Source organism: Callithrix jacchus, chromosome 13 (genome assembly GCF_049354715.1).
Source record: "Callithrix jacchus isolate 240 chromosome 13, calJac240_pri, whole genome shotgun sequence".
Lineage (NCBI taxonomy): Eukaryota > Metazoa > Chordata > Mammalia > Primates > Cebidae > Callithrix > Callithrix jacchus.
The window spans coordinates 3,351,012-3,495,190 of record NC_133514.1 but is presented as its reverse complement, the minus strand read 5'-3'; the positions used below and the strand labels follow the sequence as shown (position 1 = coordinate 3,495,190).

The 144,179-nt window shown below is 42.5% G+C and overlaps 2 protein-coding genes across 12 annotated transcripts; one reads left to right on the top strand and one right to left on the bottom strand.

Annotated features, from left to right (window-relative positions):
• The first annotated feature begins 11,034 nt into the window (after positions 1-11,034).
• TDRP (testis development related protein) lies at positions 11,035-58,079 on the top strand. 2 transcript variants are annotated; one of them, XM_008978991.4, is made up of 3 exons: positions 11,035-11,261; positions 53,264-53,367; positions 54,800-58,079. In XM_008978991.4, the coding sequence occupies exons 1-3, from the start codon at positions 11,154-11,156 to the stop codon at positions 55,143-55,145; spliced, it is 558 nt and encodes a 185-aa protein (XP_008977239.1). In that variant the 5' UTR covers positions 11,035-11,153; the 3' UTR covers positions 55,146-58,079. The 2 variants fall into 2 exon arrangements, with proteins under 2 accessions (XP_008977239.1, XP_078203142.1); XM_078347016.1 differs by lacking the exon at positions 11,035-11,261 and adding an exon at positions 39,633-39,914.
• Positions 58,080-61,817: 3,738 nt separating this feature from the next.
• Positions 61,818-137,808, bottom strand: FBXO25 (F-box protein 25). Of its 10 annotated transcripts, none has more exons than XR_013525417.1 (13): positions 137,724-137,808; positions 136,851-136,881; positions 132,235-132,375; positions 111,615-111,718; positions 110,151-110,200; positions 107,389-107,481; positions 94,144-94,237; positions 92,837-93,021; positions 86,678-86,860; positions 82,163-82,306; positions 77,723-77,749; positions 76,595-76,744; positions 61,818-65,531 (listed from the first exon to the last, which is right to left on the bottom strand). XR_013525417.1 is itself a non-coding variant. In XM_035269806.3 (12 exons), the coding sequence occupies exons 3-12, from the start codon at positions 132,366-132,368 to the stop codon at positions 76,655-76,657; spliced, it is 1,104 nt and encodes a 367-aa protein (XP_035125697.1). In that variant the 5' UTR covers positions 132,369-132,375; positions 136,851-136,881; positions 137,724-137,808; the 3' UTR covers positions 67,510-76,654. The 10 variants fall into 10 exon arrangements, 4 of the variants coding, with proteins under 4 accessions (XP_035125697.1, XP_035125698.1, XP_008977234.4 ...); XR_013525415.1 differs by having other exon boundaries at positions 64,272-65,531; positions 77,349-77,749; XR_004732567.3 differs by lacking the exon at positions 136,851-136,881.
• Between the last annotated feature and the right edge of the window lie 6,371 nt (positions 137,809-144,179).

The following is a 144,179-nucleotide window of genomic DNA, read 5'->3' as shown; positions in this document are numbered from 1 at the left end:
CAGTTTGAATGGGGACACTGTCCTGGGAGAGGGCCGTAGGGGCTGGGGTGGGGCACCTCTAACTTGCCCTTGCTTTTATACTTCATTTAGGAAAAGTGAGGGGGGACGGCTGCCCTTATGAGGAAGAAGGACTGTGTCCAGATTCCCTGAGCACCGTCAACATCCCACACAGAACTTGTCTGCCAATGAACAAATGGGTCCACGATTTCAGTGCTTCACAACTGTATGTGTCCACTCTGTACTACTGGGGCTCTGCAGGTGGTGGTGGTGTCATGCTCAGGGTGCGAGTAAAGAGCTGAGGCTCAGGGTTGGGCAGACACTCAACTTCTCCAGCCTCACAGTGACTTGAGTTCTTTGGCAATTTCTCATGGAGTTGTAGGAGGACCAGCTTCAGTGATTGCTCCCGACTGGTAGTTGTCAGCTTCTGATGAGCAGCCACTGTGCTTAAAGGCTCTCATCAACTTTGCAAAACTTCCTGAACAACCACTGCGCCGGACAGTCATTAGCAGTTCCTTGGCCAAATGTGTTGAGGATGTGAATGGCCCTATACGAAATATTTACGAGAGGCTCTATTAGTCTGTTTTCATGCTGCTAATAAAGGCATGTCCAAGATTGGGCAATTTACAAAAGAAAGAGGCTTAATGGACTTACAGTTCTGTGAGTAACACACCCCCCCCCATGGGCACCAAGGAAGGCCAGACCCCAAGGAAGGCACAATTAGTGCCTGAAGAATATCTTAGTTTATAGTGTTATTACTCAGCTATTTCCTTTATATAATCCTTCATATATAATCACGTATTAGTTTATAGAATTAGTGCCTGAAGTATAACCTACTGCTTACATATATCTGGCTTATATAATTATACCTAATACTTATATCAAGCATACTTAGTTCTATATAATCTTTCCATATAATCATATAGGTATGGTAGTCGGAGCTGTACTGACACATTTAATGCTGATTTATATAATCCTTCCATATAACCATAGTAGTATGTAGTAGGAGGAATGCCTAGAGCAGTCACAGAACAGAACAGTACATGGGAAAACAGCCAGATCAGGACAAGAACCAAAGACCCAGACAGTGGCATCCCTGCCTGAAAGGGCATACGCTGTATGGCAGGCTTGGAGCAAGAGCCTCTCCTCCTGATAAAGGAGCTGTAGCACCTTGCATCCACCTCCTGTGGAAAGTAGGCCTCAGGCCTGAGATCCTGGAAGTAACCGAGGGAGAAGAACCCCTCTGGTGTGACCAGTCACAGCGGCTGTACACCCTGTCCGTCTTTTCCGCCTTCTGTGCTAGCTCGAATCATCCTCCCGTAAATATCTTAAGAGAAGAGCACAAGTCTGTCAGCTCCCACTGCATTGGCTTATGGTATCCTTCTATTAGAAACCCTTTGAAGTCTCCAGCCCCCAGATAAGAAGTGTTGTGCATGACATCTCTTGCACACAGCCCATCTCCTTGCCTTGGTGACCTAATGGCGGTAGACACCTTTTCTGTACACGACCGTCCTACTGTGCACAGCTCGGCCCCCTACTGTGCATGGCCCACCTCTCTGCCCAAGTGACATAATGGGGTGGCCCCCTTGCTTGTGACTCATGTGATTATGTATGCCCTATTACTAAGCCTATAGATGATGACCTCACTCATGACACTGCCCCCTGCTTGTACCTAATAAATACAGATGCTTCTGCACATTCGGGGCTTTGCCTGTCTCTGCTCATAGGTGGCGTGGCCCCCCGCGTCCAGATACTCTTCACCAGTTCTTCAGTGTCCTGTCTCTTCACTTCTCAGATCCTTCACAGTCACACATGGCTGGGGAAGCTTCACAATCATAGTGGAAGGCAAGGAAGAGAAAGTCATGTTTTACGTGGATGGCAACAGGCAAAGAGAGAAAGCTTGTGCAGTGAAGGTCCTATTTTTAAGGCCATCAGATCTCATGAGACTTCTTCACTATCATGAGAACAACATGGGAAAGACTCATCCTCATGATTCAATTATCTCCCACTGGCTCCCTCCCACAACATGTGGGAATTATGGGGGCTACAAGATGAGATTTGAATGGGGATGCAGAACCAAACCCTATCAGAGGCCTACATCTCAAAGTAAAAGGACAATATCTGCCATCATGAAAACACATGGAAGTAAAAAACCACTGATAGAACCAACATTCAAATAAGGTAGAGAAAGGAATCAAATGTTACCACTACAGGAAACCACCAAACCATAGTGATAAACAATAAGAGAAAAAGAAAAGAACAAACAATATATAAAACAACCAGAAATCAATCAATAAAATGACAAGAATAAGCCTTCACATACCAATAATTACCTTCAGTGTAATGAATTAAACTTTTCCCTTAAAATATGTGCATGGGCTGAATGGATAAAGAAATGACCTTTAAGTGTACAACAGACAACTGTTGAAACAAACAAAAATATGACCTAATTATGTGCTGTGTACAAGAAACACATCTCACCTGTAAAGACACATATAGTCTGAAAGCAAAGGGATAGAAAAAGATATTCCATGCAAATGGAAACCAAAGGTAAGGAGAATTAGTTACACTTATATCAGATAAAACAGATTAAATGAAATACAGTTAAAAAAAAAAGATCATTACATAATGATAAAGGGATTAATTCAGCAAGAGGACATAACAATTCTAAACATATATGCACAAAACACCATAGCACCAGGTAAATAAAGCAAATATTAGATCTCCAGGGAGAGAAAGACTCCAATACAATAATAGTTGAACTCTGCAACACCCTACTCTCAGCATTAGATAAATCATCTACACAGAAAATTGGCAAAGAAGCATGGGGGTTTAAACTGTACTTTAGACCAAATACAGTAACTGACATTTAGAGAATATCTCAGGATACAAAACAAGTCTCAACACATTTTTAAATATCAAAATCATAGCAAATATCTCCTCAGACCACAATGAAAAAAAAACCTATAAATCAATAACGAGAAGAACTTCAAAAACTGTACAAATACATGGAAATTAAACCACAGGCATCTGAGTGACCATTGAGTCAAGGACAAAATTAAGGAGAAAATTAAAAAAATTTTGAAACAAATGAAAATCAAAACACAACACACCAAAGCCTATGGGATACGAAACAAGCTGTGCTCAGTAGGAAGTTTACAGCAATAAATGCTTACATTGGAAAAGGAGAAAGGCTAGGTTTGGTGGCTTATGCCTGTAATCCCAGCACTTTGGGTAGCTGAGGTGGGAGGATTGCTGAGGACAGGAGTGAGACCATCTGGGTAGCATAGTGAGACCTCATCTCCACAAAAAAATTTAAAAATTGGCTGAGTGGGCTGGCCACATTCGCTCATGCCTGTAATCCCAGCACTTTGGAAGGCCGAGACAAGAGGATCACTTGAGGTTAGGAGTTTGAGACCAGCCTGGTCAACATAGTGAAACTCCATCTCTACTAAAAAAAAAAAAAAAAAAGCCAGGCATGGTGGCAGGTGCCTGTAATCCCAGCTACTCAGGAGGCAAAGGCAGGAGAATCTCTTGAATCCAGGTGGCAGAGGTGGCAGTGAGCCAGGATCACACCACTGCACTGCAACCGGGACAATAGAGCAAGACTCCATCTGAAACCAAAAATTTAGCTGAGTGTGGGGTTGCACACGTGTACTTCCTGCTACTTGGGATGCTGAGACAGGAGGACCACTTGAGTCCAGGAGTTTGAGGCTGCAGTGAGCTGTGATCATGCCGCTGCACTCCAACATGGGCAACAGAGTGGGACCCTGTCTCAAAAAAAAAATGTAGAAGTATTTCAAATAAACAGTCAAATGATGCAACTCAAGGTACTAGAAAATGAAGAAAAAAAAACCCCAAAGGTGGAAGAAGGAAATAAATAATAAAGATCAGAGCAGAACAAAATGAAACAGAGACTTATAAAAGATACAAAGGAACAACAAAAGGAAAAAGGTATTTTTTGAAGAGATGAGCAAAATTTATAAACTGCTAGCTATACTAACCAAGAAAAAAAGAGAGAAGACCCAAGTATAATCAGAAATGAATAAGGAGGCATTACAACTGATACCACAGAAATACAAATGATCATTATAGACCCCTATGAACAAGTATATACTAACAAACTGGAAAACCTAGAAGAAATGGATAAACTCACAAGTTATCAAGATTGAATCAGGAAGAAATAGAAAATCTGAATAGACAAATAACAAGTAATGAGATTGAATCTGTAATAAAAAGTCTCCCCACAAAGAATAGCCTAGGACTGGATGGCTTTATTGCCAAATTCTACCAAACTTAGGAAGAAGAATTAACAAAGTTCTCCTCAAATTATTCCAAAAAATTGAAAAGGAAGGTATTCTCCCCGACTTATTCTATGAAGCCAGCATTATTCTGATACCAAAACCAGACAAGGATGCAACAGAAAAACTCACGGGTCAATATCTTTGATAAACACAGAAGTAAAACTTCTCAACAAATGTATCCAAGGGCATATCAAAAAGATGATACACATTGATCAAATGGAATTGCTCTCAGAGATGCAAGAATGGCTTAACATACATAAACCAGTAAAGGTGATACATCACATCAATGGAATGAAAAACAAAAACCATATGATAACAGATGTGGAAAAGTATTTGATAAAATTTAACATCCCTTTATGATTAAAAAAAAAAACCTCTCAACAAATTAGGCATTGAAAGAATATACCTCAATATAAAAAAGGCAATGTGACAAACCCACATCTAACGTCATAGTGAATGAGGAAAAACAGAAAGCCTTTCTCTTAAGAATTGGAACAAGATAGGAATAACCACTTCTACCATTCCTGTTTAACATTGTACTGAAAGTCCTAACCGGAGCAATCAGGCAAGAGAAAGAAATAAAATGCATCAAAATTGAAAAAGAGGAAGTCAAATTTTCACTCTTTACAGATAACATGATCTTATATTAGAAAAACCTAAAGATCATAACATAATTGTATATTAGAGAAACCTAAAGAAAAACCAGAATATTCTTAGATCTGATAAATTCAGTTATATTGCAGAATACAAAATCAACATTAAAAAATCAGTAGTATTTCTATATACTAATAATGAACTAGCTGAGAAAGAAATAAAAAAGGCAATCCCATTTACAATAGCTGCAACAAACAAATGAAACAAAGCTAGGAATAAATTTAACCAAAGAGGTGAAAGACCTCTACAAGGAAAACTATAATACACTGATAAAAGAAATTGAAAAGGACACAAACAAATGTGTTCAATATAGTGAACGCCAAGTTTCTCTTCAAAGAATCAGTATGTTAACATGTTCAGCTCTTTTATTCTTTAACTGTCCATTTTAAAGTTTAACTTCCTTGAAGTTTCAGTAAACAACCTTTTCCACCAGTTTTAATCAGTAGTTCACATCTGTTCTCCCAGTCCCCTGCCCGATCCTGACTCATCCCGGTCACCTGCTCCAGTCACCTGCTCTGGTCACCTGCTTTGACCCCTGGTTACCTGCTCTGACCTGCCTGTAACTGTCCTTCCTGCCAAACTACCCACCCCATCGCTCTGGCTTGTACCCTGCTCCCTCCAAAACAGCCAATCAGAATTAGACTAGACTGTGGGGTCTAACCCTAGCCAAAAGGGGAATGACATGGCAGTAGGGGCGACCTCCATCAGGCATAAGTACCCCTTCTCCTCCTTGTCCAGGTGTGTACTCACCATTGTTCCATCTGTGAGCCGTATGCTTCCATAGAAGTAAAATGCTTTGCTGAAGAAATATATATTCGAGTGCTACTTCTTTTGCAGCACCGAAAATTTATATATAACAAATGGAAAGACATCCCATGCTCATGAATTGGAAGAATATTGTTAAAATGACCATACTATCCAAAGCAATCTACAAATTCAATGAAAACTCTATCAAAATATCAATATGATTTTTCACAGAATAAAATCCTGAAGTTCATATGGAAACAAAAAAGAGCCCCAATATCTAAAGCAATCCTGAGTAAAAAACAATAAATCAGGAGTCATCACACTACCTGCCTTCAAAATATTTTATAAGGCTATAGTAACCAAAATAGCATGGAACTGGTATAAAAGCAGACATAAACACCAGTGGAACAAAATAAAGAGCCCAGAAATAAATCTATGTATTTATAGGCAAATGATTTTTGATAAAGGCACCAAGAACAGACATTGGGGAGTGGACATGCTCTTCAATATATGGTGCTAAGAAAACTGGATATTCATACCGAGAAGACTGAAACTGGACCGCTATTTCTCCCAAAATACAAAAATTAACTCAAGATGGATCAAACTTAAATGTAAGACCGGAAACTATAAAATTCCTAAAAGAAAATGCAGGAAAAACACTTCAGGGCATTGGTCTAGGTGAATATTTTATGGCTAAGACCTCAATGGCACAAGCAATAAAACCACAAATAGGCAAGTGCTAGTAAACTAAAAAGCTCCTGCACAGCAGAGGAAGCAATGAACAGAGTGAAGACACATGTCGAATGCTAGAAAATACTGCAAGCAATTCATCTGATAAGGAACTAACATCCAGAAGATGCAAGGAACTAAAACAACGCAACAGTAAAAACATAACAATAATCCCATTAGAAAGTAGGCAAAGGACATGAATAGGTATTTCTCAAAAGAAGACACACAAATGGCCAGACTGTGTGAAGAACTTCTCAGCATCACTCATTACCTGGGAACTGCAAATCAAAACCGCAGTGGGATGCCATTTTACCCCAGTTAGAATGGCTATTACTAAAAAGACAAGGAATAACAGACGCTGGCATGGACGTGGAGAAAATGGAATGCTTATACAGTCGGTGAGAATGTAAAGTAGTACCGCCACTATGGAAAACAATACAGAGATTTCACAAACAAACCCACTAAAAGCAAACTACCATATGATCCAGCAATCCCACTATTGGGTATTTATTCAAAGGAAATGAAATTATTATATCAAAGGGACATTTGCACAACCATGTTTATTGAAGCATTATTCACAATAGTAAAGATATGGAGTCAACGTTAAGTGTCCCTTAACAGATGAATGGACAAAAAAGATGTCGTGCATGTACAGAATGGAATAGTATTTGGCCATAAAAAGGAATCGTATCCTGTCATTTGCAGCAACATGGATGGAACTGGAGATCATTATGTTAAGTGACATAAGTCAGGCATAAACGAATAGCGCATGTTCTCACTTACATGTGGGAGCTAAAAAATGCTGACATGGAGGTGGAGTAGAATGGTAGTTACCAGAGGCTGGGAAGGTTGTGTGTGTGTTGGGGGAGAAATAAAGTGAGGCTGGTACAAACATGCACTTAGAAGGTAATGTTTGACAGCAGAGCAGGGTGACTATAGTTAGCAACAATGTGTTGTATAGTTCAAAATAGCTAGAAAGGAAAACTTGAAATGTTAACAACACATAGAAATGAAAAATACTCAAATTGATTTATGCCCCAAATATTCTAGCTTGATCATTATGTATTCCATGCTTGTAACAAAATATCACATGTACCCCAAAATATGTAAAATATTATGTATCCATTTTCTAAAAAAGAGGAGAATGAGGGTACAACTGTCTTCAGATCCGGCCTCTGCCTAATCACCTCTATAAATAAGAAACGTTAAGGTTTCTAAACAGCTTTGGTTGCTAGAAAGTTCTATATGGCACCCCAAACCCCACTTCTATTTAAAATTAATTTTGCCAGAGCAAAAATCTCACTGTTAAGTCTTATACATTTTGTATTGAGAGAGAGATGACACACTTGATCTTTACTAAGTAAAAAATTAGAGTTTCTGTACCAGTGAATTTTCAGGGGCCAAATACGCCAATAAGGGCAATTCAGTTTGAAATTAATAGTTTCCTTCAACCGAGGCCTCAGTAAATGAAAATTGTTTAACCAAGACTTTCACGATCACAAAACGGATTCTTACTGGTAACAATTGTATTTTTATGACACTGGATTGTGTAAAGTATGCCTCTTATGGTCTTTAATAATAGCATGATTTAATTATATAAAACTCATAGAGGAGCTAATCAATGAACTGAGTCAAATTCATAGAACTCAGGGGGAGGTTCTTCTCAGAATTCCAGAAATGCCTGCTTCTCTGTAACAGCCATTTCACGGGCTTTTCTCTCAAACCCAACCCCCTTCCCCCTCATTTGTGTCAGGCCTTTAGGCTGTAGATATCCTGACCAGCTGTGCTCTTCTGCAGAAGAAAGCTAAATGTGTAAAATATTCAACAAGTTAGCTTTTCGATTCAGCAAGCCTCGCCTTCTTCCAGACTGTCGTGGATTTGCAGGGGCTTACAGTGTAATGACAGTTCATGGAGTGGATGTTGCTAGGCTGAGAGGAAGCCAGCTGTCTGGGTATAAGCCCTGTGTTCCTTCTCATTAGCCAGGGGGATTTGTGTTATTTGTCCAAGTGCTCGGAGCTGGTTTTCTGTTTCCTTTGCAGGGTCTCTGACTGAGCCGTGCTTGGATCCTGGCTTTGCTTGGCATCCTCGGTTTGATGGTTTCTGACTCTCATCAGTTTGTTCTTGCGGGGTGTTTATTTTGACAGCACCGCCCCCCCCCCGGAGCCACACCATGCCATCTTGCATTTGCAATTGTCTAAGCCTTCCAGCTCAGGAGGCCAGGCCCGGCAGGCCTATATACATTTTTAACATTCTTAATATTTGCGTGAAAAGCAGCTCTCAAATTTAGTTTGTCCTGGGTGGAGCGGTCCTTAGTAGGCTCCAGGGGTTTTTCTGTTCGTCCTGTTTGTGGCTGGTGGGTTTAGCGGTCACTGGGAGAGGGGCGTGGGTGGGGTGCAGCCCTCCTGCCTGGGCGACTGTAGTTAGGTTAGTGTCCTCAGGCTCTTCACACTGTGCTGAGGGGTTCCCGCCAGCCCCAGCCCCTGGGCCAAGGTCCCCGAGGTCTAACCCTCCGTTCTCCAGGATCGTGGCCCGCGTCTCCTTAGACAACTCAGAGCCCTTTTCGTCTTAGAAGCGTCGCTGCTCATCCCGCACCTCTGGGAAACGCAAAAGCTGCATTTCATGGTTTAAGAATCGCCGAGTGACGAGGCTTGGCGTTTTCTCGGGGTTCGCAGTTCTGGATCCTCCTTGAAGACAACACACGGATACATATTCGGTGTGAGAACGAAGCGCCACGAAGCGCCACGCGGGGAAAGTTAGCTCGCCGCGACGCCAGGAAGATCCCCGTTCCCACGGCCGCGTCCCGGCCTCGGGGGTCGCCTCCCCGGGAACCAGGCGGTTCTGTCCGCTGGGATCTGTGGGCGCCTGCCCCGCTCCTGACCGACAAGGCCACAGCCACGCGGGGAAAACGTTCCCCAGGAGCCGGGCCCGATCCCCGCGCAGCCCCAACCCCAGCGCCCATCCGGGCTGGGCGCGGCCTCCTCTCGGCGTCCCCCGTGATCCCGCGACCTCGGGCGCGGGCGGGGACGGGTCCTGGATGCCCCGGGGGCCCGAAGAACGCCCCGAAGCGCTGGGGTAAGGGCGCCGCTCCGTGGACCCCGCGACCCGGACTTTCCCCGCAGCCTCGCCGCGACCTCAGCGTCAGGGGCGCGCAGGCGCACTGCGCCTCTGGACCGTTGGGACCCAGCGGACGTGGCCACGCCCTCCGGCCGGGGTCCGGGAGCCGGGTGGGGGAGGGGCAGGCGGGAGGGAGTGGGCTCGGGGGAGAGGAGGGAATCTGGGGGAGCCAGGTGAGGGCTCGGGGGTGGAGGAGGACCCGGGGGACCAGGGAGAGGGCAGGGCCAGGGGCCTGGTGGAGGCTCAGGGTGGGGGGTTCCCGGGTGAGGAAGCAGCTGGGGACGGATGGGTGGGTGGGGCCAAGGTGGGGGGAACCAGGTGACGGGGTAGCCTGAGGTGAGGACGTCATTCAGAAGAGCAGTGAGGGGCGAGGGGCTCGCCGGGGACCTCACTGGAAGGAGGGGCCTGGTGGACCTGCCCGCGGGGATGGGATTCCGGGCTTGGTAGGAATTGGGGGCGGGTCTGGTCCTGAGGAGGTTTTAGGGGCGGACCTGGTACTGGGGAGGGTTAGGGGAGGGCCTGGGGAAGGTTTGGGGGGGTGGGTCTGGTCCCGGGGAGAGTTTAGGACCGGCCTGGTTTTGGGGAGGGTTTGGGGGCGGGTCTGGTCCTGGGGAGAGTTTAGGACCGGCCTGGTTTTGGGGAGGGTTTGGGGGCGGGTCTGGTCCTGGGGAGAGTTTAGGACAGGCCTGGTTTTGGGGAGGGTTTGGGGGCGGGTCTGGTCCTGGGGAGAGTTTAGGACAGGCCTGGTTTTGGGGAGGGTTTGGGGGCGGGTCTGGTTGGTGGGCGCGGTTGGAGGTGGGCCTGGTTCTGGCTGCGGACCTGGTTCTGGGGAGGGCTTGGGGGCGGGTCTGGTTGGGGGGCGTTTGGAGGAGGGCCTGGTTTCTGGGGAGGGCTTGGGGGCGGGTCTGGTTTGGGGAAGGAGAGTTTGGGGGCGGCCCTGGTCCTGGGGAGATTTTGGGGCGGGACTTGTTCTGGGGAGGGTTTACCAATCTGGGGGACCACCACGCTGTGGTCCGCGTGGACCCCCTCCCCGCGTTACTGGCGGGTCTGGTCCTAGGGAGGGTTTGGGGGCGGGACTGGTCCTGGGGAGGGTTTGGGGGCGGGTCTGGTCTTGGGGAGGGTTTGGGGGCGGGACTGGTTCTGGGGAGGGTTTGGGGGCGGGACTGGTTCTGGGGAGGGTTTGGGGGCGGGACTGGTTCTGGGGAGGGTTTGGGGGCGGGTCTGGTTTGGGGAAGGAGGGTTTGGGGACGAGCCGGGCTGGGGAGGGTTTGGGGCGGGACTTGTTCTGGGGAGGGTTTGGGGCGGGACTTGTTCTGGGGAGGGTTTGGGGGCGGGTCTGGTCCTGGGGAGGGTTTGGGGCGGGACTTGTTCTGGGGAGGGCTCCGGGGAGGGTCTGGTTCTGGGGAAGGTTTGGGGACGAGCCGGGCTGGGGCGGGTTTGGGGCGGGCCTGGTTCTGGGGGCGCCCCGCCCGCGGCCGGCCCCGCCCGGCCCACAGGGCCCGCGTCCCGCCGGAGCGGCAGGCAGAGCGTCCGGCTGCCGGGAGGGACGGGGACCTACAGCCCGACGCACGGACGCAGGGACGCAGGGACGCCGGAGCCCACCGGAGCATGTGGAAGCTGGGCCGGGGCCGGGTGCTGCTGGACGAGCCCCCCGAGGATGAGGACTGCCTGCGGGGGACACCGCCACAGGCCGCAGCCGCCGCCGCCCAGGCGCAGGTGAGAGGGGGCGCGCAGGTGAGGCCGGGGGAGCGCAGGTGGAGGTGCGGGTAGGTGGCGGCACAGTTTGGGCGCGCAGGCGTGGTTGGGGCTGCGTAGCTCGGGGGTGCGACCCGCTAGGTGCCCGAGTGCGCAGTGGGACAACTTGACCCGAAGCTGGTCCGGGGACTGAGTTGCCGCTGTGGTCCGCGTGGACCCCCTCCCCGCGTTACTGGCCAGGGAAGCCAGAGTCCTCGCCGCTGGCTGGGGGCCCCAGTGCCCCCCACGCGTGTTACTTGGGGGCGCAGTCCCAGGAGAGCGGGCACGCGGGGCGTGCACCCCACAGCGTGGGCGTCTTGGGCCCGGAGGCGGAGATCCACGCCGGGTGCTCCAGTCCCTGGCGGAGCTGGCCGAGAAGGCCTGAATCATTGCGCGCCCGGACGGCCTCCTCGTGGACACTAAGCGACTTTGAACGACCGCAGCTCAATGTTAAGTGGGCTAAGTATTTGTTTGCATAACAAGTGTTTTCGTTAATCCTTGATTTTTCTGAAGGAATCTGGCAGAAGTCCCTTATCCTGAAAACTGAAAGGCCTTTGCCTGACGAGTGTGGAGATATGTTTGGTATGTCTAGAATTTTTTAATTAAAAGGGCTCCCAGGTTGGGCCCTGTGTGCCTTACATGTGGACACCCCCTCCCCCCGCTCCCGTTTTCCCAGTGCGGTGCCCCTTTTCATGTACATGAAATTCAGATCAGAAATCAAGCTTTTCTTTCTTTCTTTTTTAAATGAGGGTCCTAAACGTTTGGCATCTTCATCCTGTTGCCATTAAGGTCGAATGGAAGCTGAGGCTTTGTATCTTTTTTCCGGGGACTTGGAAATAGTTTCCAAGCAGAAGAGTTTTTCTTAGGGACTGGAGTTGTTTCCTCTTGGTAGACATTTCCTATAGAAGTTAAATTCCGAGGCCGGGCGCGGTGGCTCAAGCCTGTAATCCCAGCACTGTGGGAGGCCGACGCGGGTGGATCACGAGGTCAAGAGATCGAGACCATCCTGGTCAACATGGTGAAACCCCGTCTCTACTAAAAATACAAAAAATTAGCTGGGCATGGGGGCGCGTGCCTGTAATCCCAGCTACTCGGGAGGCTGAGGCAGGAGAATTGCCTGAACCCAGGAGGCGGAGGTTGCGGTGAGCCGAGATCGCGCCATCCATTGCACTCCAGCCTGGGTAAAAAAAAAAAAAAAAAGTTAAATTCCGTCCCAACTCTTGGAAAATGGAGTTGATTATGTTAAACGTTTAAATATGGTTACTATCTGAACTTGTCTTTGAGAAATAGTGCATACCGACCCTTTTTTTTTTTTTTAATTTCAAAATGTTACGGTTACTCTAAACAGCTGGCTCTTGAATGTAATGGTGAGAATTTATATGTGGCCATAGAGTGAACTGCAGAAGCTGTAAGTAATGTTGTTATTACTGATTGTTTGTGGGTAGAGTCCTGAGAATTTTTTAAGCCTTCCTGTGTTCTTCTCCCATTTCTCTTAATGAATCCTGAAACCCACTTTTTTCTCTTAAGTTTTTATTTTTAAATACAGGGTCTTGCCTACTAGGCTGGCTACAGCCTGTGCTCAAGCGATTCTCCTCCCTCAGACTGTGGAATAGCTGGGACTACAGGTGTGCACCACCTCACCTGCCTAATAAAAAAAACAATAAACGTTTTTGTGGAGATGGGGTTTTGTTATGTTATCCAGGCAGATCTTGAACTCCTGGCTCAAGTGATCTGCCCGCCTCAGCCTCCCAAAGTACTGGGATCACAGGTGTGAGCTACCAGGCCTGGCCATAAGTTCTTATTTTGAAAATTTCTCATATATAGAAAAGTAGAAGAAGAACAGGAGATTGAACACCCTCATGTACTGCACCTAGATTCAATCACTGGCAGTGCCTACTTAAAGCTCCTTTTCCGATTTTCTGTTTATAGAATTGTCATCTATACTTCTAAAGTGTGTTTGTGGGGGGGCGGGTGTGGGAACTTTAATAGACTATTTTTCAGGCCAGGTGTGGTAGCTCACACCTGTGATCCCAGTACTTTGGGAGGCTGAGGCGGGCAGATCACTTGAGCCCAGAAGTTCGAGATCTGCCTGGACAGCATAACAAGACCTCATCTCCATAAGAACTTTTTTTTTTAAATTAGCAAATTTGAGGATAAAGTACAGAGAGTTCTTATGGATCCCGGCTCCCCACTATCAACACCCCCCACAGAGCGGTGCGTTTGCTACAATCTGTGGACCTACACGGGGCTCATGGTCCTCACGTGGGAGGGCTCACTCAGTGTTGTGCACCCTTTGGTATGTGTACTGACTGTGTCCACCATCAGAGGAGTTTTGCTGCCCTAGAGGCCTTCTGTGTCTCCTCCCTCCCCGGAACCCCTGGCAACCACTGATCTTTGTAGTGTCCCCAGAGTTTGTTTTCCGGAATGTCATTTGGTTGCATTCTGTCAGTGTGTAGCCTTTTCAAGTTCGCTTCTCTCATTTAGAAAGATGCATTTAAGGTTCCTTCATGTCTTTTCATGGCTTGTAGCTCATTTCTTTCTAGCGCTGAATGGTATACTCCACTGTCTGGATGTGCCGCAGTTTATCTCTTCACCCTCTGGGGACATGTTGGTCCCAACCAATATCAGTTTATTCATGTACCTGCTGTAAGCATCAGGTGCTGGTTTTTGTGTGAATGTAAGTTTTCAGCTTACTTGGGTAAATACCTAGGCGTGTGATTGCTGGATTGCATGATGAGAGTGATTATAAGAAACTGCCAAACTGTCTTCCAAAGTGGCTACACCAGTTTGTGCTCCCACGGGCCATGAATTCCTGTTGCTGTACATCCTTGTCAGCATTTGGTGCTGTCGGTATCTAGATTTTGTCCATCCTAGTAGGTGTGTGGTGGTGTCTCCTTGTCTTGAATTGCGTTTTCTTGATGACAAATATATTGAGCATCTTTTCAGATGCATACTCGTCATCTGTGTCTCTTTTTTGGTGAGATGTCTGTTCAGATTTTTTGCCCCATTTTTAAATTAGGTGGCTCGATTTCTCATTGTTGAGTTTTAAGAGTTCTTTGTATGTTTTGGCTACTAGTCCTTTATATGTATGTGTTTTACAGAGATTTTCTCCGGGTCTGTGGCTTGACTTCACTTTCTCTTGACAGTGTCTTTTTCAGAGCAGAAGTTTTTAATTTTCATGAAGCTTCACTTACGAATTATTTCTTTCATGGATGTGCCTTTGGTGTTATATTTAAAAAATCATCACTGTACCCAAGATTTTCTCAGTTATCTGCTAGTTGTGAATTTTGACTGTGGTTTTTATGTTACATTATTAAGTGTATCTAAAGTCTGTGTTGAAAAAACATTGCTATGTAAAAATAGAGAAAATGTGTGTTAATTGTGACAGGTTAGTCATTCTAAATTTAGTTAATTTCAAGAGGACTGATCTTTATGGAAAAGCTAACTTGTCTTAGAATTAAATTTTAATATTCATGAGAAGTCTATCATAAAACTTGTGCCTATAAAATTTTGAAGTTGAGAGAAGTAGGAATTAATATGCAAATAGGATTTAATGAATCTGTTAAATTCACTGTCATATTAGAAATTCTCAATTCTGTTTCATTCTTAGTCTTTTGTCCTACCCTCCAAATTTTTCAGTCAGTGTGATATTGAACGTGCAGGTTGAGAGCACATTCTGCCTGATTCTAGAAGGGCATTCTGTTTGCAATCATACCTGCCCTGTTTGTTGTCTTTCTTGAAAATCAGGTTACGCAGCTATTTTTTTTTTTAAGTGAAAAAGTAGATAATGTTAGGTTCTAATAGATTTGAAATGTGAAGCATTCAAAATTACTTGGACTTAAAGGACACAACTATTACTAAAGTAATTTTAACGTTTTAGAAACTAAATTTCTGAGCATCAGTTTAGGCTATTGGCCTTTTTTTGGTCATAAGTACACTTTTGTATTAAAATATAACCATGATGTTTGTAAGGAGAATCATTCACTGCAGTCCTTCAACAAGGAGACACAAGTTTTAATGAATCTAATGTTACTTTAAAAAAAAAACTGCTAATGAATATGGTAAAATATTTCTTGAGATTAAGTGTTAGGTCTTAAATTCTTCCCACTTTCTAATGGGAAACATTGTTAAGCTCTTTTGTGTATCTGTCTATGAGCATTTATGCAGATACGTAGTGTGTGTTCAGAAACAAAGATTTGCTGTCTCACTATTCACATTTTCCTGTACCTTGAGTCGTTTCCTTCATAATATGTGTCCCATGGAGTGCTTCCTGTTCCAGCACTGCCAGCTGGAAAAAATCCATTTTAAGGCTGTGTGACATTAAATGATATTAAATTGCTGTGACAAAATTTATTTCATTGGGCCTCTCATGGTGTATATAAAGGTTGCTGAGCCATTTGTTAACCTGTGCCCCTCAAAGTTTTATGCAAATAATAGATAAAGAAGTGCAGAGACCTGTTGAACACGGACAGATGGTTTAGGTGGGTCTAACACGAACAGTGTAGACGACTTCATCTGTTGCCTCTAAACTGGATTGTGTAGAGATTTGGCTAGCCTTAACTATGGCTTTCTAAACAAAACTCAGAGAATCTTTGACATATGTTCAGTTAAAAAATTAAAAGCCTTAGACATATTCTGTAGACATTGCAAAGAAAAAAAGGAAGAAAGAAATCAAGGACTATTTCAGGTGTTTTAAAATCATGCTTGGAGATGGGAAGACCCAAGGAAGAGGGAACCTTAGTTTAGATGATACAAAGTCACTCTTGTATCCCACTGAGAGGCTCTGTGACGTTTCTGGGAAGAAAGGAGTGGAATAAACGCAATAGATGGTATTGATTAGCACTCTCAATTCCAGAAAAGGCCTGATGTTCTCCTGGAGGGCAAGTATGTGGTGAGGCAGAGGCCTTTCTCTCCTTGTCTGTATAGCTAATATTTTGTTAACTGTTTTCCAGTATTTCTCTTTAAAAATGAAAGCAAATATTCACTGTTTTCTTATGCAGACATTAACCTGCAGTAAACGCCTTCACACCTGTCTTTTCCCACTTGCAATAAGTGGTAGCCCTTATCAATACATGAGGAGCTTCTTCCTTCTTTCATGTGTATTTGTGTGTTAAATGTTGAACAGTCATCTTAGTTCATTCAGGCCACTGTAACAGAATAGGATAAACTGGGCAGATTCAACAACAAACATTTATTTCTCCAGTTCCAGAGGCCGGAAGTGTAAGATCAGGGTGCTGCTTTCTTGGTGAGGGGGCTGCTTCCTGGTTTGCAGAGGGTGCTGCCCTCACACTGCCTCCTCCCAAGGCAAAGGAAGCTCTAGCTTCTTACTCCCATATTAGGACACTCATCTCATCATGGAGGCCCCACTTTCCGCCTCTCCTCACCCTGATTGCCTCTCAGACACCACCTGCAAATGCCGTCACGTGTGGGGATGTGAGTTCTGGGGACACAGACATTCAGTTCACAGCAGTTCCATTTCCTTACATGAATATACAGGTTTTTAAGTACAGATTTAAAAAACTAGTCCCCTATTGATGTCTTTAGGGGGTCATTTCTAGTCTTTTTCTGTTGCAGGCCTGCAGCATAGTCATTTCACATATCTAGAAGTGGAGCCGTCCAAGGGAGCATGCATTTGTGGTTTTGATGGATGTTTCCAAATTGCTCTCCTAAAGAGGCTGTCCTGGTTTACATTCCAGCTAGCAGCATATGTGAATGTTTCTCACCACACTCTTAACAGCGTGATGTGATGCTCATATCTTCAAGATTTTAGATCTGATGGGGAGAAAAGTTGCGTCTTAATGTGGTTTTAATTTGCCTTTCTCTTACTGATACTCAGTAGCTTCTTATATATTTACAAGCCTACCAAAGACTTCTAAAGCCTTCTGCATCAGTCCTGTTACCGTGTCACTGAATGTATGAAACTCTAGTCAAGATAACTGTATTTGTGTGAAAATATGGTCACGTAGTTTAGATTTGGACTTGGTTTCTGGTGAGCCTTGATTGGATCTACACCCTATCTCTGCCTTTTGTTAAGCCACTCGACCTAGCCAAACTTCAGTTTTGTTTTTTTAGTTGTAAAATTCAGATAAGTAGAGCTATCACTAGTGTTTAGTGAGGCTGTGCTTAGCCCCTGTTGAATAAGCCCTTGATATGGGTTGGTGCCACCATCTGACACATGGAGAAACTGGGCACAAAGTGGGAGGGGCTGGGAAGGTCACACAACTGCTGACAGACTCTCCCTGATGCAGCTATAGTCAGGACCTCACTTTTGTCCTGCCCAGCCTCAGGAGAATTCCCTGCAGTGAGAACCTCACTGGATGTCTGATTGAGTTCTTGATCCCCAGGCCTTGATGTCTGAGTGCTTGGCCCACCGGTAGCAGGAATCCCCCATCCTGGAAGTGTTCTCTTAGTCACTTTTCATCCCAAGACCCCTTTGTGGTTGGCTGCAAATCACAGCTGTCTGCCTATCGGGAGCTGAACCAAACTTCTCTACCCTATTGAGACAGCTTTGATTGAATCTCCCTGTTTTAACAATGCTACAGAAGCTTTATCAGTAGTGAAATGTGGCAGACATTTTGTTTTAAAAACAAAACCTCTTCCCAACGCAGAAAACTTAACGAATTTGGAAGAGGAAGAAAATAATTTTATTATCAAGGAGTACTTAGCTAGGGTGTGACATATCACAGGCACAGACTGTGAAGATGAAAGAAATTTGTCTTTTATATAGCCAAGTAGATGCAACCCATTGTATTCATGTTTTGAAGACAAAATTGCCAACCTGATCCTGTCCTTACGGGGAGGCAGGGTTTGCAACTTGGAGTCAGGTGACAGCTGAAGTTAGTTAGGCCCATCTCTTCTGGGAAATGTCCTCTTCTGTTTCAGGTAGTTGTGAGACCGATAGGCTGATTTAGCATTCGACCTTAAAGGAGTCCTAATTCTGAAACCCGGGCAAATTCTTGTTTACTCGCCTAATGAAGACTTCTAAAAACCTTGTGGTCCCTATGGCCAGCACGTGAAACCAGGCTGTCGTGCCCCTGGGTCGAAATGAAATAGTGAAAACTAAATGAAATCATCCATCTCCAGCCCTTAATAATTTTCTCTGGCAGACACACTAAAAGAAGAAAGAGTAGGTCTTGTTATTAAAGAATAGAAATAGTGTCTTTTACTGACTTAGGATTTGACCTTCTGGTAGCCCTTGCTCAGGGAGTGGGGTGCGGTGCCGGCAGGAGGGTCCGGGACAGCCACATTTGAGCCCTTCTTGTGTGACGGGCATTTGGACAGCATGAGCCTCTCTGCAGGGCTGGCTCATTCTAGGCTGAATGCTCACTGCTGTATCCCTAAGGCCAGGAAGGGAGCGAGGCCCACGTGGGGCTCAGCAGTGCCTGTGAGAGGAATGTACCTGGTGTGGGGTTTCCACCTTACAGCACCGGATGGGAGCTGCACAGTTGAGTCAGGGCGGGAACTCTGGAGTCTGGAGGGGGAGCAGGAATTCTCCAGCCTTAGGGGAGTTGATCTCCATGCAGACTCATTCTTGGGTAAACAGATATTTGTAGGGTTAGTCTAACTGGGCTCTCATATGAGCTGAGTCAGATATTCAGTCAGCAGAGTACTTTAGTCAAATCTATGTGGGTGATCACTTGAGAGGAAGCAGGAAGGGTCAGTTATCATATTATAGAAGGGAAGGAGGATCCTGGGTGCTGCTTATGAGCTCTGGATTCAGCTGGCTCGTCTTAACCGATGTTTGGGGAGCTCCTGCCTGTGGAACAGTGTGGTGCTTTTGTCCACTGAAATATAGCAAACATTTTCTGGTGGCAACATTAAGAAGTTTTAATGCAATATTTTAAAGTTGGTATATTCAGCGTATTATATCAATAGTTAATATAAAATTTATTACTGAGATACTTTACATTTTGTTCATACTCAGTCTGAAATCTGTGTATTTTACATTTAGCAGCAAAAGATATTAATAAATATCAAATTGTATCAAATTGGATGCTAAATTTTCTTCAGAAATACTTGACCAGTATTTAGAGCTTATAAAATGTATAGCTGAAAAAGTAGGTTACTTTATCTGAGTTATTTCAAACATACTTAAAAGTTTTCCATAACTGAAATGGAATGTTTTTAAATTGAAATTTGAATCATGAAAAACTCATTTCTACTAGCCCTATTTCAGGTCCTCAGTGGCTATTTTTAGTGAATGCAAACTGATTTGGAAAGCACAGCTCTAGAATCCTCTTCCAGACTCAGATCAGCTCACTCAAGGGGGCGGTGGGTTCTTTTACTTGCGTGGGCCTGTGGAACTCCTCAAGCCATTCGCTAGGTAAATTCCAGGTGTCTTGACCATCTTTGTAGTAAGCCACTGAAGGGCAGAATGATGAAGGACTATGTGTCTGCCTCCCAGGCCCTAACATTCACCTGTATAACGTTCACCTGTAAATGTTAACAATAGGTTGAAATTTTTGTTCCTGAGGGTTTAAAACCCTAATTGATGAGATGTACTTTCACTGGCTTTTGCTAGCGCTTAAGGTGGCATGACTTAGAGTATCTACAAGCTGCCGTTCTTACCACATTGGAGTTACGCTGTGGGTTCCACTATGTGAGTCAATCAGTGTCTTGAAAACAATGTTACTGAACGTGGAACCTAGCTTGCTGAGCCAGGGCTGGTGGGCCCACCTCAGTGTACTCAGATCTGCCTCAGGTGGGCACTCGTCCATACGATGGGAGACCCTGCAGTCTGTCTTCTGCTTTTGCTAGATCACCTGTTGGCAGGAATGGGCAACTTGGCTTTATGCCTGCATCTGGGGAGTGGATGTACGTGAAGGGCTTCTCGGCCCTGCCTCCGCAATTAAAAGCCAAAGACTGAAGCTCAGGATGTTTTACCTGTTATTTCAGAGTGGGTCGAATGCAGACCACAGACGGGGACACTTTCTTTTGTCTTCGTCTGCTCAGAGCAGGGAAGTTGTTTTATGTTCGTTTTATCTGATCCTCCACCTCGCCTTAGTTGGGGTTCTGTCTTGGTGCTGTACATAAGCAGGCGAACCACAGTTTCTGCTTTGGGTGTCTCGTGGGGGCTGCTGTGAGGGAAAACTGCCTGCTCTCACCTTGGCTTTGTCTAGAACGGGAGGGACCCATGAGCTAGGGTGGTACAGCTGTTCACAAAGACTTGGGAACCAGGCGAGTATGTGCACAACCCGCAGACAAGTTTGACTCTAAGGAGAGGCCCTGCTATTTATTAGCAATTAATAAATGTGCTATTAATAAAAGCACATTTGCTAATTTACCTGCTCTGGGTGTGGCTTTTTTCGGGATATTAATAAATGTGTATTAAAACCATGATGTAGCTTTATAATCTTTCAGATGGAAGTACAATATTCTTTACAAAAACATTATAAATGAAGTGGCAGATACTGGTTCCAGCGTTTGAAAGATAACTTGAGTCCTTTTATGTCAGGTGTGGGATCTTGAGCTCTGGCAATGATGGTACTTCTTGTTCTCACTCCCTCAACAAGCCCAGCTGTGACCAGTCAGGGACAGAGCCCATGCACCTGTCTCCCACCAGTGGGACGCTCATGGCAGGGTAGGGAGGACCCTGGGGCTCTCCTGGCAGGGTAGGGAGGACCCTGGGCAACTCCCTCAGGACCTGACTCAAGTACAGTAGTTTGCACTGGACGCCCGGGCCCTCACTGTCCCAAAGCCACCGTAGGGAAACTGGCTGCTGGGGGCCCAATAAAGCTGTGTGACTAGATCATGGCTGTGGCTAGGTGCAGCATTCTGAGGGGATGTGAGGTCTGGGAAGTATCTTGAGGTGAGAGTTCCAAGTCACTTGAGAAGTTTAAGTCAGCCTCAGTTTCCACATCCATAAAATGGGACAACTTCCTTACGGGCAAAAAAAGAAAAAATTCCTTTCTGCAGTTGTGTGCAGAGAGGAATGCTTTTTACTCAGAGTGTGTTGTGTTGTTTTTAGTCAGAGAGCGTCTGGGATTAGAGGATGGAATCCTGGATGATGATACTGGTGCTTGCCATGTGCTGGGCATTAGAGTGAGTGCTTTATAGCTGTTGCAGCCTCTCTCAATAGCCGCAAAAGTAGTTACAGTTCTCTTCATTATTTGTGGATTCCATATTTGCAAATTCAGCTACTTGTTAAAATTTATTTGTAATCTCCAAATCATTACTCACAGTACCTTCAAAGTTGTCCACAGACTTGCAGAGAGCAAACACTTATCACCCAGCAAGTTCCTTCCTCGCTGAGGCAAGTATCCTTCGTGCAGTCTATGGAGAGCTACCTTATTTTCGCGTTTTTCTACTTGCTTGTGATTTCACTGTTTATCATAGCCTGCAAGTGCAGTGCTGAAGTGCTGCCTGGCGTTCCCAAGCACAAGAAGGCTTGGCGCTCCCTACGGAGGGAGCTCCTGTGTTAGAGGTGGCTCAGTCAGGAGTTACAGGGCTGGTGGCTGAGAGTCTGGTGTGAGGGAATCCACAGCAGGTATTAAGTCAAAACAAGGTCATGCATTGATTGTTGATGGAAAGTTGGTACCAGGGGCTTGCAGGAACCCTGGCCTTGTGTTTTTCCTAACAGCAATAATTCAGTATTTGCTAATTGACTGTGTGTGGCACTTTATACAACATAACTACTGTGAATGAGATTAAATTATATTTTACATTCAAGGAACTTAGAGAAGTTAAATAACTTGTGTAAAGTTGTAACCTTGTAAATTATGTGTGTTGGCAGCCACCAGTAGGAATTTGAATCCACGTTTCCCTGGGTTTATATTCTTTGTTGCATTACTTACCTTACCTGTTACGATGAATTTTTGATACCATTTTTCTTCATTTTCCAAATATTCTTTTTTTATATTAAAAAATAACTAGAGCTTCAACAATCAGTGCCTTTTGAAAGCACTGATAAAATTGTGTTTTGGCACAAATTCCAATACAGTAAACATGACAGTATACTTTTAATTTTTGCCATGCTTGATTTTGAATTAATGAGTTTCTCGGTAGAAGTCTTACTATTGTAGATAAACAGTTCTCTGGAAAATGAGCAAGTGAGAAGCACTAGAACATTGTGAGAGAAGAGAACCGGTGTTCATCCACCTACCCTGTACTTATAGAGGGTTTCTGACACTGTTGAACACCTGACTGCTCTCCTGGACTTAGGAGAGAAAGAAAGTTATACCATGTCTTTTGTTTATTTGTTTTGTGCTTCTATAGCCGCAAACTATCATAGCCCTTTTTACTTATAGTTGGGGGAGGGGGACAGAAATGAAGCAGTTGAAGTGACACAGGAGGGCAGTACAGGGGAGAACTGGAAGATCCCATTAAGGAGTATAGGCTTCATTTGTTAGCTGAATACTGAAGAATTTGGAGTAACAGCTTGGTTGTATTTTGTAAAGATTACTTGTCTAAGGAGAAGGGGTTGGGGGCAAGATGCCCATGAAACAGCTCGGGTTCTAGTGGGGGAGGTCAGCTGTGAAATGAGAACCTGAGTTACACATGGAGGATTTGTCACGATAGGTAGGAAAAGGTGAGCCTGCCAAAGAGTCCTAATGAGAGTTGGTGCCTTTGGATGTGAAGATGAAGGCAGAAGAGCAGCTGCAGCTAAGAGTTTTGAACTACGGTGGTCAGGAGAAGGGCATGCCCTAAGAGTCCCAGGGAAGTCCCTGGTGGTCTGGCTGTGGGAGCAGCCCAGTGAGGCTGCTGATGGATGTGCTGGCTTTGAAATGACATCTGTTGTTCAGAGTTGAGGGGCCCAGCAGTGATACGGGGTGAAAAGGGAGAGTCTTACATGCTTCTAGCTTGTGGCACTGTAAAAAATGTATGACAATCTCGTTCTCCATTTCAGAACTCATAATTTGGTTGATAAGTGGTTGAGACCAGGAAGAAGAAGGGAGACAGCATGGTGCTGGAAAAGCCTCTCAAACGGTCTGGAGGCAGGAATGGGTTCCAGTGCTGTTACTCATTTTGGGACTTTGGGGCAAATGAGTTCATCTCTCTAGACTTCCTATTTAAGTGAGGGCTCCAGAGCAGGAGTCAGCACACTTTTACTGTAAAGGAACAGACAGTAACTGTTGTGGGCTTTGTGGGCCCTGCAGTCGGTCAGAACCATCCAGCTCTGCGGTTGCAGGCAAAAGCAGCCACAGGCAACATGTAAATGAATGGATGTGGCTGTGTTCCAGTGTAACTCTATTTACAAACACAGGCCGTTATTTACTGACCTTTGGTTTAGACTAACAGATCTTTGAACTCTCTTCTGCCTGTAAGGTAACTTAATTCATTAGTTTGTGATACACAATTTGTTGTGATTTAGGGTAAAAATAGGAAGTCTTAATGCTAAACTCAGAAATAAATAGCATTGTCATGAAGCTCATGTCTTTTCTTCCTGAGCTTCCATTTTATTAGTGTGCATGAGTATAGTTTGAAGTGCTTTTGCATAAATGGTCTTATTTGGTCCTTATCCTATGAAAAAATGAATGAGATTGTATTCAAGGAGAAGACATTTAGAACAGTCTGTGATTGTATTCATGATCTTCACCCTAACTGTATAGAAGCCAGAAGAGCTGGCCCATATTTCTGTACGGAGCGAGAACTGTGTGATGGGTTCATCATCTTGCTAGGGAGCCTAGGAGCTGACACATGCCCTTCTGAGACAGAATGTGTAGATTTCCCCCAATAGCAGGTTTCAGTGAGTACATGGCTGCCCCATGACCCGAGGTCCCAGCATCCTTCACCGTGCAGGGCTCATAACCGAGGGCTCATAACTGAGTGCTGGCTACTACATGTGAGGACACGCAGCACAGGCATCTTCCTTGACGTGCCCTGCCACCTCTCTTTCCCCTTCACAGAGATCAGTAGACGTGGTGCACTCTCCTTCACCCTGTGGATGAGGGCAGTTTCCAGAGGTGGCAGATGAATAAGAAACGAGAACCTGGATTTCTGACACTGTTGAACAGCTGACTGCTCTCCTGGACTTAGGAGAGAAAGAAATACATACCATGTCTTTTGTTTATTTGTTTTGTTCTGCTATAGCCGCAAACTATCACAGCCAGGGACTTTATTACACAATCATCACAGGGACCCACTGTCAGAGTGCTGCCTGAAATCCCCTCATTCCTGTCCCGGTTTCTTAAACTGAAAAATCTTAGGTTGAAATCACATCTGGTGTGATGTCATGTTTCCTTGTAACTACTTACATCTCCTTTACCTATTCTTTGCCAGATATTTGGCTATGGTTAATACTAAGCTTGTTGACTGAAGATGATTAATATTTCTTTTTAAAATAAAATTGTTTTATAGTGAAGATATTTTAAAAAATGAAGTTTTGTCCCCACAGTATAATGCAGACAATTAGTTTGATGTGGAAAGAGCTTATGCCAATACATTTTATAGAGAAAAGACAGTCTGTAACTGTGATTAAGGATGGCATCCTCATCATGCCTTTTCATTTTTTGTCATACATAAAAACATGTGTCCCTATGTGTGGTTTCTTCTGACACCAACCAATTCTTCAGTACCAGCTGGGTGTCCTACAATTCAGTTTCCTTCTGACATTCCCTATCCAGAATTAGCACAGACCCTATGGATTAAGGACTCATTTCCACAAGACTGCACCCACTTCAGATGCCAGATACCAGTGGGTACCCAATTGACCATAAGTCTCTTATGTCACTCCACATAAAATGTGTGAGGTCAGAACAATGGTGGAATGGAAAGCCCCCGACCTTGTGCCCCTGCAGGTTCTGACTGACAACAATATACAGTCCAAAAGGATATGTGAGAATTACAGAAACCAGTTAAGAAGTCACAGTACATCAGGCAAGCTCAAAGCCAAGAACAGCTGCATTGAAGTAGGGGGAAAAAGTCATGTGATTTCACGTGCTATAGCCTTTCCCTGAAGGTGGCACAACCTGGCATGATTGGTAGTAAACACCCAACCCTCCACCAGGTAGGAAAGTAAAGAATGGTATGTAAGTCAAACATTCTGTATTTTGGGGGGCAGCCTGAGGGACTGACTGGTTTCTGTCTCTCCTGACTCAGTGCCGACCGGGAACTGGCATACTTTGGATGCCTAGGGGCTTCAGAGAAAAAAAGAGTTCACTGGGTTTTTGCAGCAGTGCTGCCGATGGAAGTCAGGACAACTCAGCACAGTCAGGAGAGAGCATGTGGTTTTCGGCTTATCTGTTGGGCAGGAATGATAAGAACAGAAAGTGCATTCAACATTCTGGCTTTTTAGGGGGCTACCCAAGAGACTGGTTCCTGTTATGCCTGACTCAGAGCACTGATAGAACCAGCATATGTTGGATGTCTGGTGGCTGCTGAGAAGAAGTGAGAGCTCTGCAGCCTGTCGGTCTGCCAGACAACTTGCAGTGCCACAAATACCAGAGAGATGGAGAGATTACAAGCAACTGAAAAGAAACCAGCAGACCTCTCTAACTGGGACATTACATGTACAAGTCCAGAGAAGATTCATCCCCAGAAAAGGTTTGAGAGGGCCCAGAATCTCTAGCTGAGCTGATCTCAAGCCAGTCCATAAAGACTGGGAGAGGTGCCTGTTTTTTCAAATGCCCCCCCCAAAAATTGGGTCTTGTTTTTATGTTTCATGAGAAACATGAAAATGAAATTGGGCCATGTTTTTCTGTTTCTTCCTATGTCTCATTATTTTTTGCTGGGAGAAAAACATGGCCCAATTAATGGAACAAAATCTCCAGAATTTGACCCTAGAGAAATAGAGATATATGAATTATCTGACAAATAATTCAAAATGATCGTCCTAAAGAACCTCAATGTGCTATTAGAGAACAGAGATAGTCTACTAAATGAAATCCAGAAAAGATACAATAACAAAATAAGAATATCAACAACAAGATAGGAACTATAAAAAAGAACCAAACAAATTCTGGATCTGAGAAATAACTGAATTGAAAAATTAAGGATTCAAAAGCACAGCCATTCATGCAGAAAAAAGAATCAGCAAACTCAGCAGATCATTTAAATTGATCAAATCAGAGGAAGAAAATGAATGAAAAGTCAAGTCTAAGGGACTTATGGTACACCATTGAGCGGACCAATATACCCATTATAGAAGTCCCAAAAGGAGAAGAGAGAGAAGGGAGTGGAGAGCCTTTTTGAATAAATAGTGGTGCAAAACATCCCAAATATGAGGAAGAAAATGGACATCCAGATTCAAGAATCTAAAAGGACTCCATGTAGGATGAAAGCAAAGAAAGGGTCAAGAGCCCACATTGAGAAAGATTTTAATCAAATTGCCAAAAGTCAATGGTAGAGAAATTTGAAAGAAGAGAGAGAAAAGTGACTTTTCATATAGCAAGGGAGCTCCTGTAAGATTATCAGCAGGTTTATCAGCAGAAGCATTACAATCTAAAGGGAGTGGGGTGATACAAAGTGTTGTTAAAAAAGAAAAAAAAATAGGTCTATGTACATACTGCCCTGAATGCACCCAATCTTGTCTAATCTTGGAAGCTAAGCAGGGTTGGGCCTGCTTAGCTGAATGGGAAAAAAGAAAAAATACACACAGCCAGCCAAGAATACTATAGCTGGAAAACCATCCTTTAAAAACGGAGAAGAAATAAAGACCTTTCCAGGTGAACAAAAGCCGAAGAAGTTCATCACTGCAAGGTCTACCTTTTTTTAACAGTTGTCCAATGATCCTTTATTGAAATATTTTCCTCTGTGCTTAACTAGTTGGGCATTCCACATTACCACTGTTGGTGTCATCTATGATGTCACGAGAGTGACAGCCATCAACATTACAGCCCACAGACTGGGCAGTCCCCAAGATCTCTTTAATGGTTCCAGAGAGTTCTCTGGCTAAAGACTGGTATGGCATCTGTTGACCAATGTTGACAATCTCATCGAAAGTGATGTTCCCTCTGTGTTTCTGTCTCTTGGTGATCAGGGCAGAGGCAGAAGGCACCACCTCAGTCTGGGCCTGACTGTTCTGAATGGTCAGTATCACTGTTCCTCAGGCCCTTCCAGTCACCCATTGCCTTGGCAGTGTCATCACCAGCCTTTTTTGGAGACAGACCCAGGGGGCCGATCTTGGGGGCCAGTGCAGAAGTGGCACCGACTTCACCTCCGGTGCACCTCAGGTATACAATTTTGATCTTGTTGGGGTCGAACTTCGGCGGCATGGTGGAGGTGACTGGTGTCCAATGACCTGGATTCGGGATGACCAAAGAAAGTTGCACCTTGGCCTCTTCTGAGCCAAAGCTAAAAGCAGATGTACTTTCTAAGAAATGCTGAAGGTATTCTTTGAAGTTGAAGTGAAAGAATACTAAGCAACAATATGAAAGCATGTGAAAAAACACTCTGATAAGGGGAAATAAGTGGACAAAAACAGAATCCTGTAATATTGTAATGGTGGCAAGTAAACCACTTTTAATTCTGGTATAGAATTAGATAAAAGCATAAAAATAACTATGAAACTATGTTGATAGATAAAAATATAAAAGATAAATGATTTGGTTTTTTACATTTTAATTTATAATTTTCATGGGATCATAGGTGTATATATTTAGGGGGTGTGATGGTTAATACTGAGTGTCAACTTGTTTGGATTGAAGATGCAAGTATTGATCCTGGGTGTGTCTGTGAGGGTGTTGCCAAAAGAGGTTAACATTTGAGTCAGTGGACTGGGAAAGGTAAACCCCCCTTAATCTGGGTGGGCACTATTTAATCAGCCGTCAGAGCAGCCAGGATATAAAGCAGAGCGAGGAAACATGAAAAGGCTAGACTGGCCTAGCCTCCCAGCCTACATCTTTCTCCCGTGCTGGATGCTTCCTGCCCTTGAACATCAGACTCCAAGTTCTTCAGCTTTGGGATTTGGATTGGCTTCCTTGCTCCTCAGCTTGCAGACAGCCTATTGTGGGACCTTGTGATTGTGTGAGTTAATACTAAATAAACTCCCCTTTATATGTATATCTATCCTATTAGTTCTTTCCCTCTAGAGAACCCTAATACAGGAGATCCATGAGATTTTGATACAGGCATATAATACATAATAATCATATCAGGGTAAATGAGGTATCCGTCAGTTTACGCATTTATTTTTAAAAGTACAGTTATAATATTATTAGTTATAGTCATCCTGTTGTGCTATTATATACTAGATCTTATTCTATGTTTTTGTACCCATTAATCATGCCCCCTTCTCCACTAGCTCTGCCCCCACAGCACAACCCTTCCCAGCCTCTGGTAACCATCTTTCTACACTCTATCTCCATGAATTCAGTTGTTTTAACTTTTAGCTCCCACAGATAAGTGAGAACATGTGAAGTTTGTCTTTCATCGCCTGGCTTATGTTATTTCACTTAACATAATGACCTCCATCCAGTTCCACTCATGTTGTTGCGCATTACAGGATCTCATTCTTTTTATGGCTGAATAGTATTCCATTGTGTACATGTACGACATTTTCTTCATCCATTTATCTGTTGATGGATACTTAGGTTGCTTCCAAATCTTGGCCATTGTGAACAGTGCTGTAGTGTACATTGGAAGTGCAGAAAACTCTTTGATAAACTGATTTCCCTTCTTCAGGGTGTGTACCTAGCAGTGGGATTGCTGGATCCTGTGGGGGTTCTATTTTTAGTGTTTTGAGTCACCTCCAAACTGTTCTCTGTAATGGCTGTACTATCTTAGGTTCCCACCAACAGCACACAAGGGTTTCCTTTTATCCACATCCTCACCAGCATTTGTTATTGCCTGTCTTTAGCATAAAAGCCATTTTAACTGATGTGAGTGATACCTCATTATAGTTTTGACTTGTATTTCTCTGATGCTCACTAATGCTGAGTACCTTTTCATATACCATTTGCCATTTGTATGTCTTCTTTGGAAAATGTCCACTCAGGTCTTGTGTCCATTTTTTAATTGGATTATTAGGTTTTTTCCTATAGACTTGTTTGAGTACCTTTTATATTGTGATTCTAAATTCCTTGTCAGATGGGTTGTTTACAGATATTTTTTCCCATTCTATGGGTTGTCTTTTCATTTCTTGATTGCTTTCTTTGCTCTACAGAGGTTTTTTAATTTGATGTGATCCCGTTTATCCAGTTTTGCTTTGGTTACTTGTGCTTGTGGGGTATTACTCAATAAATCTTTGTCCAGTCCAGTGTCCTGAAGAGTTTCCCTCATGTCTTCTTTTAGTACTTTAATAGTCTGAGGTCTTAGATTTAAGCCTTTAATTCATTTTGATTTGATTTTTTTATATGGTGAGAAATAGGACTCTAGTTTCATTCTTCTGCATATGGATATCCAGTCTTCCCAGAACCATTTATTAAAGAGACTCTCCTTTTCCCAATGCATGCTCTTGGTACCTTTGTAAAAAATGAGTTCACCGTAGGTGTATGGATTTGTTTCTGGGTTCTCTGTTCTCTTTCACTGGCCTATGTGTCTGTTTTTATGCCAGTACCATGTGGTTTTGGTTACTATAGCTCTGTTAGTATAATTTGAAATCAGGTAATACGATTCCTCCAGTTTTGTTCTTTTTGCTCAGGATAGCTTTGGCTATTCTTGGTCTTTTGTAATTCCATATATATTTTAGCATTGTCTTTTCTATTTCAGTGAAGAATGTCATTGGTATGATAGGGATTATGCTGAATCTGTAGATTGCTTTGGGTAATATGGAAAATTTTGACAATATTGATTCTTCCAATCCATGAACATGAAATGTCTACATTTTCTTGTGTCCTTTTCAATTTCTTGCATCAGTGTTTTATAGTTTTCATTGTAGAGATCTTTTACTTCTTTTGTTCAGTTACTTCTTAGGTATTTAATTTTATTTGCCCTTTTTAATTTTTTTTCAGATTGTCTGCTTTTTGGTGTATAGAAATATAAGTGTTTTTGGTCTGTTGATTTTGAATTTGTTTATTGCTTTTAATAGCTTTTTGGTGGGGTCTCTCTAACTCGTGGCCTCAAGCCATTCTCCCATCTCAGCCTCCCAAAGTGCTAGGATTACAGGCATGAGCCACTGTGCCTGGCCTATTTGGTTGAGTCTTTAGGCTCTTCCAAGTATAAGATCATATGTGCAAACAAGGGTTATTTGATTTCTTCCTTTTTAGTTTGGATGCCTTTTATGCCTCTCTCGTCTGATTGCTTTAGCTAGGACTTCTAGTTCTATGTTGAGGAACTGGTAAAAGTGTGCCTCCTTGTCATGTTCCAGATTTGAGAGCAAAGGATTTCATTTTTCCCTTCAGTATGAAACTAGCTATGAGTCTGTTGCATATGACTGTTATTATGTGGAGTTACGTTCCTTCTATATCCAGTTTTTTTAGCATTCTTATTAAGAGATGTTGAATTTTATCAAGTGCTTTTTAGCGTCAGTCGAAATGATCATACGGTTTTTGTCCTTCGTTGTGTTGCTATGATATATCACATTGATTGATTTGCAAATGTTGAACCATCCTTACATCCCAGGGATAAAAAAATCATAATGAATGATCTTTTAATATGTTGTTGAATTTGATTTGCTAGTATATAGTTGAGAATTTTTACATCTGTATTTATCAAGGATATTGGCTTTTGGTTTTCTCTTTTTGATATGTCTTAGTCTGGTTTTGATATCAGGGTAATAATAGTCTTGTAGAATAGGTTGGGACCTTTTCTCTCCTCTGTTTTTCAGAAGAGTTTGAGTATGACTGCTATTACTGTTTCTTTAAATGTTAGGTAGAATTCAGCAGTGAAGCCATTAGGTCTTGGGCTTTTCTTTGCTGGAATTATTTTTATTCTGGCTTTGATCTTGTTGTTACTGGTCTGTTCAGGTTTTGGATTTCTTCATGATGCAAACTTCATAGGTTGTATGTATCTATTTCTTCTAGATTTTCTAATTTATTGGCATGTAGTTGCTCATAGTAGCCTCTAGTTAGCCTTTGAATTTCTGCAGTATTTGTTGCATCCATGCCCACCTAATTTTTCTATTTGTAGTAAAGACAGGGTTCTACTGTGTTGGCCAGGCTGGTCTTGAACTCCTGACCTCAAGTGATTTGCCCGTCTCGGCCTACCGAAGTGCTGGATTTACAGATGTGAGCCACCATGCCCAACCTCCAGTTTTTTAAAATGCACCATTGGGTTATTTGAAGTTTTTCGACGTTTTTGATGTAGGTGCTTATAACTCTAAACTTCCCTCTTCCTACTGCTTTCACTCTATCCAGTAGGTTTTGGTGTGTTGTTTCTATTAGCATTTGCTTTGAGAAAATTTTCAGTTTCCTTATTTCTTCATGGACCTACTGCTCATTTAGGAGCCTTCCACACTTTCTCTTGTTAATGATTTCTAGTTTGTTGCATTGTACTCAGAGAAGATACTTGATATAATTTTAATTAAAAAAAATTTTTTAAGACTTGTTTTCTGGCCTAACGTATGGTTTATCCTTGAGAATGATCTATGTGCTGACTAGAAGAATGTGTTTTGGGCAGCCATTGGATGAAACGTTCTGTAAATATCTGTTAGGTCCATTTGTTTTATAGTGCAGATTAAGTCTGATATTTCTTTGTTGATTTTCTGTCTGGATGATCTGTCCAGAGCTGAAAACGGGGCATTGAAGCCTCCAGCTGTTAATTGTATTGGGGTCTCTCTCTCTCTTTAATATTTGCTTTATATATGTGGGTGCTCAAGTGTTGGATGCATATATATATTTACAACTGTTAACCTCCTCTTGCTCAATTTACCCCTGATCATTATGTAATGACCTACTTTGTCTCATTATAGTTTTTGATTTGAAATTTATTTTGTCTGATATAAGCATAGCTACTCCTTTTCTTTTTTGGTTTTCATTCGCATGAAATATCTTTTTCCATCCCCTTATTTTCTGTCTATGTGTCTTTATAGGGGAAGTATCTTTCTTGTAGGCGGTAGATCATTGGATTTCGTTTTTTTAATCCATTCAACCACTCTGTCTTTTGAGTGAAGAGTTTAGTCCGTTTACATTGTGTTGTTATTGATAAATAATGACTTACCCCTGCCATTTTATTTGTTTTCTGGTCTTCTTTCTTTCCTTCCTGTTTTCCTGTTGGTGATTTTCTCTTGTGGTATGTTTTAATTTCTTTCTTTTTTATTTTTTGTGTATCCATTGTATGTTTTTTGATTTGAGGTAACCATGAGACTTGCAAATAATATAACCCATTATTGTAAACTGATGACAGTTTTAACACATTGCATTAAAAAATGAGCAAAAACAAAAAAGTTGTTATTTTTAATTGGTTCATCATTTACACACTAAACTACATAAGATATGAGTACACACTACAATGCAGTGTTATAATATTGTTTATCTATGTACTTAGTATTACCAGTAAGTTTTATACTTTTAGATGATTTCTTCCCGTTAATTAACATCCTTTTCTGGGCCGGATACAGTGGCTCACACCTGTAATCCTAGCAATTTGGGAGACTGAGGTGGGTGGATCACCTGAGGTCAGGAGTTCAAGACCAGCCTGGCCAACATGAAATCCCATCTTAAAAAGAAACAAAAAACAAAAAAAACCATCCTTTTCTTTGAAATTGAAGAATTCCCTTTAACATTTCTTGTAGAACAGGTCTGGTGTTGACGAGCTCCCTCAGCTTTTGTTTGTCCGGGAAGGTCTCTATTTCTCCTTCATGCCTGCAGGATATTTTTGCCAGGTATCTATTCTAGGGTAAAAATACTTTTCCTTCAGCACTTCATTCTCTCTTGACCTGTAAGGTTTCCACTGAAAAGCCTGCTGCCAGGTCTATTGGAACTCCATTGTATGTTATTTGTTTCTTTTCTCTTGTTGACTTTAGGATCCTTTCTTTATCTTTGATCTTTAGGAGTAAATGCCTTCAAGTAGTCTTGTTTAGGTTAAATCTGTTTAGTATTCTATAACCTTCTTGTACTTGAATATTGATGTCTTTCTCTAGGTTTGAGAAGTTCTCTCTTACACTCCCTTTGAATAATAAACTTTCTACCCCTCTCTCTCTTTCTCTACTTCTGTTTAAGGCCAATAACTCTTAGCTTTGCCCTTTTGAAGCTATTTTCTAGATCCTGTAGGCTTGCCTCATTGTTTTTTATTCTTTTGTCTCTTGTCTCCTCTGATTGTATTTTCAAATAGCCAGTCTTCAGGATCACTAGTTCTTTTTTCGGCCTGATCAATTCTGCTGTTGAGATTCTGATGCATTCTTCAGGATGTCAGTTGAATTTTTCAGCTTGCTTTAAATTTTTCAGAATTTCTGCTTGATGTAAAAAAACTTATTTCAGTCTCCTTGTCAAATTTATCTAACAGGATTCTAAAGTCCTTCTCTGTGTTATCTTGAATTTATGAGTTTCCTCGAATAGCTATTTTGAATTCTCTGTCTGAAAGGTCACATATCTGTTTCCTCAGGATCGGCCCTTGGCCCCTTATTTAGTTTGGTTAGGTTATGTTTTCCTGGATGATCTGGATTCTTGTGGTTGTTCATCTGTGTCTGGGCATTGAACAGTAAGTAATTTATTGTAGTATTTGCAGTTTGGGCTTGTTTGTACCCATCCTTCTTGGGAAAGCTTTTCAAGTATTCAAAGGGACTTAGGTATTGTGACCTAAGTTTTTAGCTACTGTATTAGGGGGCACCCCGAGCCCAGTAAGACTGTGAGTCTTGCAGACTCGTAGAGGTACCAACTTGGTGGTTTTGGTTAAGATTCAGAAGAATTCCTAGATTACCAGGCAGAGTCTTGTTCTCTTTTCTTACTTTCTCCCTAACAAATGGAGCCTCTGTGCTGAGCTGCTTGCAACTGGGAAAGGGGTGATACAGGCACCCTTGTGGCCACTGCCACTGGGACTATGCTGGTTCAGACCTGAATCTAGGACAGCACTGGATCTCACTCAAGGCCTGCTACAACCACTGCCTGGCTACCACTTATGTTCGCTCAAGGCTCTAGGGCCTACAGTCAGCAGGTAGTGAAGTCAGCCAGGCTTATTCCCTTCCTTTCAGGACAATAAGTTCCCCCTGGTCCTGGATAGATCTAGAGATACCATTCAGGAGCCAGGGCCTGGAGTCAGAAATCTCAGGAACCAACCTGTGCTGACTCCTGCTGCCCCCAAACTCATACTCAAGCCGCTAGACAGAGTCCACTCTTTCTTCCCCTTTCCAGAGCAGAAGAGCCTGTCCCTTTGGCCTCTACTGCCCCAGGCCCTCGGAGAGTATTGCCAGACTATTGCTGAGTTTCACTCAAAGCCCGAGGGGTCTTCAGTCAGCTTGTGAATACTACAAGGCCTAGGACATATCCTTCAGGGCAGTGGGCTCCCCTTTGGCCCAGGGCAAGTCCAGAAATGCCGTGCAAGTGGCAAGACCTGGAATCAGGGACCCCAGGAGCCTGACTGGTGCTGTACCCTACTGTGGCTGAGCTGGTACCCAAAGTGATTTTTAGTTCTTATGAAGGTTCTTTTTTGTGTAGATAGTTGTTAAATTTGATGATCCTTCAGGGAGGTTGATAGGTGGAGGCTTCCACTGAGCCATCTTACTCCACCTCTAATCCCCACCCCCCCCAAAAAAAAATTTGTGATAGGAATAGCATAAAGGAGAGACATAAAGGAATGCAATTATGTGTGTGATGGAATTAAATTATCAGTTTAAAATAGATTATAACATGTTTTATGTAATTCCCATGGTAACCAGAAAGAAAATGCGTGGGGGATACACAAAATGAGAAAGGAATAAAACATTTCACTACAAAAAAATCAATCAAACAGAAAGGAAGGCAGCAAGAGAGGAAAAGAGGGTCAAAATTATTGCAAGACTTACAGAACACAATTAACAAAGTGGCAATAGTAAGTCCTACCCTGTCAGTAATAACTTTCCATGTAAATGGATTAAACTCCCCAACCAAAAGGCATGTGGTTGAATGGATTAAAAAAGATCCAATCACATGCCATCTGCAAGATACTCACTTTAGATATAAGGACACACATAAGTTGAAAATATGGAAAAAGATTTCATGCAAGAGATATTCTAAAAGGGAGTAGGTGTGGCCTACTTACATCAGGTAAGTCAAAGACTGTCACAAGATGCAAAGGACATTATGTAACGACAGAAGGGCCACTTCACCAGGAAGTTACAGTGATTATATCTGCATCTGACAGGACAGTGCTCAAATGTATGACACAAACATTGAGAGGATTGAAGGGAGACATAGACAGTGGCACAATATAAATAGTGGACTGTCTGACCTTGTATGTAGAGAACTCTAAAGATCCCAAACACACAAAAAATGTCACAGCTAGTGAACAAATTCAGCAGAGTTGGAGGACACAATATCGTCATGCAAAATTCAGCCTCATTTTTACACTAACAATGAACAATCCAAAAAGGGAATTAAGAAAACCATTAATAAAACACTTATAATAGCATCAAAAAAAAAAGATGCTTAGAAATAATCAAGGAGGTGAAAGACTGAAAAAATATAAAACATTGCTGAAAGTTATTAAAGAAGACATAAATAGATACCGCCATGTTCTTGGTTTAGAAGGCTTTTATTGTTAAATTGTCTGTATTACTCATAGCAGTCTACTGGTTCAATGCAAATCTCATTGGCTTTTTTTTTTACTGAAGTAGAAAGTAGAAAAGAACGTCTAAAGATTGCATAGAATCTCAGAGGACCTGAATAGCTAAAATAATCTTGAGAAGGAAAAAAAACCTGGAAGCCTTGCACTTTGCCTTGGAAGCATATTATACAAGTAACTACAGTAATGAAAGCAGTATGATCTTAGCATAATCATGAGCATAAAGAACAATGGAACAAAATAGAGAGTTAGAAAGAAGCCCTCGGATATATGGTTACACGATCTTAAACAGGGCTGCTTGGACTACACAGTGAAGAAAAGATAGTCTCTTCAACAAACGATGTGTAGAAAACTGGACATTGACGCAGAAAATGAAGTTGGATCTCTAACTTACAGCTGTATAAAAATTAATTGAAAATGGATTAAATACCTAAATTAGAAATTATAAAACTCTTAGAAGAAAACTGAGGGAGAAAAGGTTCAGGGCATTGGATTTGGCAATGATTTATTGGATATGACACCAAAACACAGGATAAAGCAAAAATAGACAAATTGGACCATATCAAAATGTAAGACTTAAATGTAGCAAAGGAAACAAAGTAAAAATGCAATGTTTGAATGGGATAAATGTTTCTCAGCCGTATCTCTAATATCCTGAATATGTAAAGAACTCCTATGACCAAATAACGAAAAGCCTGATTAAAATATGGGCAAAGGCCTTGAGTAGACATTGGTTCCAAGAAGATACACAAATGATCCATGAGCATATGAAAAGATGTTCAACTCTGCTGATCATCAGGGAAATACAAATCAAAACCATAATGAGATATCACCTCATAACCATTAGTACGGCTACAATCAAAAAAGCAAAATAACCCGTGTAGCTGGGACTGTGAGGAAATTTGAACATTCGTGAACTGTTGGCAGGATTGTAATGATGACGTAGCTGCTGTCAGGAGATTTCCAAAAGTTAAAAATAGAGTTATTACGTTTCAGCGATGCCACTTCTGTGTCTATATCCCAAAGAAATACAAACAGGATCTCAAAGAGATTTGCACACCCATGTTCACTACAGCACCATTTATAATAGTCAAGAGGAGAAGCAGCCTTCATGTCTGTGGATGGTTTAATAGGTAAGGAAAATATGGTACATATGTTGAATGGAGTATTCAGCCTTAGAAATGAAGGAAATCTGTATATGGATGAACTTGATATTATGCTTCGTGAAATAAGTCACTAATAAACATCTAAGGCATGGTTCTACTTACACGAGCTATTGAAAGTAGTCCTGTAACTGAGCAGTTTGGCTTCAAAGTTTTAATTCTCCCCAACCGCATGATATAACTTTGAAACAAACTGTGTATGTGTTTCCTTTCATCTTGAAATACAGCGTCCGAATGTGCTTTGACCTTCACTCCATTTCTTTTCCTGACACCTCCTCGCCTCCTGCCTCTTCTGCATTCCAAACCCTCTCTAAAAATGGTGTTCCCTCCACAAACTGAAGAGGTTCATTTTTTTCACTCTCTTTTAATTACACCTTGTTAGTATCTTGGCTTCTTTCTGCAAGCAGTGAGCAGCCGAGCCCTGCGAGGGTTACGGCAAACAGACAAAGCAGATGCTGCTCACTAGGATCTGGAGGGTGGGGAAAAGGCAAAGTGTTCAGTCTGTACAGAGTTTTACTGCATGAAAACGTTTTAGAGATCCGTTGTCCAACAGTTTGCATGTAGTTTTCACTACTGAACTCTATACTTGAAGGTAGCGAAGATGGTAAAGTTTCTGTTATGGATATCCAGGCTACCCTTGCTTCTACTCAGCTGACTCTAAATTGGGGGTTTCCCATGATCCTCCGTCATATCCAGTAGTTCACAGAACTCCAGAAAGCTCTTTATTCAGGATTGCTGGTCACTTAAAAAGATACAGCGAAGGAACAGCTCGAAGAAGAGACATAGCAAAGGGCAAGGCATGGGGAGGGCACAGAGTTTCCATCCCTCTGTGAACATGCATGTTGCCTGCACATGGTTGGGTTCACCACCCTGGAAGCTCCAGAACTCTGTCATTTAGCTTTTAGAATGGAGGTTTCATTACGTAGGCATGACCGATTAAATCTTTGACCATTGGTGATTGATTGCACTCAATCTCCAGCCCTTCTCTTCTACCTGGAGGTTAGAGGAGGAGGTGGGTGTGGGGCTGAAAGTTATAATCCTGAAATCATGGTCTTGACATTTCTGGTGACAGCCCCCATCCTGAATCTCTCTAACCTCCTCTCATTAATAATCTCGTTAGTGTACAAAAGACAGTAAATTCCGATACTTTCAGGAACTTCGTGTCAGGAACCAAGGATCAAGACTGAACATTAAATTTTTTAGACCATATTCCAGTATTTGATTTAATAATTTTATATGAATTTCAAATTAGACTGTTAAGATATTAATGTAATGAATTTTTAAAGTTAAAAAAAAATGGTGTAATCTATTCAGTTTTTCGGGGTCCCGCCCCACCACCACCATTTGCTCTAAGGCTTAGAAAGGAATTTCTTTTCCTTAGATCAGATTCTTTTAGTTCCTTTATGTCTTCATTTAAAACTGTTTAACTTGTTTTGGAAGTTATTTTGCTGTGAAAACAAGATCCTTTTCTCTCAAAATAGTTACTCAGCTTTCCCAGACCTTTGTTCTTCTTTTTTTGTCATGCCCCTCTTAATGCATACTAAAATCTCTGTATACAGGGGTTTGTTGGGTTTTCCATCTGTTTTCTTTCTTCTTTCGTATACTTTTATTACATTTCTACAGTTGTCTTAGTGAAGTTCTCTAATCAATTTAATAACTGGTAGCACAAGTTGCCTTTTATTAGACTTACAAATATGGGTACCCTTGCCTGTTTGCCTTTTGTCTGTGTCATTGAGCCAGTTATTGTTGTGATCTTCTCTTTTTCAATAGACTTTCTTTTATAACAGTTTGCTCACAGCAAAATTGAAGGGGAGGCACAGAGTTCTTACCTGCCCCCTTCCCCCACACATTTCCCCCTTCCCTACTAGCAACATTCCTCTCCAGAGTGGTGTCTTTGTTACAGTTCATGAATATGCATCTTTGTTATCCAAAGTCCGTAGTTCACATTAGTGTTTACACTGGGTACTGTCTGTCCTGTGGGTTTGGATGAGTGTAGTGGCCTGTGTCCACCAGTGTAGTATCAGGCTACTCCACTGCCCTAAAATTTAAAATGCCACTGTGCTCCACCTGTTCCTCCCTCCCCCTTCGCCCACCCTTTGCAACCACTGACCTTTTTACTGTCCCCATAGTTTTGTGTTTTCCAGAATGTCAGTTGGTTGGAATTACACAGTGTGTAGTGCTTTCAACTTGCCTTTTCACTTAGTAGGATGTGTTTGTTGGCAGAAAAGTCCAGACTCTGTAAAATACTTGAATAGATTTATTCTGAGACAAAATGTAACAATTTTGCTGATAGCCTCAGATGATCTTGAGAACATGTGTCCAAAGTTGTTGGGCTGCAGCTTGATTTTCTACATTTTAGGGGAACAAAAGTTACAGGTAGAGGCATAAGTCAATATATGTAAGGTAGGTATTGGTTTGGCCTGGAAAGGCTGGACATCTTGAATCCACATGCTGTCAAGTAATGCTATAGTTAGGCTGGAATTTAGTGTCTTCCTGTTAAAAATTGAGTCTGTTCCGGCAGTCTTAAAGTCTGTTTTAATGTTAATGCTGGTCAGTTTTGCCTGAAGGCCAAAGGGAGAAAAGTATAATGAGGCACGTCTGACTCCCTCCTTCCCATCAAGGCCTGAACTAGTTTTTCTGGTTTCTTTGGAATCCCGTTGGCCAAGAGCAGGGACCATTCAGTCATTTCAGAGGCTTAGAAAGTTAGTTGGTTTACACATTTAAGATTCCTTCATGTCTTTTCATGGCCTGATAGCACATTTCTTTTTAGCACTGAGTAGTATTCTATCATCTGGATGTACTTCTAGCTTATCCATTCACCTACTGAAGGACATCTTGGTCGCTTCCAAGTCTTAGTGATTATGAATAAAGCTGCCATAAACATCCATATGTAAGTTTTTATGTGGACATGTTTTCAAGTCATTTGGATAAATACCAAGAAGCGTGGTTGCTGGATTGCATGGTGAGAGTGTTTTACTTTTATAAGAAACTGCGAACTGTCTTCCAAAATGACTGCACCATTTCCCACCAACAGTGAATGAGTTTCTGCTGCTCCGTGTCCTTGCCAGCCTCTGGTGGTGGTGGTGGTCTGGGTTTTGTCCATTCTGATAGGTGTGTGGCAGTGTCTTGTTGCTGTCTTGGTTTGCATTTCCCTGATGACAGATGTTTGGAGCATCTTTTCAGATGCTTATTTGCCATCTGGATGTCTTTTTTGGTGAAGTGTCTGTTAAAGCCCTTTGCTCATCTTTTTTATAGGATTGTTTTCTTATTGTTGAGTTTTAAGAGTTCCTTGTTTATTTTGGACAACAATCCTTTATCGGATGTGCCTTTTCCAAATATTTTTTCCCAGTCTATGGCTTTTCCTGTCATTCTGTTGAATGTTTTATTTGTATTCCACATTCCTGAGGGACATACCCCAATAGTGACAGTAGCTCACTCTGTCTGGGGAGTTTTTATGAAGAGGAAATAGGCTTCGATGTGAACCTCCTGACACCTGTATGCATGCTACCACATTTAGGAACCACTCTACCAGACCAGTGCAGTAATTTGAGTATAAATTTTATATTTTTTAATGTTCAGTTATACCATTCAGGCATTCAGGTATGATTTTTCTCTTTATTCAAATCTTATTTTAATGTAATTTAGTAAGGAAACTTGTAACTTGTTCTTTTGGACAATTTTAAATGTTCTTGTGAATGGTATGTTTTTTTCTATTGTCTAACTGTAATAAAGTTATTTATTGTTATGTCTTTTATATTCAGCTGTTTTTTAAATTAGGTCTAATTGTTCTTTGATGCTCTCCCATTTTCTAGTTAGGTAGTCATTGTCTAAAAGTAATTTTCTAATCTATAATTAAATATGTATATTTAGCACATACTTATTTAATTATATAATGATAAAAATTATATTTTCCTTTCCAGTAACTAATTTTTATTTTGTCTTGATTAGAACTTAACAGTTAGTAGTGAATAGTAACGTCAGAGCCTGCCCAGTCATCTTCCTGACTTCACTGGGTTGTGCCAACTAGAAAGTCATTTAGTTTGGTAGTACAGGTTCAGCAGCTCTAATTTAAAAATTTGAAATGCTCCAAAATTCAAAACTGTTTGAATGCTGACATGCTTAACAAAAAAGCTCATTGGAGCATGTTGGATTTTGGATTTTCAGATTAGGGATGCTCAACTGGTATAATGCAAATATCTCCAAATCCAAAAACATCTGAAATAAATAGTTCGGGTTCTGAGCATTTCAGACAAGGGGCGCTCAAACTGTACTTTCAGTGTGCTAATATAGACAATATTTACATGCATAATGTATATAGTCAGTTTTAATCAGAGATTTCCTAATTTTGCTTTTTTTTCTGTCTGAATGATTGATCAGTGAGCATTTACAAGTCATAGAAAATATAGAGCAGAGAAGACCCTGACCATGAGGGGAAGATAGCCTAGCAGTGAGCATGTACTTGAACTTCTGGCTGTGCACGGAACAGATGTCAGTGCTGTCTTCTGTTTAGTGAACTTCAGGCCAAGGAGGCTCTCTCTTTGTGATGCCCACAAGGTTGCAGAGCTCGTGAGCAGGGTCCTGAAACCTGACAGGTGTATCCAGTGTTTATGGAATATTTAATCAAACATAGCAGCTGAATTAGAATGAAGTCTGAATTGTGTGACTTTTCCTGATATCTTTTGCAGATAAATACCATCATGATCCAATTCCTTCATTTACAAAGTGAGAATCTTATTTTAAAGCAGCCTCCCCCTGAAAGAAAACTCTCCTGTCTGTTGTCGCCATTCCTTGGAGGACCTGGGTGGGATGAGACTGAGAGGTGGTAAACTGGCACACTCGACATATGTTCCCACTGCTGCCCAATGGGTCTTCCCCTGTAGAGCTAGAATGCAAAAAAATGGACACTTTCCTATGTCCCAGGGAAAGGCTGCATCCCCACTCAGGCACTGAGGTTACTGGGAGTAGAGGGAGGGCTCCAGGGTCCTTGGCTTATGTGGGTCTGGCAGTCACAGGGTGGCTTTGTGGCCACACATTTCCTTGTGTTTCCACACACAGAGCTAAGGTCGTGTGTTTCTGAGGCCAACAGACTTGGCAATGGTGTCCTAGTCCCTGCATCGAGGCAGCTGTGGATCTAGAGTCTGCATTCAGTGTCCTGTCCCCAGTTTTGTGGTTGTGTATGTGGCAGTTCCGCAGGTGGGAGGCAGGTGTGAAGATCCAACTTCATTTTCTTGCATATGGCTTTCCAGTTGTCACACAGCCATTTGTTGAAAAGATTATTCTTTCACTACTGAATTATCTTGACACTCTCCTTGAAAATCAATTGACCTTATATGTATATATAAGGTCTTCTGCCTTCTTCTTCTTTCCCATTGATCTGCCACTGATCAATGCGACAGATTCCATTGATGTGCTATTACCACACTATCTTGATTATTGTTGCTTTGTGGTAAGTTTGAAATGGCAAGTGTGAGTTTTATTACTCTGATCTTCTTTTTCAAGATTATTTTGGTTTGAATCCCTTGTTATTTTGACTATTTGAATCAGCTTATGAATTTTTTTTTTTTTTGAGACCGAGTTTCACTCTTGTTACCCAGGCTGGAGTGCAATGGTGCAATCTTGGCTCACCGCAACCTCTGCCTCCTGGGTTCAGGCAATTCTCCTGCCTCAGCCTCCTGAGTAGCTGGGATTACAGGCACGCGCCACCATGCCCAGCTAATTTTTGTATTTTTTTTTTAGTAGAGACGGGGTTTCACCATGTTGACTAGGATGGTCTCGATCTCTTGACCTCATGATCCACCTGCCTTGGCCTCCCAAAGTGCTGGGATTACAGGCGTGAGCCACCGCGCCTGGCTCCAGCTTATGAATTTTTACAAAGAAGTTATCTGGTATTCTGATAGGGGTTTTGTTGAATGTGTAGACCAGTTTGGGGAGTATTGCCATCTTAATAATGTTATGTCTTCTGATTCCTGAAAATGGAATAATTTTCCACTTAGGTTGTTTAAATACTTATCCTAATAATTTCTGTAGAATAAATATTGAACTTTGGTTAAGTGTATTACTAAGTATTTTATTATTTTGATGTGGTTGTAAGTGGAATTGCTTTCTTAATTTCACTTTTAGATTGTTCCTTGCAAGTGTGTAAGAACACAGCTTGTTTTCATGTATTCATCATGTGTCCTGTAACTTTGTTAAGCTTTTTTTTATTAGTTCTAACATAGGTTTTCAATGGATTTCTTAATGTTTTTTATGCAGACAATCAGGTTATCAGCAAATATAGTTTCACTTTCTTTCTTTTCTGTATGTATTTTACTTTTCTTGTCGAATTGCTGTGGCTGAAATTGGCACAATGCTGAATAGAAGAGGCAAGAATGGGCATCCTGTGTCTTGCTCCTGAACTTGGGAGGCAAGCTTTCAGTTTTTCACCAGTTAGTATGTTGTGTTAGCTGTGAGACTTTCATAGACACCCATTATTAGGTTGAAGAAATTCCATTCTTTGTCTACTTTGTTGAATTTTTTTTTTTTTATCATGACAGAGTATTGGATATTGCCAAATGCTTTTTCTGCATATATGGAGATGATTTTATAATTTTTTTTTTTATTCATTGGTTATATTGATTGATTTTCAGATGTTGAGCCAACCTTTCTTTCCTGAGCTATATCCCACTTGATTATGGTACACAATTCTTTTCATTTTAAAATATTTTTTGGATTCAGTTTGCTGGAATTTTGGTGAGGAAGTTTTTTTGGTCCATATTCATAAGAGATACCAATCTGTAATTTCCTTTTTTTGTGCTGTCTTTGTCTAGTTTTGTATCAGCATAATAGTGCCCTCACAAAATGAGTTAGAAAATGTTCCTTGCTCTTCTATTTTTTTTGAAAAAGTGTGAAGAATTGATATTAATTCTTTAAATAGTTGGTAGGATTTAGTGGCAAACATACCACATATCTGGGCCTGAGCTTTTATTTTTCGGTAGCCTTTTGATTACTAAATAAATTTCTCCACCTTTTTTTTTTTTTTTCTTTTGAGATAGAATCTTGCTCAGGCTGGAGTACAGTGGCACAATCTTGGCTCACTGCAACCTCCACTTCCCAAGGTTAAGTGATTCTCCCACCTCAGCCTCCTGAGTAGCTGGGATTACAGGCATGTGCCACCATGCCCAGCTAATTTTTGTATTTTTGGTAGAGACAGGGTTTTGCCATGTTGGCCAGGCTAGTCTCAAATTCCTGGTCTCAGGTGATCTGCTCACCTTGGCCTCCCTAAATGCCGAGATTACAGGTGTGAGCCACTGTGCCTGGCTTCTCCACTTGTTATAGATCTATTCAGATTTTCTATTTCTTCTTGAGTCAGTTTTGGTAGTTTGTGTCTTTGTAGGAATCTGTCCGTTTTTTCTAAGTTACCAATTTTTTTTTGATGTACAGTTGTTCATAATGTTCCTTTATATTCCTGATTTACGTAAGGTCAATAGTAATGTCTCCTCTTTCATTCTGATTCCTGTAATTTAAGTCTTCTTTTTTCTTTGTCAGTTTAACTAAAGATTTATCAATTTTACTGATTTTTGAAAGAACCAGATTTTGGTAAGCTGTGTCTTCACAAAGAGCAGTTTCAACAGAAAGCCAAGGTATGGTGTGCAGTTTTATGGGGCTTTTACCTTGTCACACCTGCTTCCCTTTTGCCTTTGCGATGATAAGTTTCCTGAGGCTTCCCAGCCATGCTTCCTGATAAGCTTGCAGAACTGTAACCCTAACCTCTTTTTTTTTGTAATTACCCAGTCCCAGGTATTATACTCTATAGCAGTATGAACTCATACCTCCCATTGCACTTCATCACAAATTCCAATGCTTGTAAGAGCTCCTGTATGTTTAAACTCCTCCACACTCTGCAAATGAGGTGGGCTCCTTTGGAAAGAGATTGTGTCTTCAACAGCTCTGAAGGCTAGTGCTGGTCCATAGCTATGTGCTTTATGTCCTGCTTCTTCACCAGAGAAATCTCTCAGCCAGGGCACTGGAGCTGGGGATGGAGACAAAGGCAAGCTGCTTCCCGAGCGACAGTACTGCGCTGGGAACTGAGCATTTCCTGTAGGGGGCAGTCCTCTCAGTTTGCTTCTCCTGGGGTGGAACCGTCACCTCTTGAGCCCAGGAAGGGTGATCAGGGCTCCACTGTTTCAGCACAGCACATGCACAGCAAGGCCTCCTTCCTGTGAGTGGGGCTGGAATAAGGGAGTCCTCACCTCTCTGTAGCATTCAGCTGGGACTTAGCCTTAGCCACAGGCAGGTGGGGACAGCATGTGTGATGCTGAAGTCCCCAGCACATGAGATGCTCCTCCTGGGATGAAAACCATCCCACTTGGAGCTGGAGTGAGAGGGAGTCTGTGCTGTTGGCTGTGGCTGTCCTGAGTGGATTCTTCTCTACCCCTGAGCGGGAAGGGTGAAAAGTACCAAATGTTTAAGAATTTTCCTGAATAGATATTTCTTCATTTACCGTTTGCTCTTTGGAGCATTTCCAGAGGTCCTACATGTGTTTTTGTTGTTGTTGTTTAAATAATTTCAATTTTTTGCAGCATTAACCGGGAAATCTGGAGTATTTGTTTCTTGAAAAAACAGCATTCATGTGGATCTGCCCCTCTGCCTGTGTGGCAGTGGAGAGCGCCCCTGTGGAATAGACGAGGAGGGAGGGGAGACCCAGACCCCCCGGTCGTTAGGCCACAGCAGTGTCCATGCCCACCTTTCCACACAGCGCCCACTACCTTGCTGCTCAGGGCCCCCATCCTGGTTGGCACTGGGTGAGGCCAGCAAGTTGACTTTGGGTGTGATTTTAGGGTTTGTGTGGCTGCCTCTAGACCCTGCAGTTTACGAATTTTTCATGTTCATCTGAGGGTGTTACATAGCAGCTGACGATTTCCCTTCTGTTAACGCACAAACCTGGGCTGTGAGAATAATCACTTTTCTTACTGTTGTCAAGCTAAAGCCTCAGTGGAGCACTGACAGATATCATTGGTTTCTGTTGCCACACATCCCCCTGCTTTGGCTGGGGAAGACCATCAGGCCTTTATGGGAAACGGGTAGAAGGTGAGGGAAGCTGACACTGGCTTCTGGCCATGGGTTAAGTTTCCAGCAACCCTCCTGCACCTGCAGCCTGGATTTTGGTTTGCAGTAGTCATGGATTGTGTTTCTTCCTCAGGATCGCTTTTTCCAGTTTCGTAAAAACAGACAAGAAATTTTACACATCTTCAATACTGTGAAAAACAATATTTATCCTTTTAAAATATCCTTTGCATCCCTGTTTCACAGGACTCATAATGAATCTGTCATTAAAACTGCTTTAGCACTTGGTGGCAGAGGTATTCATAGACTTGTACAGTTAATGCACTTACAGAATTAATCCTTTTTAGGTCTGTGAATCCATTTGCAAGTAGGCGGTATTGATAGTTTTTGGTTTTAGATTACATAAGTAATTCTAAATGTGTTAATGTTTGTTTTTATCAGGCATACAAAATTATGTGAAGGTTATGCATATTGTTTTTGTAAATGGAGTATGAAGTCATCTTGTATGAAAGATTTTCATTTCATCAAAATACATTTTTAAAAACGGTATGGAAAGTAAAAGTTCCCCTTTCCCTATTCTCCAAACGCTTCTCCATACATACAAGTAATAATCATTATTAATATATACTTAGCCATTTAGTTTTCAAATATGTATCTTCAAAAGGACATAGGTGAAGGTTTTTCAGAATGAGAAATGATTAATGCCCCTCCTGAGCTCAGAATGAATTTGTAAGTCTGGGTTCCGAAAAATGCGAGTGAGTAGAGAACACACATACATTTGTCTCCATGACTGTCTTGAGTGCCAGTTTCTGGTGTGTTGGAACTTAACTGGCATCAAGATGTTCAGACTGACTGTTCTGAAATAGCTGGCAAAGAAGTCTGTTGACCCGAACTGTAACCTGATGGTCCTCACAGGAATTGCCAGTTTATGAGACAGGGCTGCGGTGGTGACTTCTTATTCCCAAAACTGTAGATGTTGAACACAGGGGTTTGAAGGTTTGGACTGTCTGTGTGCGAATCGGAGTTTGTAGCAGAGCCCAGAGTCTGTCTCTTTGAACATTCTGCAAACTGGAGGTTTATTTCATCCCTCCTAAGGGGAAGGGGGCTCAATTCTCACTTCACTTGGTGAAGGGGCCCCTGGACTGCTCTAGGCCCTCCCCCTGTCTCCCCTGACTGACTTCAGGACTCTTGAAATAAATAACTTATTGCTGCATTCCCAGGTTAAAACTCAAGGAAAAAGCAAACACTACCCAAAACATGCTGTCTGGAGCATATGAAAGGAAGCCACAAGACCTGCTGCTGCAGTGGGCCGTTTTTGAGGCCAGTCCTCCTTTTGTTTTTAAAAGATACGGTCGCAGAAATTAACAGGAGGAAAAACAACTGGAGGTTTGATGGTCGGCATCGGACAGATGAGGGAACTGATCAACCAGTGAGTGGCAGGGTTGCCGTCAGAGCCCAGGGCAGGCTCCGGTGGATTGGGTTCTGGCGCGTGGCTAAGGATTCTGTGTTGCTGTGTGCTGACATGGGCGTGGGTTCCAGTGTGTGACTTTGAGTTTTATGTTGGTGTGTGTTGAGGTGGGCATGGGTTCTGGTGCGTGGCTCTGGATTCCATGTTGGTGTGTGTTGAGGAGGGTGTGGGTTCTGGTGCGTGGCTCTGGATTCCACGTTGGTGTGTGTTGAATTGGGTGTGGGTTCTGGTGCGTGGCTCTGGATTCCACGTTGGTGTGTGTTGAATTGGGTGTGGGTTCTGGTGCGTGGCTCTGGATTCCATGTTGGTGTGTGTTGAGGAGGGTGTGGGTTCTGGTGCCTGGCTCTGGATTCCGTGTTGGTGTGTGTTGAGGAGGGTGTGGGTTCTGGTGCGTGGCTCTGGATTCCATGTTGGTGTGTGTTGAGGAGGGTGTGGGTTCTGGTGCGTGGCTCTGGATTCCACGTTGGTGTGTGTTGAATTGGGTGTGGGTTCTGGTGCGTGGCTCTGGATTCCACGTTGGTGTGTGTTGAATTGGGTGTGGGTTCTGGTGCGTGGCTCTGGATTCCATGTTGGTGTGTGTTGAGGAGGGTGTGGGTTCTGGTGTGTGGCTCTGGATTCCGTGTTGGTGTGTGTTGAGGAGGGTGTGGGTTCTGGTGCGTGGCTCTGGATTCCACGTTGGTGTGTGTTGAATTGGGTGTGGGTTCTGGTGCGTGGCTCTGGATTCCACGTTGGTGTGTGTTGAATTGGGTGTGGGTTCTGGTGCGTGGCTCTGGATTCCACGTTGGTGTGTGTTGAATTGGGTGTGGGTTCTGGTGCCTGGCTCTGGATTCCATGTTGGTGTGTGTTGAGGAGGGTGTGGGTTCTGGTGTGTGGCTCTGGATTCCGTGTTGGTGTGTGTTGAGGAGGGTGTGGGTTCTGGTGCCTGGCTCTGGATTCTGTGTTGGTGTGTGTTGAGGAGGGTGTGGGTTCTGGTGCGTGGCTCTGGATTCCATGTTGGTGTGTGTTGAATTGGGTGTGGGTTCTGGTGCGTGGCTCTGGATTCCACATTGGTGTGTGTTGAATTGGGTGTGGGTTCTGGTTCGTGGCTCTGGATTCCGTGTTGGTGTGTGTTGAGGAGGGTGTGGGTTCTGGTGCGTGGCTCTGGATTCCATGTTGGTGTGTGTTGAGGTGGGTGTGGGTTCTGGTGCCTGGCTCTGGATTCTGTGTTGGTGTGTGTTGAATTGGGTGTGGGTTCTGGTTCGTGGCTCTGGATTCCGTGTTGGTGTGTGTTGAGGAGGGTGTGGGTTCTGGTGCGTGGCTCTGGACTCGGTTGGTGTGTGCTGAGGTGGGCATGGGTTCTAGTGCGTGGCTCTGGACTGTTGGTGTTTGCTGAGGTGGGCGTGGGTTCTGCTATGTGGCTTTGGACTGTGTTGGTGTGTGCTGAGGTGGGCGTGGGTTCCGGTGCATGGCTCTGGATTCTGTGGGTGTGTGCTGAGGTGGGCGTGGGTTCTGGTGCGTGGCTCTGGACTCGGTTGGTGTGTGCTGAGGTGGGCATGGGTTCTAGTGCGTGGCTCTGGACTGTTGGTGTTTGCTGAGGTGGGCGTGGGTTCTGCTATGTGGCTTTGGACTGTGTTGGTGTGTGCTGAGGTGGGCGTGGGTTCCGGTGCATGGCTCTGGATTCTGTGTTGGTGTGTGCTGAGGTGGGCGTGGGTTCTGGTGCATGGCTCTGGACTCTGTTGGTCTGTGCAGAGGTGGGTGTGGGTTCTGGTGCGTGGCTCTGGACTCAGTGTGTGCTGAGTTGGGCGTGGGTTCTAGTGCGTGGCTCTGGACTGTTGGTGTTTGCTGAGGTGGGCGTGGGTTCTGCTGCCTGGCTTTGGACTGTGTTGGTGTGTGCTAAGGTGGGCATGGGTTCCAGTGTGTGGCTGTGGATTCTCTGTTGGTGTGTGCTGAGGTGGGCGTGGGTTCTGGTGCATGGCTCTGGATTCTGTGTTGGTGTGTGCTAAGGTGGGCATCAGTTCTAGTGTGTGGCCTGAGCTTAGGAACCCCAAAAGTACTCCTGAAACCTGCTGCTCCTCCCAGCTGCACGTGGCCATTATCTTCTGTGTAGTAGATGAGTGGTAGTCTTGAAGCACTTCTCATGCTCACACCTCGATCCTGTCTATTCGTGCACCTTCTAGGACTTCACCCTCTTCTGATTGCTCACTTGGCAGTGGAGAGGAATTCCCTTGTGTGTTCTCCATGGAGGTGCATGTTAGAGCAGTGGCCCCAGAGGCTGGTGGTGTGATGGAGCCTCATCTCCAGGGTCATCTGGTGGGATGTGCAGCAGCCAGCCAGGTGCTACAGGGAGACTGATATGGTTGGTGGAGAACACACCACTGAAAGTGTGGGTTCTACTGCCAGTCCAGTGTGGTGTCCAAGGGGTGGAATTCCTGAAAAAAATCTGTGCAGAAATGGGAGATGAAGGGAAGCCTGGCCTCTTCAGTGTGGTGCGGGTGGTGATTGGCCCTGAGTGGAACTGCCTAGCAGGTGGCCAGATGCTTGAGTGTGAGATTTGTGGGCTCAGACTCTGGGTGGGCTTTGAGACTTCCTCATCCCAAGGGCGGGTGAAATCAGAAGAGAGAGGGAGCACACCCTCTGCACATTGCTGCACTTCCTAGAGGATGAGGGCATTTCTGTACCCCACAGTAAGAACGAAATGGAAAAGAGAGATTTGAAGGCAAAGAAGTGGGGAGAAGTTTGACCCACTGGGCTAGCAGATACCGGTGAAAGCAGCAGGGGCGTTAGTATTCAGAAGTGAGCTGTGTGCAAGCCATGTGCACTGACTCTCCGGAGACTGTGTGTGGCGTGCGTTGGGGCTTCTGAAGATTACATTTTAAGACGCTTCTTTGGGTAGTGGTTTTATTGATTGATTGATTGACTGATGGAGTTGTGCTGTTGTTAACACAGACTGGAGTGCAATGGCGCAATCTCAGCTCACTGCAACCTCTCCCTCCTGGGCTCAGGCAATTCTCCTGCCTCAGCCTCCCGCGCAGCTGGGACTACAGGCGCGCACCACCGTGCCCAGCTAATTTTTGTATTTTTAGTAGAGACAGGGTTTCACCTTGTTGACCAGGATGGTCTCGATCTCTTGACCTCATGATCCACCCGCCTCGGCCTCCCAAAGTGCTGGGATTATAGGCGTGAGCCACCGTGCCCGGCCAGTAGTGGTTTGATTTGCTAGAGTGTTACAGATTTGCCTTTAGATCTGAGGCCTAAATTCAGATTTCTTACCTGCCTTCAACTCTTCTTTTAATCGCAGGTTAGTTTTATAGGAGATGAAAGGGTTAGCTATTGGTGACCCAGTGGTCTTAGGGCCTCAAGCTGTATCCATTTTATGAACATAAAATTCTTTAAAATAAAAAAAAAATTGTTTATGGGATCATAAAACGAGCATCTCCTGGCTGCGCCCCTCTGGTGGAAGGGGCCGGATGCAGCAGCTGCTCTTGCATTTCTGTTCCTAAATTTCATTGTATTGATTTTTTTCCCCCTTCCACTCAGGGATCTTAATTACTTTCAAAATATTTTCAAGAAATACATATTTTAAAAATCCTTGCAAAAAAATATTGTTTAGAAAATGAATGCAACTCTATTAAAAGTTTCAAATATTAAAATTAAGGAAAATAACGAAGTGTGTGAAAGGATCAGATCTCTTGAGAACTCACTATCATGAGAACACCAGGAGGGAAATCTGCCCCCGTGATCCAGTCACCTGCTATCAGGTCCCTCCCCTGACACATGGATTACAATTTGACATGAGACTTGTGGGGGACAAAGAGCCACACCATATCACACTTTTAGGACATGCAGGTGATGTGTGTGGAGCAAATAGCATTTTGGGGTGGTGATGACAGATGAAGACAAGAGGTGGGGAGTCCATGGACAGGTGAGGCACAGGCTTGTGCCTAATGGTGTTGGGACAGGGCAGGCCTGGAAATGGTGAACATAGACATTAGCTCAAGCCCCGCTTTGCTTCCTGGCCATTTGCATGAGCCAAGTTCCCCAAGGTCATGAAGGTTCACTGTGTCTGTCCCATGGAATGTTGCTCAGAGTGAGGGACGTGGTGGGTGGGGATTGCGTCGCACGGTGCTGGGTACTTAGTGACTGCACATGGTCCTTCCTCCAGAGTCCAGATGGGTCAGCCTATAGAACTGTGTTCTCCATTGAGACCTCTTGATAGGATCCTGCCACATGCCTGGTCATGTCATGGCCCTGAGCATCAAACATAATCCTTTACCTGATGTGCATACAGGTGCGCCAAAGCTGTCAGCATGGCATGGGGCTGTGCGGTAGGCTTTTGTGTAGCATGTGATGTGGAAAGCTGTTACCTGGTACCCAGTGTTTTTTGCTGTGATGATTTCTTTGCTCCCATCCTAGTACCTACTTCCTAAACACTCACACCTCTCCAGTCACAGCTGTTGGAGGGCCTGTCTCCTGGTCCGTAGGTATGGACCTCTGCCAAGACGGGAGGAGAGAGTCTGGCCTATGGGAAGTGAAAGCAGGACTCCTTGGTCCCTGGTTAGTTTTCTGGGATATGTGGCACCTCACCCCTTCCTGAGGCTGTGATGTGCCCTGGAGACCCCAGGCATTGCACCCAGCAGTCACTGGGTTACCTCGGTGCTTGGCTGAATTGTATTCATTGTCCTTGTTTCATATCAGTGTCCTCCCAAAACCTCAGTTCAGCTTTCAGGATTGCTTTATTTTTAACAATTCAAAGGATTCTAATGCTAACTCCATCCCATGAGAGACCCTTCCCAGACCTAGCAATGTGGTGATGAACCCTGGGGAATGTTACAGTGAACGTGAAGGGCCCACAACACTAGCCAGATTTTCAGGAGATGTTTTTCTCCATTCTTTCTTCTTAGTAATAGATTTCATTGCATCCCTGGTGCTATTAATTATATCTTGATTTCAGAAATGAAAAAAATTGTACAAAATCGTTTATTTACAGTCAACAAAAGTATTTCTTCTCAGAAATCTACACTTGTAGAGGTTAGGGCAAGGATCACTGCCTCCATGGAGATGCTGACGCTTAAAGGTAGTGGTAGAGTTGTGCCAGGGGACCTTGGAAAAGCCCCCCTTGTAGGGGACTTCTGATAACAACCTTCTCGAAAGTCAGTATCCTACATGCTGCTTGTTGTTGTTGTTGTTGCTGTTGTTTTTTTGAGGTGGGGTCTTGCTCCACCAGGCTGGACTGCAGGGGTGAGATCACAGTTCTTTGTAGGCTTGACCTCCCGGGGCTCAAGTGATCCTCCACCTCAGCTTCCTAAGTGTCTGGGACTACAGGTTTACACCACCAAAATGGCTAAGTTTTTGTATTTTTTTGTAGAGACTGGGGTCAGTTACCAGGGCTGGTCTTAAATTCTGGGCTTAAGGAATCCTCCTGCTGTGGCCTCCTAAAGTGCTGGGATTACAGGTATGAGCCACCATGCCCAACCCAACCTCCCAAGTTTTAAGGAGACCTAATTTTTACTTGTAAGGGAAGCCTCGTCTGATTCTAAGGATCATTTTCATATACTATTTTAGGCAAAATATGATTACTGACTAGTCGATTACTAAATATCAATTACTCAGCATCACTGATAAGCTGTTATGACCATAATACCAAAGCAGGTGAGGTGACCAGCAGCTAATGGGAGAAAACTGTGTGCACACAGGTATAGAAAGCTAAAATGTAAACTCTGCCAATTCTTTTTTCTAAATTTCAACTCCATGGTTATTGGAATAGAAAACAGTTCTACTGATGGATGGCATCAGATTTGACATTTTTCTTAACCTTTTATTAGGTTCAGGGAGCAAGTTTCCGAGGGTGGAAAGAAGTAACTTCACTGTTTAATAAAGATGACGAGCAGCAGCTCCTGGAAAGATGTAAATCTCCCAAGTCCAAAGGGTAAGTCATAACTGAAAATGCCCATTTCAGGAGACGGAGGAAGTCACTGAGGAGGTGGAAATGAAGGTTTGATGGCATAAACACAGTGTAACTGGATGTGCTGTGGGGCTTGACGAGTCTGTTTCCCTCACCCCTCCCTCTTTCTGTTCCTGTTGAGTGGCAGACGGTCATGGGGTTTCATGATGTGTGCTTCACGGTTAACATCCCCATGTGAATAAACAGAAACGAGTTGTGTTGTTCGATGGAGAAAAAAAAAAACTACTTTGGATAAAAGGTTATGAGGATCTCTTGGCATTTTGAAAGGTTATAGAAAAGTGGAAAAGAACTTAGAATTATAGATTGAACTTATTAACCTTAAAGCAGACTATAGCCACAAGTTAAGATTTTTAGTAGTTTCAGGGAAAGAAAAAACCAACACTTAAAAAATGCAAAGGATTGACTGGTAAACTGCAAAAGGTTTTAGACAATTGTGTAAATTTAAATTGACCTTGCTACTTGATTATCAATGTTTCAGAATTTTAAAAAGTGTAAAGTTGAAAATATGCGTTCAGTGACTGCCCAGTGACATTACCAATGGCTTGCTTACTCTGTGTTGTGGAAAGCTGTTTGGTTAGAAAATGAATCCTGGTGAGTCTACAAGTACACAGTTCGCTTTTGTTTGAGGATTGTGGGCCCCCTGGTCTGCTTCTCTGCACTGTGGTGCACTGAGGGCAGACACGTGGCCCTTCGTGCTTTGGTGGAGCAGTGACTTCACCTTCATCCGTCATCTGTAGAAGAATGAAGAGGACGGGGTAAACTGGTTCCCTGGTGGTCAGGTGACCTTGAAGGAGAGGGCCTGGACACTGGTGGTGGTAAAAAGTTCCCAGGTGATGCTCACGGACAGTCAGGGTGAAGAGCCCTGGAGGATCTTCCTTCTGTAGCTATCGCTCACCACCTTTTCCTTTTTATAGTAGATGGTGTTCTGAATTCTTATTTTTGTTGAGTAAATTACCTACTAAATGCTTGGCAATAGCTTGGTATATTAATAATCCTATTGAAACCGATTTGTTAAATTGAATAGATTTCCCTCCTTGTTTCTTAATCTAGACCCTCCATCCTCATAGATCTGATTTGCTTATACTCTTGAGCACTACCTTCCTATTACCTTGAGGATCTCTCGTGTGTGACAGTACTTCTGTCTTGTCAGAACTAGTTCTTTGCATATGTATTGCTAAGCGGTACCCTAAAATATGGCTTTCACACACTTCATTAACAACATGTAGTGACTAATTTTTCCATATTAATTTTAATATTTGAAACTTTTCATATAGACTTGTATTCATTTTCTAAGCATTTTTAAAAAATTTTAAAGAATTGTATGTTTGTAAAAGGGATACAGCTGGAGTCCTAAGACTACTGAGTCACCAACACCTGACCCTTTCATCTCCTATAGAACTAACTTGCGATTAAAAGAAGAGTTGAAGGCAGAGAAGAAATCTGGATTTTGGGACAATTTGGGTTTAAAACAGAATATACAGCCTAAAAAACCAGATGAGATTGAAGGTTGGGAGCCTCCAAAACTTGCTCTTGAAGACATATCAGCTGACCCTGAGGACACCGTGGGTGGCCACCCATCCTGGCCAGGCTGGGAGGATGACGCCAAGGGCTCGACCAAGTACACCAGCCTGGCCAGCTCTGCAAACAGCTCCAGGTGGAGCCTGCGCTCGGCGGGGAGGTTGGTGAGCATCCGGCGGCAGAGTAAAGGTCACCTGACGGACAGCCCAGAAGAGGCAGAATGAGGGGCTGTGGGGCGAGGGTGGCCTTTTATTAGTACACCATTGAGTTGTTGAGTCTTTTCTGTGTTAGAGAGAGAGTCTCCTTTTTGCCCGTATTTCATATTCGGACCTCTGCTTCATAGTTCATTGAACTCACACACACTGTGACTCCTTGGTGAACACGTGCAGGGATTGTACATTTGATTCCTTATTGCAGAAATATTCACCCACTCAGTCCGTGTTTTGCAGAAACTGGAGATGTGAATTTTTGACGCTGTCCCATAATACAACAGTAATGATTTGCAGTTTGCCACAAAAGGAATTTCACGCTGCTCTCTGCTGTAGTTCCGTTTCAGAACTTGTGTACATACAAGACATTTTTCTTGCATGTAGCACATATGTACCATCTGTGACACATGCGAATGTAGCAGTCATGCAGTTCTCTTTTGCCAGAAAATTACAGTCAGGAGGTAAGGTGAATCTTCCTCAGGTGTGTTAATTTTGTTTAACTTGGCAAATTAAACTTTGTTTTTATTAAATTAAAAGATCTGTAAACAAATACTGGAAAGCAAAGGTTATATTTGGGTGGAAAATGTCAGTATCTTCAAATGCATGCTCGTCTTTTGCTGAGGAAGGAGTAGCCTCTTGTGTGCATTGGATGATAACAGTGGTTCTTTTTTGGGATTTAATTTTTACCTCTTTTGAACTTATCAATTAGTCCCTTTATTTTCTTAAAAAATTTGCTCTCCGCCAGGTGCGGTGGCTCACGCCTGTAATCCCAGCACTTTGGGAGGCCGACACAGGTGGATCATGAGTTCAAGAGATCGAGACTATCCTGGTCAACATGGTGAAACCCTGTCTCTACTAAAAATACACAAAAAATTAGCTGGGCATGGTGGCACACGCCTGTAATCCCAGCTACTCAGGAGGCTGAGGCAGGAGAATTGCCTGAACCCAGGAGGTGGAGGTTGCGGTGAGCCGAGATCACGCCATTGCACTCCAGCCTGGGTAACAAGAGTGAAACTCCGTCTCAAAAAAAAAAAAAAAAAAAATTTACTCTATTTTTTGTTCACAGATTCAAGAAGTATGGACAAATTTTAGTCACTTGATAATTTTGTTTAGGAAACAGTTTCTTGCTCATTATACAGAGTTAAGACTGTGCATAAAATACTGAAGTGCCTCTTTTTTATTAGGCTTACATGTTTGTTTTCTCAAAGCGAGATGCCTGTTATGACTGGTGTTAGATCTGTAAGAAGCTGTGTTTCCACCACAAGAATAACTGATGACCAATTTGAAAGCATCTCTCGTGCTCTTTTTCTGTCTGCTTACTGTCCTTGACGGTGTGATCCTGCACAGTATCAGGTGCCAGTTATGTGACCCTGGCAGGTCGGGTCATATCAGTGGGTGTTGCAGACATCTCAAGTAAAAGTGGTTTGAAAGAAAAGGTATGTTTTCCTTTTTTGTTTAAAAGCAAAATCAAACCTCCAGTTACACTGTGCATTTCCCTCACATAAAAACAAGACAAAAATCCTTTCTTGAGTTGCTCGGCATGCACTTCTGTGCTGTTCCATGCATATGGATGTTCCTTGAGTTTGTTCCTGTGGAGTAATTGAGTGTGCCTGATGGCAGAACACACTGCAGTGTTACCACTGTCTGCATGTGTTTTAACGTAGAACAGGTTTTCTTGATCTGTCATCTATTATGGCAACAACAGCAATTTTGTACCAATCCAACCCTAACCTAATCCATCCATCCATCCATCTAGCTAAAGCAATAATCTGTATCAGTCACTTATACCTATCACTCATCTGTATCTGTTCTCAATGTCTATCAGTCATCTATCAGTCTACATCTGTCTAGCCATCTGTCAATCTATTTTTTTTTTTTTCAATAGAACAAGTTTACTTATCAAGTCTTGAAAGGGGGACATGCTTCAAGTTGTGTTCAAACAAAAATTCCAGTTTGTATTAGAACGTTGAAATTCTGACGTTATGGAGGTTTGCTTTGTTCCATAATACAGAGAAAAGTTTATAATTTTTAGTATAACAGCTATATTGACAAATTCTAAGTTTCCTCAGGTAAATAGTTGTAACTCTCCTTCTCCCTAGAGAATTGCTTGCGGGGACAGTACAAACATTGCCCATGTCATGGCTTCTGCAATACTTTGAAGCAGAAGTCAGCCTAGGGTTGTTTCTGGCTAATATGGTCTTGCTGCGCAGGAATGTAAACACTGTGTTTGGAAGTCTGGAGACCACGTGTATGGGGAGATGGGGGCCACTGCCCCACATTGTGGGGAGCTCTGTGGCTGTGATGGCTGCGGTTGCTGTGCCTCTATTGGAATGCTAAGTGCCTGCAACTCACATCGATCATAGAATTGTGACGCATAGTTGGCAAAATAGTTCTTTATGAGGTTTCTCAAAATCTGAGGATAAACCCAGATTGGGATTGGAATATGCACTGTAAATCATATTTTTCTTATCTACAAGACTAATGTAAAAATGATTTTTTCTTCTGTGCCTGATTAAAATAATTATGGTTTTTAATATAAATATTTATTTGTGTGCTTTGGGAGAAAAATGTTCTTTTCTTGAAAGAATCTACCAAAGCAAATTTGTTATCTTCACAAGTTAATGGGAGAATGTGGTTTTGATTTTGGGTGTCTGACTTATGTAAACACACAGCTTCCCTGTGTGAAGACAGTCGTCCTGTGCTGCTCCTACTGTACTTTTTAAAATAGGAAAGTCATGGGCTTCAGCGAAGGGTTCCTCAATGTTGAAGTTTTTAAAAAATAAAAGTGTTGTTTCTAAGCTCTTTCATTATCGGTTTGCATGATTATTGGCATCTGCTTATGATGGTTTTAATCACTCAGAGCTAATGGCACCTTTCCTGACCATTTAGCCTCATTTTAGAATGCAGTCAACACATGTAGACTTTTCACGAATAAATGAACCACTTCAACCTTGGTTTTCAAGATGTGTCTTTTGCGTGTTTGAATGTGTCACTGAGTCCTTGATGCAGAGCCCTCCACTCTGGAGGGAAACGTGGCAGGCATCCCGGCCACTGTTTCTGATTCTTTATTCCGTGAGTTCTGTCCTTAAGCACATTTTACTCCTTCATTTCTAAGTGGAGAAACATGAACACAGTAGCAACAATTCGCTTTCAACAAGTCCTTTTAGAAAGCAGTAGCCTGTCTAGAGAGTGCCGTTCACTTCTTGTGGGAACAGGACCCCAGGCCCTACGGTGCCTTTGAGGCTGTGTTTTCGGGGTGCAGATGCTTTGCAGGGAGGCACAGGAGGACCCTGTGGGATCCCTCCTCAGACCTGCATCCTAGGCAGGTGGATTCCCCGCCCTTCCTCACGGGCCTCGTGGGTGAGTGTGGACTACATTGCTGCCCACTCCACCCTCGCTGGGGAGAATGGATGGCACTGGTGCTCATTTTGCCCCCCATCCTCTGGCCTAGCCTGGTGCCCACTCTGCTGTTCCCCCAGCCTTGCCTGGTGCCCTCAGAGCCTGAGCGGCTCATCCACACCTGCCAGGTAATTCTAGTCACCTCTGGCTGTCTCACAGGTGAGGGAACCATTCTGCCCTCTCTCACTCCCTGATTTACTTCTAGCTGTTAATTTGCTTTGGGTTTTTTGGGTCATTCTTCAGTTGATATTTTATCAACCGAAAGGCCAGCCAGCAGGGCACTCTTGAGTCAGCTCTGAAGAGTTCATCTGGCTAAGATGATTTTTCCAGTGCTCAACATTAATTTGATCATTGTCCAAAAAAAAAAAATGCTCAGTGAAGAGTGCACTCTAGCCTGGGTGAGTGAGGCCCAGAGTAGTCCAAAGGTGGTTTCCACAGTGCTGAGGAACTGAGAGAGCTTGCTGCTACTGTTTGCCTTCTGGTAGAAAAACAGTTTTCTAGCAGATGAGGTAGGAATGCTCTGTGAGCAGGCCTCTACCTCAGCCTGAGCTGGGTGGAAGCAGAGTAATCCTCTTCATCCAGGTGCCGTGCTGCATGGTGCAAGTGTCTCTGCCTGGTTCCGCGACTGGCAACATGAACTCTCTGACCCAGCACCAGCCAGAATCAACGTTTGGGGATCGAAACTGCGGCAATGAGTGATTCCTGTCTTGGCCTGCAGTTCTGTAACTGCAAAATTGTTTATAATTCTGCATATGACATCGAAATGAGGGCTCAATCAGATGAAATCATGCTCAATTCAGCCTCAGACTTCAGTGATGTATTGTGTTCTAGTTCTTCGGACCTAGTAGAGTGGCTGTGGTAGCTCTGTCTGTGGTTGGCAGTGGCCACCAGCTCTCACCCTGCCATTGGGGACCTTGTTCATTGGCATCTGGTTGTTGCTGGCAGCCCTGAGGGAAACGGGCAGGCCACCGTCGCTACCTCTCACTGGCTGCTGGGCTCAGGACTGGCCCGCTGTTAGGGAAGCCACAGGTCCAGCAGTTGACTGTGCCTGTTTAAGAAAAAGCACTACTGTTACCTAAGAGGCTTTATGATTCCAATTGTGAAGGAAGAATCATGTGGAAATGAAAACTTAAGCTGTTAGCAAACGACAGAAAAGTGGACTAGCTTTTGTCAGTTGTTCAAAGTGTACAGTTCTCCTGAAAGAAGACTGCTCAGTATTTCAAACACTGGAGCTGTGTTAATTTGGTAAGCAGATGGAGACAGCGCCCAGCAGTGCTCTGAGGCTGCTCAGTGTGGCCCTTTCAGTGAGACCTTGGCCTACAGCGCCAGCCCTGAGTAGGGTGTCGACTGCTGCCCTTCAAGCTTTCTTTTCTGTTTATAAAGTAGGAGCATTCTCAGAGAATTCTGAGTAGAAAATAGTGAAGCTTGAAGAATATTGGTGAAGCTGTGAAATATTGAACATTTCCTAATCTTAGATGAGGTTTTCTGCATCCTAGTCTTCAATAGCTATAACCAAAGGCTCTTGCCTGTGTAAACACTTTATTATAAAGAGCTAAAGGCAGGAGGCACAGGGTTTGGGTGGGCCAGGGGCCTTGCTGAATACAGTTGGTGCTCATCAGTCCCTGCTAGAAATTTAGGACTCATGGATGTAGCTGTATAAAAGCTGCCACCTCCAGGAAAACAGCTATGGGTGTTTATGGTGGTGGTGGTGGTGCAGACAGTGACATTTCCAGTGAAGTTTGGGCAGAAAATGCAGGGCCTTGGGAGTGAGGCAGCCTGTGGGCAGGTGTGGATGGGTTCATGCTCAGAGTCGTATCACCCCCAGGTAGCATCCTGAAGTCCACTGAGAATCTCAGCTGAGTGGCATGGCCTAGACTGGAAGGCAGTGGGCACCACAAGTTTCTCCAGCAGCTTCCTTGGCTGTGGAAGTTTCCAGGTTAGGGGCCAATCACCACCACTGCATCTATTACCCTCTCTCTCCTGTCTTTAGAGGTCAGTGGGACGGTTCCGTGGAGCTGCCCTCCCTCAACCCAGATGCTGACGCCAGACTTCCTGACCTGGTCATGGCTGTGTCCAAGGTGTTCTTTCTGTGGGGTGTCTCTTGCTGGGCTGACAGCACTGGGACAGCAGAGATGCCACACCCCAGGGCACACCGCCTAGGCACCCTTGTGTGGCAAAGGGCCAAGAGCACCTGCTCTGGAAGGTAGGCAGTGATTACTGGGATTACCTGTATAAGTCCTGACATTTGGAAGATCACAACTTTACCCAGCGTGCCTGCCTGCCGCGCATCCCTCTGCCCATCCTGAGGTGGTGATGACGCTGTCTGAGGCTCTGTCCTGGACTCACCAGGTGGGTGTTTGCCCCTCTGCCTGAAGAGACCCTGTTCCTCATGCATGATGGGAAGCAGCAGGCTTGTCTCTTAGGACTTCCCATCACTGTGATGGCCCCAGAACCCTGCCACATTCTGAGGCTGTGAGCACAGCACCCATTGTTGTTGCTGGGAGTTCTTAACATGCGGGGGCCTCCCTCTAATGGCAGCCCTACCACTGCCACTATCCTACCTGGGGAGCCACAGAGGCTTCACTGGGAGGGCTTTTGGTTTTAATGACTGAGGGTTTATTGATTTATATGCACTAACTTGTCATGTTTCTGGGCTTTCTGTGCCCTTTTCCCTTGCTGCAAGAAAGGAAAAGACAGAGTATTGTCAAGAGCAATTGTTGAGCAAATTTGATGTGATGCAGTGGGATGAGGCATGATACTGGGATCACCTCATCCAGGTCATGGCAGGCGTTTATGCTGCTCCTGTCCACAGTGCTTCTGGCTCTGTCATGGAACACTTCCCCCAGTAGTGACGGTGGAGAAGCTTTCACTTTTAAATGGCATCAGCAGGTGAGTAAGAGTTGATGCTGCTGGCAGGTGAGGGACCAGCTGTGGACTTCCATCCCTGGCTCCACCTGCCCTCCTGGGCCAGGGTCTCTGAGATCTTGGATATGGGTTTTATCTCCTGTTGCTAATACCTGGTGCTTTTACTTCTCTGCTGTGTTGACTCCTGAGAACACAAGATTTAACAATGCATGTATTTTAAAAGCCACTTTTTCTTAGCAATCTCTGTTTTTTTAACATAAGATGATCTGACAGCGCCCTGGTGTTGGTGGCCTTTGATGGGGTAACCCCATCTTTTGCTGCCACGTCGCTGCAGGAACGCGGGTCATCTGGTGATGTGGATGCGTTCCAGTTGGAGCTGGCAAGTGTCCCCCTTGCTGCTATGAAGAAGCACAGTAGGCCATGTGGTAAACAATAAATTTTAATAGTTAAAATGAAAGGATTATGGGGTGAATTTTACCTCTGTTTTTAATGTTTCTGGAATTAGAAAAGAGTACTGACTTCACAAAGAGTCATGGTGCATATATCCAGTGGTGCTTCGTAGATACAACATCGTTGCCTCAGTGGCTCTACCTCTGATCTTGAGGAAGTGAGGCAGCAACTGGAAGCCTGGGGTCCTGCTGGTGCCATCTCTGAAGCACCTCTGCCCCCTCACGTGTGTCCTGCTGTCTGGCCATGTGCATGTATCATGTACCTGCTCATCCTGAGGAGGTGAAGCTTCCATGTGGGCATCATGGTAAGTCATCATTTACAAAACTGTGAGGCAGGCACAGCCTGGGGTGGAATCAGCTCAGAGCAGTTCAGGCACAGAGGGGCCTCTCGCCTGGCAGGAATGTTGCCATGTCTGGGGCTTTCTACTCAACGGGGTTCAAAGCTGTAGGGCATCTTGGGTCCATCTCTTTCTGTCTCAGCTTTAGCAGGGTGAGCAGGAAATGCAACCCCCGGTGGCCTCTCCCCACCCTCCCCAGGTGAAGGCCAGTGGCCTCTCAAGAATGTCAACCTATTAAACGTAGGCAATGACTTGGCCCAGTGAAAGGCTGCGATGGGAGGGAGATAAACAAAACAAAATCAGTTAACTTCCCCTGAGGAAGTAAACTATTTTTGTTTGAATTAATATATTTCAGTTCCCTGAACTGGAATATTCCAGCTCCTAACAGCTATTATTTGAAGATTCAACTGAACTTTCTGCCAAAAAAACCTCAGCCAAGAAATAAAACTAGAAGTGAGCAAATGAAAACTTTAAGTGCCTATTCAGGTTTTTTGTGTTACTAGGTTATTTTAAAGAAACCCAATTTTTAAACAGTGACAAGTGGCAGGGCCACCTGACCAGGCTGCCCCCCTGTTCCTGTTGGCTTTGTAGGAGGCTTGGCTGCCTCTGCTGCTGTGGTCAGCTGGGAAGAGCTCAGGCCACGTCTGCCCAAGCTCCCATTGCTTTTTAGGGAGGGGACGGGTGGCAGGGCCTAGAGCAGCAACACCAGCCTGTGGCCTTGCCCTGCTGGGCCTCAGCAGGTGCCATCACCTATCTGTGCCAACCCTGTCAGACACTCGTTTTTTGCCCTTGCCTCCCTCTGGGATCCTAGCAGTCCTGAGAGGCTGGCATTGCTGTGCCCATTTTATAGATGCTCAGAGTGAGGTCCAAGAGTCCCGCTCTTGAATTCCAGGAATAAGTTTGTTCTGTTGCAGGTGGAATGACACCAGATGATGAAGAGAGACTACAGGCTGAGGTGGGTAAGAACAGGGCAACCTTCATTCAGTTGTGGGTATTTCTGCAGCATTTCCCAGGAATGAGGCAAAGTATCACCATCCGGGACAGCCTGCTCAGGATGCGCAGGTTAGAGGCCAAGGCCACATCCCCAGAGTCTCAGCACGAGGGCCATGCCTGCACCAGGTCTGAGCCACTATGAGGGTGTCAGGGCTCCCTTCTGGAAGGCACCACCTCCGTCCCCCTACCACCATGACCTTCGGCAAGGTCTCCCTCTGGTGTGGGTTTTGGGGTTAGATTCTGAATCTAAAGATCTTGGATCTTTGCACCAAGGCAGACGGCTGTTTGGCCTTGAGCTTGTTTGGAAGCTGCGAGGCCCTGATGGGCGTTGGTGCTGTGTGGTTCTGGGGCCTCTGTGTCAAGTCTGGGCCTCCCCTGGCTGGGTGGATGGCATCCCTCATAAGGTGTGTGGTGGCCTGAGTACTGTCTCAGGAGGCCATGGCCTGTGCCAGCAACGTGAGTGTGGCCTGGGCAACTTGCTACTCTGGGCCTCTACTGATCTGAGCTGTGCTGTTGGGGGATCCACTTGTGGGCCCGGCCTCAGCCTGGCCCAACTGCAGTACCTTCTATTAAATACTTAAAACAATCGTCTTAAAGGCATATCCTCCCCAACCCGTGCATGCTGCTGAGGTCGGGGTCTGGGGTGTTCTCGGTGAAGAGCTATCAGCCTTCAGGCCAGTATCCCAGCTCCATATGCAGCCCCTGCCACCTACCACCCAAGTGCCAGGAAACTACTTTTGCCTCCCTCCAGTCTACATGAAAGCATCTTCCCAAAGCTGCTCTAGAGTTACAGGGTCTTGGCCCAGGGTGGTGCTTCCTTTGGGACATGGTCCCTAGGGTTTGTAGGCCCAGGTGACAGTGACTACCTTTGGGTCCCGTGCCTGCTGCCTCCCAGCCCGATACCACGGCTGCTTCCTCTGCAGCCACTGCACGACAGCCACCCTCACAAGATGCCCACAGGAGATGCCCGCATGGCAGCTGCACTGGTTCCTCAGGGCTGAGCACTGTGGCCAGGGGGCAGATGGAAGGAGCCTGGCCCTGGCAGTATGTGCCACTGAGGTTTTGAAACGCTCTTCCATTTACGTGAGAAAAGTCTGAGGGTGTGGTGGTTGTTGGAATTTTCATTTTTGTCACACAAGTGCCATCTATAACATATTTAACATTCTTTAAATGGATTCACTTTAAAGAATTACTTGCTGAGGAAGCTGGTGGGTGAGGACAGAGATGGGCAAGGTGGGAGGCCCACAGCCCCGTGAGGGACTGCAGGGCTGGAACTGCCAGGCAACCCAGCAAGGGGCTGAGCCTGGAGAGTGTGGGGCAACTCAACGTGGGAGGTGTTCTCGGCAGGCTCACCTGCAGCTTCTGGGCATGCACTTTCACTGAATCCTCTTGCAGATCCTGAGGCACATGTGCCACCAAGGGCCCTGCTTGCCTGGCTGGCTCCTTGGTGCCCTGACCCACAGTTCCTCTCACCTGTGTGTCACTCCTAAGAGGCTGCTGCTTTCTTCTGAAACAGGCCCTCTTCTGTGACCCACTGTCCATTGCGGTCCCTTCCTGTTCATTTTGTGCTCTGCTCTTGCTTTTTCTCCCTTGAGGCCATGAAGTCCATTTCTGGGTCTAAATCCTGGTTCTCAACCCTAGAGAGGATCAATGTCCCCATGTCAACAAGTAGAGCTAGTGGCATTTCTACCTCATCCGAGTAAGGACTGGGGAGGTTGTCTGAGGTGAGGCACACCTCTTGAGCGGGGCTAGTGTCATACCCCCAACCCTGGCCTTCTCCTAAGGCCAAGGCTGGGCCCTGTAGGGCACTGTCACATGGGTAGATGTTTTCGTGAATCAGAATTAGGTGCTATTTTCCTCATTGTGTGGAGCATGGATTTGATGGCAAAAGGTAATGTAATTGGGGGAGGTGGGAGCCAAGTCTCTGGACAGTCGGGAAACTAGTGGCTTACTGAGTTTTGGGAGACATTTCTAGGGCAACAAGGTATCTTTCAGAATTTGGTCCATGGCAGCCTTAGGCAGGTGATTAAGAATACAGGCTTGTATCTGGAATTCATTTTTAAAGTCTGCTGGCTGTCTAGGGTCATGGGTTCATTTGCACAGGTTCCTGCACATTCTGCTTTTATCCTTTTTGAACAGGACACATGGATTCTCTGCTCAGTCTCTGTCCTTAGAAGGAAACTTCAAGCCACGCTGTCAGAGCTGATGGTGAACATACAATGATTGTCCCCCGGCCCTGGACGTCTTCCTGAGAGTCTGTGTGCCTGATCCCTCTTCCTCCGAGTCTGGAAGTGCGTCGCAGTGTGTTCCTCTGGCTCCCAGAATCTGACATCCGTTTCATCTCAGAGGGGCACATCCTGAATAAAGGTTATTCTAATTTTAACAGCAGGAAATGCTAAGCTCAATGGTGAACACGAAAGGCCATCTCCCAGCAAAGCCTAATGCATCTTAGGAATATGTGACAATTTACTTTTTGTTTTTATTAAAAAATGTTTTTTGGAGGTAGGGTCTTGCTGTCACCCAGGCTGGAATGCAGTGGCATGTCAGGGCTCAGTACAACCTCCAACTCCTGGGCTCAAGTGATCCTCCTGCCTCAGTTTCCTGAAGTGCTGGGATTACAGGTGTAGGCCATTGTGCCTAGGCATTTTGACAATTTAAATAGTGATTTTTCCCTCAGTGGCTCTGACACAAGAAGCAGACAGGATGAGATCACGAGTATAGGCTTGTGGTCACAGTTTTTCTCCTTTTAAAGTGTTTTCAATTCCTGAGGCCAGAGGGGTGAAGGACGAGAAACAAATCACACTTAATCCTCTAAGTAGTGGTTAATTCTCATGATTAACCAGGTGTATTTCAATTTGTTTTTTTTTTTTTTCGGGGTGGGGGATTGACAAGTATTTCAGTTTTTAAGTGTTTTTTTTTTTTAATGATGAAAATAAAAAACTATGCAAAAGCATTTAGTACAATGGACACCCATAAACGCAGCTACTGAGATTCAATAATTGTTTTTCTTACTCGCTTTGTGTGCATACATATCTAAAAGTAAACTAAACACCATATCAGCCCCCAAGTACTTCAACATGTATTTCTGAAAGAGACACAATTAACAAAATTAATTTCCTATCTCACACACACACACACACACACACACACGTTCCCATACCATTTAGCTGCTTTTCTCCCCGCCAGTCCATGATCATGTATCATGTGGTGGTTCTATCTCTGAAATCTTTTGATGTTGGAAGCAGGAGCCCTTGTGTCCCTTCCCTCCCAGCTTTTCCTGAACACACTGTTTGTTTGAGGTGTTTCACTCCTGCATCGTTTGCACTCACTACAAGCAGGAAGTTGGTTCTAAAGCTCGGTCCATCCAAGCTGCTGCTGTCTTTCAGGGCAGCTCCTGGGCCCCTGTGCACAGCAGGGCCACAGAGTGTCAGTGGCATGATCAGAGTTCACTGCGGCCTCCACCTCTGGGAGCTGGGACTATTGGTGGGCCACCATGCCTGGCTAATTTTTGTGTGTGTGTGTAGAGATGAGATCTTGCTATATTGCCTATGCTGCTCTTAAACTCCTGGCCTCAAGCAATCCTCTGGCCTTGGCTTCCCCAAATGCTGGGATTACAGGTGTGAGTGACTGCACCTGGCTCCCATTTAAGTATTTAAAAATTAATGTCTCAGCATGGTTTTTCAGAGTTGCAAAGATATTTTCACTTACTGATAAAGGCTGAGTAGAATTTTAGCTTCGACAACAAGCGATGATATTGATCCCTTTGGCATTATTTTTGTTTAGAATTTTAGGAAAATATGATTTTAAAAATTTACAGAAATTATTTTCAAGGAAGCTGAACAAATCTGGATAGGATGGAGTGATGGGAAATACCATTTGCTTTGAGTTCTGAGAAGCAATTTTTTTATTCTTTGGAAACTTGCGTTTCAGAAATCTCTTCTCCTTGGAGACTTTAAAACTGGTGCTGTTTAAGACAGAAGGAAATGGTAAGAATTTTTCAAGGCTCATCACGAAGATGCACATCTTTCCCTTGAGAGTAGAGGCTAGAGAACTGCAAGAAGGCAGTTCCCTCTGGAGCTCCACGTGTGAGTTTCTGGACGAAAGGGGAAAAAGGGTGGTATGTGTCCTAATATTTAACTGTTTATTTGGGATCATGTTATGCATGGTAAAAAGCAATGTAAGAGAAAACACTGAAAACATATTTCAAAATAATAATTACCTTGAAGTAATTCTCATAATTCATAGGTAACATATTTGTGTATTTTGCCTTTAAAAAAAACTTTCTACAATGAAAACACATTATTTTTACAATAAAACAGTAACAAGTACAAAAAGTAATGTTGATAAACTTTTAATTGAAAATACCAAATAGTTCCAAAAAAGACAAAAGTATAAATTGGGTTGGCAAGCTATAGCCTACAGGCCAAATTTGGACCACCACCTGTTTTTGCACAGCCCACGTTAAGAATGATTTTTACATTTTTCAATGGTGAAAAAATATAAAAGGGTAGTATTTAATGACATATGAAAAACATGTGAAATTCAGATTTCAGTGTCCATAGAGTTTGACCTGAACACAGTCACACATACTGGTGTGTGGCTCCCTGGTGGCTGCTTCATGATACTACTGCAAAGAGTATCTTCATAGTACTACAGCAAGAGAGCCACATGGCTGGAAAAGCCAACAATATTTACCATCTGCTCCTTTACAGAAAAAGTATTGTGCCCTGCTCTACATCTCAATGTGTACCTATCCTTGCAGCCTCAAATTCCCAGCCAATCTTGTTTTATCTATACTTACTCCTAGCCCTACGGATTCAAAGGAAATTCCAGACGTCCTATAATTTTATCTTCATGCTGTTGACATTTAAAAAACTGAAAACTCACCAAGAAGATGGAATATATACGCACCAAACATCAGAACCCAAAAATACATGAAACAAAATCGAAGGAAGAAATGGATAGTTCTATAATAAGAGTAGGAGACTTCAATAGCCCAGTAGCAGTAATGGACAGGACAACCAGAGGATCAGTCATAAGACAAAACTTGAACAGTGTCGTACCTAACAACTGGACCTAACAGACATATACAGAACACTCCACCAAACAACAGCAGTATATACATTTTTCTCAAGTGCAAATGGACCTTTCTCTAGGATAGACAGCATGTTAGACCACAGAACAAAAAATTTCAAAAGACTAAAAAAATAAAAAGTATCTTTTCTGGCCACAGTGGGCTGAAACTAGAAATCAGTAACAGAAGAAAAAACAAAAAGTATAAAATTATGTGAAAATTAAACAATACTCTCAACCAGTGGATTAACAGAGATATTAGAATATATCTTGAGATAAATGAAAATTTAAACATAACATACAAAAAGATACAGTGAAGGCAATGGTAGGGAAATTTGTAACTGAACATACAAATACTTAAAAAATTAAGATCTCAAGTCAACCCTAAATTTATATCTGAATTAACTAGAAGAAAAAGAAGAGCAAACAACCCAAAACCAGCAGAATAGAGGAAATAATAAAGATGAGGGCAGAGACAAAATAGAAAAGAGAAAAGCAAGAGAGAAAAATAAACGAAACCAAGTTTGTTGGGTCAACCCAAACTGACAAACTTCCCGCTAGTGTGACGAAGAAAAATAAAACCAGAAGGAGGGGACATTACAACTGATTTTACAGAAATAAAAGGTATTAAGAATACTATGAGCAGTTATGTATCAATGAACTGCATAACCTAGATGAACTGGACAAATTCTTAGAAACATCCAACCTATCAAGATTGAATCATGAAGAAATGGAAAACCTGAAGAGACCTGCGGTAGTCAAGAAACTGAATTAGTAATGAAAAACCTCCCCACAAAGAAAACCCCAGGGCCATATGGCTTCACTGTAGAATTCTACCCAACTTTTGAAGAATTATATCAATTCTCCTCAAACACTTCTAAAAAAACTGAGGCGGAGGAAAGGAGACTTCCAAATGCATTCTATGAGCCTGGCGTTATTCTGATACCAAAACCAGACAAGAAAAGAACACCACATACCAGTATTCCTAATCAAGATTTTTGTTATTGATATTCAACAAAATACTGGCCAACAGGATTCAACGGCACATTGAAAGGATTACACATCATGGCCAAGTGAGATTTATAGCTGGGATGCAACAAAGTTTCAAAATGCTCAGGTCAATAAATGTAATACACATTATATTAACAGAATAAAGGAAAAAAATATGATCCCAATTAATGCAGAAAAAGCATTTCACAGTCTCATATCCTTTCATGATAAAAACTCAACAACTAGGAACAGAAGGAAACTACCTCAACATAGGAGAGACCATATGAAAATCCCACTGTAAACATCATATTCAGTAAGACTGAAAGCACCTATTTTAAAATCAAGAACAACACATAAATACCACATCATCTCACCACTTCTATTCAACACAGTACTGGAGGCTTAGCCAGAGCAAATAGGCAAGAAAAAGAAATACAAGGCATCCAAACTGGAAAGGAAGAAGCAAAATTATCTGTTTTCAGATGACATGATCTGAAAATCATGTCATGTATATAGAAAATCCTGGAGTTCATACATATATAAAAAAACTGAATAAACCATTTCAGTAACATTGCAGGTTACAATATCAACATAACAAATCCATGATATTTCTATACAATAACAAGCAAGCTCAAAAGGAAATTAAGAAAATTCAATTGATACTAGTAACAAAAAATTGAAGTATTTAGGAATAAACTTAAGGAGGTAAAAAACTTGCACACTGAAAACCATAAAACATTGCTGAAAGAAAGTAAAGTCAACACAAATAAACAGAAAGCAATCTGTTTGTGAATTGGACGCCTTAATATAGTTAAGATGTCCAGAGTTCAAAGCAATCTGCAGATTTCATGCAATTCCTATCAAAATATCCCAGTGGCATTTTCAGAACAATCCATCCTGAAACTCAGGGAATCTCCAGAGACCTCACACAACCAAAACAATCTTGAAAGGGAACAAAGTAGGGGCTCTCATATCCTTATTTCAAAACTTATGACAAACCTACCTGCAATAATCAAAATGGTGTTGTACTGAAACAAAGACAATCATACAGACCAATGGAATACAATAGCAAACCCCCAAATAAACCCTTCCACTTATGGGTAAAATGATTTTTGACAGTGCCAAGACCATTCAAGGGAGAAAGAACAGTCTTTTCAACAAATGGTGCTAGACAGCTGGTCTTCCACATCAAGTTGGATCTACCTCACACCATATATAAAAGTTAAAATGGATCAAAGGCCTAAACTAAGAGGTAAAACTAAAACATTTAGGAGAAACGTAAAATTTTAACATTGGATTTGGCAATAATTTCTTAGCTATGACACCAGAGCCACAGCTAACTAAAAGAGAGAAACCACTTCTGTGCATCAAAGGACAAAACAGAGTGCAACCAGTCCTTGGACTAGGATAAAGTATTTGCAAATGACATATTTTGATAGGGGTGAATACCCAAAACATAAAGACCTCTTGGAACTCAACAACAAAAATGCACACCTGACTGAAAAATGGAAAAAGGGCCTGAACAGACATTTCTCCAAAAAAGACATATAAATGGCCAACAAACAAATAAAATCAACATCACTAGTCATCAGGGAAATGCATATAAAAATCACAGTAGGATAGATACCATGTCACACTCAATAGGATGGCAATTATTACAACAAAAACAGGTGCTGGCAAAAATGTGGAGAAATTGGAACCTTCAGTGGGAATGTAAAATGGTGCACCCACCATGGAAAACAGTTGTAACAGTTCCCTAAGAAATTAAACATAGAATTGCCATATGATTGAAAGCAGAGGTTCAGAGATTTGCACACCCATGTTTACGGCAGCAATATTCACAATAGCTAAAAGGTGGAAGCAACTCAAGTGTCCATCAACAGAGGAATGCACAAACAAAATGTGCTCTATCAGTAGAACTGAGTATCATCAGCCTTTAAAAGAAATCCTGACACATGCTACAACTTGCATGAACCTTGAGGACATTATGCTGAGTGCAATATGCCAGTCACAAAATGACAAATCTCCCTGATTCCACTCAGACGAGGTCCCTAAGTAGTCAAAGAGACAAAGTAGAACAGAGGCTGCCAGGGGCTGGTGGATGGGAATAGGGAGTTGGTGCTTAATGGGTACAGAACTTCAGTTTTACAAGATGACAAAAGCTTATCTTGTAACCTGAACTTAGGGATACATAGTAGAGAAGGGTGCACAATATGAATGTATTTAATGCCACTAAACTGCACACCTAAAATGGATAAGATGGTAAATTTTATGTGTATTTTAACAAAAGTTAAATTCTTTCAAATGACATTAGAAAAAAATAATAAAACCAACTTGCCTTTATCTGTGCAAGTTTCTCAAATGATTATCAAATAAAAATAAAATTTCCATGCAAAAATGAGACAGTTGAGGTATCTCTCTTCTTTGATATAGATGCCCTCATTTTTTTTTGCTCACCCTTATAAGAACAAGAACATTTCAAAGGAACCCACTCCTCAGTGAACCCTGGTTACGGTGCGAACGCTAGCGCAAGACCCCTGTGGCACCAGCAGCACCTTCTCACACTTGCCACTCCAGCTGATGCTCTGGGCATCTCTTTTGTCACTCTGTGGATTTGAGCCAGTGGGGATTGGAAGGGAGAGGACCAAGGACAAAAAGGACAACTGGGATGGTTAATGGCCTCTTCTAGACGCTCCTGTGAAAAGCAATGGCAGATCCATGTGGCCTGTATCTGGGCAGGTGCACTGGGGAGCAACTCCCTCATCTCACGGATGCTGAAGGTAGGAATGACAGCAGCCACGCACTGCCTGAGTTTAGAGAGGACTGCCAGGGGTGTGTGTGCAGGCACCACATCACCAGCTAGAACACACAGTCTCATGCTGTGAGCCAGGGCTTTAATTTTAGGCAGACAGCATTGCAGTTCCTGCTAGAATTCTGGAGGCAGAGGCTACACTTGAGCAGCTCCTACTAGCTCAGTAGAATTTAGCCCATGGGATGTGGGGCACAGTGCTTTTCAAAGTTGAGGGTCTGCTTCCTCTATGCAGAGACAACAGGAAGGGACAAGGAGTGGGGCGTGAGTGAAGACAGAAGCAGCAACTGTGTTGGGATAGACATGGATGCAGGGAGGTTGAGAGCAGGGTGGATGCTGGTGTCAGCCATCAGAGGCCCCAATGGCTGGTGCTGGTAGGTCATGGATACAGGTCCTTCTTTCTTTCCCTCCTTGTTGCTAATCCCTTGGCTTGGTTGTTGGGTAGCATTTGATATTGCACTAGATAGGGACTAAAGGGAGGTGAGTGGTGTCCAGCACATGCACACATCATAATGAAGAGAGGGAGATTAAAGTCAAGCCAAGCTGACTCCTGCCTTTTAAAATTGTGATTTTCAGAGGGCAGCACCCTTTCCTTTTGATAATTCTGGAGATAAGCAAAAGAGACTAAGTTTCACAGTCCATTTATCTATTAGGTTATGCCTTCACAATGAAAAGAAAAATTGTTAAAAGACATCTCTGGGGAAAAAATGGTCTTATCCTCTTAAAGGGTAGTAAGATAAACACATTTCCAAAAGGGAAGATAACTGAAGCTTCTCAGTGACTTCAAATCATATAAGTTCTCTCAAAGAAGAATTAACAAGAAACCTTCACAAACTCTTTGAAAACACAGAAGAGGGAACACTTTCTAAGCTTATCCTATGAGACTGACACCAAAACCCAAAAGATCACAAGGTGGGTGGGGTGGGGAGGTGGTCCTGGAACCAATCCCCTGCAGATACAGAGGGCTGTTACAGGACACCAAATCCAACAGCTATGTATAAAAGGTATCACAAACCATGACTTAGTGGGCTTTGGCCCAAGAATGCAAAGTTGGTTCAAGATACAGAAGTCAATGTAATAACAGCACATTGATCTTATGAGGGCCAAACACCACATCTTTTTCAAGAGATGCAGAAAAGGCATTTGACAAAATCCATCACCCTTTCATGATAAAAACAACTAAGAATAGAAGGGAACTTCCCCAACCTGCTACAGGGTATCTATGGGAAACCCAGGGTTAACATCCTAGTTAATGGTGAGACTGAAAGTTTCCCCTAAGATGAGGAACAAGACAAGGATGTTTGCTCTTGCACTGCTGTTCAACACTGTACTAGAGATTCTAGCCAGCAAAGTGGGGCAAGAAAGAAGAATAAAGAAGTGAAACTGTCTATTCACAGATGACATGATTTTGTACATAGGGTCATAAGGAATCTACAAAGGTGTTAAGAGAGCTGATAAATTATTTCAGCAAGGATGCAGTATACAAAAATCTTATGATAATTTGGTTCTAAGAGCAGCATTTAAGGCAAAAATTGTTCACAGATGATTCAATTTTTTCCATGAAGTAAACACGATTTTCTGTATACAGCCCTGTATAGTACACACATACAGTGCATACACAGGTGCTATACATCGTGCGGCAAACTACGACAGCTACACCTAGGTCTGCTCCTGAGAGCTGCTGGGTGGCTTTCTGATTTGCGTATATTCATAGATTAGGTGAGGAATGTGAGTTTTTGACTCTCAAAATAGGCAAAAGGAAGTTGCAACTGGGTGTCAACAGACAACAGCCCTGAGTGAGCAGCGTGGACTGGGAACGGATCCAGGAATGCCTGGAGATTCTATATTGAGTGTGTCCAGCATTGCCTTTAGCAGGGATAATGGGCATGTGAAACTTAGTCTGGCTTTAGGCTCTTGGTGTCCTGAGTTAGAACTTCATTGCAATGAAGGCATCAGAATGTAGTTTAATCTCTCAGGAGTGGCATCCCTACTTTTGTTAGGCCCTCTGACAGAAACTGTATTCAAAAATACCATTGCAATGTGGAAATTATGATTCCTCTTCTCATCTCCATTTGGTGTTTTCTGATCTGTAAATAACTTATCAGTGACTCAAAACTGTCTTTAGTCTGTCTTTATACACCCTCTATTCACCTTTCAATCTCTCCCCAGCAATGTAAGCCATCCCTGCTTACCTGCCCAGCTCCCACAACTTGTCTCTTGAATGCACCTGCAGAAGGCTGTAACCCATGCACTGGCAGTGCGGGCAGCTGTGTCCCTGGCCTGTGGAAATATGCCATCCCAGCAGAACAGCTGGAATCATACACTATTAATATGGTTATATTTTCCAAGTAAATACTGCTCAATTTATACAAGTATCTGTGATTCTACAGCACAGATGAGAATTGTTAGAACATCTAACAATTAAATGACAGTAACAGTATATGACAAATTAAGGGAAAGAAGCACAACTTCAAAAGGTTAGTTTCCTTTTAAGAAGAAACTAATGCAAAAAAAGACTACCACCCCCCAACCCCCGCCAAAAAAAACAGGAAATAACACATTAAGTAATTCACCAAAAACAAGACAAATCAAATGGACAACAAATATATGGAAATGTTCAAGTTCACAGTGAACCACACATCAAATCCTTCACTTATTAAAACAGCACCAACAGAAAAAGAAATACCTGTGCTTCAAGGATAATGGAAACTCAACGTACTCACTCCCTCTCCTAGAATAAAACAATTTCTTTTTTCAGCTGAATGCAGTGCCTCATGCCTGCAATCCCAGCACTTTGGGAAGCTGAGGCAGGTGGATTGCTTGACCTCAGGAGTTTGAGACCAGCCTGGGCAACATGGTGAAACCCCATCTTTACTAAAAATACAAAAAAAAAAAAAAAAAGCCTTGGAATGGCAGTACATGCCTGTGGTCCCGACTATTTGAGAGGCTGAGGTGGGAGGATCACTTGAGCCAGGGAAACAGGTTGCAGTGAGCTGAGATCATACCACTACACTCCAGCCTGGGTGACAGACTAAGAACCCGTCTGAAAAACAAATAAACTCCAAAAAATTTTTTTTCATAATCTAGAAATATAAAACCCTTAAAATATGTTTGACTCATGATGTTGGCTGTACTATTGGTGTTATTGTAAGGAGGTGGCCACGATGTGTGACGATGCTTACCACAGTTATTGATGCTAACAGTGAAACCCTCAGGAACCCCAGTATGCTATGATAATTAAAGACTGTTCGATCTGGGTGATTCTGTGGAGCTAATAAAGTTAATAAAAACCAAGTTTCCAAATAACATTTAGGATATGGGTCTGTGTTTCTAAAAAAGGCAGCTGGGGGAATGGTGGTTTGCGAAGTAACAGTGGTATACAGAGCATTTATGGTTTTATGAAGAACTCTTACTCTAACATATATTCATGAAGGCCCAAGTATTTGCATCACCACAGGGGAAACTAGAATTTGACAAATAAATTCATTCTTGGCCATTTGTGTCAGTTCACAGAAGTGGGGTTGAAAAATCCAGAATCTTTTTTTATTCCTATTTATAAAGCTATAAAATTACAATTTTATTATGCTTAGAGGAAAAAAGGTAGAAATGATTTGCTTGGGTTCCTTGACCCTATTCAAAAATGGAAATATACAACAACACATTTCTACCCTATGCCTGCTGGGGAATTTTTCACATTCTTTTCAGCATGCACAATAATCTTTGGGTGGTGGGATTGATCTTCTAATTTTCTGAAACAGACATGCGTTATTTTAAAAACAAAACAATCTTTTAAGGACTTATCAAAATCACTAACATTTCTCAGTAGGATGCAAAACTGATGAAGTTTCAGTCAATAATCAAGATTTATTACTTGTCTATAAAAGTAGTTTCAACACAAGTGAAGTTTAGACTACGATGGGCTGTTCCCATCACAGTCCAGGATTATGCACAGACAAGCCCCACCCCCAGCAGGGGTATTCTGCCAAAGCCTGTGCTGGACACCTACGAGCACAGAGGCCGCTGCCCATTGTTGGGCTGCATGTGCACAATTCATACCCCAATCCAGAGTCTTAAGACAAGAATGACTATCACTGCCCTAGGTTCACTTTGTATTCAAAGAGGACTCATTTGGGCACAGCCAATATAGTAGTTAAAATGCATTTTGAGAAAAAATAAATATTCTGTACAATGTATTTACAAGGATCAACTGTTTTGTCACCCACCCACAATTAGTATAAAATTGGGAAACTGTAATTTGACAATTAAGAAGCATCATTATTGGCCATTAGTGTCAGATCAACACAGAATGTGGAGCTGACCATCTGAAATATTTTTGAACTATATATATCATATCCAAAATTGCACATTTTAATATGCTCACAAGAAGAGTTTTTAAAGAAGTAGAAATGCTTTGTTTGGCTCCTGACCTCCTTCAATGAAAATGCAACCATGCACTTTCGTGGTTGTGGCTTGTGGCACAGGGGGCAGTTCTTCCCAGTCTTTCTGGAAGCTTTCCAGGGGCATCCACCCACCCCACAGAACACTCACTATGAGCCCCGCACAGAGGGCATGATGCACAGTCTCCAATAGGGATGGCAGGGGCAGCCCTTAAAACTTGAAGAGGTCGATGAAGTGCTGCGGAGACACAGGTGTGAAGCAGCTGTCGGGATCAGCCGCCGTGCAGGGGTGTCCTGAGTCCTGTCGGGAGGAGGAAGATGGTTAGGAGGGGGCCCCACCACCAGCCACACTCCAGTGATGGTGGTTGAGGATCATAAGCTGCTTGTTAGTGGACCCGGAGCCCAACCTCAGAGGTACGTGGGAGGTAACTTGGATGGGCATGATCAACACAAGGGCAGCCACAGCCGATTCTACATAGAGGTTTCCCATGAACTCTTGCTCAGGTAGGACAGGAGATGGTGGCCCCAGGTCAGCCCCTCTAATGCCGAATCTGGTATTGAGTCAGGAGCCAGGTGCCAATACCACCCTGCACTGCCCCAGAATCTATGAGGCCACAGAAGAAACCACTGGGGACTTTGTGTCCTCTGGTCCCGCCCATTCCTTTGTCCTGCTGTCCTGCTCCTGGTTTACTTTGTTACACAGGGTCCCCTCCACCCACCATTCATCCCTGAATCAGCTTGCACTCCCTGCCTAGAACAGGAGGAGAGTAGGGACATATGGCCTCAGCCCCTGAAGCTCCTGCTTGCTCCAAGGGAGCTGGCCATCTCATGTATCTAAAGATCCAAAATTATATTTAATATGAGAAGTGATGAAAGAAGAATTAATTTTGCAGATGAAGACTCACAGAATCATAGGAGGAACATAGGTAAATGGGACCGGAGGCTCTGGGGTCAATGCTGGGTCTCTCCATGGCATGCCCTGGCAGTGCTGCCACATCCCAGGGGCTGTGTGGTGAGTTTCATCTGAATGAAGTGTTTACGGGCTTGTCTAGCACCCTCCCTAAGCACGCAGGCATTGGTCTGCAAAGTATTTCATGAACACGCTGGTTCTTGATGAGGTGATCAAAGTGGCCACTCAGCCCTGCTCAGGGTCCTGAGAAAGCTCAAGTCAATGAAAGCTGAATCAAGCCAGGCAGTGGTCAGGACGACGTGCATGAAATGCAACATAATGCAGCGTTTTCATCCCGAACACATGACGTGTGGCAAGACAGGAAAGTACCTTGAATAGTAAAGCAAGATGGTAGTCCTTTGAGATCATGAAGAAAGAATCAGGAAGGAACGCAGTAAAGGGAGGGAAAAAAAAGGAAACGTTAAGATTAGAAAGAGCCAGACTGTATTTAGGCATTCAGGTTTGATTCATATTATTTACAAAAATAACTAAAAACATCAGGTAACTGAATTTGGACAGTACAAGGTTATTAAAAGTAAGCAAACAAGGTCTCATCGGATAACGGAAATTCCCAAACTACTTGAAGACACAGTCTTAAATATATCTGCACCTTTAAGTCTCTCAAATTGGCAACTAATAAGGCTACAGTGGTAAATAATCTTCAAAAGTATTCCCTCTAAAAGAAATGCTGATATTTCCATGTGCCGCTTATATTAAAACTTCATAGTTGATTTTTTTGGGGGGAAAGTTCCTTGTCCTTTAATGTCCAGAGGGTCTTCTCTTTGCTAAATAATGCACATGAACTCAATTTCACACATGCCCTTAAGCCAGCCTCCACCTCTGACCCTTCTTTCTCCAGGCCAGTGGAGGCCACTTTCCGATACAGAACCAAGCCTCAGCTGCTACCCCCTGTGCTTTTTTCCCCGCTGGTTCAGGCTGCTACCAGCAAAGGAGCTTCCTCGCAAGACCAGGACCACCAGTACGTGGAGGCCTCATCTTAGATTCTGGCTCCAACTTTGCTCCTGATGTCCATACAGCCCTGTGGGGTGAACACCAGGTGTCCAGTCCTCTATACCGGCAAGTGATACATCAAGAAACAAACAGGACATAAAAATGCCAAACCCTCATGCTGGCTTCCCTGACTCAGCCTACAAGTCTACAGTTTTTAACTGAGGTTTGGAACAGCAGGGAGAAAACACCATCCCTCTCAGTGACCCTGAGTGCAGCGTGCACCAGTGGACCCTTCCAGGGTCACTGTAGAGTCTTTGGCTGTAGAGCTTAACTCAGCCCAGTTATTACAGACTGTGTGAAGGCTAACCAAAGCAGGTAGACAAGTTAAAAAATAGCTCCAATATAGTAGAGCCAGAACAGATGGGAAACCAGCTTGGGAGCAGATGAAGTGGCTCCACAGCACTGCTGACTGGAGAGCTCCAGGCTTATGTACTGTGGGAAGTGACAAAATGTGGACACAAACAGATGCACCATGGTGTCAGCTCATGACCAAGTCCCAGGGCCAGGTAAGGATTCAGAGTCACCAACACCCAGCTTCGTTTTAATAGCTTTGATATTACTCTGGTTTCTCAGTCAACACAAACTACCGGATGCTACACAAACACCACCAAAAAAAAAAAAAACAAAGCAGTAACCCTAAGGCTAAGTGCCATTTTCTGAGCACCAGCTACGTGCCAAGTTGCCAGGTACAGGAATGTTGAGCCTTCACAGCTCTGTGTGGTGGGCCATGGTGTCAAACCAAGACCCTAGGAGGGGCAGTGAGTGCAGGAGACCCCGAGGCAGGTCCAGGTCTGCCTGACTCCAATCTGGGCTTGGCCCACCAGGCAACTCACATCTGGATAGCCAGTGGGAGACAGGACAAGAAGTTCCTGACATTTTCAGGGGCCAAATTAGGAGGAAAGGCAAATACTTCCATGCACGGATTCTGAACTAAAAACGTGGACTGTGACTTCTACAATGATATTCAGTGGGAGAAGCTGTGATGGGACCACTCACTGTAGCTGCAGTGAAGTGGACATCACGCCTCCAGGGACAAGACATGAACCTCCCAGAACTAAAATGGACAGCTGTCTTTGCTAGGAGAGACTTGTTCTCAATTTCCGTGATATGATCAAAAACGTTAAGAAGGTTCACTAAATACAAGAATGGCAAAGCAAATTCTTTTGGAAGGCTAAGCATCATCTCTCAATTTGTAAAAAAAATCAGAACTTATATATTTCAGGAAACTAGATGTTCCCAAATCCAAAACTTTTGAGCACTGACACGATGCCGCAGTGGAAAATTACACGTTAAATACATAACACAAACTTTGTTTCATTATAAAATTACTAAAACATTGTATGAAATTATCTTCAGGCTTTGTGTATATGAAACACAGATGAAAAAAATCTGAAATCTGAAACACTTCCAGTCCCAAGCATTTCAGATAAGGGAGACTTGATCTGTTCTGCCCAACAATATAGAGGCGAAGGAGTGTGTATTTCTTCCTTAGGTGCTCAACAGACAGGGAGAGCTCCAATATTCATACATATTGTTCTAAGAAAAATACTATCACATACTAAACTGAAAGCCTTCTATCCCTTCTACGAATGATATTTTCCCCTATAAAAGTATCACTGCTTTTAATAGTTTCATAGTACAAAACAGTCTGCTCAGGAGAAAAAAGAAAAGTAACTCTTAGGAGAAGCACTAACTCAAATTAGAAATTACAGTATTATGCCCACTCTTACTCTGTGATTGAAGACACAGCCATGTGTTTTCAGTATTTTAATATTTCCAGAGTAGAACACGTGTCAGTTCTACAAAGAACTACACAGAAGGGGGGCCCTGTTCCCTCCAGGGTCAGGTGTCAGAGCTGGGTGAGAACCTGGACTTCACTCACTTGGCCCCTTTCCTTCTGTCCACAAGCATCTGCCTGTGGCTTCTACTGCTGACAACTCACCTTCATATTGTGCTTTTTGTGCCCTATAACTGGGGAGAAAAGAATAGAATGAGGGCTCTCTCTTGTTTATCTGTAATCTTACTGATGAACTGATTTGCTGACTTCACCAAGTTGAGAATAAACTGGAATCAAGATGTTCCTGCTCTTGAGAGAGAATATTCTACAAAACAGCTGTACTACTGCAAAAACACATAATACAACCTGACTCCTTTTAATTTCAGAAAAGAGGAGTCATACCAAAATATAAAATAAATAAGAAATAAAATCTCATAGTTTTTCATGTAACTATTCATGATGCTGTTTACCTCTGATATACCAAATAAAACTATTAAAATAATGCAAGAAAAACAGATATTTGCATTCTCTGCTCAACCATGGATTAATTTTTAAAGCCACACTATATAACTGGAAATGAAAAAATGAAATGTAGTTGTCTCTTTCCAACAACCTAGAGCTTGCCTTAGGACCCATCTGATAACAAATTTAGATAAATGTAAAGCAAAAGAAGTACTCGTAATAGGTTATGGGGTCTATCAGGCAAAAGTTTTGTGTCCCTAGACCTAGCGAAGGCAAGGGCAGAGACAGCCCACTCCTCCAAGAGGCAGGGCCTCATCTAGACCAGGGACAGTCAGTGGGGGCTCCCTCTGCAGAGCAGACAGCAGCTCAGCAGGGTGACTCCAGGACCAGCTTCTGCCGCAGTGAAACCTCACAACCTCAAACATGTTCAGATGTTTGGGAAACTGAGGCAGATAGATTGCTTGAGTTTGGGAGTTTGAAACCAGCCATGGGTAACATGGCAAAACCTCATCTGTACCCCCACCCCCCAAAAAAAAATCAGCTGAGCTTGGTAGCTCTCCTCTGCCATCCTAGCTACTCAGAAGTCTGAAGTGGGAGGATCACTTGAGCCCAGAAGTCGAGGCGGCAGGGAGCCATAACTGTGCCACTGCAGCCATAACTGCCTGGGTGACAGAACAAGACCCTGTTTCAAAAAAAGAAAAAAAAAGGATTGAATTAGCCAAGCATGGTAGCACCTGCCTGTAGTCCTAGCTATTCAACAGGCAGGAGGTTGAGTATGCAGTGAGTTATGATAACAACACTGCACTCCAACCTGGGTGACAGAGTGAGACCCTATCTCAAAAAACAAAAAGAAAATAAAAAAAAGAAAAAAACATATATAGACATTTACCTCTGACTGTGGAAAACATTCTTTTCAGATACACAGTCTGGATGGTGAGAACAGGAAGAAACTGGATGAAGGGATGAGGTAAGTAATAACAGTCTCGTTAAGTTCTGATCATATGAATGAGAAAAATGCAGATTTTAAAATCTGGGACTTCTCTATGGGCCCTTTTTCTCTAAGAATGTAGCTTTGAGAAATGAAGCCTAAGCTGGTCCTGGCCTTGCAGAGATGGTGGGGACATGAAGGGCCGAGGGCTAAGTCTGGGGAAATGAGGAAGGTGCACTTGTCCTCAGATGTGCAGAGGGGTCACACTCCAGCCTTCGACCTCAGGCTGGGGGTCAGCAGGGACCCTGGAGCCGCTGCCAGGAAAAGCCAGGGGCCGCAACCCGCCTGCGATGCCCTCCTACATACTAACTTCTGCAAAAAGGAGAAGCGTTCTGGTTTTCAGCATTTCTGATTTAAGCCACAAGTTGAATGAACATCTGTTCCCCTACCCCAATATTTGGTAAAATATACCTTCTTAACTTACTTATAACAAACAGTATTTTCCATTTAGTCTTACACTTAAAATATAGGTGATCAGTCTGTTTTACCAAATTTTAATCCTGAAATTCCAAGCGTGTATTTAAATCGGTACCTTCCAAAAGAGAATGCTGCAGTGCCGACAGAAATGCAGCGTGTCTCCATACTGCTCCTTTGCTGGGTAATGTTTCTTAAGTGCAAAGTACATCAACTTCCACTCAATATGTCCTTTTTCTGAAAGGATCAAATGTCTACAAAACTAAACAAACAAAACTCCATTCAGAATCAGCATAAGATGAGTTTCAAAGCATAAAATTAGATGTACAACTTTCATTTTATTAATTTTTTTTTTGTAACTTCAGTAGCTTTAGGGGTACAAGTGGGTTTTGGTTACACTGATGAATTGTACAGTGCTAAAGTCTGGGATTTCAGTGCCTGCATCACTAGAGAAGTATGCATTGTACCCAGTATGTAGTGTTTCATCCCTCACCCCATTCTACCCTTCCCCCTTCTGAGTCTCCAATGTGTATTGTATTGGTCTGAATGCCTTTGTGCTTAGCTCCCACTTATAAGTGGGAACATATGGTATTTGGTTTTCCATTCCTAAATTATTTTACTTAAAATAATGGCCTCCATTTCTATCCAAAATTATTTTTCAAAGGCAGTCTAGTACATAAAACAATTATTTGAAATTAAACTCACTTGGATTAAATCAGTGAGAAATCAAATAAATTGTGTTATGCCTGTATATTAGAATACCAAGCAGCTGTTAAACAGACTTGAATATTACAATCTGGAATGATGTCCATAACATATTATTAATTAAAATAAGTTACACACATATTTGATAAGGGACTTATATCTAGAATATATAAAGAACACTTAACAACTCAATAATAAAAAGATAACACAATTTAAAAAATGGGCAAAGGACATTTATCCAAAGAAGTCACATAAATGGACATAACCTCATGAAAAGATGCTCTACTGCAGCCACTTTGCAAAACAGTCTAGCAATTACTCAAAAAGTTAAACATAATCCACCATATGACTCAGCCATTCTACTCCTAAGTTTATAACCAAGAGAAATGAAAACATGCAGCTACACACAAACTCGAACATGTTCATGGCAGCATTACTTGTAAAGGCCACAGACTTTTATCAAACAAACTAAATGTCAATCAACTGATGAATGGATAAACAAAAAGTGGATATACATAGAGTGGGATATTATTCAGCCTTAAAAAGGAATGATGCTCTGATTTATTCTACAACATGGAGCTACCGTAAGGACATCATGCAAAGGAAAAGATGCCAGTTACAAGGTAACAAATGCCATAGATTCTACTTATATTACATGTCCAGAACAGGGAAATACAGAGACAGAAGTTGATTGGAGGTTGCTTAGGGCTGGAAATGGCAACTGAAGGGCACAGGTGTTTTTTTTTTTTCTCTTTTTTTTTTTTTTTTTTACTGAGGTGATGCTGATGTTTTGGCTGTGTCCACACCCACATCTCAAACTGTAGTTCCCGTAATTCCAATGTGTCATGGGAGGGACCTGGTGGGAGGTAACTGAGTCACGGTGGTAGGTCTTTCCCACGCTGTTCTTGTGATAGTAAGTTACACAAGATCTGACTGGTTTATAAAGGGAAGCTCTTGCACATGCTCTCTTGCCTGCTGCCACGTAAGATGTGACTTTGCTCCTTCTTTGCCTTCCACCATGATTGTGTGGCCTTTTTCTTAATAAATTACCCAGTCTTTATTAGCAGCATGAGAATGGACTAATACAGATGCCAATGTCCTAATATCAACTGCATGATGGTTGCATAAAGTGGAGGCTATCTTTAAAAAGGTGTTACCAAAAACATCAATATTACAAAGTGACTTTCAATTATAGTTTTGAAAATGACCAGTGCACAGCTAGATAAATTAATGTGTATGTCTGAGTGTGTATAAAAGCCTGAAACAAAACAAAATGCAGGGCTTAAGGAGTAACAGGGCTGCCTTGGAGTGGGGGCCTTGAATTTGTTTGTACAACACTGTACTAGTCTTTAGGGCTGTTGCTGCAAGGAGCATGTCTTACTTTTCAGAGCTAAAAATAATCACTTGTATAACATACTTTCATCATGGCTTTTGGGGGCTTTGGAAATTATCATGGAGTCAATGAGGAAATCTTGTTTCTAATAAAATTTGAAAAGAAGACTACTTGAAAAATTAAAAGTAGTTACAAGCCTGGTTATATTTACTACTAATATCTGTGTCCTCCAGGCAGGCACTGTTGAAACACTAGTTTCTAAAGACTAAAAACAACCATTAGTTACCTCATTTCTTACTTCTGACTAATTTTGTACTATACCAGTGTTAACAGGGAGAATCCAACCCCATGGTTTTTCTCCTAAATAACTGCCTGTGATTTTTTTGAACTCAAATGCAACATCCCACCAGATGCTCCAGTAAAGAGCATTTAGCTGACTTTTCCTTCCATATTATTTTGAACCAGTCCAGTTTTCTCAGGTGTCTAGTTTTTACTTTGAGGATGCTTCCTTATCTATGCTTTCTCATAAAAGTTATTTCTAATATGCTTTATTTTCAGAATCTTAATGTTAGTTACTGAGGCCTGAAGAACAGATCATTATTTTTTGATGCTGCGTTTTTATAATTTAGTTAAGAAAATGTGTACAAATGAGAGTACCTGCAAGTACTAATTACCAATTCTAACTTCACTATTCTAGGATATCAGTGCAGAGCAGACATTTAACTTACTTAAAGCAATTCTTTTAAGAATGGCAATGAGCAAAGAAATGGCCAAAAGACATACTGAAGTATGTTTCTGGTCCAGATTGTATAAACACCTGCCAGGCACTCTCATTAATGCCTTTTGGGAACAGCTCAGGCCTGTGCATTACAGGGAGTGTCCCGGGGCAATCTGGGAGGCAGAGGGGTCATCCTAGATGACCTTCATTTACCTCTTTTCCTAGGATCTAAATCCTCCCTACCAAATTCTATCCACACCATCCCCTACATGCCCAATGCTGACTTAAAATTCAATCTACTATCTCCTACTCAAATTAACATTGGAATTCTTCTGTTTCTCTGGAATAAGTCCACCTGAGACAGTTTTCCCCAAGGTACCCATAACCTCTGCTCGGCTAAATCACACAGGCTTTTCTTTGTCCTCCTATTAATCTCTCTGTCCATGGCCTTGAGGATCCAGCTCCCCCTGGTTCTGGGGCCCCACATTCTATTACTCCACATTGTCGATGGTGCCCTCAGGCTCTGCCCAGGCCGACCCATTGCCTCCTGTTCTCTCCAGATGCATCTGTCCAGGCCCTAGCTCCACATACTTCTTGGACACTCTCCATGAGGCCCTTGTTCAGGCAAGCCCCCTCCTGTGGGAGCCCCCAGCCCATTGGGGTCATCTTCCCTACTGCACTTTTACACTTCCCTGCCTGTGCCACACTCGTCTGGTTGCCTGGACAGGCCCTAGGCCTTGATGGGTCACTGCTGGTCACCCCAGTGATGAGGGAGGTTAACCACGTCATCTGCAAAGCCCCTTCTAGCTTTATGGGCTGTTTTCTTTTTTTGCCAAGGCAGGATCCTAATGGATCTTGTTGTGTCCACTCCAGCCTAATCCTCAAACAAGAACAGAGGCTCTTCTGAAAGCTGCAATTCCACGTGTTTTGCTGGCTCTCCTGAACTCGCAGGATACAGACAAGGATCCTTCATGTGGTTTGGCCTTTGCCGTGCTTCCTCACCATCCACCCCTCAAACAGCATCCTCCTAATGCTAAGGTCCTGCTCTCTGCCTACGCCCTGTTGACTGCCCTGAATTCCAAGGGTAGACCATGCTCCTCATAAAAGGCACCCAGTGCCATTCTAGGTCTTCACGGTGCTGACCACAGTTCAAATCCCACCCCATGAGGAGTGCAACATGCCTCCTGCTAGCCACCTGCCTTTCCTGGCTGTGCCCTGCCCAGCCCAGTGCAGAGCAGGTACCTTGTACGTCTGCGGAGTGATGAGGGGAACCCCCAGTTTGGGCAGAGGCCCAGGAACGGGGCCACAGGGCCTCACTGTGGATGAGGTGAGGAATGAATAAACCACCCTGGAAAGGCCTCAAAGAGTGACAGCAGAACACGCCTTGTGCTTCCCCACATGCACTCCCAAGGGCAGCAGGCAAGGCAGGGAGGGAGGTGCACTGTGCACACTCAGGCGCGGCATCTACCATGTGCTGAGAACACTGAGGTGCACAAAGGGGCCTGACTTTTCAAGGATGTGCAGCTTGGTCAAAAGCAGAACTGGAAGGTGATTCATGAATTCAGGAGAAAAGGCAGTAACCCAGGGACTCCATGCACCTCGTTATCAACAGAGGAGAGAAAAGAACTCGGCTCTTACTTTGCTGTTCAGTTTTGGGTTATTTTTAGAATCATGGTTCTTTTTCAATATGAAAAATAAACCTTATATTCTATAGGAGAGAAACCATAGCAATCTCAATAAATTCTGATTGTTCCTGGTTCTTTAAAAGTGGCAAATATCCAGCTATTCTTTCCCTCCAGGTGAGTTTATAGGGTATGGCCCCCAGGCAGACTCTACTAAACTCTCAGCCTGAGGGGACACTGCTGCACCCCACTCACCTGCTTTTCAGCAAAATGGTACTGACATAGCTTCTTCCATAGCTGTCTGTCTTCACTGAGCATATACAACGTGGGGGTCACCTGGCCTAAGGTGATGATGTCCCATCCATCTGAGAACCGGTATAGGATGTTGTTCAGCATGTGCAGAGGAAGGTCGCTGAGGGTGAGGCCGTTGTTCACTTGCTGAAAGGAAAACACAACGGCATCTCCTTGAGAAGATGGCCAATGTCTGTTCACACAGTAGATGAACAATCAAGCTAGGATCAATGTTTCAAAACATGGTAACACAAAAGGAGCTCTCCAGGTCATGCGTCGCAAGGCGTCAAGGGCCTGCATCCACTACCCTGGGAAGGGCTGCACGGCAGGACAGAGCTGGGCTGTTACTGGGTGAGGCCAGGTCTCTGTCAGCACCAAGAGGTCAGCATTCCACTACTGCATCAAGACACACCTGGAGAAGGGCAGGTCTGCAGATGTGGCGCTGCTGCCCAGATGAATCCAAAGCACCACGAGGGCAACACGACCACCATCTCCAGCAGCAGGCGGGGGCCTGTGCCACACTCGTCTGATTGCCTGGACAGCCCCTAGGCCTTGATGGGTCACTGCTGGTCACCCCAGTGATGAGGGAGGTTGACCGTGTCATCTGCAAAGCCCCTTCTAGCTTTATGGGCTGTTTTCTTTTTCTTTACTGAGGTGTAAATGATAAACAAAATCTGTCTATATTGGCAGCACGTGGTGTTCTGTACTTGTATGTGTTATGGAACAATGGCTACAGCCCAGTTTGTTGTCTACCACTTCAAGTCATAATCTTCTTGTTTCTGTGGTGAGAACATTCAAGATCTACTCTCTTAGTAAATGTGAAGTAAAGGATGTATAATTATTAACTGCAGTCAGCATGCCGTGTAGACAACCTCCAGAACACACTACTTCTGCACTACAGAAACCTTTCACCCTCCGCCCAACATCCCTCCGCCTTCAGCTTTACATTTCTATGACTTCAAGTTTACTATGTTCTCTCTCACACATGCCGGAGAGTATATGCAATGCATCTTCCCTCAGAAGATACACGTGTGTGCATGCGCCAGGCTGAAGAAGGGTGGCTGTCCTTGGCCCCAAGAAGTGGGCTGAATCAGTTCAAAAATTAAACTCTGCTCTGAGGCTGACCTGGAACAGCCCTGGATTGGGTTTGAGGCTCAGACTATTTCAGACTTTTCAGGCCTCAGTTACCTCTAAATGCATCCCTTCAATAACCTCTTCCTGACAGCAGGGTTCTGGCTGTTTGGGCGGGACAGAGGTTACCTGGTTGCACCTCGGTTCCAGACCCCAATCTGGGACGGCGCTTCTCCCATGTGTTCACCTGTGAGCTTCTGATTTGTGTTTGTTTCTTTTGTTCCCAACAGGTCAACATACGCACTCATCCACAGGGAGCGAGAGCTTCCTTCTGATGTGTTGTGCTCTTCCATAATCCTACCGCACGTAAAGCACAGTGACCATGTACTTTTTGGCTAAAATGAGCTAATGCCATGAAGTTGTTCTCAAAATCACCTGACCTCTGTAACAGTGGAGTGTAGGGAGAGGTGAATAGGGCACCTGTGCCTTGACACCCCATTTTCTTCTCCTGCTTCTCTATAATGTCCTTGCTATGGAAGCACCTTCTTAGGACTTCAGAGTGGAAACTACTGCAGGGCCCTTCTCAGGCATCCCAGCGGAGAGCATGAGGAAGGACCGCCAGTGATGCACTCCAAGCCGCCTTTGACCTTATCTAGCGCACTATGCATCTGCCAGACATGGGTGGAGCCTCCACACTGCTTGACAGTTTGTGAAGCACTCCAACATTCTGGACAGAATCATGAAGCTCTCATGGACTGCACCAGTACTGTCCTGCCCTGTACCATCCCTTTACACTCATCCTGACACATGGGTTTTTTGCCCCTACAGCTGATGGGACCCACACAAAGGACAGATGTCAGCCCTGTTGTAGGCTATGGAGCTGCACAGTCTAAGAGACATCACTTCCCCTGCAGCCAGCATGGTGCCCATAGGCTCTCCGCAAACTTCTTTGCTCATCACCGATGAGTCTGACACATTTGATTCAAGTCTTAACCCATCCTTTCATCGTCATCATCTAGCATATGGCAGAGAGTACACAGAAAAGAGAATATGGCCAGGCTGGGTGGCTCATGCCTATAATCCCAGCAACCGAGGAGGCTGAAGTGGGAGGATCACCTGAGCCCAGAAGTTGAAGGCAGTGAGCTATGACGGTACCACTGCACTCCAGCCTGGGCAACAAAACAAAAAGGTAACATGCATGCAAATCAACCCCCAACAAGTCTAACACTCTCACAAGAATTATGTCTTCCAGGTGCTTCATTTTTCTTCTATTGAGAAAAATTTCCGTAGCAGACTGGAGTTTAAAAATATTCTGCTGCCTAAAGCATAAAGTTTAAAGGTAGTATGAAGAAAAAAAAAATACTGGATTAGTATAGTTATAGAATCTGGTGTGACAACTTGGCATTTGGGATTTCTGGCAGAGTCCAGTTTTACAGCCCTGTTAATGGCTATAACAAGAGGGTGTGCTAGGAATGCCAGCACTTCTCATCCAAACAAAATCTTGAAATGTGACAAGGCACAGAAGTCTTGCTGAACATGTCAGAAATCCTGCTGTGTTTTTCCCTGCACCTCCTCCTCCACTGATTTACTACCTGCTCTTTGCCATCATAAAATCTCTCACACCTACACTGCACTGGAAGGAAGAAACGATGCTGCTGCTTTTCTTGCTTTAGGGTAGTCTCAGCTATTGCGTGCTACTATCAATGAATCCCATTTCTCTGTGGAAGCACTTCTGCTAGCACACCACACTCTTAGCCCCTAGATGCAGAAGTTCCCATACCTTCTCACAGGAGTCAATTCTGTAACTTCTGGGAATTTTGTTAGCCAGTTTACTTATTGTTGGTGGCTTGAAGTCAGTCATAGTGGGAAAGTGACAAATGCTACAAATCAAATCTCTTGGCCCTGGAGAGCCGGTTGTTAAGCACTGACTAATATACCACCACCTGGATACTTTCCCCTCATTCTTTAGGCTCCACCTAAAACATCACATCTCTTGTGAACAAATGTAATGTCAACGGCCCTGTGTGCATCTGTTACAACACCCCCACTGAGTTCCGTGATGCATCATGTGCTCTTCTTCCTGGGGCCCTTGCAGGCCCCATGTTAAGGCCCATGCCTGCTAATGCAGGTGTCCCACCTCACAATGGGCCTAGCAGAGTTGACTGGGCGAGGAAGCATGTGAACACATACCTGTGTGCCTACTCTGACTGAGTCACAGAGATGTGCACAGGAAAGCTCATTCATCAGCACTAACATATCTTCAAATGCAGCTTAAACAGCAAAGTATACTTGTTCTACAAGAAAAAAAATTCTGATGGTCTTAGGAACTTTTCAACATGAATATACATTACATTTCTGCTCACTTTTGGGACTAAGAGAATTTAGATTTAAGGGATGTCAAGGCATTTCTTTTTCTTTATTTAGACGGAGTTTCATTCTTGTTACCCAGGCTGGAGTGCAGTGACGCAATCTCAGCTCGCTGCAACCTCCGTCTCCCAGGTTCAAGCAATTCTCCTGCTTCAGCCTCCTGAGTAGCCGGGATTACAAGTGCCTGCCACCACACCCAGCTAAATTTTGTATTTTTAGTAGAGATGGGGTTTCACCACATTGGCCAGGCTGGTCTTGAACTCCTGACCTCAGGTGATCCACCCTCCTCGACCTCCAAAAATGCTGGGTTTACAGGCGTGAGGCACTGCACCCAGCCAGGGGTGTCAAGGTATTTCTTCTTGGGATAATCTAGAAGACAAAGATGATTGTCAGCTCAGTGGAGAAACCTGGCCCCTGTGTCCTGTGAGGCTGAGATGGGGGAACTTCAGGCGGTATGCTCAGACTTCCACTTTCAGGGATCCAGGGAGGCTCTCACCTGCTATGTTCTAACCCCATCTGCTTGGGTCACCTGAAAATTTACATATAAATAAGTGTGAGGCAGCAATCCACCATCAGCCAGCAGGTCAGGAGACCAGATCTTCACGTTAAGCAGACTCAGACCAATTTGGCTGAGTCCGGCATCCACAAATGCACCTTGGTTAATTGAACTGTAAAGTTCTCTTTCTACTGGTTTCAAGTAACATTCCCAGAAAGGTAAAACTCCTCTGGCCAACTCCTACAAGGGAACCTGACCCTCCTTGAGACTGAAAGCAGGGCACAGGGTTCAGAAGCCAAGCTCCTCACAGAGGCACATGCCATGCCTCCTTCTCCAGAGAGCACTCAGGTACTGCTGTGAAGAGATGCCAGGCAGTATGCAACAGTGAATCAAACAGAAGAAACAAGTTCAAGGTCTTTGATAGTAAGATGTGAGTGGAAATGATGAAAACTGGCACCTTTGTGTTATCATCTATGCTCTTATTCCTCAAACATTAATCATTAATTTCATTTTTGTGCCTTATTTTTCCCACTTGATCGAAATGATGCTACAGTACCACCTATCCATCTGTGCGGAGGCAGAGAGGTACTGCCATGTAAGTGTGCTCTGCCTACCAGGACTGTGGGAACCATTCCAGGCCAAAAGCAGAGTGTCTTCTCCTTTCACTGGCTATGGGCAGCCCTGAGTGGGGCAAGCTGGGGCCACATGCACTCCTTTTATCCCTCAGCCTGGGCCTCTACTTAGGTAGTATGAACAGAAAGAAGACATACAGCAGTGCCTTCCTGCTCTGCCTCAGCCCACCCAAAGGTACAAGCCTCTCCCTTGCTTTCTCCTTTCTCTCCACTTGTTGAGGTATGGCCCCACCCTTAGAGCTTCTTTGCTGTCCCCACTGGTCTGAGGCTGATATTCAACCACATCTCTCTCCAAAGAATGCAGAGCCACTAATCCTAGCTGGAACTTCCTAGCCAGAGCAGAAAGGCTACTTCTGGCCTTCCCCAAACACCCTCTTCCTTGGGATTCTGACCATGAAAACCCACTGTGGACAACAACATTCCCTACTCTCTCCCCAGAGGGTCACCAGCTGGTCATCACTACCATGGATCTGCCTCATTAGGGGACTTGGGCCACATGGTCTGGCCACTCATGTCAGGACTTCTACAGCAAGGCTGTGCCATGTGTAAGTTTCTTACAGATGGACTTTTAGCACAACCCATCTACGCATGGGGGACACAGCAAAAGAAGCAGCGAAGAGCCAGCCTATGCAAAGCTCTGAACTACTGTGGGTCATATCAAGACAAGAGAACACAGTCCAACGTTTATAACAAACTTGCTTAACTCCTACTGACCCTGAATGTTAGATTATTAATGATAATTTCAGACTTATAACTAGATAGTCATCACTCTTTTTGTAAATCCCATATTAGATGGCAAATTAACAGCCAAAAGTTAAGGCATTCAAAGGGCACTTGAAAACCCCTCCTTTAATGTGGAACCTGGGGTGCAGTGAAAAAAGGTAACTATGAGCCTACCAGTACAACCTGCAGAATCTTTGTACCACAAAGGCTACATCACTCACACCACGGAAATATATCTTCAGTTTACACTCTTTCTTATTATTACTAGAGATAAATAAAACACTATCTAAAATATTGGGGCAATAGTGTTAACATTTGTCTTGTTGAAACTAGTTACCAGAATAAAGAAAAAATATCAAAAACAACTGAGGTGATTTGCACCTTCTTTTGGCCTTGTTTATTGTTGCCAAGAACTATAAACACATCCCGAAAAAAGGCAGCAAGGAAGAAGACAAAAAATTAATAACCTGGGAGAAGGAAGAACTAAATAAATAGAGAATTACTGGCAATGTAATTTAGCTTTAATTTACTGAATGTTATTCTAATAACTGAAATAGTCATACTTCCTATGAAGGTAAATTAATTTACACCTCATCACCCATAGGATCAGCCTGGTTTAATGACTGCTATTCCCACTGTCTTTCCAATAGCAACTATAAGCCATTAGTGGGTCTTTGGTCCTATTCTATTTTAAAACGATGTGATGAATGTTTATCAAAGTGTTAACAAAACTTTCAAAAAGCTATAGCAGTCTTTCACGTATGCTTAGAAGAGATAACAATTTTTGTAATATAAAAACGAAGTGTAATAATTCTTGTGAAGAGATATTTATACCTTAGTCATCTGAAGATCCTGTAGCTGTTGTTGCCAGGTGAGAATAGTTTCTAATCGGCAAATCCAAATATTGATGTTTCCCACTAATACAGACTTCCCTACTCCTCTAATAAGAATGCAGAGGGTGGAGCTTAGGTCTTGCAGAAGATCTTTGATTAGGCGAGGATTGTGGTGATCATCAAGAACTGGAATACATAAAAGTAAAACTATGATGGATACAGTTAACCAACACATTAAAAAATAATCTAGTTTCACAACCCAAACGTCCACCGACAGATGAACAGACATGTGATCAATACATGAAATGGCATATTATTCAGCCTTAAAAAGGAGGGAAATTCTGACATATGCTTTAGCATGGAAGAACCTTGAAGACCTTACGCAAAGTGAAATAAGCTAGTTACAAAAGGACAAATATTATGTAACTCCACTTATATGAGGCACATAGAGTAGTCAAATTCAGATGATTACCGGGGCTGGGGGAGGCGTAATGGGGAACTGGTGTTTAATGACACAGTTTCAGTTTGGGAAATGAAGAGGTTCTGGAGATGAATGGTGGTATCAATGCACAGTAAGAGACACGTACTTAATGTCACTGAACTATATGCTTAAAAACTGCTAAAATGGTAAATTTTATATGTTATATGTATTTACCACAATAAAAAAGTTTGTGTAACCCAAAAGTGACATCATTTTTGAGATATCACAAATATAATGAGATTTTTTAAAACTTTAAAATTTTATCTGATAAATTTTCAGTTGGGTCTACAATTTTGCCTTTAAAATGGTCAGTTTATAATTTCTTTTGTACTTAACAGACTATTTTAAAATGTCTTAAATTCAGAGTCACATATTCCTATGTATGTACAAAGTCACGGTGTGAAATTTAAAGTTCCATTTACTAACATCCAGTAATTTATCCAGGCAAACTCATTAAATTCAAAAGAAAATTATTGGCTTATTTGATGCCTAAGTGAGTAAGTCACAATCCTGCTAATTTTGGAAGCAAACATATAAAATGAACTCCGATTAGCCAACCATGAAAAGGTCAATACCTTTTTTTAATTCTAGGATTATTTTTCCTAATATATCCCTTTGCATGCAAAAGCAACTTTAAAAAAAAGTAAACATCAGTAACAGAACACTAAGAACTGGAGGGATGACCTGTACTTCTGATGTTATCACATTATTCATACAATTGTTTTTGACAGCATGCATACTGGGGAAAGATAAAAGAAAAATCCCATCTCCTTACACCAAATTTCTAGTTAAGATTTAGAGTATTCAAAATACAGTGATCATCTTACCCTTTTGAACAATTTTATCCAAAATGTTGAAGTAATTCTTTTGTGCCACACCGCTCAATGAAGTTAACTGGGATTTTGCAATTAGCTGCAATAACTTAAAGGAAAGAGGAAAAAAAGCTGAACGATATATAAATCTATTTAATATGGAATTACAAACCACAGTGATTTAACACACATGCATGAACATTTCTAATGTGCCATCCTAAATTAAGTCACTGGATCAGTCTGTGTCCAGGTGTAGGAACAGTCACTACCCATGCTAATCTGAAGGGAACTTCATACAAGGGAGCTGAGGCAGTCGTGGCCTACAGCTCCGCCTTTTAGTCTTACAGGCTTTCACTTAGTTAGTGGAAGCACATCTCCTCCCAGAGCGTAGGCTGCAGGAGTCTGAAATGGCGCTTATAGCTTCCCAGCCTCTGTAGTATAAGGGCACACCAGAAAGAGGCTAGACTGAATGCTTGGGCACTAACAAATACTTTCACAACCTAAGCCCACATCTGCAGCTGTGTGCTGAACAGACAATCAGAAAATCAAACTCTTCCATGTAGACATTAAAAAGGAAAAACAAGGCCGGGCGCAGTGGCTCAAGCCTGTAATCCCATCACTTTGGGAGGCCGAGGCGGGTGGATCACAAGGCCAAGAGATCGAGACCACCCTGGTCAACATGGTGAAACCCCATCTCTACTAAAAATAAAAAAATGAGCTGGGCATGGTGGTGCGTGCCTGTAATCCCAGCTACTCAGGAGGCTGAGGCAGGAGAATTGCCTGAACCCAGGAGGCGGAGGTTGCGGTGAGCCAAGGTAGCGCCATTGCACTCCAGCCTGGGTAACAAGAGTGAAACTCCGCCTCAAAAAAAAAAAAAGAAAAGAAAAAGAAAACCCCGAAACTCATCATTAAGTCACATTTTGTATTTTAAAACTCATTCTTAAATAGCAAATACATTGAATTCAAATAAAAATTGTAGAATTTGTATTCTAGGAAGCCACAGTAACAAATCACTATGACAGAACCCACAAAGTAGAGGTCTCTTGTGGGACTGATAACCAAGGCCCTGGCCGCTGCTCCTCTTGCCCCTCTTGGGATGCTTTGCTTTTTCGGCTGTCCCTACTCTGATATGCAGCAGGAAAAAGTGGGCTGTTTATTTTGTCCAGTATATCTTTTCATTCTTTTATTTTCAACTTTTGTAAATCATTGTTTTAGGTGTGCTTCTTACATACAACTTAAGAGTTGGGTTTCAGTTTTCTGATCCAGTCTGAAATCTTTTACTTTTACCAGCCTTTAGGTTATGTGTATAAGGTTATGTGTTTACATGTATAGAGACAACATGTTTGGTCTTAATTTTGTAACATGTTTTTATAGCTTTTTGAAAAAGTTTTCATTCTCTCTGTAGTTCTTCTGAAAGTTAGGAATGTTTGCACTATTTTGTCCTAGGGGTTACTTTTGGAATTTTAGCTCTATGTAATTCTCTTATCCTTCAGAATTCTTATACAACACATCTTAGTGTTGTTAGTTCCCTGTTCCACATTGTGATAAAACTGCCATTCATCTTGCTCCTTCTTCCTTCCATCCCTCTCCTCTACAACTTGATTTTAGTGAATAATATCTTAATGCCTCCCCTGTGATTACAAGTGAGACAGTCAATAAACCTCTACCACCAACCTTTTCTCCTCCACCCTCCACTCACACTCCACTCCATCACAGTCAGCCACACAGCTAATGCTGTAGGGATTCACTGACATCCAGTCCGATGGACACCGTTTCTCTAATCAAAAATGCTCATGAGAACAATCAGTATTCCCTGAGTATCATCCTTACATGATCAATACTGTTTGCAGTGTGGATACAAAAGACAGTTTGACTAGATATAAAATTCATAGACCTATACTATCGCTGCCCAAGCTTAGCTTTTAGTAAGCTTCGTGCATATTTTAGAGTCTGTGCATTGCATCTGCCTCTTATTTCTCTGAAAACAGAGTTTCTGATCCCTTCCTTCCAATTCTCCTTCCAGCCTTTCTTGATTTCCAGAATGAGAAATCACTAAGTCATATACTCGGCCACAAATAACATTATAAGTGTGACAATTAGATGACAATCTTTGGGGAAAAAAATTGTGATTTCTAACATATTTGCATAAAAATATCCTACACTAAAACACACCAGTTGAGGGCACTGGACAGAGATCAGATCAGGTCAGGCCAAGCAAAGATGAGAAGACCATTGTCAAAATTTCAATCCTGTTCCTTCTCAAATTAACTGAATATTATTATTAAATTTCTTCCTTGTTGTAATGTTGACTAGTACCCCTTCTCCCTGCCTCACTTTAGAATTAATTTAGAGACAAGAATTCAGGTCAACTGAGGTTATCAGCATTATTGCTAGTAACAGCTGGATTGGTAGATGTGATTCAGATTCACACAACAATGGATTTCCTAGGTAGGTAGAGACAATGCCAGCCAGTCGTAAGCACTGGCATTATTAAGTACTTTGCTTAATAACCAAAGCCTCCCCAGATAGGCTTCTTGCCCTACAACACTGAAGACATGAAAAAAACAAACCAAAATATACAAATATATTTTATTCCTCAAAGGAAAAAGAAGAGTTATACTTGCCTGTTTCTCACAAGTAAGAGGGGCTGTGGTGAGCAAGTCTGGGAGAGACAGTTCGTTCTACCACCACGGTTCCCCACGCAGCATCTAAGGGCCTCTTGGGGAAGCCCAAGGTCTAAACTATTTCCAGTGTCACTAAGATATGATTTTCTTTTTCTACCCTCACATATGTTAGTGTGCAGTGAAGTGCTCCAGAGGCCCCAACAAGCTACATTATAGCAGAATGAACTCAGGAGCAGAGATGAGGAATAATCCCCATCATACAGATACCAAGAGGGTGTGCCAAAGTGTGAGACATACAGTTCTTACTTTTTTTTTTTTTTTTTCAGATGGAGTTTCGCTCTTGTCACCCAGGCTGGAGTGCAATGGCGCGATCTTGGCTACTGCAACCTCTGCCTCCTGGGTTCAAGTAATTTTCCAGCCTCAGCTTCCAGAGTATGTGGGATTACAGGCACCTGCCACCATGCCTGGCTAATTTCTGTATTTTTAGTAGACATGGGTTTTCACAATTGTGGCCAGGCTGGTCTCAAACTCCTGACATCAGATGAGGTCCTCCAAAGTGTTGGGATTACAGGGGTGAGCCACCACACCCAGCTCAGTCCTTACTTTTAAATAAATGGAGAAATACTGTAAAAATTGTTTTCATTTCAAACGTGGCAAACATTAATAGATATAACTCACATGACCTAAATCCTTGAGGGTCCTCAGTAATTTTAAAAAGCAAAAAGGACCTCTGAGACCACATTTGGGTTTGGAACTGCTGTTCTACTAGGGAAGGAAATACCAGGAAGAGAGAATACGTGTTCCCTGGGAGATAAGCCTTCCCGACTACCTCCCCTCCCGTCATCAAAATAAATTTTCCAAATTTCTCTAATATCATGTTTTAGAATTCCTTTTAAAAAGATAAATCATCAGCAGAAGGCATGGGTTAGCTTAGCATGCTCAGTTCAGACTAGTCACCCACAGAGGACTACAGAATGGACACCACCAGGCATATGTAAGCACAAAGGTGAGAAGGTGTTCATGGCTGACAACATTAGATTTCAGGTTAAAATGATAATTAAGATAACTAGGCAAAAGACAATTTACAAAGAAACTATAATCATTCACAAGCCTCTAATTAGCTATACAGCAAAGTCAGTTGGGAATTTAACAAGCATTTGTTAAAAGTACAAATATTGTAGGAAGCTTTTTTATAGAGTCATGGGTCACTTAACAACAGGGATGCAACCTGAGAAACACATTGCTAGGGTAATTTTATTACTGTGTGAACATCACAGAGCGTACTACACAATACCTACACAGCCAGGCTACAGACCTGTACAGCAGGTGAATGCACTGAACAGCAACTGTAACATAATGCCAAGTATCTGTGTATCTAAAAATATCTAAACATAGGAAAGGCACAGTAAAAATAGGAAATAATCTTATGTGACCACCACACTATATGTGGTTAGTTGGTCACTGACCAAAACATCGTTATATGGTGCATGACTGCTTATCTCCTCAAATCTGACAATGCTAAACAAGTAAGAATGTGGAAGAATTAGATAAACAGAAAGAAAGTACATCCTTCAAATAGAGAATCTGTATTTTTCTTACACATCAATAGAATATTTATAAAAATCAATTATAAAGAAGGCTACAAAGGAAAACTTAATCATTTCAAAGAATTAGAGATCTTATAAGCCAAACTCTCTGGTGATAATGTAATAAAACTCAAATTCAAAAAAGTTGAATAAAATCACAGCTATTTGAAACTCAAGGTCCATTCCTCAATACCCTTGGATCTGGGAGTAAATTGGCACTGCATGTGTGCCTGTGTTGTTCCTAAAGGGCCTCACGTGCACTGGGTAGGGCAGATAAAGAAAAAAAACAATGTCCACTACTTCTATTTTTAAAGTCAGCCTTACCACAGAATATAGAAAGTATATTCTTCACTGAGCAGACCAAATCAACTTTGCTCAATATTCACCTTAAGCATTAGTAAGTGAATATTACAAAGGCATCTTCTGAAGAACATGATGCCCTTTTAATGCCTGTAATGCCGCTGTGAGGTAGATCTTACTATTATCCCAGCTCTACAGATGAGAAAACTGAAGCAGAGAGTGATGAAGAAGCTGGCTCCAAGGGCACATGACTGAAGAGGGAGGGACACCACAGCCACCTCACTAAGGAGGGAGGGGCCAGGTCTGGAGAGCAGGGCGACCCCACAATCCCTACTTGTGCCTCCTGCTCTGCTGCCTCCCATCTACTGTGTGTGCTGGACAGAAGGAATAGCCTGGAACAGCTGTGATCTCAACTTTGATTATCTAATTTTAAAAAGCCTTCTCAAGTTTATTATCTTTTACAAAAATGGGATGTAACCTCAGCAAGCCAAAACAGAACCACGCAGACTTTGTAGTTTTCATGAATTTTCTGGGAGCTTCAACCACTTTTTTCGGGTCCTTTAGCAACGTGTGAACTCCCTGCCCACCACTGCCCTGAGATAAGGAAGCACCACACTACAACTTCATGCAGCCAGGATTAAACACGTCCTCCATCTCAGGCTTAGGAACTTGCGCCCCTCCTACAACTCACAAGCTGCTCAAGCAATGGTCTGTGACAGACGATTCTATTTTTTGGGTTGTCCCTTTTCTCTGCTTTTCTTGGTAACCATTATTACTCTGTCAAATGTTCACTGACTTCTAGCACTGGCAGAAAGAAAGATTGCTTTTTTATCTGAAACCGAACTGTTACACAACTTACAATTTTATTCTGGTAAAAGTATTCTTAGTTGCTACATTTAGTCATACCCTACAAATTATCTTGTTGATAGGATAAGTATAGTGAGAATTAAAGAAAAATAAAGATGGTGGTGAATACTTGCAGACTATTATTAATACCAGCATTTCAAACTTCCAATATAATTTGGATATTTTCCTGGAGGACAAGCTTTTTTTGGCATGCCATCTAATGAGGAGCCTTATAGTCCCAGTGTGCTCAAACTGGCCTGACACTACCTATCTACCATCATCAGCAATTTATGTTCAATTTTTCTTAAAAGCATCAGAGCTACAAGGCCAAATATAATTCAACTGAGGTCAGACTCAGCGGTACTCAGGAGCACTTCCTTCAAAGGAAATGGACATTTCTGAGTGGTGAAAACACTGTCATTTTTTGAATTTTCTTTAATGAATCTGTTCTCAGGAGCATTAACATACTTTGCTAATACACTTTAATACAGCAGTTTTAAAAAAAATGTATTTATTTTACTTTAGGTGCATACTATATCTGGCATTTCTCCCCATGTTATCCCTCTCCACCCCCACTCCCTCCCCACCCCGCGCTGTCTCTCCCCTACCCGCCCCTCCCAACTGCCCCCAGTGTGTGGTGCTCCTCTCCCCGAGTCCACATGTTCTTGTTGTTGTTGTTCAACACCCACCTATGAGTGAGAACATACAGTGCCTGGCTTTCTGTTCTTGGGTCAGTTTGCTGAAAATGATGGTTCATTGCAGCACTGTTTACAATAGCAAAGGCCTGGAAACAACCCAAATGCCCATCAATGATAGACTGGACAGGGAAAATGTGGCACATATACACCATGGAATATTATGAGCCATCAAAAACAATGAGTTCATGTCCTCTGTAGGGACATGGATGAACCTGGAAACCATCATTCTCAGCAGACTGACACAAGAACAGAAAATGAAATTGCATGTTCTCACTCATAGGCAGGTGTTGAACAATGAGAACACATGGACACAGGGAGGGGAGCACTACACACTGGGGTCTGTTGGGGGGAACAGGGGAGGGACAGCGGGGGCTGGGGAGTTGGGGAGAGATAGCAGGGGGACAAATGCCAGATATAGGTGAAGGGGAGGAAGGGAGCAAATCACACTGCCACATGTGTACCTATGCAACTATCGTGCATGTTCTTCACATGTATCCCCAAACCTAAAATGCAATTAAAAACAAAACAGACAAACAAAAAAAAAATCAGCTGGGCTTGGTGGCAAGTGCCTGAAATTCCTACTACTCAGGAGGCTGAGGCAGGAGAATCACTTGAACCTGGGGAACAAAAGTTGCAGTGAGCCAAGACTGCACCACGGCCCTCCGGCCTGGGCCACAAAGCAATTCCATCTCAAAAAAATAAAAAATTGGAAATAACTTCCTCTATTTCTAACTATATAGTTTGCTTGGGGAAAAAAAATGCAACCTGTAGGTTCAGCATAACTATCAGCCAAAATGTAATTATTTTAGAGTATCTGAATAATCAGTCCCTACTTCGAGTAGAATTTATGGAGAAGATTTAACTGTGGTAAAAAATAATTGGAGTAACTTACAAAACATTTATTTATACAATAGTTGGTTTGTATACTCAGTCATGCATTCATTTTAGGAATAGCAAGTGCCTACTACTTGCCAGGTGCTTGAGATATAGCAGGGCCTACTGAATAAATTATTATACAACAATGAATTAGCATTGGATTGCATCCCTTAAAACAACACTCACCAAAGCAAATAAAAGCCCGATTAGCAATATGATCTGAAAATTTAAAGACAGTTCTTTTTAATAGTTCCATCTAACTTGCCAGGTAATTATTTTAAAATGTCATATGATGCATTTAAGAAAGTCACTTAATTTACATCAGAGGAAAATCAAAGTTTATAGACTTAGGAAATAAGTTCTTAATGAAAAAGCACTTCACGGCTGTCAGGATGGCTACATTTTTGGTCTCTGTCCTTGTCGCCATTGTGACCTTCAGCCCATCTCTCTGGGCCCCATTTTCTCATCTTTAACTCTTGAGTCATAAATGGATCTCCATGCAGCTGTCATCCTTCTGCCTAAATCATCCTCAAAAGAAATCAAAATGGTGGCTAACACAGACTATTGTTCCAAGAGCTTCCTATGATCGAACTAATCTAAACTTTTTAACAGTGTTCTGAAGCAGATACTAAAATCTACCTGATACTATGGATGAGATGAAGTCATATGCTTGAGATCCCTGAGTAAATAAAGAAGAGACAGAATTCCAACAATGGCTGTGTGGCTGCAGAGCCTCTCCTCTCCCTGCCTTACTCTTGAGTCCATGCCTGGGAGAGCCCAGGGTCACTCATGGAGCATACTTCCCATGTGCTGCTGTGAGGCTGCTACAATTAATTTGCTGCTATGGAGTAGTCCTTAGTAGAAATTATGAAAAAAATTGAAAAAAAAAAAAAAAATTCACATAGCTAGAGATTCTAGCCTGAGATGTCTTTCCCTATTTGCCTGTTATTATTATTATTTGTAGAAACAGGGTTGTCCTATGTTGCCCGGGCTGGCCTCAAACTCCTGGGCTCAAGTTATCCTCTTGCCTCAGCCTCCTAAAGTGCTGAGATTACAGGTGTGAATCACTGCACCTGGCCACCTTTCCCCATTTAATAGATTCCTGGGACACTGGGAAGCAGGAGTCCATCTCCAAAAGTGAGGAGCAGGTGGGCTAAAGGAGAGGACTGGGGAGTCCTGGAGGGGCAGAGCAATGCCCAGGGACACAGAAACTTTTGAATAAAGACAAGCATGATAGACTCTTCACCTACATCTAAAGCAAATGAAAACATAAAAATAAATGATGGCAAGATACTAAACTAAAAGTATGCAATCCTTGAAAGTATATGACACTGGATATACTGCCTAATCGGTCCAGCCATAGGCAGAGAATGATGTACTTCAGATAAGTTAATTTACCAAATAACTAAGATTAGATATATAAACTTCACAATTCTGAAAGCTTTTTTCCTACAGATATGTGTACTTTAGGAAACACAGCATATTTAACATTTTTATAAATTTCAGTTGCACACTGTGCTTCTTTCAGGAAGCTTTCACACTGAGCCTGGAGCTGTTCGCAGCGGGCTGTCAGAAGCCACTTCCTGGCTGCCAGACGGCAAAGGAGCAGGCTGCTGTTCTCAGTGCTATGTGCAAACCCAGGACTCCAAGGGAATGATAACAAAATCACCGTCACATTAACCTACAGGCTCAGGACCCAGTTCTACCTCCTCCACACAGCTTTCGGGTACCGGTCGCCCTTTGTGTTTCCAGCCATCCTGGGTTTGCTGGGCACCTCTGAGGTCATGGAAATGCAGTTCCTCACTGCAGCTGGGACACACTCACTCCATTTTGACAAAGAGGGTGTTATTGTCAGCAGTGGGTGAACAGTGGTGAACAAACCAAGCCCCTGCTCCTAGGGCTCAACGGGGACAGGGACTCAGACAACTTAAACACGTGGACATTGGCACACCTGAGGGCCAGGGAAGTGCCGCAGACATGATGGGGGTGGCGAGGCCAAGGTCCCAGCCAGGCACGCTTGAGTTGCTATTGCCACAACCCTGTGATCACTGGCAAACAAGATTTCATGGTGGGCGTGTAACTTAGAACTGGATTTCCAAGTTTCTTGAAAGCGTTAGCTAGAAAAGACAAGGTAGGTTGATCTGCACACAGGAGGTGCTCAGCAATGCCAGTCCTGATGGGCTCCTCCTGCCCTGAGTGAAGAACATCCTGCCCCTGGACAGTAAACAAAAGGTGGGGCCATTTTATGCCTTCAACAAGACACCTGGCTCAAACTCAACTTCAAAGCCTCTTCAATCCCAACTCCTGCTGCTCCCAATCTATTTGGGGGTAGAATAACTACATATATGGTAAAAATTCCAAGTATTTGGTTAATACAACTTTTAAAATTTAACTAAATTTAACTTTTAAAATTTGACAACAAAACTGACCAAACAACATTTAATTTACTTACATATTGCTTATAAATGGGATAAATAAGAAAAGAGCTGAATTACAGACCGGATATTAAAAACTGTTCACTTAGCAGGGTCAAATCTAAACTGTATCTTGACTTGTCATTTTTTTCTAATAGAAAAGTTTCGCAAGGCATATTATGAAATAATTATAAATAGTTAATGGGGAAAAAAATTACTCATGGGCGAAAAGATTTGTTTTTACTGGCTTTCTGGAAGAAAGTAAATTTAATAGTTCAACAAATTATATTACTAGTCTTTAGTAACCAACCAGGACAATTTCCACAATTCATTAAAACAAAAACAAATTGTTACTGAATCAGAGACAAGTTTTAATAATGGTTCAATAGCAATATAATGGTGTTATAATTCACAACCAATTAGTCTGCAACTAAATACACAGCATTGTATTTATTTAAAAAAATTCCAAACATTGGTAAGTTCTGCTGAACTCTGGTGGTGAAAACCGGCTATTTTACAACGTGTGAACATGGTTTAGCAGTGCACGTTGTATGCGTGAGTTTAAGTAGGTGTTAACCCAAAACAAGAAATGTTGCATGGATTTGTTTCCCAAACTGCACTGCCATGAGCAGATGAACAAAAATGCCACGTGTACAGAATTTAAGAACGCAACAATTTCATAAGAACAGTGTGACATGGCTTTCGTTAACCATACTACACTTCCAGGAAGAGCAACTCATCACCCCAAATTCCCACGCTTCATTACGACCCCCACCAGCACCAGCAGGTATGAGGGACTGGACAGCTCAACAGTGACTCTAAGGTGCATGCCAATGTTTAAAGAACACAGCAGTTAAAGTTAGTTTCTACTCTCCCTGAGTTGAATGAAGCTTAGAAAAACAATATTGATTCCTCAAAATCTGACTGAAATTTTGAAAAACTATGAAAGTAAATGTTTCAAAATTTACTTTGATATGGAAGTTTCAAACATTTTTTAACCGATAACTGGGTTATCATTTTCTATATAGGATTGTGGAAGAGACTTTTTAATTTGGATTTCTGTTTTTGAAAGATGGCAAATTTTCAATCATGCTAAGACAGAGTAAAAACTAAACTTCCATTACAAACCAGTTATCTTAATTTTGACAACAGAAACAATCTGTAATTGAACACTAAATTCTAGTAATAACTTTAATCCTAATAATTATTGATTAGTCTCAGTGTAAAATTGCTAAGGTTAGATAGACAAAATGATTTTACATAAAATAAAATGCTGAAAGACACAAGCTAGGCTTGGTGACTCACACCTGTAATGCCAGCATTTTGGAAGGCCGAGGCAGGTAGACCACTTGAGGTCAGGAGTTTGAGACTAGCCTGGACAACATGGGGAAACCCCATCCCTACTAAAAATATAAAAAAGAATTAGCCAGTCATCGTGGCGCATGCCTGTAATCCCAGCTACTCAGGAGGCTGAAGAAGGAGAGTCACTTGAACCCTGGAAGTGGAGGATGCAGTAAGCCGAGGTCATGCCACTGCACTCCAGCCTGGGTGACAGAGTGAGACTCCATCAAGAAAAGACAAGAGAAAAGAAATTAAGTTTTTCACACCAATTATTAAGGACAGATATTACTAAATGCCATTAGAAAAAGGAGGAAACTTTTTATCAAGAATCTAAAAACAAATGCTTCTACATTTCCAATTTATAAGTATTCTAATAATACTGAGTGACATTATGGACAACTTAGCCTAAATTATGGAAAATCATATTATTTACAAGAACTGCAAGAGAATCAGTTGTTGTAGTGAGTGTTGCTATAAACATTTAAAGCAGCAAAAAATACCAAATGCCTGCACAGTATGAATAATAAATGCACATGATAAAGTAAAAAAAAAAAAAAGGAACAAATGGGAAGAAAGCCAACAGAAGAGGGCAGTGGGCATGGGCCAGAGAGGGCAAGAACTGGGATGGGGACATAGAGGAGCCCAACCTAAGGTAAGGCACAGGCTCAGGCTTTACCACAGTCACAAAGGCTGCTTTTTCTTTGTTTTCAGCAGAAGGTAAACATGAACAAATCACTTTTTAGAGGTAACTTAGATACACTTGTGAAGAATAATGTGGAAGGTACAGAGCAGCTGCAGGAGCGGGACAGGGGATTCCTGTAGAGCAGGAGCACTGATGAGCCAAGCAAGGCTCCTCTTGGAAGGCAGCAATCAACAGAGATGCATAGACCTGTGAGGCTGCCAGGACAGCCAGGCAGCAATGCAGTCCTTGTGCTTCCTAAGCTCACCAGCTACCTCCCTCCACCTCTGAGAGGTGGTTTGGTGAACACAGCCCTTCTCAAGAGGGTTGCAAGGTAAGCTTAGTTGATACATGAGTGCACAGCACATTTTAATTTTTATAGTTATGCATTTATTTTATATGCATTAGAAAAATGAGCAACAGAAAGTTAACCACTTCACAGGTATTAGTGTTTAGGATGAAGCTAAAGTAGGTATTTCTGTTTAAAAAAGTAAATTTGAAAAAAAGCTACTCAGCAAATTATAGTAGCACGTGGTACACAGACCAAAAAAAAATCATGCAAATGGTTCAAATGACAGAAATCAGTAAAATAATGGCCCTGGTCTATGAACTCCCCCTCCAACAAAGCACAGTCAACACTCGCACCTTCTCCAGAGTCAGTGACCAAAGATGACGGAGCAGGGAACCCAGCACAGAAACCACCAGAAGCTAATGACTTCTTCCTGTGCCCCATCCTACTCTTTCACTCACCCAAGAATTAAATCCTTTTATGTAGACAGATGGTCAAGAATTGCTACTATAAAACAACTCAGTATGGTCCTAACTATCAAAGAGCTACACAGGGAAATAGTTACTGCTAGAGACCTCTCTGCTGATATTTTTCCTGGCTACTTAAGTCCTGAAAATTTCCAAAAGGCTGAGTCAAATCTGCGTTTCATCATCTATGAGAGAGGTACCTACCGAGGATACCCTGCTGGCCAGTGTGTAAATATCTAAAAGAGAACTCAGAAAACACTGGGGAGGTCCAGCCTGCACATGGTGACTGGGCTTCAGTGAAGCATGGAACATGACAGGATTTGTAAGTAGTAGTTATGTAAGAAGCTCTGGAAATTCCGCTTTGAACCAAACGTAACAAATAAAATTATCTGAAGCTTAAAGTTATTTAACTCCCTAATTTTTTTGTCCTCCCAGTAGCACTTTTAATTGTCTAAAAGCAAGTAAAAGAAACATTTATCCAATGTCTCAGAGAACCATTAGAAACACAAAATTAATAGCTTCATAAACTATAGCTTCTATTTTATCCATTATAGAATGAAAGTGCATAAGCTACATAGTAATTAATCTTTAGACAAAAGCAAACAATAAATGAAATATATGGCTAAGACCCTTTCTTTCTGAGTATAGCCCAAGATAAAAATTTCTTCTAAAAGGGTATCATTAATGCAATAAGGCTTTTGTGGAATTCTATTTTGTATGAAATTCCAGTTTTCTATTAGCTAGTTCTTCCTCTGTGACACAAGTCTCATTCTTTGTGAAAAATGCAAAGCAGAAAACATTTGTGAAATCATCAGGTAAAGATCCCATGACAGTTCTATCACTGACACGGTACAGAGGTATGAGATGCAACCCCCAAGGGACAAGCTTATTGCATCCTAAGCAACCACAGAGCCACAGGGCAGGTGAGTGTTTGCCCCCACTGAGGCCTGGCAACCTCTGACACCAATACTGGAGAAATGATCCAATCTCACTGTTTTCTCCTGAACTCGTTCCCTTTTGTTTTTCGATTAACAGGTAGCAAACAGGCACATCAGCATCTTAAACGTTGTACACTTACAATCTTCAAAACATAGTTGTTCAAAACAGTCATCAAAGCAGTTTTTGAAATAGAACACTTACTTTGACCACATAATTGAACCTTCGGATATCTTGAATTGCACTTGAGAAATCTAACCGATTAAAAGCTTCTCCCAAGGTGCAATAGCCATGCCTCTGGAAGAGCAACACAGAAGTTAAAGTTAGTCAATTAGCCAAAAATAATTGGCAGTTAATGTCAATTAATTGTGCAATTAAAAAAAAAAGTTTGGCAAAGGACATTTGTTTTTATTCTGAAGACTAATTTTTGATTTAGATGAGACTATAGTAAAATTATAGCAATGCTAATAATTTAAGCTATTTATGTATAACTGAGACACCATTAAGTGACTTTTTTACTAACCTGCTGAAGTAATGACAAAGACAAGTATTTATTAAATATCTTGCTGGCTTATTTTGTTGGTGACAGATTGGGGTATGGATGACGTCAAGGCTAAGATCATAAAAAACTGGATATATTCTGGGCTATGAAACTAAAAATATATAAATCATCTGCTCAGCTGCATTATAAGGATGTAGATGTCATAAACACACAGTTGAAACACAGGATTTCTCTGTAGGGGAGGCATGCACTGCCCAAGTTTGAAGTACAACATGGGATTTCTCTCCGGAGCAGGCATGCACTGCCCAGGTTGGAAGCAAGCTCAATCAAAAGGATCAAGGCTGGAAGAGGCACTTCAGTAGCAGGAAGAAGCCACTGAAAACCTGCATTGGGATGGAGAGGGCTGAAGGCAAGTGCCGGATGTGACCACGGGCAGCTTTCAGGCTGGGAACATGGATGCCAAGAACTCCAAACACCAAAAAAACTAGTGATTAGACCCATAGGTCCAAGAACCAAAGGAAGAAAATGAAACAATTTATTTTCAGTACTGACAATACTGCCGATATTCTATCTTAGATGTTTTTCTTCCATGATATACCCTGTATCCTAAATTGGTTTGTATAGATTAACACATCAGGTTTCAGGAGTCATTTAAAACTCCATCTTCCTCCTCCATATTTGAAATATTTAAAATCTACAGATTTTCATTTCAAAATTGTAGAGATAAATAAGATGGAGCACAGTAACAGAAAACATGAGATGATAGATCTCAAATTCTAAACAGGTGATCTGAGATGTCCCAGAGAAAGCAGCTGGAGTCCTTCGTCTTTGATGGCTGATACACTCGGTGGCTTATGTGCTTCTTTGCACCAATCTCAATCACCCTAATGTATGCATGACTCTACGAAGTACATTCATTTAAAACATCCACATATATTGACTGAGTGCCTGCTATGTGAAAAACATCTTCCTGGGAACTCTAGGGGGAAGGAAAGGCTAATTTGGATATACATTATAATCTGAAATCCATCAAAGCTGAGAATCCTATTTTAATTATCTCTCTTCATTCTTCACAATGGGGCAGCAGGCACTTTCTGAGGTCACCACTCATCTCACAACGGGAAATCTGATTCACAGAGCAGACCAGAAAAGGCATGTCTGGACCTAGAACCACAGCATGTAACCTCGGAAGCCGTGAGACACCAGCCAGCATGGACAAGCAGCAGGCACTTGCTCTACACCAGGTGAGGGTGTGGAGACATGGTATGGTGCAGAGATACCAGCACCCAGTCCCAGTTCTGGTCCCTCTCAGCCTGGTTAGGTCCTGGTTCCTAGGATTCCAGGGAACATCCCCACAGCCTCACAGGAGGATCCTCTTTTCCTGCATATGCTAGCTTGGATGAAATCCTTTGTTCTGCGATCGGTATGGCAACACAGAGCAGATGACATATTTAGTAGTCTTTCATAAGTGCGAAGTTTTGTTTTTTACAAACTAGGTTAGATTCTGTCCAACAATCTTCTAATGGTATATTAGAGTATATAAGGATCTGATTCATTCTATATCCACTAACCATTACTAAATAGATTAGTTTTCTTTCTCAGAATCTAATCCTTCAGTTTCTAGGAAGCTGGACTAGTTTCAGACCATCTACAAACTTTTCTGGAATATTTAACTTAATCTAAAATAACATATGATAAACAATTGTTCCCTAATTCCCCAATTGTTGCAAAATAAAGCAAATGCAGAGTTTCTAGGACTATAAAAGGAACTCAACTTCCCTGATCCCAGTAAAGAAACAGGAAACAGCTTGAAGCACTCTAGTTTGTCTCATGTCTCATGAAAAAGCTTTAGCCCAACTAGGCCAAAGAAAGGAAAGAGTTTAAACGGTTCTGCACAAACCCAACCCAACTACTAATTTTGTCTCAGCCACTCTTCACACGGAATGAGGGGCTCACAGATGTCCTAACCTCCAAAACATGCTACAGAGAGGACACACTCCAATCAGCATCAGGGGTTCAAGCTAACACAGAGAAAATGCGCTATGACTGAAGGAGTCAATGCTTGTTTTAAATACCCTTACTGCTGACTCAGATATGTATTCAGTTACGTACAGGTAGGCAGGAAACACACACTGCACACATATACCACACGCCGCCACACACCATATATCCCACACACAAATGTGTGCACACACACTAAACCACACACACCATACACACAATACACAGCAATGTGTGCACAAATACACAGCCACATACCACATGCACATGCAAGCACACACAACAGAGAATCACTTCCTCAAAAGCTCTTCATATGCTATCACCTATTAGAATATGAACTACAGATTTGATATTGCAAAAGAAATTTTGTTTTATGCAACTTTATTAATAAGTTTATTTAATGTGACTCCATATTCAACAGAAACAATCCAAGATACTCTCTTATTTATAATAGAATACTTACTTCTTTTGTGCTTTCTTTATGGACATAGATCCATTTTTCACGATAAAAACCTAGAATAAAAATTAACTTTGTTTTAAAATCTGGCAAATCATTTCAAAATGAAGATTTTAAAGGAATTTAAATAATTGAACATGCTAACAAAATTATCTGACTTACTGTATTGACAAGAAATGCTTTTACTTGGTTAAATGCAAACAATCGCTTTGTTTCTTAATGTTAGTTTAAGATATGAACAATGATTTCAGACAGTACCAAGTCCTAGTAACTTAGAAGAAAATTAGTATTATTAGACTGAAGCCATATGAAGACATAAACAATTATGAAATGCAATTACATTACTAAATTCCTATGTACCCTAATAAAAAGTTCTATTCTTCCAATGCTCTGTATGGTACTCCAAAAAAACAAATTTTTCAGATAAATCTTAAAGTTTCAAGATTCACACTAACTGTATTCTCCACGTGACTCTATCTTCTTCATATAGTAGTCCCCCCATATTCAATTACTCACAGTCAGCTTTGGTCTGAAAACATTAAATGGAAAATTCCAGAAATAAACCATTTATAAGTTTTAAATTGTGCGCTGTTCTGGGTGGTGTGACGAAATCTCACACTGTCCTGCTCTGTCCTGTCTGGGATCCGAATCCTCTTTTTGTCAGGCGAGTCCTACACTACCTGCCCCTTGGTCACTGAGTAGCCGTTGTGGTCAGATCAACTGTTGAGGTATCACAGCGTTTGTGTTTAAAGAACCCTTATTGTACTTCATAATGGTCCCAAATACAAGAGAAATGATGCTGGCATGCTGCTATAATTGTTTCATTTGTTTGTTATCCTTGTTAATCTCTTAACGTGAATAATTTATAAATTAAACTTTATTATAAGTGTGTATATATAGAAAAAAAACCATAGTTCCCATAGGGTTTGGTACTATCCATGGCTTTAGGCATACTCTGAGGCGGGGGGGTCTATCCCTCCAGGTAAGGGAGCCTACTATACATTAAAACGTGCGTTAGTAAGTCACAGATGTGAGTGCCATGAAAAATCCCTATGCCCTCTCACAGATAAGTCCCACCTCCAGCCTTCCACTGCTGCCATCTACCATCCTAAACTCCAGCTCTGAATGTATCTGTCTCCTGTTCTAAATCTTCCATGACTTCGAAATCACAGTCAGGACACCCCTCAGTTTGGCCTTACTACTCAAGATTGAGCTGAATTCATGACCATAATTCAGGCATTCGGACGCATTTTGTGGGTTTTGCTAGCTCTTGTTTTGTTTTTGCACATCTTGCCTACTGAAAATGGCTGAGTTGCAAAGTCTTATCGCTAAATCAGTAGGCAATGCTGGATTCTGGGCTGTTATTTACATATCTGTATCACCTTTTATTTCATAAGATAGCATTGTCAGAGTAATTTAGTACTTCAACATAGTCAACAAGTAAAATAAAGTTAATGAGAATGATCTTACTTTGAGTATTTGTGTCATTTCTAAAATGGTCCTTTTTCCTTTTTTTGGATGCATATTCATGTTCTTCATTACTGAATATTTCTTCATCTTCACTATTTAAGATACTGAAATAAAGATATATTCTATTAAAATATTTTTTCAGGGAGATCTTCATTTGGCTTTTCTTTTGTAAAGGATACAAATACTTAAAAGTGACAGATTCTGAGCTTGAAATTACAAGAATAATGCTTAATATATATTTTTTTCATTTTGGGAAATGAGATGTATCCTGGTTCTTTGAGAATATTATACCAGAAAGTGCTGAACATGTTTCACAATCTCTCAAGGGTCTTGAAATGCTTAACCAAGGTAGTTTTCAAACATCAAAATGCTTTACTAAAACATATAATTATTTTTAAAACTATAAAAACTCCAGAAAATAAGATTGTAAGAATATGATGATACCCAATATTGACCAATGACTTGCTGTATCCCTTACCCCATGCTGAGTAATGACTCAACATTTCTTCTTACCCCCATTTTTAAAGGTTAATTTTTACTGTACTAAACATTTCTTATTAAGCATCAACCAAATATGCTGTTAACACATTTAACTGGAATCAGGTGAAATAACATGTACATTTTTACCATTTAAACACATTCAATTAAGTTTTTCCAATATTTCTTCTTTGTGAAATAAGAAAATCAAATCACAAGGCAATAACTAAACAATGCGAATATTTTACTTTTTAAAAAAAAATTCTTCCTTATAGTTAAAAAACAACAACAACATGTAAATAGTAATTCACATCCTCAAAACTAAAGATGTGTAAAATTTTTATTTTCCACGCACTGATAACAGATTTTCAGTCTAAAGTGAGGAAGGAAGCTCTGTGGAGACAAGCTGGCTATTGGAAGCATGCAAGAATGATGCTCAAATCCAAGGAACTAAAATTCCTTATTTCCCGGTCATGGTTCTTTTATAAGAAAATTGTATACAAGCCCCTTTCCACTCACCAGTATTCGCTTTTAGTAAAAACAGCTGACTTTGCCAAATGAGTCAATTTCTCACTGTCAGAACAGACTTAAACAGCAATGGCAACAGCTGTAAATCATCAAGACAAGCAAAGAGCATTTGAAAAACATACAAACAAATGAACTTTTTGTGGCAGACATTATAACACCAATTTACGGAAATACACTGATGTTCATATTTTATATTTAGTCTTACACCAGTTTGTCATTGATTGAGATACTGAATGTAAAAGCTTTAGAATCTCAAAGGGCTTCCTTTTTTATTATTATACTTTAAGTTCTGGGGTACATGTGCAGATCTTGCGGGATTGTTACATAGGTATGCACAGGCCACGGTGGTTTGCTGCATCCATTCCCCTGTCACCTACATTAGGTATTTCTCCCAATGTTATCCCTCCTCAATCCTCCCACCCCCTGCTATCCCTCCCCTAGTCCCCCCAACCCCTAACAGGCCCCAGTGTGTGATATTCCCTCCCTGTGTCCATGTGTTCTCATTGTTCAACACCCACTTATGAGTGAGAACATAGGGTGTTTGGTTTTCTGTTCTTGTGTCAGTTTGCTGAGACAAGACTGTTTCTAGCTTCATCCATGTCCCTGCAAAGGACATGAACTCATCCTTTTTTATGGCTGCACAGTATTCCATGGTGTACATGTGCCACATTTTCTTTGTCCAGTATATCACTGATAGACATGTGGGTTGGTTCCAAGTCTTTGCTACTGTAAACAGTGCTGCAATGAACATATGTGTGCATGTGTCTTTGCAACAGAACGATTTATAATCCTTTGGGTATATACCCAGTAATGGGATTGCTGGGTCAAATGGAATTTCTATTTCTAGATCCTTGAGGAATTGCTACACTGTCTGTTCCATAATGGTTAAACTAATTTACACTCCCATCAACAGTGTAAAAGAATTCCTATTTTTCTACATCCTCTCCAAGCATCTGTTGCCACCAGATTTTTTAGTGATCACCATTCTAGCTGGCATGAGATGGTATCTCAATGTGCTTTTGATTTGCATTTCTCTAATGACGACTGATGATGAGCATTTTTGCATGTTTGTTGGTTCTATAAATGTCTTCTTTTGAAAAGTGTCTGTTCATTCCTTTGCCCACTCTTTGATGGGGTTGTTTTTTTTTCTTGTATATTTGTTTTAGTTCTTTGTAGATTCTGGATATTAGCCCTTTGTCAGATGGGTAGCTTGTAAAAATTTTCTCCCATTCTGTTGGTTGCTGGTTCACTCTAATGATTGTTTCTTTTGCTATGCAGAAGCTCTTAAGTTTAATTAGATCCCATTTGTCTATTTTGGCTTTTGTTGCCATTGCTTTTGGTGTTTTAGTCACGAAGTCATTGCCTATGCCTATGTCCCAAATGGTACTGCCTAGGTTTTCCCCTAGGGTTTCTATGGTGTTAGGTCTTACGTTTAAATCTTTAATCCACCATTTGTAGATTCAATGCTATCCCCATCAAGCTACCACTGAAATTCTTCCAGAACTGGAAAAAACCACCTTAAACTTCATACAGAGCCAAAAAAGAGCCCACATAACCAAGACAATCCTAGGCAAAAAGAACAAAGCTGGATGCATCACGCTGTCTGACTTCAAACTATACAAGGCTACAATAATCAAAACAGCATGGTACTGGTACCAAAACAGACATATAGACCAATGGAACAGAACAGAGGCCTCAGAAGTAATGCCACACATCTACAACCATCTGATCTTTGACAAACCCGACAAAAACAAGCAATGGGGAAAGGATTCCCTGCTTAATAGTGTTGGGAAAACTGGCTAGCCATGTGCAGAAAGCTGAAACTGGACCCCTTCCTTACACCTTACACAAAAATTAACTCTAAAAGGGTTTTTCTAATGAAAATTACAAACATATCAAAAGAAAAGCACAAATATACTGTTTTTCAGAAACTGTGTCACAGAAATAAAGACAGAATATGGAAGGAGACAGGACTGCTGACTAATCTCATCTGTACAGGGAGAAGGACACTCCATGGAGCTTAGTTCTAACAGGTGTGTGGGACAGAAAAGCAAGGTGAACCTAGGGATATCCTGTGGACACACTGAGCTGGAACCAACTCTGCCTATGGGTGGTGGGGCCAGGTTCAGATTCTTGCAGTAACTGCATTCTCCTGTGAATCTGAGCCTAGATGGTGTCCGCTGTGGCTCCCTGGGGGCTACCCACACTGTGGATTCCACAGGTGGAGGTGACCTTCTTAGGCACTGCTGGGACAAGTCCTGGGCCCATGTGGGCAGTGGTAGGGCTCAAAGAACTTCAGTGTTAGGGCCTTGTGGAGTCTGTATCAGACTTGAGGACCAACCCCGGGCTCACAAATGACAACCAAGGGAAAATGGCTACTTTAGAAAAACCAGTAACTAGGCTATTTTTACAATGTATTTTAAATATGCGGAAAAAGCTATTATTTTTTGGTTGTGAGTCTTATACTGTCAGGTAAACAAAAATGTAGAAGTAGAGAAGAAAGATGAATGCTTCTGAAATTTAAATTCAACATATTAAAATGTTAATAAAGGAATATTTAGTGTATAGAGCTTTCCATTCTGCATAGCAATCAACTACATTTCATAGCAAACATGTTCTCTTTTTATAACCTTTGTTTCATAAGCAAGTCAAACATTACCTACTCTGACTTAAAAACAAGGGAACTGGCCCAACAACTTTATTAAAAAGTGTCAAAAAACTTCAATAGACACCTCTCCAAAGAAGAGATACAACAGCCAACAAGCCCATGAAAAGATGCTCCACATCAAAAATAGGGAAATGCAAATTAACACTACAATGAGATACCACCTCACATTCATTATGGGCCTACTGGCAAATTTAAATAAAGAAAGTAACAAGTGCTGACAGGGATGCAGAGAAACTGGACCCTTATGCAGTGCTGGTGGAAACGGAAGATGGTATAGCCACTACATAAATGGTATGGAGGTTCTTCAAAAAATTAAACAAAGAATTACCATATGATCCAACAATTCCACTTCTGGGTTTTATTCAAAAGAGCTGAAAACAGAGAATGAAAGAGATACTTGTATACCCACTTTCACAGCAGTATTACTTGCAACAGGTAAACATGGAAGCGACCCACATGACCATCAGTGGATGAATGGATAAACAAAACGTGGTGTACACTATACACAATATCGAGTATTATTCATTCTGAAAAAGGAAATGCGGACACATGCTACAACAGGACTGAAACTTGAGGACATTATGCTCAGTGAGATAAGACAATCACAAAAGGACACATACTGTCTGATTCGACTAATAGGAGGTACTCAGAAAAGTCAAATAATATAGACAGAAAATAGAAAGGCAGCTACCAGGTCTGCGGGTGCTGGAGAATGAAGAGTTAGTGTTTAATTGGGACAGAGTTTCAGTCTGGGAAGATGAAACAGTTCTAGAGATGGATGGTGGTTATGGTTGCACAACAATGTGAATATACTTAATATCACTGAACCGTACATTTAAAAGTGGTTACGATTTCAATTTTGCATTATGTGTATTTTGTTGTAATTAAAGGTAAGAGACAGTGTGTAAGAGAGGAGAGGAAGCAGCAGCTTCTCTTGGTCATGCTGTCTGAGGTACATGCCGGAGGGATGGTGTGGAGGTCAGAAAGTGTTAAAAACAAAAGAAAAGAACCTCATACAACACAAGCTGAAAATACAGGGCACAACTTGTAAGGCATACAGAGTTTCCATAAACTTAAAACATGTCCGAATGACGGAGCTAACAGCCCTTAACTCCCCACACCAGGCTGTACCACAGCAATGTCATCCCCTTGCTTATAAACATGCCCCAAAGGCAATGAAATTCCAAGTTTCCTCTGACAAACCCAAGGACAGTGCACGACTTTTCCAAGTTCCTTTCCATTCAAGAAAAGGGAGAAAGGAACAATAAAGAATCAACAAAACAACTCCAAATAGAAGTAAACTAGAGCCAAGAACAGAACTGTTTCTCATAATTAAACCCGAATTTCTATATATTATAATCCTCATTCTAGTCATGACCTATAATAAGATTTGCATTTGTTCTGATGGTATTTTCCTGAAAAGATGGATAATATGGTCTTAATCTTGATCTCCCAGACCACTCTAGGGTTCTAAGCACAGGTTTCACAGAAATGTGCTGTTAAGGGCCATCACCTTCAAATCATTTCCACACAAGTCTAGGAAAATAAGACAGGCTGGAGGGTAAGCCTCCAGTTTTTAAAACTGCTAATCAAGGGCATCAGTTCTTAACTATATTGCTGTAAGATATGTCACAAAACTTTTGTTATCAGTAAAAAAAATTACCAACACTTGTGAATGATTTCAGTTTTAATAATTATAAAAGTACTATATTTTCTATAAAATGTTTAGTATTTAATTGGAAATGAATCCAGTATAACATGACAGCATTCCCATTCTCACTTCCATTCTTACTAATTTTGAGAAATTTTAAAAATACAGAAAAGTACAAAAAATAAGACAAGATATCCATATACCACAATCCAAAATCAATAAGTATCTATATTCTTATATTTACTTTAAGTCCTTTTAAAAAGAAGTGGATGTTTATATAAAAAGTTGAAGTCCCCTTTAACCAATACCCACCCCACCTCCCACACTCATTACTTTCCCTACTACTGTCCACATGGGCCCAGGAAGTATCCCAGCAGTGCCCAAGAAGGTCACCTCCACCTGTGGAATCCACAGTGTGGGTAGCCCCCAGGGAGCCACAGCCAACACCAACTAAAATGTGATCGTTTCACCAAAACCAAAACAAAGTGGAACAAACCCTCAAACATAGTCGTTGATGAATAATTATCACCCTGGTCTCCTTTGACATTTCCTTTGGATCAGTTTGGCTGTACCTCTTCTGTCAAGCAGGAGCTAGACTACATTTTGGTCAGCTCCTCCCCAGAAGGGAGCTACAATCTCTGCTCTAACAATCTCAATTATTAAGTTAGACTCTGTTCATCAATGGCTACCTATTAAACTTAGCTTTTTATCCATACATTTTCCAATCTGGTTGGATTATTTTCTCCTGGTAGGCAAATGTTGACATTCATTTTCCTGATATAAAGCTACTTTCATATCAGTGTATTATTAGTCTCTAATTATAAAAAGATAATCCAGAAAAAAAAGTCCAGTTAATTTCATATAAAAATAAGATGTAAAAACTATTTTTAGGATTAATATTTCCTTCCTAAATACCTAACATGACACACTTAAGGACTCTTAACACACTTTGTTACATTAAGGGAACAGCAGAGCAGAGGGCAACAAGAGCACCAAGGCCAGGTGGAGCCACAGTCAATGCAGGCTCATCTCACTCCGCAGGGAGAAGCAGATGCACTGTGCACAGTGTGCAATCTGGCAGGAGGGAAACAACCTCTTAAAGAGAAGGGCTATGACAGGAAGTCCACCAGATGAGGCTGCAAACTCATCAAAGGGCATCAGACAACTCTGTGCACAGGGTGCACAGATCAATGCCTCCCACATCCTATGACTTCCCGCATGTGCAACTGGGACCACCACACCCCCTACCTGCACCATCTTACCTGGACAGAAAAAAATCTCAGCCACCTCATGACTAGAGTATTCACATGGCTTCCACTTATATAAATTTCTCCCCCCTAAGAATACATGTCTATAAAACGAGAAATGAAACTGGACTTGTGAGTGGTTTTGTAGCAGGGATTTTAGGTACAGAATGGAATAGGTTCAATAACATATTTAAGATATTCAAGGGAAAAAAATGTGAGGCAAAGATTTAACATCTAAATAGTAACCATCAAGAGTAAAAGCTACATATATTTTTATGAATACACACAAACACAGGAAGTTTCATGACCAGGAGCTGAGGGAGGACCCACTAAAGAATGAACTCCGGAAACCAAAATGACTAGAGGCAGAGACAAAGGCAGGGCTGCCAGGTGGTCTGTATTTATTTCTGGAACTGCTGGCACATGATGGTGACAAAAGTGCAGCATGCCATGGTTACCAGCTCAGACAATACAGACAAAGAACAACCACCAGAGAAGTGGTAGAGATGGGGAGAGGATGTGCAGGGTCTAGTTGGGAGTGGGGCATCATCTAACTGCAGTTTCAGATACTGTGGGGAGCCAACCAAAGAAACTAAGGGTTTGCTATAAAGGCAGTAGTGTAAAAGTGAAAAAAAAAAAAAAGAGGAAGAAAACCTTCCTAAATACCAAAAGGGTAAAAGCAAATAAAATAGTACAAGGTGATTCCTTGTTATCTGTGATGTAAACAATGGGCTTGGCTCACCTATTAAATGAAAAACATTCTCAGGTTGGCTCAGAAAGCAAAATCAAGAATCATACTGCATATAAGATATACAGCTATAAAAAGGCTGGGAAAATATATAGAGAATTTATGGGACCCAGAAAACAATTGTCACAGGAAACCTTACAGCATTACATACCTATATCAATGCAAATTTAAATAATAAAAATAAATTATTTAAACATACAACTGAAAAAGCCAGAAATAAGTGAACCAAAAGAAAAGAAGGAATTATCACAAATAAAAGCAGATATTATTAAATAGAAAAAGAAGAGAATTAAGAAGTAAATCCAAAAGCTTGCTCTCAAAAGAAAATAACCAAAAGACACCACTAGGTATCTGATAAGAAAAAAAGTTACAAGGGCTAACAGAAGAAATTTTAAAAACTGTAAAAGATAAGGAAAAGAAAGGGATAGAGAGAAAAATGTAGATTTAAATAGACTTTTAAAATATATCAAATTTTAAGAATAAAACAACACTAAACTATAGTGTCTAAGGATATACACTTGGTGATAAAACTATAAAGATTAGGGAAATGATTACCATAAAAGTTTGGGAAGCGGTTACTTTTTGGGGGAGGAAGTGGGTTATAATAGAAATGGGACATGTAGAAGGCTTCTGGGATGACTGATAAAGTTCTATTCCTTGACCTAGGTATGGTTACAAGGATGTTTGCTTTATAAAAATGAAGAAAAGCATTTAAAAAATCATTACAGACCACTTTATAAAAGTCTTTGCAAATAAGTTAGAAGTATCTGAAACATAATTTAAAAAATTAACTTTAACGCTATTTCAATACAAAATCAGTTTTTTTTCCTTTAGAGCTAGAAGTTAATTGTAAAGTATGTCTAAGAAGAACAAGAAACTATTCTAAAATTCATATGGAATGAAAAAAGAGCCCAAATAGCCAAATCACTCCTAAGCAAAAAGAACAAGGCCAGAGGCATCATACTACCCAACTTCAAACTATACTATAAAGCCCCAGTAATCAAAACAGCTTCAGTACTGGTATAAAAACAGACACATAGACCAATGAACAGAACAGAAAACTCAGAAATAAAGCCTCATGCCTACAACCATCTGATCTTCAACAAGGCCAACAAAAACAGCAGTGGAAAAAGACCATCCTATTCAATACATGGTGCTAGAATAACTGGCTAGCCATATATGAGAATATTGAAGCCAGACCCCTACCATTTACCACATACAAAAATTAACTCAAAATTTATTAAAGATTTAAATGTAAGACTTCAAACTGTAAAATCCTGGAAGACAACCTAGGAAATACTCTTCTTGACATCAGCCTTTGCAAAGAATTTTTGGCTAAGTTACCAAAAACAATTGCAACAAAAACAAAAATTGGCAAGTGGAACTTAAACTAAAGAGCTTCTGCACAGCAAGAGAAACTATTGACAGAGAATACAGACAACCTACAGAATGAGAGAAAATATTTGCAAACTATGCAGCTGACAAGGGCCTAATATCCAGAATCTATAGGGAACTTAACATGCAAAAAAACAAATGACCCCGTTAAAAAATGGGCAAAAGACATGAACAGACACTTCTCAAAGAAGATATACAAGTGGCCGATAAACATGAAAAACGCTCAGTACCATACAGCATCAGAAAAATGCAAATCAAAACCATAATGACACCATCTTACAGTAGTCAGAATGGCCATTACTAAAAAGTCAAAAGGCAAGAGATGCTGGTGACGCTGAGGAGAAAAGGGAATGCTTATACACTGTTGGTGGGAATGTAAATTAGTACAGCCACTGTGGAAAGTTGTCTAGAGATTTCTCAAAGAACTTAAAATACAACTACCATTCTGCTCAGCAACCCCATTACTGGGTATATATCCAAAAGAAAAAGACACATGCATGCATATGTTCATTGCTGCACTATTAAGAATAGCAAAGATACACCCATCAATGGTAGATGGGATAAAGAAATCAACCTAGGTGCCCATCAATGGTAGACAGGATAAAGAAAATGTGAAATACATCATGAAATACTACACAGCCATAAACAAAGAATAAAGTCACATCCTTTGCAGTAACATGGATAGAGCTGGACATAATCCTAAGCAAAATAATGCAGAAACAGAAAACCAAATACCACGTTCTCACTTATAAATGGGAGCTAAGCATTTGAGCACACATGGATACAAATATGGGAACAACAGACACTGGGGACTGCTAGAAGGTGGAGGGAGTGGGGGTGGGTTAGAAAAAAACTACCTATTGGGTAGTTTGGGGTACTATGCTAATTAGATGACAAGATCTGTATTCCAAACCCAGCCTCATGCAATGTTTCCATGTAACAAATCTGTACATGGATGCTCTGCATCTAAAATAAAAGGTGAAGAAGAACCAGTAAGCACAAATAACCAGAAAACTCTGAGTAAGAACTACAATGGTTTAGACTCTAGCCCCAGCTGACATTAAAACACAGTGTAAAGCCTCTCTTATTTACATTAGTGTGATGAGAGAAGGCCAGGAAGACAGACAGAAAACCCCGTAGTCCCAACGGCCTATGGAAATTTAGTATGGGAAAAGGAGATCTCAACACAGCAAGGAAGAGACTTTTCAGTTAGTGCCGCAGTAACTGGACAGCTACTGCAGAAAGACACAAACAGATCTGTTCCTCACATCACACTCCAAGATAAATTCCAAATGGAGCAGAAGAAGTTCTCTTCTCTCTCTCCTGAGGCATAATTTATATACAGCAGAACAGACTTTTAAGTACAGTTCAGGGAGTTCTGACCTGTGTACCTCCTGTAACACATACCCAATCAAGACACCACAGAAAACTCCATAAAGCTGTTAAGTCAATCACCAGGGAGGCTCTCAACTCTGCCTCTCCTTGGGAGCTAAGAGATGAGCCATGATTGCGAGCCCTGTGCTAACGCAGGCCCAGACATGACGGACAGTACAGTCGGACTATGTGATGTCTCTGGCTTGCCTATTAGTTTTCTTAGTGATGACTTACAAAGACTTTTAAAGATGATTTTAGACTTGCACAAGAGTTGCAGAGGCAGGACACATAGTGTCCCCAAGTCTCCACCCAGCTTCACGCAGCCATAGAACAAGGATCAACACTGTTAGATGAACTCTGGCATGGTACTCCCAGCGCAACCACAGGCTTTGTTGTTTCGCCAGGCCGCCTACCAGAGCCCGTCTGCTCCCAGGCCCGGTCCAGGATCCACACTGTGCTTAGCTGACAGACTTCCATGGCCCCCTCATGCCAAAACAGTTTGTAGTCTCCTTTCATCTTTCATCACCTTGAAGAGTACTGGTCAATTATTTTGTAGAAAGTCCTTCAACTTGGGTTTGTCTGCTGTTTTTTCCTGATTCAACTTAGGGAAAACCACCACAGGTGATGTGCCATTCACACAGCACCACACCATGGGTACCTGCTGCCAATATGATGTCACCTTTGAGCTCTTGGTTGGGGCAGTGTCTGCCAGGTTTCTCCACTGTAAAGTTATTGTTCCCTTTGTAATGAATAGCTATGTCGGGGGAGACTTGGCAGATATTCTATTTCTCCTAATTCTTTCACCTATTAGAAAGATTTCACCTTGGTGCATCTGTCAAGAGACTGTGCTTACAACAATTACTGCGATTTTCGATTTCCCTTATTCCTTCTAAATTTATTAACTGGAATTCTCCTGCAAGTAAGAACTGTTCCTTATCCCTTGCTTACACATTCAGTTATGTATTGACATCAGCCTAAATGCATGGATATTTCTTTTCTTCCTTAGGTTATAATCCGTTACTACTGTTGTTTATCCTATGGCTCCAACTGCTCCAGCTTTAGCCATTGGAGCACTTTTTGGCAGGCATCTGCCCTTCTGACATCTGACAGGCTCCCCTTGCTCACCTTTCATCTGCCCTACCCTAGCCCTGGAACCAACCCCTTTCCTGAGGAGCTCCTATAATTCACCATCTCAGGCTGGCTCTAGTCACTTAGATGCAGGTATCACTGCTCTAAGGCCCTCTGTGGACAGAGCTAGGAAACAGATGTTATAATAACTCACACACACATAGACCCAACAACCTCTCTGCCTGAAGAAACCAACAACCCTAGTTCATGCTGACACCTCCATCCCTGATAACCACAGGATAACTCTAGGACCATCTTTCCTTATCTGTAACTTCTTCCTAGAATACATACAATTTTGAGATTACTAACCCATGCCCCTATGAGAAACAAGTGCGCCAACTAGAGGCTTTGTCTTTAGCCTTACAGCATCCTGTCAAAATACGGTTTTCCAAAGTTACTGATAGGTCAGCAAATTCCACATCCATTTCACTATGGTTACAGTAGCAGTCCCCAGCCTTTTTGGTACCAAGGACCACTTTCTTGGAAGACAGTTTTTCCACAGACTGGGGCAGGAAGCGGGTATGGTTTCGGAATAAAACTGTGCCACCTCAGATCATCAGGCATTCATTAGATTCTCAAAAGGAGTATGCAACCTAGATCACTCACATGCACAGTTCACAATAGGGTTCACGCTCCTATGGGAATCTAATGCTGCCGCTGACCTGACAGGAGGTGGAGCTCAGGTAGTAATGCTCACATGCCCGCTGCTCACCTCCTGCTCTGTGGCCCAGCTTCTAACAGGCTATGGACTGGTACCGATCCATGGCCTTGTAAAATCAACATCCCTGTTGATTCTAGTGAACTTTTGTGGAAGTGCACAGTTCTAAGGGTTTTGACAAGTACATAGTCAAATCTATAACAGTCCCATCACTCCCAAAACTGCCTCTCACTCTCTCCTTGTAATCAACTCCTTTTCCCCAACTCTTAACACCTGGCAACAACTGATTTGTTCTTCATCCTTATGGCTGTGCTTTTTCTAGAGTGTCCTTTAAATAAAATCATAGAGTTTGGAAGTCTTTTGGGTTCGGTTTCTTTCACTAATCAAAACAAATTTAAGATTCATCCATGTTGTTGTGCGAATCGATCATTTGTTCCTTTTGACTTTTGAGTGATATTCTGTTGTAGAGATGTTACCACAATTTGTTTATTCAATTACAGTTGAAGGTCATCTGGTTTTGAGTGTTAGCAATTTCTGAACAAAACTCTACTAATATCCACATGCAGGTTTTGTGTGAGCATGAATTTTCACTTTCCTTAGGTAAACACATAGGAGTGAGACTGCTGGGTCCTAAGGCAGCGTAACAAAGTAATAAGCTGCCACCCTGTTTTCCAGAGTGGATGTACCATTCTGCATTCCCAGTAGCAGGGTTGGAGAGCATATTCCTGTCAGCACTTAGTACTGTCCTTGCCAGCACTGGAATGCTTTGCGGTTGTTCTTTCATCTTAGCTACTGATGTAGGCCTGTGCTGGTACCTTATGAGGAAGGTACACAGCCTTCTGAATCACCTAGATCCACTATGGCAGTCATTCCCCAGAACATACTGTTATATTTCTAGCTGGTCATCTGCTTGCCCCAAATGGTACTGTGGCCTCAGACTAGCTGCAGTGTTTACCTTCTGGATTGCTTGCATGTGTTTCCCTAACAACAAATTATGTTGGGCATCACATGCTTATTTTTCTCTGCTTATTTGCAATCCATGCAAGTTGTTCGGTGAAGTGTAGGTTCACCGAACCTATTGCCCAATTTTTTATTGGGTTGTTTTCTTATTGTTGAGTTTTAAGCATTCTTTATGTATTCTGATTACTAACCCTTTATCAGACATGTGACTTGCAAATGTTTTCTCTGAGAGAATTTAAAAATTTTGATAAAATGCAAATTGTTTTTTCTTTTCTGGATTGTGCTTTTGGTATCATATCTAAAAACTCTGTCCAAGACCATGCAGACATTCTTTTGTGTTTCTTCCATAAGTTTTACAGTTTTACATTTAGGTGTATGATCCATTTTGAGTTCATTTTTGTATATACAATGTGAACTGTATAGGTCAACATTCTTTTTTTTTTTTTCATACACACATCTAGTTTTCTAGCACCATTCATTGATAAGATTACATTTTCTCCATAAATATATTAAGAAGTACCTTTACACCTCTTTCAAAAATAAACCAACCACATTAGTATAGACTTATCTGAGTTTCTTTATTCCATTCCACTGACCTGTGTGTCTATCTTTTCTCCATTACCACATGCCACACTCTCTTGATTGTGGTGGTTTTGTATTTTATAGTAAATCTTATTCTCTTTTCTTTTTCTTTTTTTGAGGAGTCTCACTCTTGCTGCCCAGGCTGGAGTGCAATGACACGATCTCGGCCCACTTCAACCTCGGCCTCCCAGGTTGAAGTGATTCTCCTGAGTCAGCTTCCCGAGTAGCTGGGATTACAAGCATCTATCACCACATCTGGCTAATTTTTTTTGTATTTTTAGTAGAGACGAAGTTTCGCAACATTGGCCAGGCCAGTCTTGAACTCCTGACTTCAGATGCTCCACCCACCTTTGCCTCCCAAAGTGCTGGGATTACAAGTGTGAGCCACCACACCCAGCTGTTGCTCTGCCTTTCTAATGACGACTTGAGATATGAAGTTTTTATTACAGAAAAATTCAGTTTTTTTTTTCATTCAGTTTGTGGTTTTTTTCTGTGGTAAGTAATCTGCCTACTCTACATTGTGAAAATATTGTTTTCTTCTTAAAACTTTACAGTTTCAGCTTTTACAATTCATTCTACAATTCATCTAAAGTTAATGCTATGTATACAGTAGGAGTTACTAGTAGAGATTCATTTTCTCTCACGTTTGTCCAGTTGAAAAATCTTTCCCTTCCCAATTGAACTATGCTGGTTGAAAAAACTTTGCTTTTTCTCATTTTTGCATTGTGTATCCTAGTATTTTGTAAATTAACTATTCTTATCATCTTCTCAATGCTTTATAAATGTAAACAGGGGAAATGTAATTTCTTTTAAAACAGTTCTCTTACTTAATAAATAAGCCGGGCGCAGCTTATTTCCCAGCACTTTGGGAGGGCAAAGTGGGTGGATCACGAGATCAAGAGATCGAGACCATCCTGGCCAACATGGTGAAACCCCATCTCTAGTAAAAATATACGAATGAGCCGGGAGTGGTGGCAGGCACCTGTAGTCCCAGTTACTCAGCTGAGTCCTCCAGGAGAACCTCTTGACCCAGAGAGGTGGAGGCTGCAGTGAGCCGAGATGGAGCCTCTGCACTCTAGCCTGGGCAACAGAGCAAGGCTCTGTCTAAAAAGAAAAAAAAGAAATAAAATGACGAATGTTTTTCGCCTGTTAAACTGATAAAGATCAAAACAAGGTAAAGTAATCATAAAGACAAGGTTGCTGTAAACATCTTGTGCATTGTCCCCAAAGAGCAGATGGCATGGGAGCTGACAGCCCCTTCAGATGAAGACACACATGCAGTCTACACAAGGCACTCATATGCATTTCAGCCATTATCCCCTCATGAAACCCTCCCCTTATGCAGTGTATAACCTGCACTGACACACACACATCTTGGCTGAAGTATGAAGTAATGGGAATTTGTATACAATACTGTTCAGAGTATAAACTGGTACAAAGTTGTGGAAGGTAATGTGGCAATACTAGAATTTTAAATATACAATTCTATTAGGAACTGAGACTTCATAAATATTCATACAAGTATGCAAAGCGATATTCAAAAATGACCCATGCTACTCCATCAGAAATAATGAAACGTGGGAAACCCTCACCCTTCTTACTGCACTGTACACATTCTATGTGTCAGTTCCACCTGCAGAACACACACAGGATTTGAGCCCTTCCTCACTGACCACCTCCTTCCTCTCCAAGCCATAATCATTTCCCATGTGGGTTAACCCAGGCCTCTTCAGAACTGGTCCACTTGCTTTGTCCTGCCTCTTGGAAATCTGTTAACACAATAGCCACAATACTCCAATTAAAGCATAGGCCTGATCAAATCACTCCTCTGCTCAAAACCGTGACTCCCCACTTCACTCAGAAAAGCCCAAGTCCTTACTATGACAAAAGGTACTTCACAGCTGGGACCCAGTCAGGCTGCAATCTAGTCTCCTACTGGCCCCGCTTCTGGGCTCCCCTCACCCATGCTGAAACTCCGCTGTCCCTGAATATGCCAGATGTATTCCTGCCTTGAGGCCTTTGCACTTTTTCTTTCCCTGCCAGGGGGGGCCTGCCCTCAGACATCCATTCATCGTGCTCTCATTGCCTAAGGTTTCCTTCCACAGATGCTTTCTTAGAGGCCACTCTCTGTAGATCTTCCTCTAACATCATCCATCCTTAGCATTTCTTATCTCCCACATATGATCACACTTACTACACTATGGAAATCATCTTGTCTATTGCCTGTCTGTTTCACCAGAATGCAAGCTCCATCAGACTTGGGTTTTCATGTTTCATTTATTGATGTATCCTGACATCACAGCACATAGTAAATGCTTAATACATTGGGACTAAATAGGTGTAACAGTATGTGTAATAACAAGACCAAAGACATCTCTAAGTCTGGCTCTTGGGTAGAATTTATCTACCCAACAAAGGGGTAGAGGTAGGACCCCGGACAACTCCGTTTCCCAAGGAAATCCTTTCTGGAGGGGTAGGGGAAGCTTGGTCCTTCCCATCATTAGCAGAGTAAAGCCCCTACCACTCATGTAGGAAAAATCCCTACAACTCTACCCCTGGGGATAATCAACAGGCAAAGGACAACACACTTACTGTTCCCTGTGAGATAATTAATGAAAAGCGAGCCTCTGGTCAGAACATCTCAGTTCTGGAAAAAAAAAAAAATATTCAGAATAAAGTTAATAAAGACGAAAATTTTAATCCACTTAAGGTTGTGAGAAAAAGTCTGATAGCTCAGGATTTCCCGGGGAAACAAGAGATGCGGATGTTTTGAAAAGATGGGGAAGGAGGTGTGTAGGGAGCCAGAAGTCAGAGTAGAGTGAAGGAGGTTTAAAATATTGATAACACAAAGAGCATTAGAGCAGGCCAACCAAACAAACACAGTGGGACTATGGGCTGCATGGGGGCCCTACAGGCACATGGCAGATGACCAAGAAACATCAGTTTGTGGACTGAGTCAAAGAATAAATGAGTGAGCAAGTGAAAAGAGCAAACAAATGAGTGGGTGAACAAGGAGGAGCAAGCAATGGGAGAATGAATTCAGGAGAAAAAGAGTGAGTGAGTGGGTGATGTCCCCACTGTGTACTCTGGTATCAATCTTCTTTCTTACATTTCTTAGCTGCTCATATGTTGGTTCATTTAGGGTTGTGAATCTGCCATTTGAGTGTGTTTTTTTAAGAAAAAGACTGCGATGGACTTTAGGGTATTGGCAAGAGTGTTACTGAAACAATGGACCATGAAATATAAGCTGGACAAAAGAAGACATGAAAAAAAGATGGTTGACAGGATAGAAAAAAATAAACAGTTGAGGTGGTAGTCAGGAAATCTGGAAGATGGAAAGATTATGCTTAAGGACGGAGATGCCCGAATTCATGGTTTTAGACCATGGGAGTGGGTGGCTGAGACAAAGAGGAGGAGAGGAGGGAAGAAGAGCCTAGGAACAAAGAGGACAGTATCAAGGCCAGAGGCTCTAAGTCCCACAGGTGGACACTGAAACCACCAGGCAACAGCAGGGATTGGGGTGGAGAAAATGACTGTGATTCTCTGCAGACTCTAAAATCTGGTGAGCATGACTATGCAGGAGGTGACTGTGCAGAACAGGATCTGAGCTAGAAAAGGGGAACTTCACTCTTCATGTTCTATGCTTCAGGACTGCATAAATTTTTTGTTGTTGTTCATTCATAATGAGCATATGCTCCTTTATAATTAACAAAACCCACAAATCTGGAGGAGAGATAATATTAAAGTCAGAGACAAGAGTTTAAAATACAGGAAAATCATTAATTTAAGAAGCATTAACAACAAATATTGCTTGAAATAGTTAGTGCTGAATCTGATACTGAAACTAATTTTCTTTTTCTTCCCAGTCACTGAATGAAAGACTATAAGGAAGGCCATCTGGATTTTTACTGAAAACTGTAACAATATTCTAAAGATCCTAAGGGGAAAATGTCACTGTGCTAACAAGGATTTTACTGAAATAAATGGATACAGGATGTCTCCTCACCTAGGTACGGTGACTTTTTATTTCAAGGGCCAGAAGGATCCCCTGAATTCTCTAACCCTCATGGTAACCAGAGACAATTTTCACATTCTTATAAAAGAACCAAATTGCAGCTTTTATCTTGTTTCCTTGGGGGATGTACAATTTAAAAATGCTTTTTATAGAATTCCATTATCTTGGGATATCCCGGGAACTATCAGAGTTGAAGATAATTTTGGTAAAGCCTTAAATTTATTATGGCTCCCATTGCTAAGCCCACTGAGAACCAAATTACCAAAATAAATTTTAACACATTCAAATTTGATAGAAAATATTATGTTTTATGAGGTATAAAAAGAACACAATAAAAAAAATTTAGTAAATTCAATGCAAAAGAAAGTCCCCAGAAGCATCTCTGTCAAGACTGAGCTGAATGTGTTACGTTTGACTACGTACTCCATTGTCAAATGTCAACTTCACAAAAGACAAGGAGCAACTGCTTACATATCCTTTACAGTGCCTATAGTTACACTGAAATAACTATAGGCAATTAAAGTGCCCATAATAACACCAAAATCTGATGGAAAAAGTTAGAAATTCTTAAAGATATGTAGTAGACAGCCTTCTTCAATATATTTCCTTTATGGAAATTATACAATTTCTGTCATCAGACATAAAACTGAGTGGCAGCAACACTATGCTGGAGAGAAGACCCAGCCAGATTATTTACTTACACCATTTCCCCAGCTGAACCCTCAGAGTTCTTCTCAGGGACAATCTTTTGGCTTGTCCACTCAATCTGTCACTCACTCTTTTACTGATCCTGACCCTCTGTCCAGCTGTACAGACATTACCATAGGCAGCACTCAACATTTCTCACCTGTCTACTGAAACCCTTAGCTAGCTGTCCTCTCTTCAATCTGGACCCCACCCAACCTACCTTCTATTCTGAATCAACAGCCTAATAAAAGGCTTCCTAAGGTCGAGTTCAAGATGAATTCTCTGTCCATCAAACTATACTTAAACTTCAGAAATATCATGAATGTTGCTTGAAAGAGCAGCTTAATCAAGGATTCAGAGTATGAACTGGCAGGCTGCCCCCAGATCAACTATGTTGAATTGCTTAATTTCTTACCTATGTTCTCTAAACTTTTAATAATAAAAAGAGTTGAAAAGTAAGCAGACGGATACTAAAGGCCTTCTGTTTTCACGCGCATTCACAAAAAAGAAAATTAACAAAGTTATATAGAATCTTGATTACCTAAATTATTTTTACTACAGTTCTTTTTCTAAGTTTAGAAAGCCCACCTTAAATCAAAGAATTGTGAGTATTATGTTTCTCAAAGACAGGTGGCAAAAAGAGAAGGCCATTTATATAGTGATTTAAAATGGTGGTTACATATCATCTCATCTTTTTAAAATCAATTTTTGGTAAAAAGTTAATGGCTTTTCCTTCCAGAGAAAGGATATTAAACATCTGCTGCTGTTTCAGGTCACCAACAGCCTCTACCACAGGTTTGAATTTGCATTTTGGCAGGAACCGACACAAGTCAAAGTAAGATAAACAAAATAGCAGAGTAGGAAAGAGGGGGTCCCAGTACTGCAAAGCAACTAGGTGGGGTAAAGGGGTGGTGCTGACTAATTCTGACGCACTGTGCTCCACAGGGTTGCCCACATAAAACCGTTTTGCGCAGGGATGCTTGTATTAGCAGCCACTGGTTCAAAGCGGTGGACGTACGGGTTAAGTTTGGGGGAAGGGAAAAGAGAGACAGGGAGCTAAGAAAAAAAATTTCTACTGTATTTTCTAGTTCTATGTGTGCAGAGAAAAAATAATAATTCTCGGACATTTAAAATGTGTTTGAGATGATGGGAAAAAAAATATATAAGGAAAAAAAACAAATTCACATAAATTCCTTACTGCAGATGCAGCATAACACCGTACTTCAACCATTACAGCTTTTTAAAACTGTAACATATTTCCCTATCCTAAAATGTTAGGCGTCTCACATTTACTCCCAATAGTCACCACATTTAATAGTGACGACTATTGGGAGTAAATGTGAGACGCCTAACATTTCTAGATATGGCCAATCACCTTTAAATGTAAAAAATTTGCTATAAAAATTATAATAATGAACTAGCAAATGCATAATGTATAACATTATCCAATATCAACAGCATAATTATAAGCCTTCAATACGTTTTACAGCCATCAACATTAAATAAATCTTAGAGTGGCAAAGAACTGCCACAATATAAGTTTAACAATTATTATGAGTTATCCTCACTATAACTAAAAATAGAAAATTAATTTCTGCTTCAAAGACTGCAAAAATCAGTCTCTGGTCTAAAGTTACTAAACTTCTGTCAGAAAAACATATGGCCCATCAAACACACAGTTGATAATTACACAAATGTAAAATGATATACAATAAATGACTAGACCCATGCCATTCCAGAGGCTACCTCAAGACCTTCCTAGCCCTCCAAATTCTCAAACACCACTGTGGTAGACACTACAGTCATGATACAATAGCCACCTTCCCTGCTTCTGTACTCATGCAGTCTCTGGTTTTTATCTAGACACATGGCTAACCCCTAGCCTCCCTTGCACTAGGTGCTCTAGCCAGCAAGGTGTGGGCAACGTGATGCATGTTAACTTTTGGGCTGTGCCACCGAAGCACAGGTTGTGTCTCACCAACCCCACCTACCCGTCAGCCTGGAGCGCAAAAGTGGCAGCTAATACACCCTTTTGGGCCGTACAGATAAGGCTACCCTCTCAGGATGGCAGAGCAACAAGACTGTGCTTGGCCCCTTGACAATTTTATGAGCAAACTCATCATGCCAACTCAGGCTTTCAAGGGAAAAAATCTGATTTGTCTTGTATAAGCCACTATCACTACATCTCTGACATATGCCACCAAACCTGTGTATTTTAATTTCTTCAGGTTCCTCAGCTATAATGTGGGGTTAATAATAATACCTCTCTCTCAGATTACTGTGAGGATTAAATGTTGTAAATTAAAAAAAGAAAAAAGCATCTATGTATGGATATTAGGCAATCTACTAGCCTCATTTTTCAGTTAAATAAATTGTTTCTTCACACCAGCCTTCTGGGTGGGCAAGTCTCAAAAGTTATGGACCTTTGCAGGGACTTCAAAAATAGATAAGGCCATATATGTAAACTGGCAAATGACATGGTTCTGCTCAGCTGTAACTTACATGCTGTGACTGATGTTACAATGGTTATTCTCTCTTTCAAGTTTCTGACTACAGGATTCACATCTCTTCCAGCCATCTTCTGTTTTAATCCAACTCCATCCAGGAGATCTCCAGTCCTGACCCAAAAATGGCATAGTTCTCCTATTAAAAAGTTAATTTATGTTAAAAAGCATATATAATTCATAAAAGTTTCTTTTCACTTAGAACATTTATTCATTAATTTTAAATACTAAAGTTCTTAACATTTAAAAGTCTGCTCATTACTTCAATGTTGGCTGGACATTAGTGATAAATAGCAACAATAACATAGTACTTTGGTTGCACTAAAGTAATAAAGTGGAGTTAGTACAGGTGGTATTACTGGCCCAGTACTGCATATGTCATGAAAGGTTTGCCAGAGGTGACATCCAAGCTCATACCTGAAAAACAAGCAGGAGTCAGGGAGCGTGGAATAGGGAATATTATCCCAAACAAGTATTCTCTCTTTGCCAGAAGTTAGGAGATACCAAAAATGAAATGTATTCATGTTCAGCAACTCTAAGTAGTTCAATTTGGTTGAAGCTTAGAACAGATGAGAGGGAGTGGGCCAGAATTAAGGATAGAGAAGTCATTTAAGGCCAGATCAGGTCAGAGGAGCTAGAGGTTATTCTGAGGGAAATGAGGGGTCAAACAAAGGATGTAAGCTGGTAAGTAACTCAGATTTGTGGTTTACAAAGAACTGTGTATCACACTGGGAGAACAGATTGGGTGAGGGTCACCTGGAAGAAAGGAGTGAAAAATCAAGAGAGCCAAGAAAAAAACCCTAAGAAATATCGCCATTTAAGGGACCAGCAGATGAAGATGAGCCAAGAAGGAAAACTGAAAAGGAAGTGCCAAAGAGGTAGAAGGAGAAGTAGGAAGTCAGGAGAAACATGTATTTCAAGAAAGAAAGAATCAATAAAGACTAAAATGTTATAAAAAAGCCAAGCATGGCAAGAGTTGAAAATATACATTGAATTTAGCTACAGAAAGGTAGCTGAATTACTCAAGCAAGAGTGGTTTCTGTAATGTGTTACTCTAATTTCATGTCCAAAACAGACTTAAAAGAGTATTTCATAATGTAGAATATTTTTATCATAGAGAACAATGTAAAATATTTACATCATGGAGAATAAATGAGAGATGAACATCTCCAAATACCGCCTTCCAACGATATTTAGTATAATTAACAAAAATCAAGCTATTAAATGGGCACTTACACACTCCTAGAAGAGCCAAAAAAAAAAAAAAAAAAAAGGTAAGGAAATTACACTGACTTCAACAATATTCCTGGATCAACCACAGATGCTTAATTCCTGATGGTGTAGGAAATGTATAATGAAATAATCTTTTCATAAAGAGAATCTGAAAACCTTGCTAAACTGACTTAGAGTCAGAACATATCTTTTTCAGTCACATAATGATTAAATTCTTGCTTTAGAAAATACTTTAAATATTCCTTAAATTTCAGCATGATTTTGATAAACCTTGTCTCATAGACCTGCTTCACAACTACTGAAAATCCTGACATGCAAAACTCACTGCCCATGTTCAGTAAATCTGGAGTTATCTAAGACTGTCTCTAATAGCATACAGCTGATTTTATGATCTTCAAGAACATTTCCACCAAAGGCGGCAGAGACCATGAAGCAGCAGGTGACTGTTAGAAGTGGCACCTTGAGTCTCATAAAACATATACAACTGAAAAATAGCTGCTAGGAACATCTCTGATAACTGTCAAATTCTCTCTCAATATCAACCTGAAATTGTGAATTCAGAAATCTATGTTTTAAAAAAGATCAAGTGGATAATCCTAAAAAACACTGCTATCAAACCAAATACAGGATTACTTCAATGATAAACATTTAAGCACCAACTAAATGTTATTATGTTAGGTGTTCCTGCCCTCAAGAGTGTGTGATTTAGCTAAGGAACTAAAAAAGAACAGCAGCAACACACACACACAAAAATTCTATATATATGTAATATAATAAAGTATGTTACATGTAGATATGTGTGTGTGCATGTATACATACATATATATATGTACAGTTTTGTAACCTGTAAAGAGAGAACAACCAAAATGAATTTGAGCAGAAAACAAATCAGCTGGGAAAGCTCCGAGGAGAAACTAGGACTTGATCTTGGCCCTAACACATGGTTAGATCTTAAAAAATATCAATCACAGGAATGGTGGGTGAGTAAGCATAAAGGTCAAAAAGTATGTGACAATTTGAGAAAAATAAGCAGAAAAGGTTGGATAAAATGGAGAAAGTTTACGGGAGGATTGGTACATAAGCTGGAAAAGTGACTAGAAGCCAAATAGAATATCAAAGGCGTTTAGACTTTATTCTGTAAGTAATTAAAAGTTTTTCAGCAATAGATCAGTATGAACAGTGTTGTTTTGGAATAATAATTTTCTAGGACTTGTAGGATAGATCAAATGAAAAACACGGAGACAGAAAAACACAACTAGGCAACAAACATTTTTACCAACAGAACTTTAACTAGATGACTGTCTAATGTATACCCTGGTATCCTCAGCTAACAAAATATTTTAAAACTTGATGAGACACAAACATTGTAATTATCTATTTAGACACTAAGCCCACTCATCATTTAATACACTTATCTTCCAGTTTCACAAACAATCCCCTTAACATTTACATAAAAAGCCTGTCTGGTGTTTCCATTAATATAACCAATTGTTTTACAACTACCTAAACTCTACAGATAAGTCATTTTAGTAACTCAGTGAGAAATGAATAGTTTGGTCTGAATTTCTTAGCTGCTAAGTTTGATTTTGTAAGAGTTGAAAGGAATGAGATGCAGCTAATGAACCATGGAAATAAAAAACAGTCCATGCCCAAGGGTTTTATCTCCAACACAGAGGAAAAGACTTGTTTCTCTGAAGATGTGTGTACTTCACAGATTTGTCATGGTATGCTCTTTGGATCACAATGAAGTTTTATCTTAAAGCATAATCTATACAGTTCATGAACTAAAGCACAAACTCTGGATTATTATTTATTTAAAAATAATAATAATAACAAAAGAAAGACAAGTTGCCATTTAAAAGGTCTGGGGTCTGGATCTCAAGTTTTCAAAAATACTCCCAATCTGAGGCATCTGAGTTTGTAGATCAGTAAACAATATTACTAAAGTTGTATAGAATGATGAAGGCCCACTGTTTTTAATGGGAATTTATTTGTTCGGCTAAAAAAAATGTGAATTGCTAGGGCTGTATACACTTATTTTAATTAAAATTATCTTTGTTCTGAGAATTTGCAAATACAAAAAAACTAGAAATTACTCCTGAAAATTAGTAAATTTTTAAGAGCAACACTCAAAGGGTATAGCTTGTATAATTTGCAAATTTTAAGCAGATTTTATGCCAACTTATTTCAGAGAGCCTACAATGATGAACTATTTTAAATTCTCCCTTAATTTCCATTTGAAGTGGTAGGACATGTGGGTGGGTTACTTCAGTAGAAAAGGATTTCATGAAGTTCACTTGCTGGTGGAAACTTTTGGCATGAGAGAATCGGAACAAAAAAAGGTCTTTCCTTCACCAAGGATATTCTTTCCTAACAATGATAATGGCCAACATTCATTAGAGCTTACTATAGTCTAGGCATTACTCTAAACAATCTATGTATATTGTCTTATTTAATCCTCACAGTGTCCCCAAAGGTAGAAAACATTATTCTTGTTTATACGTTTAATTATCTATTTTATAGATGACGACACTGAGGCAAAGAGTTTAGTGGAGCTGGGATTCAAAATGATGGAGTCTCACTCCAGGATTCATGCTCCTAACCACTATATATTTATAATAACACTTCCTGAAAACTCTGTTAAAACAGATGCCATTTAATTATAAGCTGTTTTTTAAATGTTTTTTACTGTCTATTGCATATCACTAATATGATCTCAAGTAATGATGGATCTTAATATAAAGGCACGAAGACAAGGAAAACAAGACAGAAAAGAAAACTCCAATCCATTTTAAAAAACCGCATGTGTTTCACTATTTGTTTTGCTCTTAAGTGCGGACAAATTTGATCCAGGAAGGACATGAAAAAATGGCAAACTGAGGGCCAAGAGTCAGAAATAAGATTTACTCTAAGAAGGACTGAGAAAATCACAGATTCCTCGTGGAAAAGAAAAACATGTAAAGATGAGGAGAAAACAGAATATGAAAGAGTAAACGTCTTTTCTGATTAGGGCCTGAGGGTAAGGATTTGGAGGCGGCAAGAGACAGCTTTATACGGGAAGAAACGGTTCTCCAGATTCTGTTTTCAAAATGAGTTTGAATAGGCCCAAGGATAGAGATGTAATCTGAGAAGAAGGTCAAATTGAGCTTACTGTGACGGAAGGATGCAAAATTCCTAAGTGTCTGCTGCAAGAAAAATAAGCATGGGAAGGAGAAGCCCGAGTCAGAGCCACAGACCACGAGTGGGGAAGGAGTAAGAAGGTAAGCAGCAGATGGGGCAGAGTGGCATGGAGAAATGCGGGGTCACACCCGGGCAGGCTTCCACCAGCGAAGACGCAAGGGCCAGGCCAGAGAGCAAACGCGGGCAGGAGTCCCCGAATACCTGGTTCAGCGAGGCGGACACAAGCTCGGGCCTGCCAGAGGGGCGGGAAGAGGTCGCAGATGGTGGGCAGAGGCGGCGGCGGCGGAGACGCGGTGCACCTTTGGGCGGCCCTCCTGCCCACCTGACTCGCCCACGGCTCCCAGACCCTCTACACCCGCCTGCAGCCCCCCCGACCCCACCTGACGCGCCCACGGCTCCCAGACCCTCTACACCCGTCTGCGGCCCCCCCGACCCCACCTGACGCGCCCACGGCTCCCAGACCCTCTACACCCGCCTGCAGCCCCCCCGACCCCACCTGACGCGCCCACGGCTCCCAGACCCTCTACACCCGCCTGCAGCCCCCCCGACCCCACCTGACGCGCCCACGGCTCCCAGACCCTCTACACCCGTCTGCGGCCCCCCCGACCCCACCTGACGCGCCCACGGCTCCCAGACCCTCTACACCCGCCTGCAGCCCCCCCGACCCCACCTGACGCGCCCACGGCTCCCAGACCCTCTACACCCGCCTGCAGCCCCCTCGACCCCACCTGACGCGCCCACGGCTCCCAGACCCTCTACACCCGCCTGCAGCCCCCCCGACCCCACCTGACGCGCCCACGGCTCCCAGACCCTCTACACCCGCCTGCAGCCCCCCGACCCCACCTGACGCGCCCACGGCTCCCAGACCCTCTACACCCGCCTGCAGCCCCCCCGACCCCACCTGACGCGCCAGCTGACCCCCGACCCCACCTGACGAGCCCAGGGATCGCAGTCCCCACCAGACGCGCCAGCGGCCCCCAGTCTTCACCTGACGCTCCCGCCGACCCCGTCCCCACCTGACGCGCCCGCGGCAGCCAGTACCTAACTAGCGTGCCCGGGGCCCCCAGTGCCCACCTGGCGCGCCGGTGGCCTGCGCCCGCACCTGACGGCGACGCGGCGATTATTGCCGGAAGTGGGCCGCCGCCTGTCGGCGCGCTGCGGGGAAGCCCCGCCCTTCGCCCCGCTGATTGGCCAGCGTGAATCCGCGTGGCAGTGTTGCGGCAGGGTCCCGACACTCGCAGAGTGCGCCTGCGTAGTAGGCACCGCCCCTCCATCCGCGCGAGTCTGGAGTACCGGGCGCGGAGGCGCGGGGCGGAGCTCCGGTGGACAGGAATGGGCAGAGTCGGTGCCCGCGACCTCTGCCATCGCCCGGAGATGCAGATGAGGCCCCGAGATTTAGGCTTGCGAGGCGGGTGACGACGTCGGTCCAGCTCTTCCCCGGAGGGCCTTGAGGCGTTCGCGTGTCCTGAAGACGCGCGTCCCCGAGAATGGGCGAGCCCGTGAGAGCGTGCGCGTGCCCGTGCCGGCGCCCCGCGGTTCCCACAGGAGCGTGGACGGCCCCGCCGCGCATTTCCACTCTGCGATCGTTTTTCCACCCGGCTGGGCGCCAAGCCCAGGGTGCCTGCACTCCCGGGCATCACGCGCGCTCACACTCACCATTTAGTCACAAGCACCTTCTCCGTATTATAAAGTTTCGAGTCTTGTCAGATTCTTCTAGAAGGTTGAAATTCCCTGGAGGAGCAGCGCGAGTAGTTTTTACCAATTAGGAGAAGAGAATGTGGGGCAGCACGAGGGAGGGAGGCAGGCGTGGCCGAGAAGGCCAGGTGGGTCCGGGAGCCGCAGCCCCCTGCCTCAGTTTCCTCCTAGAAACATGGAGGTGGCGGTGAACTTCACGGGGTTTCTAGAAGAACAAATAGTTAGCGTGTGCAAAACATTTAAAACAGCGTATGGCGTCTAGCGAGCAAATACGAGTATTAGTCTCTTCCTTGTTAAAATGTGTGCATCTACATTTGGAGCACATGGCAAGAAGTGTATGGTATGGATTCATATTTTGGAAAAGTAATTTTAGGAGTTATTTCTGATGTGCCTATTATAATAGGGTTTCTTGAGGAGGTAGGCAATATTGCTTGCACATTCACAGTTTAAACACCTCTCCGTCCCTGCCTCCTTTCTTCCTTTCCCTCTCTATTCCCTTCCTTCATTCCTTTCAGGGTTGCAGATTATTCCGTATTGTAAATGTGTCAGTTTATTCGAGTGTCTCTGTGATGTCCGTGATGGGCTTTAGATGGTTTGCCGTGGTTTGCCATTATAACTAATGCCCAGTCGCTCTGTGGTTTCGTTTAACTTGTGGAGGTATATTTGCAAATGAATCCCTATGATGGGGATTGTTGTGTAAACCGAAAGTGTCTGGGGCAGATCACAATCTATTTAGAGACGTATTTTTCCAAAATTGTGGATGTGCCTGGGGAAAAAGAAACACGGGTTACAGTAGGGTTCATGGCTTTTGTGTTTTTTCAAAGAGGGTTTTCAGGACTTCAGTATGTAAAGGGAAAAGCGCCAGCAGGAGGGAAGACGGAAGAGTAGGCTGTGAGGGTTGTGGTCAAGTTCTTGTGAGGCTCTGATTAGGGTAAAGCAAATCTACGTTTCACATGTGAAAAAGGCGTGGGGGAGAGTTAGTTATACATCTATCTCATCCTCAGTAGATCTACGTTTCACATAAAGTAAGCTTTGGGGAACAAAAGGAAGGCACTGTGTGTGTGTGTGTTTTGCCAATGTTGACTTTTCCCATTGGCACAGTAAGTTTGGAGGCCTGAGGTTTTATTTTTCTTTCACAGATGGGTCAGGGTTAACTGCATATGAAGCATTGGTATAAATTGCCAAGCCAGGAGCCCACCACCACAATAGGGGACATAGTAATATTAAGTTTAGCTCAACTGGCCGGCATCCGCACAATTCCTAGTGAAAGAATTCCTGGCTGGATGGTGAGGAGGTAAACTAATTGCAGAAACTCACAAAGCAGAAAAAGGAGTCCACAGAGTAAGAGCAGGAATTCAGAGAGTAACCACGGAGAGATCCACAAAGTAACATCAGAGCCCGCAGAGTAACACTAGGACCCACGGAGTAATAGCAGGAGCACACAGAGTAAAAACAGGACCCACAGAGTAACAGCAGAGCTCACATTGTAACAACAGAACCCACAGAGTAACTGCACAATTCCTCAGAGTAATAGCAGGTACTCACAGAATAACGACAGAAACCCACGGAACAACATCAGGAACCCACAGAGTAACAGCAGGAGCCCACGAAGCAGCTCTGTCCAACTGAGGTCAGCATATTCAGGGTCTTGGGTCTTATCTTTATGTGTGCTTTGTACCAGGACTGAGCTTAGCTCTGTGCTTGTGAGGAGTAACCCACTAAATGCCATCTGGAATTTCACCACTGGAGGAGGGAGGAAAAAAACCCCAGAGGGGCAGGGAGAAACGCTTTTCTAAACACTTGGTGCAGCTGGAGATTGTGGAGCAGTTGCCTAGGTGGAAGGCTTGGCAGCAGGAAGTAGAGACCACGAGGGAGGTGCCTCCTTAACCACAGAGATCTTTTGGCAATCAGTTTATTGAAAAATCATGTTTTAAGGCCGGGCGCGGTGGCTCACGCCTGTAATCCCAGCACTTTGGGAGGCCAAGGCGGGTGGATCACGAGGTCAACAGATCGAGACCATCCTGGTCAACATGGTGAAACCCCGTCTCTACTAAAAATACAAAAAATTAGCTGGGCATGGTGGCACGTGCCTGTAATCCCAGCTACTCAGGAGGCTGAGGCAGGAGAATTGCCTGAACCCAGGAGGCGGAGGTTGCGGTGAGCTGAGATAGCGCCATTGCACTCCAGCCTGGGTAACAAGAGTGAAACTCCGTCTCAAAAAAAAAAAAAAAAGAAAAATCATGTTTTAAAATTGTCTTTAAAGTAAGTTGAACCTGACAGTATCTAAGGAGTTGAGGAAATTTAAGCCCATTGTCGCGGCGACCACTGTCGAGAGCCAGAGCTCATCCTGGCAGGAAGCTGGGACAGTGCTGGTGACAGTGCTCCAGGTGCCCCCACCTCATAGAGGATTAGGGTGGTGCTGAGCACAGGGGCCTCACGCTTCTCGGATACACACTGCACAGTAGTCTCCTCTCACCTTCCCAAATGCTGCACAGACAGGTATAGTCCCTGACTCTCAGGACAATGTAGACTTGGTTACCTTCGGGCACAGGGGAATCCCTTCCTTCTTCCAGTTCCTGCCACTCTGAAGCATGTGGCATATGTTTAATGTGGTCTTTACACAATATGGAAAGACCACTTCTGCTTTCTATGCAGTGATAATACTGCAATAAGGAAAAATGAACCAAGCCACCTAAACAGAACCCTACCACCTGATGTGGAACTGGAAGGGCAATGGAGCAGCCTCTTAGAGCTAATGCAGCAGCCAGGCACTGTGATGGTGCCATGGGTAGACGGAGCAGGTGCCTGGTTTCCAGGAGACTGCCATCTGAACAGACCCAGAGTGGCAAATACACAGTGAGAAAATGAATGACGCCATGACTGCTGTAATTACCTACAGAATGTTTAGGGGGACTGGGAACAAAAACAGTCCCCTTACGGAGGCCAACCCTGGAAGGTGCTGGAAGGTGTACTGGCTGTGAGACTCAGAGGTCAGCAACCAGCTATGGTGAAACCAAAGGCAGTGGTCAGTTCAGGCAAGCCAGTGTCTTTTTTATTTCAAATCCCTCAGTCGTGGGTCTCCTTATCTTTTAAATAAGGCGTTAGAATAGAATTTTGAGGCTGTTCACTCGGGCACCACACTCCTTGTGTGTGGTGTCAGAATGGGAAGGCCAACATGGAGACCGCGTGGTCATTGACATTTGAAAGTCTGCAGTTGCCAAAAAGAACCAATCTACAGCAGGATTCATCCTGACCGCAGCCAGCAGGCAGCCCAGACCTGGTGTGCCACAGCTCCTCTTGGCTCTGGACCCATCTCAGCTGAGCCTGATAAATGCCAGCTGGTCGGCTGTAGCCCCTGAGTGGAGATTGGCTGTCCTAGCAATAGAGCAGCGTGAGGGCACAGCAGACTTGGGACCATCATCTGGATCCCTAGATGTGCAGCTTCAAGCAAGTACGTAGCCTCCTGAACCCCAGCTCTCACCTGAAAGCTGAGTTAGGCACACACAGGAAGGCAGAGGTGGGTCCAGGGCTGGACTTGTGGTTCTACCTAAACTCCCCTGCTCCGTGACCCTCCACCATCCCTGCAAAGCTCCTCACTGACCAGGCCTATCTCAAGCGTTCTCTCTTGCTCCTGACCTTCTGGGAACTTCAGGAACCCAGCATCTTTTAATAGGTTCAGGGGTACATGAGCAGTTTTGTTATATAGGTAAACTCATGTCTAAGGGGTTTGTTGTACAGGTTATTTAATCACCCAGGTACTGGTCTAGTACCCAGTAGATATTCTTTCTGATCCTCTCCCTCCTCCCACCCTCCAGCCTCAACTAGGTCCCAGTGTGTGTTGTTCTCCTCTATGTGTCCATGTTTTCTCATAATTTAGGATATTAGGATGATGGCCTAGTTCCATCTGTGTTCCTGCAGAAGACAGGATCTCGTTCTTTTTTATGGCTGTGTAGTATTCCGTGGTGTACATGCACCACATTTTCTTTATCCAGTCTATCACTGATGGGCAGTAGGCTAATTCCTTGTCTTTGCTATTGTGAATAGGACTGCAGTGAACATACATGTGCATGGGTCTTTATGGTAGAACAATTTATATGCCTCTGGGTATGTACCCAGTAATGGGATTGCTGGGCCGAATGGTAATTCTGCTTTTAGCTCTTTGAGGAATCAACATACTGATTTCCACATGGTTGAACTAATTTACACTTCTATTGACAGTGTGTCAGTGTTCCCTTTTCTCTGCAACATCACCAGCATCTGTTATTTTTTGACTTTTTAGTAATAGCTATTGTGACTGGAGTGAGATGGTATCTCATCGTGGTTTCAATTTGCATTCTCTAATGATCAGTGTTAACGAGCTTTTAAAAATGTGCTTGTTAGCCACATGTACATCTTCTTTTGAAAAGTATATGTTCATGTCCTCTGCCCACTTTTTAATGGAGATGTTTAGTTTTTTTCTTAAGTTCACTATCAATGCTGGATATAAGACCTTTGCCAGATATGTAGTTTGCAGATACTTGCACCCATTCCATAGGCTACCTGTTTTTCCTGCTGATAGTTTATTTTGCTGTACAGAAGCACTTAAGTTTAATTGGATCCCATTGGACAATTTTTGCTTTTGTTGCTGTTGGTTTCCGTGTGTTCGTCATGAAATCCGTGCCCATTCCTGTGTCCAGAATGGCATTGCCTAGGTTGTCTTTCAGGAAACCCAACGTCTTATGACTTGTTTCAGTTATTTAAATCTTAGTCCAGCCCTTCTCTCTACTATAAAAAAAAAAAAAAAAAAATCAGTTCCCCATGGAGACTGAAAGCCCTCTGAAGGCTGATAAAAAGTCTTATAATTTTTGGAGCCCTGAATATCTAACTCTTAACTGTGGAAGAGAAATGGAAATAGAGGTTTAACAGACAGGCTGCAGACCTAAGTGGAAATACTCAATCAAAAGAGCACAACTTTTGATGAAACGCCGGGAGTGGGCCACGGCTGCAGAGTCATGTCAGATGTGGTACCAGTGTTTGCTCGTCGTGTTGGTGATTATTGTCGTAGTGACGTGGCTTTTCTGTGTCTCTCTCTCTTGCCTTACATGAGATCCAAGCAATGAGATGCACACAGCCCAGGCAGGGATGGCAGAACTCAGACCTGGACCAAACTCCTGGCTGCATCTGTGGTTTTCTTCTGTTCAAACAGCAGGCGGCTTCTGTCTCTGTTGTCATCTGAGCCTGGAATTCTCAGAGCCCTCTCCCTGTGTCCACCAAATATGAGGCCACTGGTGGCCGGGTGTCCAGGCAGCAGGACGTCTGGGCAGTGGCACGGCTGGCCCTCAGACAGCCTCTACTTCACTCACTCTGATCTCCTGCCCACCGTGACTGGTGGGAGGAGAGAGGGGTCTCCTTCTAAGTACACTAATCCCATTTACAAGAGCTCCACTCCATGACCTCATCATCTCCCAAAGACCCTGTCTCCTGACACCGTCACATGGGGATTAGGATTTTAACGCAGGAATCTTCCAGGGGAACCAAACACTCAGACCCTGGTCATGGCCCAGGTAGCCAACTGCATTATGTCCAGGGTAAGCTGAAAACCCAGCTTTTTTGAAGAGGGGCAGGAGCGCAAGTAAGCCCTTGTTTGTCATGTTTGATCATTTCTGTTGTGTATAGACTCCAACCATGGCCAATATCACACTGCACATGAGACAACACTGAATGAAGAGCCCGGAAGAGGTGCACTTGGTCCACTCTCCCAAGCCAATTCCAGCCCCCTCCAGGACCCGACTGGACCTGTGCCTGTTGTAAACTATGAGAGCTGCTGGTGTTTCCCATTCATTAATGAGTCTTCAT

Bases quoted from the DNA above. Each gene is read 5' to 3' on its own strand.
- TDRP (XM_008978991.4), top strand. From the start codon at position 11,154: ATGTGGAAGCTGGGCCGGGGCCGGGTGCTGCTGGACGAGCCCCCCGAG. The intron at 11,262-53,263 runs GTGAGAGGGGGC...ACCTTTTATTAG, and splicing joins CCGCCGCCGCCCAGGCGCAG to GTTCAGGGAGCAAGTTTCCG. The intron at 53,368-54,799 runs GTAAGTCATAAC...CATCTCCTATAG, and splicing joins AAATCTCCCAAGTCCAAAGG to AACTAACTTGCGATTAAAAG.
- FBXO25 (XM_035269807.3), bottom strand. From the start codon at position 132,368: ATGCCATTTTTGGGTCAGGACTGGAGATCTCCTGGATGGAGTTGGATT. The intron at 107,482-110,150 runs GTAAGTATTCTA...TTGCTCTTCCAG, and splicing joins ATAAAGAAAGCACAAAAGAA to AGGCATGGCTATTGCACCTT. The intron at 76,745-77,722 runs GTACTTTCCTGT...TCCTCCCGACAG, and splicing joins ATCTTGCTTTACTATTCAAG to GACTCAGGACACCCCTGCAC.